Here is a 121304-nt window from a genome sequence, read left to right as displayed (position 1 = left end):
ATTTGTTTTTCAGAATTTATTTCAATAAAAAAGTATTTAAAACATATGAGTATATTGTTTAATTTTTATACATACTCCATAGTACGTTTATTTTACTTAATGCATATAGTTAAATTTTGTAAGATTATTAAACAAAAATATATAAAATAATACTCCCTCCGTTTTTAAATACTTGCTCCATGCGCGGAGTTTTAGGAGAAATTAGAGAAAGTTATAAAATATGGAGGTGGTGGGGTTGGTGGAAAAATAAAGAATTATAAAAAGCAAAAGGAGTGGAGAAATTGGGAAGAGAAGATAAAATTAATAAAATATGATATTTGTTGGTTCCACTAGGTGAGAGAAATGAGTTAAATATTGTAAAAGTTTTCCAAATAAGGAAATGTAGCAAGTATTTAAAAACGGCCGAAAAAGGAAAGTGGAGCAAGTATTTAAAAACGGAGGGAGTATATGTCATTCGTATATACTAAAAATTGTCTTGTACACCCAGGTGTACTATATACCTAAAAATATTTTTTGCTCATTTTGATTATTATTGCTCATTTTATAATTAAATTAACAAATAAATACCCTTGAATGTACCGTACACCCGGGGTGTATATAACAATAACGAATCATATTGTAGGAAGAATGAAGCTAAATTTATTTTTACAGTTAAATAACCAGAAATTAGTTACTACTGTAGCAGCAGCAGTATGAGTTTGAGATAATGGAAGTCAAAATGTAAGTAAGTGGGCCATGTATTAATTTGGCATATTGTGAATGTGGTGCTACTTTTTCATGTTTGTGGTTTTCGTTGCGTAACATCATACTCCGTGGGTCCCATTCGCCTACTTAATAAGTGGGTCCCTTTCATTTTTATCTTGTTTTTTAGTCGTATACTACTCGTACTGTATTTCATGACGAAACAATGACGGGTCTAGCCGTCTAGGGTTACTTTTTTTCATGCTCATTTATCTACACACTACAAATACCTTAGGTTGGTTGTATTTTGATCATTTTTTTTCCCCAATTCATTCATTCTTTCAAAAAAAGGTAAACCCCTTCCTCACACCATAACTCATAATCCATAATGGTAAACCTCTTCCTAAAGTAAGGGCATGTTCTAGTTGACTAACTGAGCTGAATTGAATTGAACTGAACGTATTAGAGTTGAAGTGAATTGAACTGAATATTTTATGAGAGAAGAAAATTAAAATAAGAACTGAACAGAAAATAAGTTAGAGAGAACATACCCTAAGAATGATCAAATCCATAGTGGTAAACTATAAACCACTAAACCCATCACAAGAACAATGACGATGTCATGTGGTACTTTTCAAAGTTTGTGTGTCATGTCACAATGACACTTTACTTGTCAAAACATTGTGTGCCATGTAAGCTTGTCACTTTACTTAACAAAATAAATTTTACTTTGAGTTAGATTCGACCCATAACCTCCAACGCATAAGGTTATATATTTACCATTTCAAAACCAACTTTGTCTTATTTAAATTAAACACCTCCCCTTTTCTAACCTCAAAACTCACCGAAAATTCAATTTTATCCTGTTTAAAATGAACACCCCTAAAGATTGTATTATTACAAAAAAAATCAAAAAGTTGTATTATCAAAAAGAATAAACTAAAGGTTGTATTATTTTTTTTGGCTATTTTTCCCAATAAATAACCAACCAGTCAACTACAAAAACCTTCAATAGTTCAATGTTCAATCCTTTATACAATCATATACGTTGTGTTTGGAAAAAAGCTGAAAGCTAAACCTGATTGTGTTAAGTGATTTTAACTAGCTGATTGTATTAATTGATTTGACTAACTTATTTTATTAGCTTACTGTAGAAAAGTGTTTGGTAGATAGCTGATTGATTATGTGAAGTGACCAATAAGCTAATTGTGGGATATGTAGTTCATATAGGATTTTTAATTCAATGGGGGTATAAATGTCATTTCATCATACTACTCTGATTGGTTGGAAAAACCAACAAAAAGATTTCAAAAATGGGTTGATTTTGACCCAAAATTGACAATATTAAAATACTACGATTGCTTGTATTATGTATTGTCAAGTGGGCTGCATCACCGCAATGGGCTTTTATGGCCAAATTAATGGACTGTGGGTCCGGATCTCTTCTTGGATAACTACAACACCCGGCAACTTCCGCAAATTACTAGTTATTGAGAAATAATGAATGACGTATACAATTACACAAGATTAATAAATGCGAGTGTTCAGTGCATGCACTACATATGCCGGTATAAAACACGCATTGCACACACATCTCTTCATAAATCAGTAAAAGGTGTTCCAAATGAGATGCATAAAATAGTTTCAAATTCAATACGAGTACTTCAATGTAGGTATTATAAAGAAAATCTAGAGGAAAACTACCAAAGTCGGAATCCACTAGCGGCATTAAATTTTGAGTTAAGAAAAAAATAAAATAAAAACCATAAATATCTTTGCACCTTACGTTATACCCTGTGTAGTATCACATTAATAGTTTTGGTAAATGTATCAATATTAAATAAAAATAATAATAAAAAATTACTCAAGTCAATTCATGGATGTAGCCAATACTTTCATTGGAAAAGCTATTGATGATCCAGTTAAATGGCTAAAATTAGCATCTCATAGTAATGATCTTATTTTCATAATGTGTAAAAAGTGGATATCATCTCATTCAGAAATACTATCTTGAATTAACTAGCAATTTTGGTAATTTTTTGAGTTACCTAAAAAGAGGAATAGACTAGTTCACTCTTGTACCTTTGAATCTCCTGACTTCTTCAAGCTACCCAAAATTCCATCAATCAGCTTGTCCTTCTTAGTCTCTATAGGATCTGCAACAAACATATAGCTCTTTCGTGAGCTCTGCTTTCGTGCATGGTTAAATGCAGAAGCAGAAAGAGCAGCAGCTTTACCTTGGACACTAGTGCTGGTACTGTTGGATGTTTGAGGCGGCTCAGATTCCTCCTTAGAACAATCTACTAAACCCTCGGCATGAGAACCATGATCCTGAGGTTCGCTTTCGTCCTTGGTGCTGTACCATGAATCCAAGATTTGCAGCAGCGAGCTATCTTCCTCATCCATCCTTGACCTATTTTGATCTTCTGCTTTGACTTGGGATGTAGTTATGTCCTCTTCCCATTCTGAAAATTCATCATCATCTGATACAAAAGGCTCATATTTACCATTCACTTGGCTTGGAGAGAATTCACTTTCCTGTTTCGCAACAGGCCCAAGTTCCTCCCATGGAGATTCACCATCCACATTCTTCCGTGGTGAATCAGACACATCGCTATCAGGACCTGGCGACTGATCTGTGAGGCCTAAAGACTCAATACCAGTAGAATAAACCACACTATCCGAATAAATATAACCACCCATAATTTTCACCCCAGGCATTATTTGTAGGAGGGATACCAGTTTTGGGTAACCAAGCTTTTGGTGATCAAGAGAATATCCATACTCATAAAGGAAAGCCTTTTTGAAGACTCCCATGTTGAAGCCATCAGGGTTTTGTGATAAAAGTTCATCCAAAAGCTTCTGACAATCTGCTAGGACATCACCTCTGGAGCTTTCAGAGGGCTTCTTGTGCACATCAGAGGAAACCTTGATTTCAGGTTTTTCTACTGAAGATGAACTCTTGAAGATAGAACTTAATCCATTTGAACGTTGAGGCTGCACATTCTGAGGTGGAACTTCTTTAGTTCTCTCCACAGTAGGGAGAAAAATTTTAAATCGAGGAGTTTGAGTAGGGAACTCCTTGATCCATTCCTTTTCTGAAACTAGTAAATCAATCAAGTGATGAAGATCACTTTCTTGCAAAGGTCGAACACTGAAAGGTCCTTCCTTCTGAAGCCTTTCAGCAAGTTGTCCCCTAAGATAAATCCCAGAATTAGCAAATAGCATATATCTTGAACATAGAAGCATCAAAATCAACAGAAACTATTAATTTTATGAACCCATTTTTTTGCAAAATTTCTGCCAAACTTATTCCAAGAATCGTGGTTGATCCACTTTAGAGCTTTCTGTGAAGCCTCTTGAAATAGCAATACAGCAGTGAGACATTGGACATTAAATTATAGAGAATATTGGAAACAAATTACTAGACTAAAGCAGGAATTGAATAACTATTACTTCCTCCGTTTTCTTTTACTTGCAACACACCTTTTAGAGGCACACAGTTTTAGGAGATAATTAGTGAGGGTAAATGAGCGATTTTATCAATATAATTTTTACACGAAGATTAGAATAGGGTTAAGTATCATTTGTAAAAATTATAATGAATAATTTATCCGTTTACATTACATAAACCCGACCTCAAAACACGTGCCACAAGGCTGTGTTGCAAGTAAAAAGAAACGGAAGAAGTACATATTAATATATTTTATAAGGTGATGATCAAACTATATTCTAAATTGAAGGATTTTAGGAAGTTGTTTAGGTTCTATAGGGCACCTGAGCAGGGCCTTTGTCCAGGGATACACATCTCTGAAGATATTCTGTTAACCAATGACTTGAAGAAATATGCCAGAAGGAGGATTCTATTAATCTATGCTTTAGCTATAGGAAAGTGTATTATTTGTGAGCTGAGAAGCTACAATTTACCCTCTCACTGTCTCACATCAACAATTATTTTGTTTCCCTAATCAGATGGTAGACATCATGGATTGGTGTGCATAAAAAGTATTGTACTCGGACATTAATAAATTATTGGTGTAAAAACAGCTTGATGAGGCTGATTAGTCCTACCCACTTATTTTCTGCATAGAAGGGCTCTCTCAAACATTTAAGAAGCTTGCTCAGCATAATGATCTTAATTTCCATCCTCTGTTTCAGGATAAAAGCTTCATTCATTCTTAATTGTCCTTTTACAAGGGAAGCCAGGGGTTATTCTTATTTTACATCAGAAAGCAATATTTTCCCTTACCTCATGAAAAGAGAAGTGGTTTATGAAATATGTAAAGGGTAAGAAGCTTTTGGCCATACTTGATAAAGCTACAATTGTAGCCACCACTTATGTGCTTTGGTCGGAAAAAACTTCCCTCACTTCACATCATCTAAGTTACAAGACATGAAAACATTTGATCAGAAGGCTGAGGCCTCGAACCTTGCTCCAGCATGATTTATGGTCTTGTGGCTGCTGTGGAGGGTGATTCGATCAAGTTTTTGCAATGGATTTCCCTGCTATAGGGTAACCCCAGGTACTGGTGTAAATTCAGGAGTAGTGTTCAGATATCTTTTGGACAAGTTTAAAAGTTAATAAAATTTACAAATTTCCCAAATGAAAAGACTCGATAAGAAGCAGAAACTCATCTATGAAATTGTGATACCCCAGTCTCTCAACAGAGTGGGTAGCCTGTTAAAGAAGCCTTAGCCTCTCGACAGTATCAAATTCATAAATTGAACTCTATACAGCGTTGGTAGCCTAATTGTACCAGTTACCAAGTTTAAACCAAGGTTCTCAATCTCTCAATGTAAACCCATAGACAATAGTCAAATGGGTTTGACCAAACCAAAATGTATTGCTCTATATTACACAGTAACCAAAAGGAAATTTTGTCCGAAAGCTCCTTATAAAAGCACTTTGTTGTGAGAAACCTCCTTTTATTTATTTATTTATTTTTTTTTTTTTTTTTTTTTTGGTGAGATCATACCTTAATCATTTTATTTTTGCGAAGTCATACCTTATGCCGGAAAAAGGGGCTTGATCCAGCTTTCCGGCGTTGACTACCCCAACCCCACCCACAAAACCACCCCCCTCCTCAACCCCACCCACAAAACTGCCCTTTCACGGCAACCACCCCTTGCTCTTCCCCAAAACCCCATCCCCTTCCATGGCAGCCTACCGAACAGCCCCAGCCACCCCTCTCCCCTCCACTGTCGGTGCTGACGCCCAAACCTCCCATGTCAGCGACCCTACCCCGAGACCCCTCTCCTCCCCTTTCCCCACCCCACCTTTCCTCCACCCTGATTACCCACCCCTTCTGTTTTCCACAGTACGCCCCCTCCCTATCCTCCCACCTTGAAATGACCCCCCTACCCCTTCCTCTGCCCTTAGCCGCGCCCAAACCCAAAACCCATACTCTAACCACCCTAAACCCTAATGAAGGAAAGGAGGGGGGCGGTTTCTTGGGTGGGGCTGAGGAGAGGGTGGTTTTCTGGGTGGGGTTGGGTAGTCAATGCCTGAAAACCGGGTTAAACCCCATTTCCAGCATAGAGGTATGAATTCGTTAAAAAAAAATGTTTTAGGGTGTGATCTTCCAAAAAGAAAAATATAAGGAGGTTTCTCACAAAAAAGTGCTTTTATAAGGAGGTTTTTGACGAATTTTCTCAACAAAAAAGATAAAATACATCTTAACTTGAACAAACTGATGACAACATTCAGAGTATGTGCAAACAGACAGCTGATCCTGGAAGCAAGTCATTTGTCCTTTAAATCATGCTAAATTTGGATTAACATCATAAGAGAATTATCAATGAAGACCAGTTCTTGAAAGTTATTAATAGAACCAACCAGCAGGACAGGAGTCTGGAATTTAAAGTAGAGGGGCAGATAACCATAAAACACCATTTAAAAATCTAAAAGCAAGGTATTGGGTACATACATGAACTAATATAAAGTCAAATGCATAATTTGAAAATATAGTGTGACATGAATACCTGGATGTTGAGTTTAAGACAATGTCTGATCCTCTGCGTGATCTTAAGAATGATTGAATAGCGCTCCAGAAAGTATCCTTACAGAACAGATCATGTCTCTTTGAATGTAAAGCGCCATCTAGCATCTGTGAGTCTTCTTCTATACAGCCTGGCTCTTGGCTGGATATTTCAGTTGATTTCTTGACAGATGAATTCCTCCAAGGATTACACCAGCTTATCACCCTTCTAATGAATCCTGGAGAAGCATCGGATTTATCATGTATTTTACTTTTGGCATCCTTGAAATCCTTGGTTAATCTTGTCTCTTCAGCATCTGTACCAGTGCCAAACCATAGTTGTTTTAACATACCAAATTTACTTAGCAAATGTTGTTCTTCCTTTGGAGCCACGGGAATTTCAACTACCTCTGCATTAGTAGAAGCAACTTGATCGTCTTTTTGAGCAACATCCAACACTTTATTTTCAGGAGTCACATTTCCTGCCATATCTTCCAGTGTTCTTTCTCCACGGTCAATATATGGTGACACGGGCAATTGTGGGTTAATATCCTCCATTCTAGTAATTGTGTTAGCCTGACCATATTCTTTTCTAGTCACCCCTACTTCCTGTTTCTTTTCAGAAGTGGACCCTACAGAAGTACCATTTCCTTCTACAGATTCTCGAACTTTTGGAGCTACAGGACGTATAAAATACATACCATTATGACCAGATTCAACCTTAAAAATGTGGGGTACAGACATCAGAAACACAGAGAGTTTTTTATGACCATAGTAATTTTTATCAATAGGCACTTTCATTTTGACCAGTTCCTTTCGAAATTCACCAATGGTAAGTCCTTTGGGATATGCATTAATAATACGACGTAGCTGCCTCAAAACTGCTACAGGAACCGGATGATAATTAGACTCCGAGGAGACCTTGACCTTAGATGAATTGTCAGATTCTTCATAGGGATCTTCAAAAGGCCCTCTGTGGTGGCCATACCAAGAATTGAAGGGGCCATCTGGAGGTTGGTTATAATGCCAGCCAATTAAATGGTCCCCTCTAGCTAATTCATTCCAGTTCCACATGATGCTTGCAGCACTACAAAGGACACTAAGATTACACCTGCCTTCTGTATTTGCAGCAAGGAGTATATTGTAGTTGTTCATTCTCAATTTGTGTAAGATACCGGCAAAATCCCTGTCACCTGATATCAAAAAGATATGTGCAGGTGGAGGATTTTGACACACCCAATACATAAGATCCACAATAAGGGACCTATCAGCGCTATTCTTTCCACCTGCCAAGATAAACACAGCACAAAATATATAAGCTTCACCTAACAGACCAGAGAAAATGTCTTTTGAATAGATTTTTTTTTTAAAAAAAAACAAATTACAATAAATAGTCAAGAAAATAGCAATATAGCATATATATGAGGCATCTGTAGCAAATTGCCAAAAGTGCTGAAAACTGATATGCAGACTAACACCAACAGGTACTTCCAAGATATTTGAGATGGCCATTAGAAAAGTCATATCAAATAGAATACAGAAGAATTCCACTCTTATGTCTTTCCCTAAAATACTCAGCATCACTAACCGACTCTTGCAATAAACCTTTCAAACATTGATCTCAATTTAGCAATTTGCATTAACAAAACAAAGTAAAAAGAAATAACATTTTTAGATCCAACATTACTGAAGCTCTTTAATTGTTTTACCCACTCCATTAAAATTAAAATTAGGCCTCCTTTTAAGAAGCTGAGAAAGTTAAGAACTGGAAAATTGAATGAAGAAACAAATGGTTCTCTCACTGGTCTCTTACCATCAAATATCATATTCATACCTACTACCTATAGTTAACTTAGTAGCCAATAGATATTGTTGAAAACAACGCGCACGCACTCAACATTTACACAGATTAATTCCACATTCATGTACCAGTATAACCCTAAGCCAGGAGCCCAGGATGGAGGATGGGATAGCGTTAATGCCATTAAAACTATAAGAGAAACCTCGCTACCATACATTGATGTTCTTAATCAATTGCGCAAAATACCAAGTCCCTAGAAATATATTCCAGCATGTACGGAGTATAAATTTGGAATATTATTGTGTGCATCAACTCCTTAAGATCAATGCAAAGTTTACAAACTGAAATCAACAAACAACTAATAAAACACAAGTCATATACTCAAGGAGAGACCTACCAAATGCTCCAACACATAGTTCAGTTCATTTTCAATATACTTGTAGCCACTAACCAATATTCTAAGCAACCAATTTGATGAGACAAAGCAATGTGAAACTTTCCCATTTGTACTGAATACAATTAAGACAAAAAACCAGACAAATCAATCTAAGCATTAGCATAAAATTGCCTAAATTACACCTTCTTTGAGTATAATAATTCCATCCTTTCTAATTATCTTCCTACCAATTATGCCCTTAACAATAAATAATCAAAGTCCAACAACAAATTACCTACAACAACAATAAAAATTACAAAATCAAACAAAATTGGTAATCTACAATTGAAAACACAACAACAATTAAACACCTCCAAATTCCAAAATAACAATAGAGAGGAGAGAGTAAATATACCACGAGGAACGTGAACAAGATTAACACCAGTGCTAGTCAAAGCTTCCTGATTAGCCCTACTAAGACATAAAACATCCCCAAAAGCGGTAACTTGAACAGGACCCTTAATCCCATTTTCTCTAATAGCTGAAGTTATACCATGGGTGATCTTAAACACGTTAATCCCATTTGGTACGGAGCAATTCTCGATATCCCACCACACTGAAACCTTCACATTCTTGCTCACTTCGTCCTGCCGCCGCGACGGCGAAGGAGGGGAAGAGTAATTCTTGCAAGAATTGGGTGATGCTGATGAAGATGAAGTTGAAAATAGAGAAATACAGAGGATTTTTGAGGGTGAGGAAGAAGGGGAGGATCTAGATAGGAGAAATTGGTAAATGGGTTTTGATTTTGAGGTGAGAGAATTCATGGTGATGGGGTTGAAATTGGGGAATTAGGGTTTTAAGTGATTGAAGGGAAATGAGAGAATTTGTTGAAGATTTGAGGGTTTCATAAATTCATTTGAGTTCCATTTTCATGGAGATTTCAGAGGTTTTCTGGAAATGAGGTTGTCAGAAAGTGATTGGAGTGTGAGTGAAATGAGAGCTTAAACCCTGCTTAAGCCCTAGTATCATGTGCTTCTCACGTGATCTTTTTTGCCATATAGGGTTTATGACTTATGAGGAAATTTCAATTTCAATTTCAATTCCTTCCCTAGCAACAAAAATAAAAAAAAGGGGTGAGCTTTCTTGTGTGTTTGAGAGTTATGATTGTGTTTCTCTAAGCACTTTTTAGTCATGAATAGGTTTACCCGTTTAGATAGGTAATTATGAACTAGTGATAAGTTATTTATAAATACGAGAGCATCTCTAAATACTCAAAATTTTATATCGGAAGCCAGTTTTTAGGAACTGCTCTCGAGAATGATTTGAATTCGAATGATTTAATTATATGGTTTGATGTCTTTGATGAAGCGAGTTTGTACTTTGTTCAATATATCAAGTACGACATGAATCGGATTTGATATCAATCATATCTACTAAATTTGAGTTGTGATCTCAAATAAGAGTACACCTCTCTTTCATTTGTTGTGAGACATCATATAATGTCTTCCACCGGGATCTAAACTACAATTGTAGTTAAGAAGAAAGGGTATTCATAACACAATTTACCATGTCGAATACTAAAGTACAACAACAACAATATTTTGTAACTATAGTGTTTATGTACATCAATTAATAATAATAAAAAAAATTAAATTACACTTTAAAAATATATATTTAGATCAATCCAACAATATTTAATATAGATATTCACACATATTTACACATATTCGGATATTCCCTATGTCCCATAATAAGTGGTATGGACTTTTTTTCACTATGCATATACTACGTATTAACTTTGACAATAGCTTTATATTAACGTACTAAAACCATATTTATCATAAAATATGTTTTTAATTTGGTATTAATAAAAATTTTCATATTCTATTTAGTCATATATAAGTAAGGTTAAAGGTAGTGCATCGTTACGTATATGTGTAAAGTTTGACTGTGTCAATTATTTTGAGATAAGGGAAATATATATTTCAAAGTATAATCAAAGTTAACTGATGAATATTACATAAAGTCAAAATATTATATCCATTGCGAAAAAATGAAAAATATTGTAAAAATAAATTAAAAATGATGAAGTATGTGCCTATTGATCTAACCAAAAAAAAAAATGTGGCTATTGATCTTCCAAATTTAACCTAGTTTTAGAGGGTGGTACATTTTGTGAAGCAGGAGAAGTAAAACGAAACAAGTTTTGGGATCGAATGCTTTTTACCGTGCTATTTGCACCCCAAAAAAAGTAAAAAAACCACAAGGTGAATACTCAATCCAGTCATAAAACGAAACATGCGGACAATTTCAAGGATGCTAACTCGCACGAACTATACCATATTGTTTTGGCCCATAAGACCTGTGCAGGTGGTTGCCTTTATTTCAAAACCCAACTTTACTACATGTCCATAATAAAATCGTAGCACCTCATTAGTCATTACGAGTTTACAGACCCATTACCAGATTGTCTGAGAGATTGCTATATATATCCAAGTACACCTGTACATGATGCACTCAAGGGTTGTTCGTTTAATAACACAAAGGTATCATAAAAAATCAAGCTAATAAGAGATAAACCATCTATAAAAGGGCTCCGGTACTTAATATTTCACTTAAAAGTGGGGGGTGGGGATGGATGAGATTTGAACATTTGACCTTTTGTGTCACGCTGGTTTCAATATGATATTGAAGGACTAACTCAATTAAAAACTTAAGTTGATGGTGGAAACCCATAAATATGTTTTATACTTTATTTGTTTATCAGTATCGTTGTTGACTTGGTTGCAAGGTGTAATTTAGACTATACGTGTACCGATTCTTTTTCACAAAGTATTACATAGCTTAGTCGGAGATTGAATTTCAAAACAAAATGATTGTGTTTTATATATCTACTCCTCCCAAATAAAATAATTTTTAATAAAAAAAAAAAAAAAAGACTTGTTATACTTAAATTAGTATGAACATTAATTAAGCATTTAAATGGAACACAAAAGTGAACATAAGACCTTCATTTTTTGCGTCTTCATACTGATATAAATTTTCAAGATTTAACTAACTAATTAAGCTAGCTAGCGTGTAAAAGAATCTCAAAGAATGTCGTAAACCCCATCAATCCTTCTTTTTTTTTTTTTTGGTGAAAACATCATATTATGCCTTCAACTTAAGTATCGTGGTTCTTGACAAGTTGTCATAATGGACAACTAACCCCAACCTACTCATCTTCAACTACACATAACAAACTTACCTTTGATTGTTTTTTCTCTTTACCCGAAACAAGTAGTATTATTTCGATGTACACAACCTAGGCCACTCAACCTACGTAGTCATGTACGTATCAATTATCAATCTTTTCTTTAGTAAAGATGTGAGATGTTTTTCAGATAAGATTATTTTCATAATTACACATAGACAATCTTTTGGAGAATGAAATAAGAAAGTACAAACTATCTTAGCGCAGTCCAATTTTTGGCATAATTGAGTAATTTGGCTACTCTTCTTTTCTGATTTTATTGATGTTATTTCCTTGCAATCTACTTTATAAGTTGCTTTTGAGAAAGTTGCATGCAAATTTTCATTTCTCATGATACTACAACTAACATGAACCATAAACTTCACTTTCATAATTTCATTTGATCTTTTAAGCGGACCATAGTTTATATTATTTATATATGTGCATTTTGATATATTATATAGTACAACTTTATTATAAATCAGTCAAAATGTAGCATATATTTGGACCTCTATCATTTGCTAATCAACTTCATCCCCTTTATTTTTTTTATTTTTTAAAATGTCCAAAGTAGATAAGTAGCCATCATAGGTCTTTATTTTAACAAATTACTACGTAAGTTCAATGCAATTTAAGCAAAATCTTTTATATTATAAAGGGAAATTCCAAAAAAAAAAAAAAAAAACACTTAAATTATAATTTCAACGTGTCCATGTAGGACGCGGTTCGTTCATATTTTATGGTGAAGCTTTTAAGAAATGATAAAGTTAAATTAATCTTATTGTTGATTAATCTTGATTTTGCACTTTAACTTTGTTAATTATTGGTGGATTTATGGGGAATGGTATACAAATCCTAGGAAGAAAACTATTCGAAAAGTTTTATTGTTCATACTTAACCCTTCTCTATCATCTTTCGTACCTTTTAAAACCAAATATAACTTGCTTTTTAGCACTTTAAATATTACCCTTAGATAGAATTTTACATGTGACTTAATTAATTTGGGGTGATCAACCTTGTTTTATACTTCGTGCAAGTATTTGCCAACTTGTACAGTTATACACAAATTATTTTTAATTAATAGGCATATTTTTAATTTGTATGTGACGTATATATTGGTTTGACAACATGCAATGTTTCAAATTAAATAATGAGAAATTAAATGTCATATTTTTTGTGTGAAACTCTTCTATGATACATACCACAGTGGTGATGTACACAAGGAACAAATTAGGAGCTTACGAGAAACTCTTCTATGATACATACGTCAGTTTAAGCACTAGTGCACTACACATTAGGAGTACTCTTCGTAAGGAGGGCATCCTAATATTTTTTATTTTACCTACAAAAAAAAATAGTTTAGAGATGGTATTAACTATTAAGCTTAATAAGGGTTTTTTCATTGTGTATATCCTTGATGGAGATTAGAATTAGCATTTATTGATCAAGTGAAAGATGAAAATCATGTGACACGTGTGATGTGTCATCTAGCCGATGACTTAATTCTATAAATAATTATTATAGATAGATCAAGGATAGATAATATATATGGTGGACTTTTAATTCGTGTTATTATTGACGTATTATTCTATTTAACGAATCAATATATATATGTAGACGGATAGACTCATCCATAATCTAATTAATTATTGACACCTAAAGTTTCTCCCATGGAAACCGATTATGTCTTAATATTGGTCACACCTTTTCTCATTCATCAAACATTTACACGTATTTTTACAAGTGGTTAGAGCTTCTCTTCTGTTCCCAAGAGATTAGATCTTAAGATCGATTCTCATTACATGCTCTTGTGGCTCTCTAAACACCAAAAAACAATATCACACCTTGTTCTACATGAACTTTTAGTAAAGATTGATTCTAGTATCACATTTATATCTCATAATTTGGGGCAATAATATCGAGTCTAGTATATCACTATAATATTCTCATAATAATATTATATCAAATTATCAATGTACTTTTATATCTCAATAATAATATGCTACTAATAATATCCCTTTTAAATTAAATCAAATTAATATAATTGGCTAATGATTGAAAGGAGGTGACATTATTGATGAAAATGATAATGAAAAGATTGAGGATTATTGTCACGATACTCAAAAATCAAAAAGACTGACTATAAGCTTATAGATCTATGCTTGTCATCTTGTTTGAACCGCGTATAAAGCTTGTGCAAATTAAAAAAAAGTGTCAATGAGGATCTTCAGTTCTAATAAAAAAACAAGATTTTATAGATGCATTATGTAATAATGGTTTGGTATATAGTCGTCCAAAATTAATGATCATATATTTAGACAAGTTATATATACTCACATGTTCATACCGGAGATGGAAGAGAGTTTGACTTATTACAAATTAAACCTTACAAAATTTCATTGATCTTAGCTTAATTAAATCCACATATTAGTCATTTTTTTTTCATCAATTGGGACAATTAGATAAACTATTGATTGATTAATAAAAATCTAGGTTTTGGATATCATTAATTATTACTTAATAAATTAATAAATCATATGGTTTTACATTTAAGTTTTGTTTGTTTTTTTTTTTTCCTTGAAAATGATTGCGCAAAGCATGTGATTTTCGAGTCAAAATTCGATTGTCACTATATATAAAATAGAGTGCCATCATTGATTAAATCATATAGCCCTTAGCTTCCTTTGTATGGATGCAAAGAACATTGCAAAGTTTCAAACTATATTTCTCTTCTTTATATGGATGTAGACATGCATAATTTCATTAAACGAGTTAATCTTCTTTATGAAAGGCATATCTACTTTATAATAAACATGATTATTAGCTAATTGCAAAAAGTTGACAAGTGCATGTAGAAAAGCAAATTACTAATTCCTTCCTTGGCCAAGAACTTCCCTACTCCCCCCCCCCCCTTCCAAAAAAAAAAAAACCCTACAATTCCAGCCTCATTACCAATTGCTTTTCAAATTTTAGGGCATTTCTCACTTTGCCTTTTTATTTATAATCTCTTTTAAGAATTAGGGAGCATCATATTATATTGTGAAATTATGTCGATGACATTGAGACAAATCTAAGTTTATAACTATTATAACATCGTATATATCTGATTTATTGAAACTGTATCTAAGAACTATCAAATTGTTGATAAAATTGATAAGAAAAGTTTTTTGTATGGCACAATTTATCAAGAAATCAACCAACCTGATTAAAAAAAAAAAAAAAAAAATTGATTGGACAGTCTCAATGCTTGTAGTATTTTTTTTGCTTATATAAATGAATGATGGCTATATATTGCATAAAAATTAAATTCCACAATGTATTTGTATCCCTCTATTATTTATTTCTAACTTTATTTGGTTTGGTTCGTTACTTGCTAATTATGTATTTTTTTTTTGACATTTTGTGAAAAACCACCTTATAAGACACTACCTTTGGTCGAAAAATCATTGTTGACTTTTATTTTCCGGCATTAACTACGTCAATTGCCAATTAAGAAAAAAGGAGGGAAAGGGTAAATTAAAAGTCACGCGAATGACATGTGATGTGGCCAACGCCGGAAAATAAAAGTCAACATTGACTTTCCGACTAATGGTAGTCTTTTACAACATTTACCCCTTTATAAGGTAATTTCTTACAACAATTTTTTAATTAGGTAGGATCTCGCAAAAAAAGTATTTTATAAGGTAGTTTTTCACAAAATGTCCTTTAAAAAAAAAAAATAAATAAAAAATAATAGGGATTGAAGTATTTAAAGTATTTGCAATGCTCCACCCTGGCTTGTATATGTATGTATTTGGTGTGTACATAATCACTCTCTAATAAGTCTAATCTAGTCCACTTTTGGTATCTATCTTTTAGCTTTTACTATAGGGCTATACCTCTTTTGTCTAGTATAGTACAAAATCTTAAGTTAAAGCTATTGATAAAGAACTTCATCAACATTTGTAATGATAAATATTCCAAAAATTTATGGTAGATGATGAATAAATAAACTAAATAAAAGTAGTTATATTATACCAAAACGTAAAGTTGTAATATCATGGACGTATACAAGTACCCAAAAGTATGTGTTATGTGTTGAACACTTGAACCTATGTATGTACGTATTTATAACATATTTGCATCCGTTATAGGTCGGATCTATATGTAAAGTTGTAATATCATGGACGTATACAACTATACAAGTACTCAAAAGTACATGTTATGTGTTGAACCTATGTATGTATCATATCGTACTTATAACATATTTGCATGCGAATGTAGCAGTACTGTGTTGATGTGTGCAAGGTTATGCCAAAAAGATAAGATAACTAGCTTGTACAAACCAATAAAATTGGAAGAGAATGTACATCCATTATATTCAATTAATAAATAATTAACCAGAAAACAAATTAAAGCATTTATGATGAAAAAAAGTTGGAAAGAAAACAAAATTAAACCATCACATGCATAAATTCAAGATTTCTAGATGATGAAGGAACCCAAAAAAGTTTGTTTAGCTAAATTTAGGTCACGTTGGTTGGCAAGAATGCAAGACTAACATAGCCCAGTCGTTGATTATCTAAATAAAGGAAGGTATATATGCTGTGACTTTTAATTTAACTAATATTATCTTTCTATTAATAGTACATGCAGTAACGAACGTACTTAATTAATGGTAGGTTGTGAGCATATTATTAATTTGCACATCAAATTCGAATAATTAACATAGAAATTATTCATGATTATTACGTACGTGAGAATATTGAAAGAACCTAATGCTTAAGATAAGCTTATTTAGGATATGTTTAATAATTTTTCAGAAGATAAAACTTTATTTATCTCTAAAAAGTTGAATCTAAGCTAACAAATATGAAGTCAACATGCATGTTGAATCAACCAACAATTTAATTTATTAACTGATCATTGTTAAGTAGATCTTGCACTATAAGGTATCTTGAGTCGTACAATTTATTTGATGATACAGTTTTAGACTTTTAGTTTATAAAGAGGAATAAGAAGAAGAGGCAAGAATTAATCATGATTAATTTACTCTAAAAGAAAGCATGGAATTTTGTTACTTTTTTTACTTGACAAGAACTTGACGATATTAAGAAAAAGAAGAAAGTAAATTGCATTATCCCCGAAAGTAGGTCAATTAACGCACAATTTGTGTATGCGATTAATTTGATGTTTAGAAATTAAAGCATATCTCTCTCCTCTTTCTCTTGGTATGAAAAATTTGGCTTTCTTTGAGTCTCCAACTTTTGATATGGGGCTCAAATAGCTTGAGACATTCCTGTCGAATCATGCTACTGTAGAGCTGTACAATGTTGCATATATGGCATGGAGATCAAGTAAGAACTAACGAATTATATCAGTACGGAGTACTTTTTTATTTACTTATAGAGTTAACCTAGTGATTAAAACTAAACGCGCGCATATGAAATAGGTCACAATTTCAATTCCCAAGAATGGGTGAAACGATTTACTATTAGGTATTTAGGTGTATTATTATCAATATAATAGGACCGCGAATAATTTTCACATTTTCCATCTAGAAATGGTGTAGGTCTAAATTTGCACTCCAAGTGGTATATGTGGCAAATTAAATTAAAATAAGTCACAATTTTATTTAGCGGGTGTGAATATATATATATATATATAATTGCAACAAATAAAGAAACAAGGATGGAGTGCAATACTTGATTGTACTGTGTTAGTATTAGAACCACCAATTAACAAATTCTACATTGCATCCTTAGCATGATAGAAAAGCCTAATTATAAAAGGTTTATGAACTTATTCTCATATGAGAGGATATTACAACTTAGAGTAATTTATGTTACCTTTCTAATTTAATTAATTTCTCATTAAAATAATTCCTCACAAGAATTCATTGAAAAAACTTGAAAAAAGGGATAACACCTGATTGATTCGAATCTCATAAATAAAAACATTATATAATTAATGAATTCACAATAAGAAAGATATGTTATTTTTTTCATATTCTTTTTACAAGTGCCTCTTCTTTTACAAGTTGACAAATTAGAGCATAATATCTTTTCTTTTTTATAATTATTAGTAGTATAATATAATTACTTATATAAAAAAAATATATCAAAAAACATAAAGAATTACATAATAATTAATAAAGAGAATGTTTTTCCTTCTTTTGTAATAGGAGAGAGAAAAAATGATGCAATGTAACAAAAATGATTCCAATCTTGTTGTTGGCCTATTGTTCACTTCCCCCTTATTTCTTGCTTTGCTTAAACCTACATAGAAAGCACTACAAACAACTTTTATTTGGGCCACATGCCAAAGATTTTTACTTAGTTTCTTCCTAGCTTACTCACTAGTTTCTTCCTTCACTTTTGTTTCAATTCCTTTAAAGTATCTTCACTAACCACTCATGTCATATCACTCTCATCTCACTATCATACCTATATATTGATACTTGTATATATAGATGTGTTTTACAAGCACTAGAAAATATATACAAACTCATTCATAAATTTATTAGTTGATCATATCAATTCAACTATTTTTAATAATACTATTGAAATGGCACTTAGTAAACCAATTCTTGTTGTGTTTTTCATACAAGCCCTATATACCGGTATGTTCTTGCTCTCTAAGGCTGCATTCAACGTCGGCATGAACAATTTCATATTCACCTTCTATAGACAGGCCATTGCAACCATCTTTCTAGGTCCTGTAGCCCTCTTTCTCGAAAGGTATGTTACTTATTAAGTTTACATAATATGTTTATTGCTTGGACTGGTGGGAAGATTTACACGTACCTAGGATCATCACAAGCTCAAATCCTATCGTGTCCTTTATATATATATATATATATATATATATCGTGCACAACTGTTCCATATTCAACCTATCATGAAATTGTTTTTTGTTTCAATTTTTGAAACACGAATTATATATCGTCATTGATGACTTAATTATTATCTATTTTTTTTTTATATAGGAAAAATATACCCCCGCTCTCATTCAAGAAATTTTGGCAAATATTCGCAATGTCTTTATTTGGGTAAGTTCGAAATTAACATGCTACATATATATATGTGATTCGAATACGCCCGGTATCATACATGTGGTAAATAAAACTTGGTATAATGTTGCAGGATAACATTGAGTTTGGATTTGTATGGCATTGGGCTGACCTATACTTCAGCAACCATGGGTGCTGCTACAACCAATTGTCTTCCTGTCATTACTTTCTTCCTTGCTGTTCTTGTTAGGTACGTACGTTACTAAATTATACTGTACCATGTCCTTAATTAGCACTTTTTTTTTTCTTTTTCTTGAATGACTTCCATCTAAATATAGCACATAGACATATAGTCATGCTTAGGCATAATACACTTGTACTATAATATCGTATTTTCAAAACTAGACGTAACATATCAAACATACCGTACCCTACTTAAATAGAGTGGTGGGAGAGTACGTGGTAGAAAGCGGACATCCTTAATTACATCATATTAGCGTCATAATTTGTTTGAATATAGTTTTTTCTGAATAACTATCAGTGTCTCATCAACTTTTAGTAGAGTTAAATTGACAGTTGTCATATGAGTTTGGGATTTGAATTGAATTCATTCTATCTTATTAACGAATGTGACCTAGATCTGTATATGATCTAATAACACAATCATTTAAGTTTCACAGTCACACAACACAACTAGCCAATTATTATTCAAGGAGCCTAGCATTATTCAAGTGGAAGTAACAGAAGATCCTAATAATTGCTTTAGAAATTGACAAAAACCGAATAAGAGTAATGGGTAATTTTGTTTTCTTATCTATTTTGTGATTTTTTGTAATTTAACTTTAGGAAAATGGATTTGGAGGAAGATTTAATTGAGCACCACCTAATTATATTGATTGGACTTGTTGTCTGTACGATTTTTTGGATTGGCAAATGGGATATGGCCATTCACCGCAGGTGCTCTAAAATAATATATTGATACCCAAAAAAAAAATTAAAATAAATGAAAAAAAGAAATAAATTAAAATATAAAATAATATAAAAAAATTATTTAAAAAATGGTGGAAGTCATTTTAGTGCTGTACTATTCATCTCAATTTGATCCCACTATTTTAAATCTACTCCCCACGGGAGATATGTCTCTTCATTTAAGTTAATTTGAAACGAATAGTTTGTTTGCTGCTATAGTGTTGTTACTCCATTCGTTTTTAAAAGATTTCATCATCTGTTTTTAACTCCACAACTTTTACTTAACGCTTCTTCTACCTAGTGGTACAAAATAAAATTTACATAATCATTTAATACAACTCTTTAAAAAATAACAAATAAAAATAAGACAGATAAAAAAGATAAGAGTGAGAGAATACTTCCGTACAAAATATCCCATTATTTTTTGACTTTGGGGACTTGGGGGTTGAGGTGGATGGACTATAGATTAAAGATTTCATACAAAGTGATCTGAATTATGATGATTTATTATCCAATCACGCATTGATCAATTCATGATCACATTGTACAAAGATGTGATACCATTCATAAGTGTGGTTTGTGGTGTATAGCAATTTTCTAAATTAAATTAATTAATGATCGAGTTTGTCAATAGAGATTCCATGCAATATATACAACTATACAAGTACGGAAAGCTAATAAAACATGCATTTGTTACTTGACTCCTATAAATTAATTACAATTAGACATTTAGACGGCTAACTAAGCAAAGTAAAAGGGATATATCTAGTCATTAGTTAATAATTACTATTTGTATGTGATTTGTTGTTAATTAGCCAATTAGTACGTACAACTACTCTTATAAAAATTGGGGTGTGAACAAGCTCGGTCAAATTGCATATCTTTACATGAAACAAAGGTTTTATACTAATGAGAATCTGTTCATAGTTTATTTTATTCTTTATTTTTTTTCTATCGACAAACATTAAACATGAATTCATTTAAATAGATGCATGTAGAAACCATTTTCAAAGCTCGTTTATTATTTAATTCAATTCAGATTTAAGCTTAAGATTTAAACTCAAAATGCAAAATACAAATGATCATGTTTATGATCATCATTTTCAAAAAATAAAAAAAAAAAATAAAAAAAAAAAAACCTAAGCTATTAACGAGCTAAGCTCAAACGTAACACTAATAATTTCTATCAAAGCTAGGTTAAATAGACTAATTAAAACTCGTCTATCCTTAACTCGTTTGCAAAACTAATTTTAAAAAAAAGGGGGTAAACAGTGAACAGCTCACTATAGAACAAACTAGCTTCGAAGGAAAGACAATTAGGTAAATCCAATTGGTTTTGTTTTGTACTGTGCATTCCACATCCTTTTAGCAATCTGTTTTCACTAGTGATTATATTAGTTGAGTTTCCTGTTTAGGATAAGACATTGATGTCTCACACACTAATTCAAGTAATTAACCTTAAACTGATAAATAAAACAACACGTAATGATTAATAATGATAATTTAGACAATAATGATGCTTAAATTAGTCTAGAGTTAATGGAGGTCAAGATCCGCCAAAGTCTAGTAGTCTAAATTCCATAGAATAAAATTGTAAACATAAAAATTAATATAATAAGGTCGCATATCAATTGAATTGAAAATGGTGCAAATGATGCTTAATATCTAAGTATTCCTAACTTTATGCTACATTTTAATTTAATTTAACTTCTTTTTGTACAGTTTAGTAGTACGTTCATAAAGATTAAGTAATAAGGAGAATAATAGGAATCTCTTAGCTTTTGCAAAAGATTAGGTTATTAAAATGATTCATTAGGGTGCAATTTATAATGTCTGTAATCATATCATGGGACAGCCAATAAACTGAGGAGTGAGTACTTATGTCTGGTCGTTTTCTTTAATAATGGTATCATTGTATTTATGAACACTTGTTAAAGTAACTCATCTTCGATTTTTAAGAAATTACTATAATAAGTAAGTAAATAAATAAATTAATAATATTACTATACTTAAACAATTGATATGGACACGTTAAAAAGACTGTTGCTAACGTGTTATATAACGGTTTTTCTAACGAGTGACTAATCCGGTTGTGTTTCAGATTAGAGGTATGGAAAATAAAGACAGCCCCGGGGATAGCTAAGCTAATTGGCGTAGTGATATGCTTGGGAGGTGCCATGACTCTAGCACTTTATAAGGGTCCTTCCATTAAACTATTTAGCCATCCTCACTTGCTGGCTGGTCACCCAGCAGCCAACCAGCCGCCACAGACTCAAACCCATTCCGGCCCCACTTGGATTAAGGGTGTTTTTATCTTGCTCACTGGTAACACGTTTTGGGCTCTCTGGCTTGTTATGCAGGTAATATACTAATACGCATCTATTTTCTTATTACTTTTACATTATGTTGAGATGTTTAATTTCTTTCATATTTGTCAATTCGTGAATCAATTATTTATAAATTTATCATTTATAAAAATTCTGTATATATACACTCGTATTATATATTGATGGTATTTTGAAAATTGTTACAAATTAAAAGTCTAAATGTGACAAAAAATTAAGAGTGCATGTGTATTTTACGTCATAATTTAATCAATTTCCGACAAATGGTCAAGTACTCAAGTTCATGATGATTTTTATTTGTAAAAACTCAATATCTACGTTACCGTCGTACATTTTAATGGAAAATCTATATCCGACAAAAAATGGTCATGTTCAGGCTTTTTCATGAGTGAAATTTCGATATCTATGTTATAGTTGTACATATAAACTTCTTTATTACATTATCATCATTCTTTTTCACGTTATCATAAATCAAACGTGCATTTAAAAAATTCTTATACTACCTCCGTTACATATTATTTGCAACGATTTGACATAAAATAAAGAGGAAATATGTCTAATCGTTGTAAATAATATGTAACGGAGGTAGTATATAATTTCTCAAATCTTTACAGCATCGGATAAGATATACTCCACAATTCAAAGATATACATATGTACTCCACAATTCAAAGATTAACATTAGTTAAAGTAACTTCAATGTCAAGTAGTGTACCCCCAAAGTAGTTACAAAGGGTACAAAATCTAACCCACCACCAACAATGATTTATGTTCACTCTTTCATTGATATACATATCGTGTTACTCATGTTATAAATCGTACCTTGAATTTGATTGCGCATTATATACTGTTGTAAAGTTACTTACTACTATTTATTTTCATGTGCATGATTTTGATGTTTAATAACTCACTCTTTTTTTTTTTGGATGAAATATAATAAAATAGGCTCGAATCATGAAAGGGTACCCGTCAAAGCTTTTGTTCACAGCACTAAGTTGCTTCTTGAGTTCAATTCAGTCATTTGCAATAGCTATTCTTGTGGAACGTCGTCCTTCTCAATGGATGCTTGGTTGGAATATCCGTCTTCTAGCTGTTGCTTATTGTGTATGTTACTATATACACTTCAATTCTCTCTTCTTTCTTTTCGTCTATATATTCTTTCTAACCATCAAGCCTTAAAAAAATAAATTACGAAAACAAATAGTGGGAGATTAGAACTGCATTTTTTAGCTCTAATTAATCTTACAATAAGTTATTGTAAATTCGGCTCATCCAAGATGCTGTCTTAATTTCTTTAGTAGTAATCATAAATTTAATATCACATGTAACATGTGACACGTGCACGCACGTAATATTTATATTCGTTCTAATCTTAAACAACCCTCATGGCCTCATGCATACTTAAAATTATATTGAAACAGGGAATAGTGGTGACAGGAGTGGCATACTATTTACAAGCATATGTGATAGAGAAGAAGGGGCCAGTATTTCTAGCACTGTGGACTCCTTTAGGGCTTATCCTTACCATGCTTTGTTCTGTTCTTCTGCTTGGAGAGATCATCACTTTGGGCAGGTTATTACCTAAATTTCTCATTTGTGCACTATATATTGGCTAATTAGCAAATGTCAACTTCTCTATATTTGACCTATCACCTTTAATGTGCTGTTCTTTTTTTTGGTGCACGTGTCAAGTTTCATATATTTAAACGTGACAAATATTGCAAAGTCAAATTAAAACATCAATTATATATTGAATTTCTTGTTTAATGTACTTACTATGTACGATTATGTAATGATCGTTACAATTTTTTTTTTTCTAATAAAATTTAAAAGAAAATACATCAAGATCAAGAGAGTCTTCTCTAACGATTGAACCCTACCTATCAAGAGAAAGAATGACAGTGAAAATTACTATATATATCTAATTAAGTACTTCGTACTTATGATACTTAATAAAGATGATTTTCATTTATATGAACTATGTGAACCTCCCGACTTTTCAGAACTTATTAGACCTTAAAAGAACCTGTATAATTTAGTCCGTTGTAAATCAAATTTAGGTGACCTTTGTTAGAAACATAAGCTTGTATGATCATACATATTAATCTTTATTTGAACTAAAATAAGTGAAAATAAAGTAAAGATTAAAGAACGGGGCCTAAATATGTTTTTGCATGTGTTTAATTTTCAGTGTCATAGGTGGAATTTTGCTAGTTGGAGGGCTCTACAGTTTCTTGTGGGCAAAGAGTAAAGAACAAATGATCATTCCATCAACTTGTTCAACCGTTGTTGAAGCAGATAAAGAAGGCCTGGAATTTAAAGTAATAGAAGGGACCAAGAATTCACCTTCCATTGTATAAGTATATATATATATATACATATATATATATATATATATATATATATATATATATATATATATACTTATTGATGATTTTGTAAGGCAAGAAGGTATTCCCAAATTTCCTTTGTTTTATTATACTGCCTCCGTTTCTTTTTGTTATATCTTTCAAACTTTTAATTTCCTTAAATTCGCCCCTTTTTGTTCTTAATATTGTTTCTTATTATTCCGTTTTTATGTGGTGTTAGATCACTCGAAATTGAGAGAGCATCAGATCCGATCCAGAGACTTGAAGGTGTCAAGGACTAAGGAGAATTTCATCATAAGCTCTCAAGTTTTGATGTTGACTGCTGATTTCTTACACTTACACCAAGTATATTTTGAGAAGAAATATGAAGTATATATATATTGTATTAGGGTAGCATTAAATCTATGCATAGATGATGATGTAATTCTTTTACCTCATTCTATGCCTAATATAAAGTACATTTTTATTTTTTTTTTGTCTCCCTAATAGAAAAAATGCAAAGTACTACGTATATACAAGCATACAACATCAATCTACAATATGAGTGAATTTCATTTTATGGATGCATGGTCTATATATACAACTTTAAAATGTAGTGTTCGATTCAGGGGATTGAAAGCATATAAAATCAATATCACATACTTGCATCGTATACAGTAAGTGACAACGGCCGTGCTAGTGCCGGTGATGCAAGGCTGAAAGGCCTATTATATTTAATTTGAAGGGTTATCATAACTCATAAGGTTTTCATTTTGTATCGACCAACATGCCATGGTACGAGAAAAGCACGATTGGATTGCCGTAAGTTAACATGCCATGGTACCATTGGGATGGCCTTTGCAATGAGTGGTTTGACCGGCATATGGCTCATTAATAGCCTAATATATATGTCTAAGGATCTATTTGTTTCATCTTATTTTAATTTATTTTATTATATTTTATAAATAATTAGTCAGATAGATTTCAATAAATTAAGTTCAAATATGTTTAAATAATTTTAGACAAAATCAAGTTAACCAAGTAGAACCTAAACATATCTAATCCTACTTTAGACCAAGAATTTAGAAATAAAATGTCTGTCACAAAAAATAAAAATAAAAGGACTTGAAAGAGCCTCAAAGAGGGAAGAAGTACAACTGTACAAGTCTCGGGTCCAAAATGGATGGAAGTTAACTTACTGTATGATAGTGGGGCAATAGTAAGCCCAACAAGGCTAGAGGCCCACCATAATTTATTTTTTATTTTTCGAGGAAAACTTCATAGGATACATTTATACAAATTCATGAGCTTAGAAAACTAAAATATAGTACAAATTTTGATATTTGTAATGTATATTTTCGGTTTTTACATAATATCAAAATTTTATAATTTAAACTAATATAAAATTAAATATATTAATGATCAAATATGTGTATCGATAAGCGTATTCAAACAAATAATAGCAAGTAAAAAAACGGATGGATTACTTTAAAAACTACTAGGTAACACGTTACAAATTCTTAAATGGACATGATTCACATTAATTTATTGTGGACCATTAACATTAGAGACAATATGATTGTTTTATTAATTAAAAAAAAGGGTCACTATATTAAAATAAAGGTTATTATGTTGAAATAAAAGTTAGTGTGACATTATAAAAGCTATAAAAGGTTAATTTTTTTAATGAAATTTTTAATATAATGGTCAATATGAATAATAAAGATCACTATGTTAAAGTTAGGTTACTAATTAACATAATGTCGTATTTTAAGTTCATAATACATTAAAGGTCACTCAAATTTTTAAAAAAGGCTATTATGTTAAAAATAAGGGTCACTATATTGCATATAATGTCAGTTACGTGTGAATTAACCTTAGGTCTACGCAAGAGATGGACGTAACACATAGGAGAGAAAAAATAAAACCTTTATCAAGCTTGCAATGCTGATTATACCTTCCAAATTCAATTATGGAACATTGCATCATTGATCTCAAGGCATACATGCATTAAGCTTGTGAAGACAATAATGCATGTTTTGCAAGGGATTAGACGCTAATCTTGCGAATACAGTATGTAGTAAAAGATTAACACAATATAAATAAATAAGACCAATTTTAATGAACAATCAAACATATCAAAATGTTTACAAAGAAATAATAACAAATGAAACTCAATTTCCCCTAAACAACACAAAAAGAAAAAGAAAAAAAAATCATAAAACACTCTCCATAGTCCCCATACATTCACATATTCATTTAAACAAAATCCCAAATAAACTAATGTAAATTTTGAATTAACAATTTTTCCTACCCAATCACAAACTTATTGTCATTATCAATTTTTTTTTTCCTTTTGTATAATTTTTTTTTCCTTTTAACAGCAAATGAACATTTAATTTTTTCTTCATTTAGCCTCTCATTTCTTCTCAGCTGTGGCTGGAGCCGGAGCCGTGGCTGCAGCTGGAGCTGGAGCTGGAGCTGGAGCAGGAGCCGTGGCTGGAGCTGGAGTCACAACTACTGGCTTAGCCTCTTCTTTCTTAGGCTCAGAGGCTGCTGGCTTAGCCTCTTCTTTCTTCGGCTCGTCAGCCGGCTTTGGAGCTTCTTCTTTCTTAGTCTCAACAGCCACTTCTTTGGTGGCTACTTCCTCAACCTTTGGTGGCTCTGAGGCCTTCTCCTCAGCTGCCTTTACGACGCTCTCAGCTTCAGCCTTCTTTCCATCATCCTTTAAACATTTAGAGTTTATGAGAAATTGTTCTTGTGACAAATAAACTAATAATGTAACACAATCATAAACAAATAAATGAATAATGTCATGTTGTCATGCACGCATGTTCGTCCAAATACATTCAATAGTTCGATCATGTAGGAAAATTCTTATGATAAAAAAAGTCATACGGTTATTTCCCTTTCATTCTATATCATAGAGCAGCAATAATAATGTATACCTACCTAACATATGGAATTATATATTATAAATGGACAGTAATATAGACGGGAAATGATTGATATTGTATATATTGTACAAGCTTGTATGTAGGGACGATAAAGTTATTAAAAGTGACAAATGTGCAAAGGCGGAATTAAAATGAAAAAAACAAGGGAGTGGAAGAAACACTTTATGAAGACAAACTAATGTTGCAAGGAATACAAAGACATAAAGGTAAGAGCAAATAAACAGGAGGAGGCAAATCATACATATTTGGGTGTTTTTTCCTTAAGCAATCAACATGACCACATAAAGAAAAGATGGACTGAGTATTTGGGTCCCAAAAACAGCTGTGAAAGAAAGGACAACACTCCAAATTGACAATTATAATGTTTTTAACAAGTAATTAATGGGATTTAAGGACAAGATTCCTCGTTTTGAACCCTTTTAAGTATGTACTATTTTTAAGAAAAAGATACCCTCGAGAAAATGTTGCGGTCTTAGCTTGCGCAATTGTAGTTTTAAACGACATTTTATTAGGCACATATGATTATGACAAACTCCCAAATTACGTGTCACTAAATAAGAGATAATTCTCCCTCTCAAGAGATAATTACAACACATAATATTATTTATATATATGCTCGAAAGTTGAAAGATGAAGATGTTTAATCGACAAAATCATAGAGGTTGAATAGTTATCTTATGAAATGGTACTATAATTTCTACCCTAGCTTACAAAAAATTACTTTCTATCTAGCTTTTACTTGAAAAATAAATAGTGTATTTGGTTGTATAAGTTTTTATTCAAGTGCCATTTAATTTTTACACTTTTTTTTTATCGTAGGTGTATGATACGTTTGACTTTTTTCATTATTTATAGAAATTTAACATGAAAAATATTGTTAAATAAACACTAATATAAAATTTCATAATATCAGCTTTTTAATTATATATATTTAAGATCAGATTAGTATATTGACATACGTGTCAAGTTTAACCGTATCAGTAATTAAGGAACGAAAGGAGTAGTTCATGACATATACTAATTTTGACGGTGATAATTATTGATTATAAAATTTTATCGTTTATTTGTTCATACTATATGATATCATTATCAATTTATCGTCTATCAACGTCAACAATTACGTTTTCTAATTGAAAAACTAACAAAACATGTCAAAATTATGTCATCTGAAAATGAACTAAACTAGAAGACTTGTCAAATGTGTAATTTAAAGATATTGGTTACGTAATTTTCAAGTTTGGATTCCGTCAATTGTGACCTTTGAGAAATTAGGCTTTCTAATTTTAGATTTTTTAAATATATATTAGTTTTGATAAAATACAAAAATATATAGAGTGGTAAAATAGATATTTTGGTAGAATTATTTTTTAAAAAGTCTAAAATCAAAATTTTACTACAGGCATTGCAAATATGACAATAATGGAATTTTGTTTTTAGAGTAGGTTTTATTTTAAATAATGATCCTACCAACACATTTATTTTTTCCATAAAAAAAAATCAAAATAAATGATACTACTCCGTCTCTTTTTTTTTTTTTCTTCATTTGGAATTTTTTTTATATATATAAAAAAAAATGGTTTAAGGAAGAATAATAGAGACAAATTAATTAAAGCCAATTATTTGGCAAATTTACGAAGGACGATAATTTTTGAAAAAATTGGGGAAAAAAAAGAGAGAATAAAACTAAAGGCCATTTCCTCAAAAAAAAAAAAAAAAAAAAAAAAAAAAAAGGTCAGGCACAAATACTTGATTACCTAAAAAAAATCCAAATTTTTTAATCAATAATTAAAAATAATTTATATTACTGTACAATTTTTATATTTTAATAGGAAAATTATAATATTATTGCAAATTTGCAACTATTACTGGTGTATATTATAATATATATATATATATATTATTTGAATGGAAACGACAAGAATATTTGGACAAAGGCAATATTTATATACGCTTCCACTAGAACTTTTTAAGATGTTCCAAATATTATTTTCCACTATAGTACTCTAACATCAATGAAAATTTTGAATACGAAGTATATTATACGAAGTTATATTTATATTCCATAATCCATATGACATACTTGGATTGCCAGGATTGGGGAACACATAAAAAAAACCCTAAATAGTAAAATCATGTTATATGCACTATGCAGTACCTTAAAAATAAATAACATATAACACGTCTCGTCTAATAGCTTTAAATATTTTCTTATAAATATACCAAATTCCTTTAAATATGTACTCAAATTAAACCAAAAATATGCTGAAAATAAACTGTATGCATGCATAATGTTAAATTAAAATGTTCATTCTCCACCCATTCTAATATTTATGTTCTTCGTATTTGAATGATAATGTTCTCATTTAAATAAAAAAGGCAAAACAAGAAAGACTTTTAGAGACGGAGAGTCCGAAAATATAAAACATGGTTGGTTACCTCTAAATGAATGAGAAAAAGAAGAATATAATACATAAATATATGATTAATGACCTCTAACATTATTTGAGCGAGAGATGAAACCTTGTTTTGATCAACTTGAATATCTCTATCCTCCACCGTTGTTGTTGTTGTTTCCTTTGTTTCCGGTACTTCAACCGGGGCTTCTCCTTCTGTTGTCAACGGCTTGTTTGCGCAGTTTCCCATTTTCTTTCTGAATTTACTTTTTTACCCCTTTCTCTTCCCTTCAAAAGCTTCCACTAAAACTCTTGTTAGGAGGAGAAATTAAAGGGCTTTTTGGGAAAACTCAAAATATTTAGGGGAGAGAGAAAATACAACAACTCAAATGAAAAACTTTTTAAGAGTTTTTATTTATAGAAAATTTTTGAGTTTTTATTTGCAGCTCCGACAATCATTCTGCGGCGTTGAATAAGGCTATAAATATATAGACAACTGCCAGCTAAGCCTCCCTTTTTTTAAAATTAAAATTATAAATTATTTTTACAATTTTTTTAAAAAATTCTTTTTTAATTTTTTTGGAATGTTATATTGGACAGGGTGTAATACTAATAGCCAATTGGACACAGGCTGTAGAATTTTTTTTGGTTTTGTGATCTTTTGTTTACTAAAAATGTCATTATTATGCATAGCAAATTTTACAAGTTTTGATTGTGTTTATACATTGTTGCTGGCATTTTATTACGAGTATTGATTTATTTTGGTTATGAATTATAAGATTATGGCCTGGTTATATTGTTATGGAAATAATCTAGAAATGACTTTAATAAAAAAGTTGTTTTGATTTTTCAAATAAAAAAAAATAAATAAATGTAAAAGTTGTTTGAATTCTAGACTAGAGAGCGTGTATGGGATAAAACACTTGATATGTTTTGGATCATCTAGGTCGACTAAGTGTAGATATATGATGTTTAAAGTCTAGGTTGCATGAGAATATTTTGCATAGCTATATTTTGTATCTGGTAGTATTAGACACGTGTGACGTATGTCACATATCATACGTAGACAATTTCAACACTCATTGAACATAATAACGATATCAATACAGCTTAGCCACGTTACATGTTTATCACTAATTACGACTTGATTCTCCTTGACATAAACTATTATCAATAAATCTTATGCTTCTTGTAAAAAGTACAATATTGCAAAAAAAATTTATTAAAAGAGCTTTCATGGCTTTTCATTTCCCAAATAATCTTATTTTAAATAAATTGGTTATAAGAAAATTTATTTGTTGATTTTTTGTGGGGAAGTTGATATTCACCGGCTTATCTTGGGTGCTTCTAATGTTAGCCAAGTTTACACGTGCAATGAGAAGGTGTCATCCTTGATTGACAAAAGCTCCTTCAATTTGTCCTTGATTGACTATAACTCTTTTCAATTTTATATTTTTCTTGATTGTTCATCATAAATCCAAATCCTCATTTATTATTGATTGATATCAACTCTTTAATTTATTTTTTTTTTCTATTTCATTTTCACCTATTCATTTTGAGGTTGGTAATATGAGCCTAAATACCCTTAGAGGGGTTGTAGTGACTAATTACATGATTTGCTTGATTAAAATTGTGTGACTAATCGATCACAAGTGTATTAGGGAAGTATTTATTGAGAGAGAGATGATGAAAAAAAGGACCTATATATTATTTTTATTTATGACTTGTGTTATTATTGTAACTCGGACTTTAGATGACTTCATCGTATTGTTGAAATAATAACCTAATAATTAGAGTTTTTATCCTATACTCGTAACAATCTAACTAGAAAAATCCAATGTTAAATACTTAATAATATCTTTAAATTGTAAAACCTCACCTAAGTAGGCATTAAAATATAATTTTTCTAAAACACCTCTTAAAAATGTTGATTTGTGTAGGTGACTATCGCGAACTGTCCAACTCATAATTACCCTGTTGTCGCAATTGAAATGCCAATTATGATTCCCATTGTTTGCTCCAAAATAAAACTAATCTTCAACATCAATTTCCTGTAGTAATAGAGTGTTTTCCTATTCCTTTATATTATGTTCAAGAACTTATGTTACAAAACAAAACTATGTGCTCCATTCCAAAGAAATCACAACTTCCATGATCTAGTAATTGGCTAACAATTCCAATTAGGTGTAATTAGAATATAAATAGTAGAAGCACCAACATATATAATACATTTTATATTCTTCCATATGATATTGTGACATGCATTTAATCCAAGAACTCATGATGTTATTGGGTAGCCAATTATATTCATGTTCATTTTTACAAAATCAAATATATTAATTCCAATTAATCTGGCCCCACTTATTCCAAAATAAAAAGTTTGGTAATTTAGGTGATGCATCACCATTTCTTTATCATCGTGGGGGCAAGTACTTTGAGTTATGTACTCCCTCTATTATTTTTTGAATAATAAAAAAGAATTATTTTATTTTTTTTACAATTTTTAAAATTATTTGTTCGTAATTATTAAAATTGTGTATGATTTTTGACATGATAGAGTTGTGGAGGGATGCCAAACTAGTAAAGTACTAATTCGTATTAATTTGTTTGGATATTCTTTATTCTTATGAGCTACTGTAACACTTGGCAATATTATAAATTCAATGGATTTGATTTCTTTTCAATATTTGGTATTTGTAAGAATCTATTACGAAGTATAAACTAATAAGGATAATGATATACTAGTATTAAATTTGTAATATCTGTACCTGTTGTAAGTCCTTGTAACAGATTATCAGCTGGTTAGAAATGGACAAGATGAATGTGATAGGATTTTTTTTTGTTTTAAATTATATGGCCTACTATGCAAAATTGTTCTGTATTTTATTAGGAGTGGTACGTTGGTTAGTTTCTTGTTTCTGATGTTAATTGGACATGGAATCAAACCTTATCATCAACTACCGAGTGTAGAGTATTATGGATTATTGTAGGTTTATACGAAGTATAAATTAGGGTGGCTAAGTGGCTAACATCGCGCACCATAGCTAGCAATATTCGAAAAGCAATTTCAATTTGACTTTATATCACAACTTTAATTGTTAGTAGTATTAATGAGAAAAATTAAATATGTAAACAAATATTTTTAGAGATATATAAATGTCCTCACACTATTCTTAATAGTTTTAAGAAAATGAGTATTAATATTAATGGGGCAATTACGTAAATAAATATTTTAGAGGATAGAATTGTGCAAACACTATTTATAAAAGTTATTCGTGTCTTATACTTTTTAAAAGTTAGGGTTTAAGGATAGGGATAGGGATGTAGTATTTTGGATTTTTGGTTGTTTGGAAGTTGATAAAAATGAAAATTGGTGAATGGTAATTTCTTTTATTACATTAGTTTAATTTTCACTACCTTATTGGGTACGTGGAAAGAGTGTGAGGCTACATATAAATGAGTAATGATACCATTTATACTTAGTATCTAAAAACTCATATTGAGAAAGACATATATCCTCATTCCATTACACTTCTTTATCTTCCTTTCTAACCCAATTTGCCACATGTCTTCTTACATTTATTTTAACACTATAACTTTTTCATTAAACTTATATTTTTATCTCCCATGCACACTTCATCTTATCTTCTCTTTTCAATTCAACCTTTTAATTTCCTTTTCTCTCTTTAATTTAAGTCCATTCAACTTATTTTTTTTAATAGCCTTATTTTGAATTAAAGTCCTAAAATTTTAATTTCTATAATCAAGTTTTTTATTACACATGTCATCCATAATAATTTAATTTGTTAATATTTTCTCACCATCTCTCAATATAATTTTCTATGAACAACTAGTGCATGGTACGAGCTAAAAGACTGATTTTATGCTCTGATCCCAGGTTAGATTTTGGAAAAACTCCTCAATCTGGAGTGTACTGTGTACCATTGATCAATATATATCGTTACAAAACTAAACTTAATTACACTAGGAATCCTATCAAGATATAGGCATACAAATTATACAAAATATATGACAAATGTGTCTCATTCCATAATATCTATCAATAACATGTCATGATATGATCACATAGGACTCAGATTATGCTTCTATAGTTGTTTGTGACACGACCCGTAATGACTCATAAGCTACAACCTGTAAGTTGTAACTAGAGCTGTCAAAAGTTGACCCGACTTGAAATACCGACTCAAACCCGATTATTAACCGACTCATCTGAACCTGAAAAAATGGTGACCCAAACCCGACCTAAAACCAACCCTAGACCCGAGTTGACCCGAGTTTGTGAGACCCAAACCCGAACATGAACTGACATGGAGATGACCTGAACCAAACCCGACTTGAACCGAAATTGACCCAAAACCGTTTTAACTGTCAAAACCCGAATTTAACCCAACTTGTTACTAGCCTGACCTGAATTCAACCCGACCCGTTCCTAACCCAACCCGAATTTAACCCAACCTGTTACAAACCAGACCCGAAATCAAGCGGACTTGTTATTGACCTGACCCAAATTTAACCCGACTTGTTATTGACCCGACCCGAATTTTACCAGACCTATTACTAACCCGACCCAATAACTTAACCCGATCTGTTACTAACCCGACTCGAAATCAACACGACTTGTTATTGGCCCGACCTAAATTCAACCCAAATTGTTCCAAACCCGACTTGAAATCACCTTAAATGCAATTTAGACCACCTTATTATTGTTGATCAAAGCATTTTGTCTAGGGAGACCAAGTCGGTCCAGGCCAGCATAAGAAAGGAGCATCATCCTCAAACCTACCACGAACATTTATAAAAACAAATAATGATCATATATGCATGGTTCCAAACGATATTATATGACCCCGAGATATATCCCCTATAATTTCAAGACATTTCGACACTGGGCCCCGAAACCTCCAAAATTTCTCAAAAAAGTGGATATTAGCCTTCAATTTTGGAATTTTTCGCCCGAGTATAAAAATTCCCGAAATATTTACCATGGTCCCAAATACCCTCCGAGAGTCCAATTGGGTGGATTGAACCATCCAATTTTCCTTTAATTTAAACGACCAATATACCGGTTTACAACTTACGCCGATTTCATTAATTCAACCCTACCACGAACATTTATGACAACAAATAATGATCTTATATGGTTCCAAACAACATTATATGATCCCGAAATGTACAATTTCAAGACTTTTCGACACCAAACCTTGAAGACTCCAAAAATTCTCAATAAGCGTGGATATAGCCTTCAATTTATGAATTTTTTAATTTTTTTTTTCCCGGAAATAAAAATGCTGAAATGTTTACCATGGTCTTTAATACCCCTCAAGAGTCCAATTGGGTTGGTGGAACCATCCAATTTGTCTTTAAACGACCAATTTACAGGTTTACAACTTGCGCCGATTTCATTAACTCAAGCCTACCACAAACATTTATGACAACATATAATAATCATATATGGTTCCAAACAGCATTATATGACCCCAAGATGTATCTCCTAAAATCTAAAGGTTTTTCGACACCGGGCCCCGAAACCTCCAAAATTTCTTAAAAAACGTAGATATTAACCTTCAATTTTGGAATTTTTTTTACTTTTCTTCGTCCGGAAATAAAAATTGCTAAAATGTTTACCATGGTCCCTAATACCCTCCAGGAGTCCAATTGGATGGGCGGAATCATCCTATTTGCCTTTAAACGACCAATTTACAAGTTTACAACTTGTACCGATTAAATTAACGCAAGCCTACTACAAACATTTATGACAACATATAATGATCATATATAGTTCCAAACGGCATTATCTGACCCCGATATGTATCCCCTAAAATCTCATTTCTTTTCGACATCGGGCCCAAAAATTTTCGAAATATCCAAAAAAGCATGGATATTAGCCTTCAATTTTTGAATTTTTTTACTTTTTTGGCACGGATATAAAAATTGCCGAAATATTTACCATGATCCCTAATACCCCCCGGGAGTCCAATTTGGTGGGTGGAACCATCCAGTTTGCCTTTAAACGACCAATTTACCGGTTTACAACTTGCACCGATTTCAATAACTCAAGCCTACTACGAGCATTTATTACAACATATAATGCTCATATACGGTTCCAAACGGCGTTATATGACCCCAAGATATATCCACTAATTCTTAAGTATTTTCGACATCGGGCCCAGAAACCTCCAAAATTACTAAAAAAGCGTGGATATTAGCCTTCAATTTTGGAATTTTTGGACTTATTTTCAACCGGAAATAAAAAAATTCCGAATTGTTTAACCATGGTCCCTAATACCCTTAGAGAGTCCAATTGGGTGGGTGGAACTATCCAATTTGCCTTTAAACGACCAATTTACCGGTTTACAAATTGCACTGATTTCATTAACTCAAGTCCACTACGAACATTTATGACAACATATAACGATCATATATGGTTCCAAACGGCACTATATGACCCCGAGATGTATTCCCTAGAATTTCAATACTTTTCGACACTGGGCCCCGAAACTTCAAAAATTTCGCAAAATGCGTGGATATTAGACTTTAATTTTGGAATTTTTTGACATAATGTTTACCATGGTCACTAATACGCTCCGGGGGTCCAATTTGGTGGGTGGAACCATCCAATTTGCCTTTAAGCGGCCTATTTACCGGTTTATAACTTGCACCGATTTCATTAACTCAAGCTTACCATGAACATTTATGACAACATGTAATGATCATATATGGTTCCAAACGGTAGTATATGACCCCGAGATTTATTCCCTAAAATCTCAAGGTTTTTCGACATCGTACTTAACCTCAAAAATTTCACAAAAAGCGTGGATATAAGTTTTCAGTTTTGGAATTTTTTGACTTTTTTTCGCCCGAAAATAAAAATTGCCGAAATTTTTACCATGGTCCCTAATACCCTCCGGGAGTCCAATTGGGTGGGTGTATCCATCCAATTTGCCTTTAAGCGACCAATATATCGGCTTACAACTTGCACCAATTTCATTATATCAAGCATACCACGAACATTGATGACAACATATAATGATCATAAATGGTTCCAAACGGCATTATATGACCCCCGAGATGTATCCCCTAAAATTTCAAGACTTTTCGACACTGGACCTCGAGACCTCCAAAATTTCTCAAAAAGCATGAATCTTAGCCAAGAATTTTGGAATTTTTGGACTTTTTTTCGCTCGAAAATAAAAATTTCCGAAATGTTTACCATGATCCTGAATACCCTCCAGGAGTTTAATTGAGTGGGTGAAACCATCCAATTTGCCTTTAAACGGCTAATTTACCGGTTTACAACTTGCACCGATTTCATTAACTCAAGCCTACTACGAACATTTATGACAACATATAATGATCATATATGGTTCCAAATGACATATATTACCCCGAGATATGTCCTCTAAAATTTCAAGACTTTTCGACACTGGGCCCCGAAACCTCCAAAATTTTTCAAAAAGCGTGGACATTAGTCTTCAATTATGGAAATTTTTTACTTTTTTTCGCCCATAAATAAAATTGCCGAAATGTTTACCATGGTCCCAATACCCTCCATGGGTCCAATAGGGTTGGTTGAACCATCCAATTTGCCTTTAAATTTTTGCACGAATTTCATTAACTCAAGCCTACTACGAACATTTATGACAACTTATAATGATCATATATGGTTCCAAACGACATTATATGACCCCGAGGTGTATTCCCTAGAATCTCAAAGCTTTTTGATACCGGGCCTCGAAACCTCTAAAATTTCTCAAAAAGCGTGGATATTAGCCTTTAATTTTGGAATTTTTAGACTTTTTTTCGCCCGGAAATAATAATTGCCGAAGTGTTTACCATGGTCTCTAATACCCTTCGGGAGTCCAATTGGGTGGGTGGAACCATCCAATTTGCCTTTAAACGACCTATTTACCGGCTTATAACTTGCACCAATTTCATTAACTCAAGCCTACCACGAACATTTATGACAACATTACATGGTTCCAAATGACATTAAATGACCCCAAGATGTATCCCCTATAATTTCAAGAATTTTCGACAATGGACCCCAAATCCTCCAAAATTTCTCAAAAAGTGTGGATATTAGCCTTCAATTTTGAAAATTTTGACTTTTTTTTCGCCCGAAAATAAAAAAAATGGAAAAATGGAAACTAATAATCCCACCTTTGTCATTTTCGCTCAAAACAATCCCACCTTTTCGAAATCTGGAAACAATCCCACCTTTAACCCCCATCTGCTCAAAACAAGCCTTTTACCAGTTTGTGAAATTGGTAACCTATTTCAAAAGGTGACTCGCCACATGTCACCGTCTGATTGGTTTTTTTTATTAATTTAAAAAACAAATAAAGAAATTTTTTTTTAAAAAAAAATCCCACTTTCCCCTTTCCTCCCCTGCCACGGCCCTCGTCCCTTCGCCGAACCAGCCACCGCCGGGCCCAACCATGCACCATCACTTATTACCGGAGCAAATTAAACCCACTTAAGTGTACTATGTGTTAGTCTCCATTAAAGTGGCACGTAAGCTTTCTCAATCTTCCACATTTAAATGTCTTAATAAGGTTCGTTTTGGTGGGAGTTCAAGTTGCGTGGTGTTTCATAGGATGCTGGGTGAAAAAGGGTTTAGCGTTTTGCGTGGGTTGGATAGGATTTGTCGATTTGGTGGCCTGGGTTATGGTTGGGACTTGGGAGGTCGTGGTGGAGGTTAGGCGAGTGAGGTGGGTGGTCGGATTTTTGGGTGGGGGTTCTGGGGATTCGGGGTTGGGTGGGGGGATGCTGGACCAGGCGGGGTTGGGTGGGGGTTCTTCTAGCGAGTTTGGGTTAGGTGGTGGTGTATGTGGTGGTGTTGATGAGGTGTTAGTTATGGAGGGGGTGGTGATAATGGTGGAGCTGCCATTAAAGAGGTTAGAGAGGAAAGCTTAAGGAAAAAACAACTGGTTAAACATGTTATGGGTTAAAAGGCTTGTTTCGACACCGAGCCCCTAAACCTCCAAAAATTTTCAAAAAACGTGGATATTAGTCTTCAATTTTGGAATTTTTTGACTTTTTTTCGCCTTGAAATAAAAATTGCTGAAATTTTTATCATGGTCCCTTATACCCTTCAGGGGTCCAATTGGGTTGGTGGAACCATCCAATTTGCCTTCAAACGACCAATTTAATTACCGGTTTACAACTTGCATGGATTTCATTAACTCAAGCCTAATACGAACATTTATGACAACATATAATGCTGGTATATGGTTCCAAACGGAATTATATGACCCCGATAAGTATCCCTAAAATATTAATATGTTTCTACACCGGGTCCCGAAACTTGCAAAATTTCTCAAAAGGTGTGGATATTAGATTTCAATTTTTAAATTTTTTTATTTTTTTTCGCCCGAAAATAAAAATTGCCGAAATGCTTGCCATGGTCCCTAATACTCCCCGGGAGTCCAATTGGGTGGGTGGAACCATCCAATTAGCCTTTAAAACGATCAATTTATCGGTTTACAACTTGCACCGATTTCATTAATTCAAGCATACCACGAACATTTAGGACAACAAATAATGATCGATCATTAATGGTTCCAAACGACATTATATGACCCCGATATGTATCCCATAAAATTTCAAAACTTTTTGACACCGGTCTCCAAAACCTCCAAAATTTCTCAAAAAGTGTGGATATTAGCCTTCAATTTTGGAATTTTTTGATTTTTTTTTCGCCCTGAAATAAAAATTGCCGAAATGTTTACCATGGTCCCTAATACCCTCCGGGGGTCCAATTGGGTGTGTGAAACCATTCAATTTGCTCTTAAACGGCCAATTTACCGGTTTACAACTTGCACCGATTTGTCGGTTTAATTACAACGACCAAGTTAATTAACTTGCACTAAACCTGACTTGTACCAAAATTGACCCAAAACTATTTTAACCCGTTAAAACATGAATTTAACCCGACTTGCTACTAACCTGACCTGTATTTGTAGACACCCAAATGTGTCTCCCCAAAACCAAACCCAGTGATGAATACCTTTCACGTCATTTGATTATCGAACGAAGTGAAAGTGTGAAAAGTATAGTGATGCGGTTACTTTTAAAATTCTTTCTTTCAGTTTTGAAAATATTTCTTTTTATACTCTATTTATGAAAATAGCCAGTCCAATTTAGTTTGGTTCATGATAAGGGTCCAATAATAGTGTAGTTAGATTGAGCTCGCAAAGAGTTTTCCAACGATATATTATAAGCCCAAATTCCAATGAATAATGAGGAAGTTACGACCAAAATACTAAATTGGGCCCGAAATGAATTTTATATGCGGCCTAATGATCTAGAGGAGGGCCTATTAATTAATTCGTAAACTTAATTATAGGATTGACTTTAATCTTCTAGAATAATCTAGAAGGTTGTTTTAAATTCTAATGGAATTAGGATGGATAATTATATTTTAAAGAGTTTTACTTAGAATAAAAATAAGTGTTTTTATGATAAACCCGGTTTTAATTTGATAAATGTGGAATTTACTGCTTAATCATATTAAGAAGAGGATTCCGCGTACAAAGCGCGTTGTATTTTTGACTCAGCGCAAGGCGACAAGCCTGTTGCCAGGCGACAAATTATGTCGCCTGGCGTTGGCTCATGTCGTTCGCGACAGGAGGTTTTTTATTCCGAATGGAACTTGATTTCTTTTCTATTGGTTTTCGGACTATTTTTCTATAAATAGGGTCCTTGGCCTCCATTTTCAAATCACCAACAACCTGGAATTCTCTAATTCTCTCCTCTCTCTAGTAATAGTTATTCTTTCTTCCCCTTGCTTTCTAAACAAGCTTTTTCACAAACACCATACCACATACATTAGTTCTAGACACACCTAGTCAAGTTCGAAGTTGTCTTCGCCCTAGACGTGAAAGGTTGATAATTTATGATGGTTTGGTCCCAAATCTCTATTTCAATTATTTAATTTAATTATTTGATTTAATATTTTCCTTGAAGTTACTAACGCGTGTATTTTGTTATTAGAAAGAGGTATGAGGCGTCCAAGTAAGTAATTTAATTACTTTGTTATTCTTTTGATATAGAAATCATGCTTTAATTATATTAATTCCTAGTATCATGTTAGGATGTCTTTATGATTCCTAGTATCATGTTTAGGGAATTAACTAATATTTATAATATCATGTATTGCTTTCTAGTATCATGTTTAGGTTGCTTCTATTTCTTTCTTATATCATGATAGTATCATGTTAAGGCTAAAGATTTGATCTTTAATGTTTAGTGACATGATAGGATTTGTTATTAATCTTGTTAGTATCATGTATAGGATCTTGCTAATATTATCATGCTTTATTGAATGTTATGATGATTGTTATTATATTGTTGCTTTATATATTATTGTTATTGCTTGATCACGACCTCTCTTGCAGGTTTAAAGAAAATCTGTACGTGTAATCACGCTTAATAAGATAATAATAATCTTGTTTATGCTAATATGATTATAATTCAAGTGATCGCCAATAATAGTTTTGTCCGTGCTTTAATATTCAACCAACATAGATTAAACAGGTTTAGGATTAACCTAATGATTGTATGTTAGTCAGAAAGCGCACATGAATATGAGAAGAATAGAGTAGAAGCCTATTTTTAGGGCAGGTTCAATCTCTTTTAGGTTGGATTTGTACCTTTATCCCCGAATATCCGGTCATGGTTCCAGACCACTATGGACTTAGCGATCTCATGGATCGTGAAGGGGTGTAACCTTCACCCTTTGGACGGTTTACAAGTTCCTAAAACTTGTTGGCGACTCTTTTGCTCTAGCTTCCTTCCCTTTGGACGCCACCATGCTTAAGTGTATGATCACATTGGGGCTCAAGTGTGAGATGCTAGAAATATTCCCTACAGAATTCAACCCGACCTGTTCCAAACCCGACCCGAATTTAACCCAACCTGTTACAAACCCGACCCGAAATCAACTCGACATGTTATTAACCTGACCCAAATTCAACCCAATTTGTTATTGACCCGTCTCGAATTTTACCAGACCAATTACTAACCCGACTCAAAAATTCAACCTGATCTGTTACTAACCCGACTCGAAATCAACACGACTTGTTATTGTCCCGACCTAAATTCAACCCAAATTGTTCCTGACCCGATTTCAAATCACCTTAAATGCAGTTTAGACCACCTTATTATTGTTTATAAAAGCATTTTGTCTAGGGAGACCAAGTCGGTTCAGGCCAGCAAAAGAAAGGAGCATCATCCTTAAATTTAAGAGTTAAATATAGTATATATTTTTTGTTGTATTGTCAAAGGAGATAATTATCCTCCTAAATGATAAACCATAGTGTCACTAGTATATTGCCATATATATTACAATCAAAGGAAATAATTAGCTTGATTAAAAATGATAATTATCTATTTATAATTTGTTGAACCCAAATATGACCTGACTTGGAAATGACCCGAACTGATTGTAACCTGCAAATTATTGACTTGAACATAACCCGACTTAACTTCGAGAATGACCCGACTTGGAAATGACCCAACTTGATTATAACCCGCAAATTATTAACTAGAACCGAACCCGACTTGAACCCGAGAATGACCCGACCTGATTATAACCCGCAAATTATTGATTTGAACCGAACCTGTCTCGAACCCGAGAATGACCCGACCTGATTCTAACCCACTAATTATTGACTTGAACCGAACCCGAATCGAACCCGAGAATTACCCTAACCCGTTTTAACCCGTTAAAACCCGACCAATTGTTCACCCGACCCGAATGTAACTCGACCTCTTATTATCCTGACATAAACCCGACCCAAACCTGATAAGAAGTATGACCCGACGTGACCCGACTGAAGCATGACCCACCCCAAAACCGACCAGCATAGGTTATGGAATGATCCGACCCGAGTTGCCCCGACCCACTCTTACCGACCCAAACCCGGCCCGTTAACCCGAATTGACAGCTCTATACGAAACCTTCAAAATTTCTCAAAAAGCGTGGATATTAACCTTCAATTTTAAATTTTTTTGACATTTTATCACCCGGAAAAGAAAAATTGTCGAAATGTTTACCATGGTCCCTAATACCCTCCGGGAGTCCAATTTGCTACGTGGATCACCATCCAATTTGACTTTAAACGACCAATTTACCGGTTTCCAACTTGCACCGATTTCATTAACCCAAGCTTACCACGAACATTTATGACAACAAATAAAGATCATATAAGGATCCAAACAGTATTTTATGACCCTGAGATGTATCCCTTAAAATCTCAATGCTTTTCGACACCGGGCCCAAAACATTCGAAATTTCTCAAAAAGCGTGGATATTAGCCTTCAATTTTGGAATTTTTTGACTTTTTTTCGCCCGGATATAAAAATTGCCGAAATGTTTATCATAGTCCCAAATAACCTCCTAGAGTCCAATTGGGTGGATGGAACCATCCAATTTGTCTTTAAACGACCAATTTACCGGTTTATAACTTACACCGATTTCATTAATTCAACCCTACCACGAAAATTTATGACAACAAATAATGATCATATATAGTTTCACTTTCAAACGAAATTATATGATCCCGAGATGTATTCCCCAGAATTTAAGGACTTTTCGACACCAGGCCTCGAACACTCCAAAAATTCTCAAAAAGCGTGGATATAGCCTTCAATTTTTGAATTTTTTGACTTTTTTTCACCCAGAAATTAAATTTCCAAAATGTTTACCATGGTCTCCAATACCCTCCAGGAGTCCAATTGGATGGGCGGAACCATCCAATTTGCCTTTAAACGACCAATTTACCGCTTTACAACTTGCGCCGATTTCATCAACTCAAGTCTACCACAAACATACATGACAACATATAATGATCACATATGGTTCCAAACGGCATTATATGACCCCGAGATGTATCCCCTAAAATTTCAAGACTTTTCGACACCGGGTCCCGAAACCTAAAAAATCAAAACGCGTGGATATTAATCTTCAATTTTGGATTTTTTTTTTACTTTTTATCACCCGGAAAGAAAAATTGCCGAAATGTTTACCATGGTCCCTAATACCCTCCAGGAGTCCAATTGAATGGGTGGAACCATCCAATTTCCCTTTAAACGACCAATTTACCGGTTTACAATTTGCACCGATTTCATTAACTCAAGCATACCACGAACATTTATGAATACATTTAATTATCATATATGGGTTCAAACGAAATTATATGACCTGAGTTGTATTCCCTAAAATCTCAAGGATTTTCGACATCGGGCCTCGAAACCTCCAAAATTTCTCAAAGAGCGTGGATATTAGCCTTAAAGTTTGTACTTTTTTGACTTTTTTTTTTCGCCTGAAAACAAAAATTAAAAAATGTTTACCATGGTCCCTAATACCCTCCGGGAGTCCTATTAGATTGGTGGAACCATCCAATTTGCCTTTAAATGGTGAATTTACCGATTTACAATTTGCACCGATTTCATTAACTCAAGCCTACCACGAACATTTAAGACAACATATAATGATCATATATGGTTCCAAACAGCATTATATGACCCCGAGATATATCCTCTAAAATTTCAAGACTTTTCGACACCAGGCACCGAAACCTCCAAATTTTCTCAAAAAGCGTGGATATTAGTCTTCAATTTTGGAATTTTTGACTTTTTTTCGCTCGGAAATAAAAATTGCCGAAATGTTTACCAGGGTCTCTAATACCCTCCGACGGTCCAATTGGGTTGCTGGAACCATCCAATTTGCCTTTAAACGACCAATTTATTAATTACCGGTTTACAACCTGCACGGATTTCATTAACTCAAGCCTACTACGAACATTTATGACAACATATAATGCTCATATATGGTTCCAAGTGGCGTTATATGACCCCGAGATGTATCCCCTAAAATATTAATAATTTTCTACATCGGACTCCGAAACTTGCAAAATTTCTCAAAAAACGTGGATATTAGTCTTCAGTTTTTAAATTTTTTGATTTTTTTTCGCCCAAAAATAAAAATTGCCGAAATATTTACCATATTCCCTAATACCCTCCGAGAGTCCAATTAGGTGGGTGGAACCATCCAATTTGCCTTTAAACGACCAATTTATCGGTTTACAACTTGCACCGATTTCATTAATTTAAGCCTACCACAAACATTTAGGACAGCAAATAATGATCATATATGGTTCCAAACGGCATTATATGACCCCGAGATGTATCTCATAGAATTTCAAGACTTTTCGACACCGGTCCCCGAAACCTCCAAAATTTCTAAAAAAGCGTGGATATTAGCCTTCAATTTTGGAATTTTTTTTTATTTTTTTCGCCTGGAAATAAAAATTGCCGAAATGTTATCTATGGTCCTAATATCCTCCGGGGGTCCAATTGGGTGTGTGAAACCATTCAGTTTGCTTTTAAACGACCAATTTATCGGTTTACAACTTGCACTGATTTACCCGTTTACAACGGCCAATTTAATTAACTTGCACCGAACCCGACTTGAATCAAATTTGAACCAAACCCGTTTTAACTTGTCAAAACCCGAATTTAACCCGACTTGTTACTAACCTGAGCTGAGGTCAACCCGACCCGTTCCTAACCAGACCCGAATTTAACCCAACCTGTTACAAAACCCACCCGAAATCAACCCGACTTGTTACTGACTTGACCCAAATTCAACCCGACTTGTTATTGACCCGACCTGAATTTTACGAGACTTATTACTAACCCGACCCAAAAATTTAACTCGATCTGTTACTAGCCCGACTCGAAATCAATACGACTTATTATTGTCCTGACCTAAATTCAACCCAAATTGTTCTTGAACCGATTATAAATCACCTTAAATGCAATTTAGACCACCTTATTATTGTTGATCAAAGCATTTTGTCTAGGTAGACCAAGTCGGTACAGGCCAACAAAAGAAAGGAGCATCATCCTTAAATTTAAGAGTTAAATATAGTATATATTTGTTGTATGGTCAAAGGAGATAATTATCTTCCTAAATGATAAACTATAGTTCCCTAGTATATTGCCATATATATTATAGTAAAAAAATAATTAGCTTGATAAAAATGATAATTATCTATTTATCATTAGTTGAACCTGAAAATGACCTGACTTGGAAATGACACGACCTGATTGTAACATGGTATTGACTTAAACATAACCCGACTTGGCTCCGAGAATAACCCGACTTGGAAATGATCCAACTTGATTATAACCCGCAAATTAATGACTTGAACCGAACCCGACTTGAATCCGAGAATGGCCCGACTTGAAAATAACCCGACCTGATTATAACCCGCAAATTATTGACTTGAACTAAATTCGACTCAAACCTGAGAATGATCCGACCTGATTCTAACCCGCAAATTATTGACTTCACCGAACCCGACTCAAACCCGAGAATTACCCAAACCCGTTTTAACCCGTGAAACCCGAATTAAACCTGACCTATTGTTCACCCGACCCGAATGTAACTCGACCTAAACCCGATAAGAAGTATGACCCGACGTGACCTGAGTCAAGCATGACCCAATTCAAACCCGACCCTCATAGGTTATGGAATTAATCTAAATTGACCCGACCCGTTTACCCAAATTGACAGCTCTACCTGTAACTATTGAGTTGAGCTATAATCCGGATTCCGGGCCTAGTATATCCCAAGGTAAGTGAACTTGGCTCGAGCCTTAGCACAAGACGACCCAATTGGGCTAACCCAAACCAGAAAAACTGCGCTACATGAAAGCCTGAATCAAGGCAACCAAACTCCCAAAGACCTAAAGATGGCCTAAGCAAAAAAAATTCCCAAATTCATACTCTGAATCTAGTTGATTCATCCAAGCAGGATTGCAGAAAAAAGTCTCAATTTTTTTCATCGATTCTTTAATTTATTGATACTCCATTGAAAAAGAACAGAATTTTCATCAATGCAGGCGCTACCCAGATGCCGCAGCTTATTAATTTCGCGGAATTCGCTTAATTTTTCATCAACACAATTTGCTTCTTTCCATTCAACTCCAATTTTCAATGAAAAATGGAAGAAAAAATGGAATTCTGTAAGTTACCCTTCTTATTTCTTACGGAGTAGTTAATTAATTCTGTTTTATTTTGTAAATTTTTATGGATTGATATTGTATGGATAATATTGTGGAGATGAATGTGGATTTAATTTAATTTTGACAGTGATGCAATTAATTAGAAATTTATGTGAATTGGAAGGAGAAAGATGTAATCTTTAGTACGTGGGTAACTGGAAATTAAGATTTGAACTATTGAACTATTGCTAGTTTGATGAGTGGTATTTACTGGTAATTTTAGAAGTGGTGATCTATATATGGGTTGAAACCCGTAGAATACTCAAATCATAGGTAATCTGTAACTTTTACTAGCTATTTTATAGAATTGGATAATGATATGATACAGACATGAAAAAATATTGACAATTTTGAATAATTTTTCTTGCAACCAACATGGCAACATGTACCAGTGATTGGGAATCTGGTACAGAACATGTTGTTCGCTTGCTTCGTCGAAGTTTCTGTGTTATATAGTAGATGACAAGTTCACAAGTTCTTGCCCATTCATCTTTACATTGCTTGGAAAGTAGGAAGTGAGGTATTTTTTTTTTACTGGACACTGCTTTAGGTTGATTGGAGTGATTTTTGGTGTATGGACGAGTAAATGGGTAATTGCTGTATTGCATCGGTTGGATCTTGAAGCCAGTTGTGTCAAGATTTGAGAGTTCAATTAAAGGTTGGATTCATAGAAACGGAATATGATAGTTGATTAACAAGAACAGAAGAGAACCAATATTTATATTGTCCGGCAAATGTGACAATAAGCCTAAAGCCTGCGACCATCATTATTGCTCCGTAAATTCTTGTTTCTTTGCTTTTTGGGGACTCACATAACCCACTTACATTTTGTAGCCAAGGACTTCTAATAGAAGGGTTGACTGTACAACATAGCCCATGGGTGTCTTCTTTCCAACATAATCCTTTTTGTAGCTCGACTGTTCTAAATTGATATGCAAATTGAAGGGAACATTTAGCTATTAGAAGTTTGGAACCATTGAAGCCTTGGAAAGAGTTGGGATCTACTAGGATTATCCCTCGTTTGTTAGTCTTGCGGCATTTCGTGTTGTGGTACTATCCTTATAAAAAAGCTTTCTATCCGAATTCTTATTTCCTATTTGTTTTGAGGCAAAATAAGTAAGGGTAATGATAAATCATGTCTATTAGTGCAATCTTACAGGGAATGGGACCAATGGGTCTGCTTTTTGAAGAATTCCACGCCTATTTTTCTTTGTTCAGTTTTTCTTTTAAAATTTATTCAGCAGAAGTAGTAATATTTCTAGACCTGGTATAGGATACTCTCCGAGGTTTCTATTCTGAGCTTGCAAAATTGGCTCTTTGCTAAATTTATTGGAGGCTCTTAGCAGCACAGCTGCACAGCTACTGTCTTCCTACTTTAGGTAATCTTAAGGATCATTATCATTACTAAGGTCTGCATAGTCATTAAAGCTAGAGTCTTCCACAACAAAACTATTGATCAGAGTGCATAAGTTATCAATTATTATTCATGTCTTTTTTATTTTTTATATGTTATTCAAGATGCATGGACTAGTTTGACTCAATTTGTTAACAACTTGAGCTGTGCTGAGTTGATTCAAAAGTTGGATGAGTCAATTTGTATAGCTGACTAAGTAACTATCTGTCTCATCTCATTATGCTGCTTCAAGTTTGGAATGTTGGATACTCGAGAGAGTTGAAGTCTGTGGAGAGGATATGCTTTTTCTTGAAAGGTGGTAATCATCTGGGTTTGAATTTGAGCTCCATAGCTCCCTTGTCGAAGCTTAATGGCAGCATGGATTTGTTTGAGAGTCTGTTTAAGTTTAGCTATTACTTGTGCTATTCCATTTTCCTGTTGAAAGCAAGTGGCAACATATATTTGGTTTTAAGCACACTTAAAGCAAGAGATAATTTTGAGGGCAGGTTTATGAGCGTAAGAGGTTTCAAATTTTCGATGTGTATTATTAAGTTTGTTTCGAATAATGTTTCTATGCTGGAAGATGGTCGTTGTTCTGCTATCAAGTCCCCTTCTTCACTTTAGAGCACTGACTTCTTATAGAGTTCTTTGAACCACACGTATCCTAGTGGTTGGGTTTTCTTTGCTTGATCTTGCATATCATGCTTTCTGTGATTGTTTGGGGATTAGGTGATTGGGGTATCGTTTAATTCACTATAGAAACAACATATACTGAATAATTCATCCAACTTTTTTTTATTTGCCCGATATCACGATATGTTCTTTATGCTTGCTGTTTAATGATCATGAGCTTAGGGATAACTTAACTCTAAACTTAAAGATAGAACTGTTCTCACCTTTTTTGTTTTAATGCTTTACTATCCGCACCCTATTTGTTTATATGGCTTTAAAAGTCTTGAAAAGGTGTGTGACTAGTGTTTCTTCCCCTTGTTCCATGCCAGGACTTCAACGGAGGCCAACAACCATCTAAAGTACTTACCTCCCTTATTTGTTTTTACCTTCTATGTTGTCTTTCAGTTCCTCTTTTATTGCTCATGAACTCATATGATAGAACCAAAATTCCAGAATTATGCCCGATATGTGACACGCCAAAAGCGAGCTGATGCAAAGAAGGCACTTTGGGGTCTCTTATCTGAATATGGGGAGTCAGGAACTTCTTCTCGGGTATTGCACTATCATGTTTATTTTCATTTACAGGTCATACTGGCTTAGTTCCTCTTCAGGGACAAATTTTGCTGTATGACTTACTGGTAGAGATGATTTGTTGAAGCTATGGTTTCTTATAACCTCCATAGTCATTCAAATTATAAGAGATTGGTTATATTTTTACTCTTATGGAGTAGATATTTGGGTTATACTATAAGGCTTAAAAGCATGGTTTCTTGTGAGTTTTGATGTCTCTGCATTCTTGCCTACTGTCTAGCAGAAAAGCAATGTTATTGCATGTGAACTCATTGTCTAGTCTCCATTGTATGTAAGTAGATACTCTTCGAAATGCCAGTTCTGTGGGATGGTGATTTGACTACCTTGATAATATATCAGCCATAAGGATCTAGTAAACTCTTTATTATACTTAACACTACGTTTGGATAACAATAGTGAAAGGGAATGAAAAAGAGGGAAGGGAAAGTTAGGTGAGGGGAGGGAGAAGGTGACCTTCCATTTTTCTTCCTAGTCTCTCCAACAATGGAGGGATTTGGTTTATTATAAAAGGAAAGGAAAATGGATCCTTCCGGTTCCCTACTCTTCTCTCGCATTAGATTTTTAAACACACAAAGGTGCATCTCTCCTTTTCTCTTCTCTTCTTTTCCCTCCATTTCTCTCTATCCAAACATAAGGAAACAGCATAACTATAATGCAATATGATTTATTTTTGAACCATGTTACCTAGGCATTAAAGGAGGAACATATTTCCTACATTGGCTTTTCGGTAAAGAACTTATTTGTATTTTGATGCAACAGATAAGCATTGTCAGGTTTAGTAACACTTGTTTGGCATTTATATGTTTCAGAAAGATGAACAGAAAGCATATGGAGCAAATAATTGGGACACGGACAGTGATGAAAAACCAAAAAACTCTACAAATAAAGGACGATCAAAGTCAGACTCTCGTGCTCAAAAGATTCGCAACCATAGAATGAGACGTGAGTTTATGCTTCTTCATAATTTTTCCTAATCTGCCATTTCTGCACAACAAATTGCTGTCTGATTAGCGTAGATATTTCTTGCATTTTCTAGTCTCTCCAAAATGGCATACCATCTTTTTTTATTTTATTTTTCCTGGAGTATTTTGTTATTTCTCCTTTGATGTACACCTCTTATATTATAATCTTTGAGTTCGTTTATAAAGATCTTCATTACTTCACCGAAAGTCTTCTGATAAAGTTGATGCTTCACTTAGGTAAGTTTCGAAAAGGATTTGCGTCTGAAGACGATGATGATCATCCTGAACATATCTTTCAAGCTTCTTTTGGAAATAGATGGTATTCATGGTCATGGGCAGGAACTTCTCATAGATCAACTCCTCCTGGTTTTGACTGGAGAGAATCATATTACAATACAAGGGATCATCAGAAAGAATGGAAAACAGCATACGAATCTGATTTAGAAGACGAAGCTTTTAATGTCGGATCACGTTCAGATAGAGCCGTACTTGGTCTGCCGCAAAATGGTCCTCTGAAGTTGAAAGATGTGAAAACTGCGTAAGTTCTAATGACTGGATTATCAATTCAAATTTGGTGCTGAACACTGAATCATGTACTAGTATGTTATTTAATTTCTGTCTGAAAAAACATTTCTACCCTTGCAGTTTTCACTCGTCGGCACTGAAGTGGCACCCTGATAAACATCAAGGTTCTTCACAGGTTAGCATCCAAAATTTAATTCTTCACCCATCATGGAATGCACAGTTAGCGTCGCCTAATTAGCCCATCAAAGAAATTAGACACCTAGTTAAATACTTAAATATGAACAAATCTGTCATCTTGAATTTCTCTGCAGAAGTGGCTAGAAAAAAAAAATTATTATCAGTTCCCTTGAATCACCTGATCGATGACTTGAGATTGATGTTTGTTGGAATTGTAATTTGTTCATGGGAAGCTGTGTTTCTCTAAAAGAAGTGAGAACACAGAATAGGAAATGGGGTTTTCTTGAAATATTCACAAGTTTTTTGTTTTTTATTATATCCCCTTGTTTTTACGAGCAATGTCCATGAATCGGTAATTCTGTTTTACATGTATTATGTGCTCAAGTTGTTAGAAGAACTCGTTCCATCACATACTGAGAAATACCCATCACTATTTTAAGTTTTAGTTGATATGGAGTACTGCATTTATCTGGGATGTTAATGATCATTCAACTCGCTCACTAAATTTCAAACACGACTTTGCCACTCTTTAACATGGTGACTGTTACTCAAATGCAGGCTGCAGCTGAAGAAAAATTCAAACTGTGCGTGAACGCATATAAATCGTTGTCCAGTGCACTCTCTGGGGCATGAGCTGGTGGTTCTATTTTTGAGTTCATTGTACATTAACTGTTTCTTGACATCCATGGCTTTACTTTAGGAAATAAATAGAGATGTACATTATTTATGTCAATAATAAGCTCTATTTTTTACGATGTTATTCTGCTGAACAAGAATGTCCCCAAATGCTGCATCTCTATGCTCCGGTAACTCGGTTAGCTTATGGCGTGCCTTGCATCGGTTTTGAAGCGGGCAAGCGGGTAATTCTTCGACATTTCCTTAAATGTAGCTTACCATATTAGATTTGATAGTTGATACTCCTACTACTAACTTGTATCTTTTTAACATCTGATTTAAGTCATTAAGTGTTTTCTACCAAAGTCAAATGTGACCTATAATTTCTAAATGGACAATCATGAAGCTTTGTTGTTTTTTTGTTTTTGATGAATTATGAAATAATGAAATATCTCTAGTGCCAAACCATGTAAATAATTGACATACCAAAAATTGACCGACCAGAATTCAACATATATATCCTTTACTTCACAGTCACCACCACATATAATATGGTTCATTTTATTTACTGTAAAGAATAATGATACAATAGTAAAAAATGTCCAATAATAGAAAGATCTGAATTTTCAGTCTTTTGACTGAGAAACACTTCAATACCATAATAAAAGTCCTCAAAATTTGTGCACCTTTGATTTAGGGTTGAAGAGAGAGAAAGTAGATGCAATTGACAGTAGTTATCCGTTGCATCCTCAGCCTTTAATCTTAACTACACACATGCTCTTCTTCAATTCATTTTTATAGTACTGCCACTTGCATCTATCATTGGAATTTAGTTGTCGCATTACAAGTTTAAATTATAACAAGTACTTGTCAACTAACGCTCTTACAAATTTACGAGTAACATTTAACGTGTGTACTACATTACTAATATCTAAACATGATTTACAAATCATTAGCTACTAAAGAAAATAAAATTAATACTCATCTTTATAAATCACTAATTTAATTACCCAATAAAGAAACAAAATCTGAATCAATAATACAAAAGAATAATAATAATACTAATTTGTTTTTACTAGAAACAAAGAAGAACAACAGAGGAAGAAACCATAAAACCATAAACCAAGATTAAAAACCCAAAATAAAGTGCCCAATTTCTCTTAAACTTACCAAAATAACTCTCAGGAGGTTCTTGATAATGAATTTCAAAATCCTGCCCATTAACAAAGCAACCCTCATCGTCAACATCATTATTAATTACACCAAACGACGCACGATTTCTTGCATCACTATTAATCATAGTGATCGTCTTAAGCTGCCTGAGCTTATCAGTAGCAAGACCAAGAGTAAGCTTATGACACCTTCTTTGATACTTGAAAGCATTGATGCACCTAAGAGTTTGTGCAACAGATACATAGAAGATGAGATGTGAGAAGGACAGAAGTGAAATGGGGATCCAAGAATGGCGGCATTGAAGGCGAGTGCTCAGTGAAAGCGAAGCGAAAACTAAGGAAAGAAAGAGGAAGAAATGCTGAAAGAGCTTCCAAAGTTGCTTCTTTTGGTGGTCTACTGCTCGTTTTTTTTCAAGGGTTTTTTCGAAATGGAGTTGGATTATTGTGTTTAAGGTTTGAATTGCGGTTTCTTTTGGGATTATTGTGGGTTCTTGATTGTTTTGTGTTTCATATTCTGCCATTTTTATGGGATTTTTTTTTGGAAGAAAGAAAGAGTGGTTTGGTTAGTGTTTAGATGGGAAGAGTGATGAGAGGTGTGCTGCTCATCTGAATAAGATGGATTTGGTTTCGTTGTTTTTTTTATGAAAGTGTGGGTATTATAATATGTAACGGTAATAAAGTTGGAATCACCGTATTTGTGGGGCATACCCTTTTGGCTCATTTAGTCATCTTACATAGCATATTGACTATATGGCTCTTGGTTCATGTAATCATGTTGATGTAGCCTTGGACATCCCGGAGCATCGGGGCCACCAGGTGGCGCTCAGGGTGGGGGTGATTGTTGATGTCTTGCTACTCGGGTGGATGCTCCACCAGGTGGCGCATAGGGTGGGGGTGATTATTGATGTAGATTGTAGAGCCACTCGGGTTTCTTCATTTTATTGGGTAATTGAGTTTACTTTTAAGAAAAACGGAGTATGTATCAGTATCTAATTATCTATATGAAGTGGATCTTAAAAAGTTGCTTACTTGGTCCTTGTTAGGTTGATTTGTGAGAATATGTAGTATGATTAAACAAACAATTTTTTTTTTTTTTTTTTATTTTTGAAATAAGAATGTACAGAGTATTACTTCGTACGTTTTGTCGATTAAATGACCAATATGTTAAGTTCTAAGGAATAACTAAATTACAATCAGGCCTAAATTTCTACTCGTATTTATTTATTTATTTATTTATTTTTTTGTAAAAAATAGTTTATATAGATAACGCATTTATATTTGTAAAACATTTCTATAACAAATGAGTTTCTTTCAATATAATTGTAACTTACAAAAGTGATGCAAAATAATTTGATACTGTTTCTGAAGTGAAGGGAGTATAGTAGTATACTATTGAATGATGAGGACTTCCTATTCATTATCCTATATCATTATTATTCATGATAACATTCCTTGAGATGATGCAATATTAATTATTGATGATAAATCAAACATAATAGACTTGATGGTCCATAAAAATAAAAATGATGGGACCTAATAAGTGAGCAAAGGAGATAATCTTCGAGACAACTTGATATTGATGTGGTGAAGGGCCCGTAATGTACAAGACCATCTGGACCAAACCCACTGGCCTGGTCCATTAGTCCTTTTCATACTAGAGTTCCTTTATTCTTTAAAGATAAATCTATTTGACTTTTTACGGTTTCTAAGATGTATCTATGTCATAAATATCTCAATATCTTTGTTGTATCGTGTGCATATTAACAAAACCTAGGCTCCTTTCCAGCCAACAACATTAGGTTATATAAGCTCAAGCTATCACTGACATTACCTTATTACATTAAAAAAAAAAAAAAAAAAAAAAAAGGATTGAAATGTTACTTGACTTTAAATTTTGTACAAGATTATGTATCTCACATTACCTTATTACATTGCAGAAAAAACCAACTTTAAGATGTTCTTCATAGAGCAATAATTCCACAACAAATCACTAGAATAATGTAAAACAATTTATGTATTACATTATCTAATACAACTTTCTGGTCACAATTAATAAGGCACTCAACGTGGGTAGCTCAAATCATCAATTATCTCTTTCTGCATACTCTGAAATAATCCAGAACTGTTATCCAATGTTGATGTGCTTGGCACACTAACGTGATCATGGTACGGTGTTGTTAAACGTCGCCCTGGCACTGGATACAAGTCCCCTTGTTCATCATTTGCCAACAAGTTTGTAGTCTCATCAACTGTTTGCTTCCTCAATGTATCAAGCTCAACCGCGACATCTTTCATAGTTGGTCGATCTTCCCCCTTCATGCTTAAGCATTTTCTGACAAGCTCGGCTACACTTATGAGTTGCTCTTGAGGTGCTTCAATCACTAATTCAGGAACAATTATCTCTAAAAGGCGGTCTTCCCTCATGTACCTAACAAAACGGGTTGCTAAATTCTCCCTCTCTGAAGGAATTGGTTTTTGTTTTGTAAGGAGCTCAGAAAGAACTACCCCAAAACTGTATACATCACTCTTTTCTGTTAGCTGGCTCGAGAAAAAGTATTCAGGATCAAGATATCCTAACGTTCCTTGGACTAGAGTAGATATTTGCGTGTAGTCTAAGGGGACTAACCTCGAAGCTCCAAAATCAGATATCTTAGCTGCGTAATTGTCATCAAGCAAAATATTCGTAGACTTCACATCTCTATGTATGACAGGCAAGGAGGAGGCAGAGTGCAAGTATGCAAGTGCTTCAGCTGCTTCAACCGCGATCCTTAGACAGTTGCTCCAAGAAAGCCAACTAGGTGATGTACTTTTACTTTGTATATGGTCATATAAAGTACCATTGGAAATGAACTCGTACACTAGTATAGGAACTTCTGTCTCTAAGCAACAACCCAAGAGTTGCACCACATTTCTATGGTTGATTCATGTTAAAATAACCACTTCGTTTATAAATTGCTCAATCTGACTTTGATCCACTACTTTCGACTTCTTAATTGCAACTACTTGATTATTTGGAAATAGGCCTTTATACACAGTTCCATACCCTCCTTTACCAAGAATGTTATCTTCACTAAAATTTTTAGTAGCTAATTTCAATTCCTTAATTGTATATACCTTGGCAGACTCTATTCCTGCTTGTTTTTCGGAAGATAACTGTTTCTGCAGCAGCAAACCACCATTGTTTTTAAAAAATTGTTCCCTCAACTTCACCAGCCTTCTTTTCCGAATCATAAAGCACGCCCAACTTATGCCTATGAGCAAAAATAACACCCCAACGCTAGTACCTGGATGAAAGAAAGGCATCAGCATAGTACCGCTGTATGATATTAGACAACTACAGAGTACTTTAGATGTTATGTACAAATGTGAAAGAATTGATGAACAATTACCTAGACTTGCTTTCATGGCAAGGAGAGAAGGTTCTGGAACGCAACCTGTCCCGTTTCTAAAACCATCACCGGAATACTTAGATGGACAAGAACATATGTAACTTCCTGGAGTGTTTTTGCAGATCTTAGAGCACTGATTGCTGTTCTGATCTGCACATTCATCAATATCTGGCAACAGAAGTGTTATTGGAATATCATGAACATACAAGTACAAGAATGATCATTATATGTCATAGTGTATAGTTAAAATATCTACCTATAAGACTGTAAGAACCTCTTGGCTTTGTTCTATAAAGCTTACAAAATTGTGATCAGACTTCAGACAAGGGTTACTCGAGTTCAATTCTACAGCAAAATTGAGTTCAGATAAATGGAAGAAAGCCTAACAAAACAATAAGCTTACAGGAAAGATATTAATACTTTGTAAATATTTACTCTTCAAGAAGGAATCAAAAGAAGTTACCAACCTGTACAACCAGGACTGAGATAAGGGTTTCCCTCGTAACCAGGGAGGCAATAGCAGCGATATCCACCTTTACCACTATCAGAATCATGACATGTGGTGTAATGCTGACATGCATAAGACGTTAAATTCTGCTTAGCTTGGCTGCATGTTCCATTACCAATTGACCAATCAAGAACAATAGGAACATTGTTTGTTGTCCTGTTTGCAAAACTTGGGTCAAGAAGATCGGAGGCTCCTTGGAACACAAATTTATCCTCTTCAGCTAAGAAGGCATAAACACAAGGATTAAACCCTACGACACTGGTGTGATTTGAAGGATAAGAAAAGGCAAACCCCACAGCAGTTAATCCCTTGGGAATCAGGGCTTGGCAGCAGCCAATGGCAGAACAATACCCTCCAATGACATCCTGTTGTTTCGCGCAGAGTGTTCCACAGGCAGCACCCAAGCCCTGCAATCCAACGATTATCCCCAACACATCACAGCCAATGACTGTAAACTTGTTTGCAGTAGATGAGAAACTGTAAGGGGAATCATCCTTAAATACTATTAATTCTGTTTTGTTCCGAACTGCTTCTCCTGAAGGGTTGAAGCAACTCAATGTCACCCTATTTGCAACGCGTACTTGGGAAGCTGATATGTCTAGCACCTCAGTGTTGGTATCAGTTATTGGTCTGGGTATAAATGTTTTGGGTGTACTTGTGGAAGCGTCACAAATAAGTGTGAACTCAAAGGCCATGGAGCAAGAGAAGCCAATACCAAAGGTAAGGAATGGTCAAGTTCCCGCACTGGCTTGGGCAGCCAGGTTTCGCGACTGATGCAGACACAGTCGATTGTGTTACCAAGATCAGCAAAAACAGCCATCTGAATGTGAATGACCAAATTGTGACAAATGAATTCATAGTGGTTGGTTTTTTTAGCTCAACTGATATGTTTAACTTCTAAATAAAATTGAGTTTATTTGTGTAACTTCTGACTAATATGTTTAAACTCCAAGGAGCAGGAAATTGCTTCTTGATTATATTAAACTGACCAACAGGTTATATGTAATGCTTGCACGTAATTTGACATTGACAACCTAAATTTTCTGAAGAAACATAGATTACAAATTTGAGAAATGTTTAAATAATCGTTTGAGAAGAATTTTCTGTCAACATATACATGAGTTATAGGAGACTATGAGTAATTAACTGTGAGTCTGCGACACATTCATATAAAAAATGCCACGGATAGTGATAGATCGAGGATTCGAGGGGAAGCTTATATTAGACTACTGACCAAGAAATTTACTCCGTAATATTTTTAGCAAATATTTTTCCATTCAGTTTGAAATTGTTCTTTTAATATACTTGCTGTATAAATCAAGTAAAAGTCTTGGCAATTTTAATATACTTGCTGTATTAATCAAGTAAAAGTCTTTTAATATAATTGCTGTATAAGTCAAGTAAAAGTCTTGGCAATTTTCAATAGTAAGGGGTCAGTCCAAAAACATCATATAATTAACAATACTTGCAGGTTTGCCGCCCAAAATTATTACTCCATCTAAAAAATACTACTTTCGCATTAGGAATTCCTTTCGTGAAAAGGATTTCCTAAAATCTTCTCTTTTCTTACCTTTACATAAAAGATTAAAAAATCAAAAATAATGTCCTCTTGAGTACTTTGCATTAGAAAAAAGTGGGACTATGTCTGCAATTCTGCATTCAAATATGCAATATTGACAAATTGCCAAATATTAAAGAAGATAAAATCTCCAGAAAATCAACTGAGGCTAGATATAATTTGATAAATTATAGATTCAGAATGAAGTATACAGAGTATATGAGCATAAGTAAAAATAACCAACTATGCTGATCAAATTTAAGAGATCTACACTCCCCAAGAGGGAAAAAAAGAAAAAAAAAAAAAAAGATCAAATTGAACATTGATTTCCTTTCATTCCTTACTATGCAGTCGCAACTCACAATCAGTTCTTCAAGCTCCCCATCTCCAATTCATAAATGTTTCTCTAGCTAAAGGCTTCGCCTAGGATACATACCTCAAGATTCAGTTCACTTGAGTTCATCAATCTCAAAAACACGAGCAGTCCCATCAAGAGAGACAGAAACAAGGAAATTTCTGTCAGCAGAAACACTCAAAGATTGAACAGGTTCATTATGTCCGCTGAAGGCTCTGACAGCTGTATCCTCTCCGGAGAGACTATCCCAAACTCGTACTTTACCGTCAACAGATCCTGTAGCTATAAACCTTGATGTCCCAATCCATGTCAGGCATGTTACCCCATCCTGCTTAAAAGTAAAGGGTAAAATAGTTGCAAATATACAAGACAAACAAAAAAAAGTCCACAGTATCAAAACAGCCAATATGAATGGCCAGGCCAAAGTTAGGCAAACCTCGTGGTGATATGTACTGCGAGGTTCTGAATGTTGAAGATCCCACACGATTAGTTTATGATCCAAGCTTCCAGTTGCCGCCCATGGACCGCTGTAGTAGTAGTAGTAGATTAGTGAGGTTAAACAGTATTTTGATGTTAAAAAAAAAGGGGAGAGAATGCACAAGGGTTTTGTGAATTTGAGTACTGCCCAAAACTATATTTTGCCTAATAATCAGCAGGTTCCAGCCTATAATTTCATATGCAAAAGCAGAAATACCAATTGGTTATGGAATATTCGATTATTTCCATGCAAAGTAGGAAATCTGGAGAGTATTCACATACGACTCCAGCAAATAATCATAAAAATTACTCATCCGCCAACTTGCTCTAGCCATTTTCAAATCACTAACTACTAAGATCCTCTCTACCTATTTATGATGCTCATGTACTGTTAGTACAGTATTTAGAAAGTTACACGTTATTTAGAAAGAACAAAACATAACTTGGGATGAAATTCAACAGATTAAGAAACTTCATCAAACTGAAGAATAGATTTTCATTTTCCATAATTTTTGCCTACTTGGGAACATAGGGTGAACAAATAACACCACTTCACTGCCAGACTAACTGCCACATATAGATCATACCACAGAGCAAGTTGTAATCTTGACACATATAAATGTCGACATTTGCTAAAACAATGCTTTGATTAAGGCTAACCCCAATTACATTTTAGCCAACCCCACTTTTGGGATTAAGGCTTTGATTGATTGATTGATTGATTGATTTGCTAAAACAATGCTTGTATGATACTCATCAGCCACAAACAAAAGATACAACAGAACAAAAAAAGAAGACCGACAAACCTTGGTGAAAACCCAACACATTCTACTGAATCTGTGTGAGCCCTAAGAGAGCTAATCACCTGTACAAGTAGGATCTTATAAGTTCCTGACCATCAAAAAGAGCATACACAATGTAATATTTCAATTAGAGAATTTAGACACCAAATATGATCTTCAAACGCAGCATGTTCCCCAGAACCCACAAAAAATATATTGACGAGTACATACAGCTTTATGCAACAATAAAAGTATACAGATTCCAGGTAGCAGTAGGTTCACCAAAAAATGATTGTAAATTCAAAAAGGGTAATAAAAAAGTAATGGAAATCATGTAATGGGTGAGAGAAAAAAAAAAAGTAAACAGGTTGGGTTTGGGTCGGGTCAACTCGGGTCGGGTCAATTCGGATTCATTCCATAACCTATGCGGTTCGGGTTTGGGTTGGGTCATGCTTGAGTCGGGTCATGCTTCTTATCGGATTTGGGTCGGGTTACATTCGGGTCGGGTGAACAATAGGTCGGGTTTTCAGGGGTTAAACGGGTAAGGGTAATTCTCGGGTTCAAGTCGGGTTCGGTTCAAGTCAATAATTTGCGGGTTAGAATCAACTCGGGTCATTCTCGAGTTTGAGTCGGGTTCGGTTCAAGTCAATAATTTGTGGGTTATAATCAAGTCAGAACATTTTCAAGTCAGGTCATTCTTGGGTTCAAGTCGGGTTCGGTTCAAGTCAATAATTTGCGGGTTATAATTAGATTGGGTCATTTTCAAGTCAGGTCATTTCCAAGGCGGGTCATTTTTGGATTCAAGTCAGGTTATGTTCAAGTCAATAATTTGCAGGTTACAATAAGGTCGGGTCATTTTCAAGTCAGGTCATTTCGGGTTCAACTAACTATAAATAGATAATTATCATTTTTATCAAGCTAATTATTTCCTTTGACTATAATATATATGGCAATTTACTAGGGAACTATAGTCTACAATTTAGGAAGATAACTATCTCCTTTGACCATACAACAAATATATACTATATTTAACTCTTAAACTTGAGGATGATGCTCCTTTCTTTTCCTGGCCTAGACTGACTTGGTCACCCTAGACAAAATGCTTTGATCAACAATAATAAGGTGGTCTAAATAGCATTTAAGGTGGTCAGGAATAATTTGGGTTGAATTTAGGTCGGGTCAATAACAAGTCGTGTTAATTTCGAGTCGAGTTGAATTTTTGGGTCGGGTGTCTGGTAAAATTCGGATCGGGTCATTAACAACTCGGGTTTAATTTGGGTCAGGTCAATAACAAGTCAAGTTGATTTCGGGTCGGGTTTGTAACAGGTTGGGTTAATTTCGGATCGGGTTAGGAACGGGTCAGGTTGAATTCAGGTCAGGTTAGTAACAAGCCGGATTAAATTCGGGTTTTGACAAATTAAAACAAGTTTGGGTCAATTTCGGTTCAAATCGGGTTCGGTGCAAGTTAGTCAAATTAGCCTTTATAAACTGGTAAATCGATGCAAGTTGTAAACCAGTAAATTGGTCGTTTAAAGGAAATTGGATGGTTCCACCCACCCAATTGGACTCCTGGAGAGTATTAGGGACCATGATAAACATTTTGGCAATTTTTGTTCCTGAGCGGAAAAAGTCAAAAATTTCCAAAATTGAAGGCTAATATCTACGCTTTTTAAGAAATTTTTGAGATTTCGGGGCTAGTGTCGCAAAGTCTTGAGATTTTAGGGAATACATCTGGGGGGGTCATATAATTCCATTTGAAACCATATATGATCATTATACGTTGTCATGGATGTTCGTAATAGGCTTGAGTTAATGAAATCGATGCAAGTATTAGCCGGTAAATTGGCCGTTTAAAGGTAAATTGGATGATTACACCCACCCAATTGGACTTCCGGAGGATATTAGAGACCATGGTAAACATTTCGGCAATTTTTATTTTCAGGCGAAAAAAAGTCAAAAAATTCCAAAATTAAAGGCTAATATCCACGCTTTTTAAATTTTTTTGAAGATTTCGGGGCCAAGTGTCGAAAAGTCTTGAAAATTTAAGGGATTTATCTCGGGGTCATATAATGCCGTTTGGAATCATATATAATCATTATATGTTGTCATAAATGTTCATGGTAGGCTTGAGTTAATGAAATCGTTGCAAGTTGTAAACTGGTAAATTGGTCGTTTAAAGGCAAATTGGATAGTTACACCCACCAAATTAGACTTCCGGAGGGTATTAGGGACGTTGGTTAAAATTTCGGCAATTTTAATTTCCGGGCGAAAAAAAGTCAAAAAATTCCAAAATTAAAGGCTAATATCCACACTTTTTGAGAAATTTTGGAGGTTTCAGGGCCCGGTGTCTAAAAGCCATGAAATTTTAGGGATACATTTCGGGATCATATAATGACGTTTGGAACCATATATGATCATTATATGTTGTCATAAATGTTCGTGGTAGGCTTGATTTTATGAAATCGGTGCAAGCTGTAAACCGGTAAATTGGCCATTTAAAGGCAAATTGGATAATTCCAACCACCCAATTTGACTCCCGAAGGATATTAGATACCATGGTAAACATTTCATCAATTTTTATTTCAAGGCAAAAAAAAAATCAAAATATTCCAAAATTAATGGCTAAGATCCATGATTTTTGAGAAATTTTGAAGATTTCGAGACCCGATGTCGAAAAGCCTTGAAAATTTAAGGTATTTATCACATGGTCATATAATGCCGTTTGGAATCATATATAATCATTATATCATAAATGTTCGTGGTGGGCTTGAGTTAATGAAATCGGTGCAAGATGTAAACCGGTAAATTGGTCATTTAAAGGCAAATTGGATGGTTCCACCCACCCAATTGGACTCTCGGAGGGTATTAGGGACCATGATAAACATTTCGACAATTTTTATTCTGGGCGAAAAAAAGTCAAAAAATTCAAAAATTGAAGAATAATATCCACCTTTTTGAGAAATTTTGGAATCTTCGGGGCGGACCTGGTGTCTAAAAGTTCGGGCATGGTGTCTAAAAGTCTTGAAATTCAAGGGAATACATCCCAGAGTCATATAATGTCGTTTGGAACCATATGTAATCATTATTTGTTGTCATAAATGTTCGTGGTAGGCTTGAGTTAATGAAGTCGGTGCAAGTTATAAATCGATAAATTGGTCGTTTAAAGGCAAATTAGATGGTTCCACACATCAAATTAGACTCCCGGAGGGTATTAGTGATTATGGTAAACATTTAGGAAATTTTTATATTAGGGCGAAAAAAATATAGAGCACAAAAATTCCAAAATTAAAGGCTTATATCCACGCTTTTTGAGAAATTTTGGAGGTTTTGGGGCCAAGTGTCGAAAAGCTTTGAGATTTTAGAGAATACATTTCATGGTCATATAATGCCGTTTGGAACCATATATGATCATTATATATTGTTATAGATGTTCGTGGTAGGCTTGAGTTAATGAAATCGGTGCAAGTTTTTAAATCGATAGATTGGCTATTTAAAGGCAAATTGGATGTTCCACCCACCCAATTGGACTCCTAGAGGGTATTAGTGACCATTGTATACATTTCGGCAATTTTTATTTCCGGGCGAAAAAAGTTAAAAAATTCCAAAATTGAAGTCTAATATCCACGCTTTTTGAAATATTTTGGAGGTTTCGGGGCTTGGTGTCGAAAAGTTTAGAAATTTTAGGGAATAATTTCGGGGTCACATAATATCGTTTGGAATCATATATGATCATTATTTGTTGTCATAAATGTTCGGTGTAGGCTTGAGTTAATGAAATCGGTGCAAGTTGTAAACCGGTAACTCGGCTGTTTAAAGGCAAATTGGATGGTTGCACCGCAGGTGGACTCCTAGAGGGTATTAGGGACCATTGTATACATTAAGACAATTTTTATTTCCGGGTGAAAAAAAGTCGAAAAATTCCAAAATTGAAGTTTAATATCCACGCATTTTGCTAAATTTTGGAGGTTTCAGGGACCGGTGTCGAAAAGTGTTGAAATTCTAGGGGATAAATCTCGGGGTCATATAATGCCGTTTGGAACCATATAAGATCATTATATGTTGTCATAAATGTTCGTGGTAGGCTTGAGTTAATGAAATCAGTGCAAGTTGTAAATTGGTATATCGGCCGTTTAAAGGCAAATTGGATGGTTCCAGCCACCTAATAGGACTTCCGGAGGGTATAAGGGACCATGGTAAACATTTCGGCTATTTTTTTTTCGGGCAAAAAAAAGTCAAAAATTTCCAAAATTGAAGTCTAATATTCACGCTTTTTGAGAAATTTTGGAGATTTCGGGGCCCGGTGTTGAAAATTTTTGAAAATTTAGGGAATATATCTCGGGGTCATATAATGTTATTTGGAATCATATATGATCATTCTTTGTTGACCTAAGTGTTCGTGGTAAGCTTGAGTCAATGAAATCGGTGCAAGTTGTAAATCGGTAAATCGGTCGTTTAAAGGCAAATTGGATGGTTCAACCCATCCAATTGGACTCCCGGAGGATATTAGGGACCATGATTAACATTTCAGCAATTTATTTCCGGGCGAAAAAAAAGTCAAAAAACTCCAAAATTAAATCCACGCATTTTGCGAAATTTTGGAGGTTTCAGGACCCGGAGTAAAAAATTCTTAAAATTCTAGGTGGTCTCGGGGTCATATAATGTCGTTTGGAACCATTTATAATCATTATATGTTGTCATAAATGTTTGTGGTAGGCTTGAGTTAATGAAATTAGTGCAAGTTGTAAAACGATAAATTGCCGTTTAAAGGCAAATTGGATAGTTCAACCCACCTCATTGGACTCCCGAAGGGTATTAGGGACCATGATAAAAATTTCGGCAATTTTTATTTCCCGGCGAAAATAATTCTAAAAATTCCAAACTTGAAGGCTAATATCCACGCTTTTTGAGAAATTTCGAAGGTTTCGAAACGTAATGATATTTAAGGGGATACATCTCGGGGTCAAATAATGCCGTTCGAAACCATAAATGACCATTATATGTTGTCATAAATGTTCGTGGTAGGCTTGAGTTAATAAAATCAGTGCAAGTTGTAAACCGGTAAAGTGGTCGTTTAAATGCAAATTGGATGGTTCTATCCAACCAATTGGACTGCCGGAGGGTATTAAGGACCATGACTAATATCCACGTTTTTTTAAGAAATTTTGGAGGTTTCGAGACCCGATGTCGAAAAGACTTGAGATTTTAGGGAATACATTTCGGGTTCATATAACGTCGTTTGGAACCATATATGATAATTATTTGTTGTCATAAATGATCGTGGTAGGTAGGGGTGTTCAAAAAAACCCGACCCGGTTGTCCCGTCCCGATTTCCCGATGACCCGTAAAAAACCCGATGGGAAATTAGCATTTTTTTCAGTTTTTTTCGGGTCGGGTACCCGTCTCGTGAAAACAACAATTTCGTGGGCCGGGACATGGGACAAGCTTTGCTATTCTCGGGTACCCGGATACCCGTAAAAAAAAAAAATACTCCCCCAACCAGCCAGCCCACTTAGACTTAGGGTTTCATTTTCTCAATTCTCACTCCAAAAAAAAGCCACCATCAGTAAAATTCTTCTCTCTCATTCCTCTTTCTTGCGCCTCATCTCCTCCCTCAAAAAATCATCTCAATCAATTCCTCACTCAAAATTCAACTCGATTCATCCTCAAAATTCAGTTATCTCAGGTTAGTTTTATATTTGTACTATTTTCGTGGTATTTTTGTAGTTTTTTCATGGTATTTACTTTAGTTTTTATCAATCTAATTATTTTCTTTAACACCAATTGCTAGATCTAAACATTTCGTGCTAGTCCTGCTGAGTTTCATCGGTTTAATCATTCTTCTCACCGCCTGAGGTTAGTTTGTTGTAATTTTTGTTCATTATAATTTGTTGCATTGTTAATTATGGATGGGTATTTTCAATTTTTCATGGGTTATTGAATTTTGATTGTGAATGGGTTGTTGATTTGGGTATAAAACTAATTTGAGTTGATTTTGTGTTAGTTTGATTTATTTTTTACTTACTGTTTTTCGTCCTAATGTGGAATAAGCATGGGTTATTGTTTTTTTTTTCACTTTTTGTTATTTCGTATGAATTTTTTTTCCAACTTCCTGTTTCTGGTTTATCATTCTGATTTTTTCATATTGTTTTATCATTTTAAATTTTCTGTTTTCATTCTTATTTTTCTATTTTATCATCCTGTTTTCATTTATATTTTCAGTTTTTAATTTTATTTTTCTGTTTTCATTATTTCCTGTTTTTATTTTTATTATTCTTTTTTTTTTTCACTGTTTTCATTTTTTCACTTGTTTTTATTTTTATTATTCTGTTTTTGTATGTGGAATTCTGTTATTAATTTTATTATTCTGTTGATTTGATTTTTTTATAAAATTTGGAAGATAAGGTGATTTTGTAATGTGATATGTAATTATTCTTTTGCATTATTTGTCTTTTGTAGGAATGAAGACTTGATTATGGAACAACCGATGATTGTTATTGATGAGACAATTGAAATATCGGATCTCACAAGTGAATGAATTGAAGCCCTCCCATTTCGTTTGTTGTGTGGCTAACTTGCTTTGTACCATTATTTGTATTTTATATGTTTTAAAGTCATGTAATTAAAGACTCAAAAACTTTGTATTCTCTTCCTTAAACTCTTTGAATTTTTAGTATTGCATGATATAAATTGCAAGTATTGCAGGTTAGTTTTTACAAAATTACAGCAGGTTTTTTTTTTAAAAAAATATTAGAGCAGGTTTTTTAAAAAAAATATTAGAGCAGTTTTTTTTAAAAAAAATATAAGTACATCAGATTTTTAGTGAAAAAATATTCAGCTGGTTTTTAGTTTTTACAAATGAAAATAACCAACATCACCGGATTTAAGGTTAAAAAAAAAAACTGATTAAAAAAATATAAAAAATCCGGGTACCCAGTATCCGGGTACCCGAAGAATCCGGGTCGGGACACGAGACGACTTATTAATTACCCGAAGATCCGGGTACCCGGATTTGAACACCCCTAGTGGTAGGCTTGAGTTAATGGAATCGGTGCAAGTTGTAAGTCGGTAAATTGGCCGTTTAAAGACAAATTGGATGGTTCCACCCACCCAATTGGACACTCTGAGGATATTAGGGACCATGGTAAACATTTCGTCAATTTTTATATTCGGGCGAAAAAAGTCAAAAAATTCCGAAATTGAAGGCTAATATCCACGCTTTTTGAGAAATTTTAAAGGTTTCGAGGCTCGGTGTCGAAAAGGTTTGAAATTCTAGGGGATATATCTCGGGGTCATATAATGACGTTTGGAGCCATATATGATCATTATATGTTGTCATAAATGTTCGCGTATTGTAAACTGGTAAATTGGTCATTTAAAGGCAAATTGGAAGGTTCCACCCAACCAATTAGACTCCGGGAGGGTATTAGGGACAATGGTAAACATTTCGGCAATTTTTATTTCTAAGGGAAAAAAAATAAAAAAAATTCCAAAATTAAGGCTAATATCCACGCTTTTTGAGAAATTTTGGAGGTTTCGGGTAAAGCTGATAATTTGGGTAAACGGGTCGGGTTTAGGTCGGTAAGAGTGGGTCGAGTCAACTCGGTTCGGGTCAATTCGGATTAAATCCATAACCTATGCGTGTCGGGTTTGGGTTAGGTCATGCTTGAGTCGTGTCACGTCGGGTCATACTTCTTATCGGGTTTTGGTCATGTTTAGGTCGGGTTAATAACAGGTTGGGTTACATTCGGGTCGGTTGAACAATAGTTCGGGTTTAATTCGGGTTTTCACGGGTTAAAACGAGTTAGGGTTATTCTCGGGTTCGATTAAAGTCAATAATTTGCGGGTTAGAATAAGGTCGGGTCATTTTCGGGTGTGAGTCGGGTTTGGTTCAAGTCAATAATTTGCGGGATATAATCTGGTCGAGTCATTTTCAAGTCGGGTGATTCTCGGGTTCAAGTCGGGTTCGGTTCAAGTTAATAATTTGCGGGTTATAATCAGGTTGGGTCATTTCCAAGTCGGGTCTTTCTCGGATTCAAGTCGTGTTATGTTCAAGTCAATAATTTACAGGATACAATCAGGTCGGGTCATTTTCAAGTCAGGTCATATTCGGGTTCAACTAACTATAAATAGATAATTATCATTTTTATCAAGCTAAATAATTCCTTTGACTATAATATATATGACAATATACTAGGGAACTATAGTCTATAGTTTAGAAAGATAATTATCTCCTTTGACCATACAACAAATATATACTATATTTAATTCTTAAATTTGAGGATGATGCTCCTTTCTTTTGCTGGCCTGGACTGACTTGGTCTCTCTAGACAAAATGCTTTGATCAACAATAATAAGGTGTTCTAAATTGCATTTAAGGTGATTTGAAATCGGGTCAGGAGCAATTTGGGTTGAATTTTGGTCGGGTCAATGACAAGTTGTGTTGCTTTTGAGTCGGGTTAGTAACAAATCGGGTTGAATTTTTTGGTCGGGTTAGTAATAGGTTGGTAAATTTCGGGTTGGGTCAATAATAAGTCGGGTTGAATTTTGGTCAGGTTAATAACAAGTCAGGTTGATTTTGGGTCGGATTTTAAACAGGTTGGGTTTAATTCGGGTCGGGTTAGGAACGGGTCGGGTGAATTCAGGTCAGGTTAGTAACAAGTCGGGTTAAATTCGGGTTTTGACGGGTTAAAACAGGTTTCGATCAATTTCAGTTCAAGTCGGGTTCGGTTCAGGTCAATAATTTACGGGTTACATTCGGGTCGGGTCATCTTTAGGTCAATTCATGTTTGGGTTCAGGTCTCACATACTCGGGTCTAGGGTTGGTTTTAGGTCGGGTTTGGGTCACCAGCTTCGGGTTCAGATGGTTCGGTGAAAAATCGGGTTTCAGTTGGTATTTCGAGTCGGGTCAACTTTTGATAGCTCTAGTTCCATCAAGATTACCCTGAGTTGCATAAACTCTTAAAATGCATGTTCCAGTAACTCATGCATCTAGTATATTGGCTACCTAGTACCAACTTACAATTTGAGTTTTATTTGAAATTTAACCACCGTGATGAAGTGATGTGACTTAACTGAAAACCAACCTAAAGTTCCCCCATTCGGTAGCTTAAAGTAAAAAGACATTCAGAATTATTGATAAGATTCAAATTCTTATTGTGTAATAAAAGCAGTAAGACTGCAAGACCCACAGACACAGAACAAGGCCTTTACCATCAAAATTATGAATCATAATATGCCATATGCAGTAATGCACTACCAAACTGTCATTGCCAATTGGGTCACGAGAACACAACAGACACATGCATCACTATCAAAGAAAGGTAATTAGATCTTCGATGGTGCATATCACAGATGGCATCAGAAAAGAAGCAACTACCTAGAGATCAAACTTTTCAATTCCGTAAGAGATGACACACTATATAATGTTAATATTGTTAATGGAAAGGGATTGAATTCTTGTGAGCAATACGTACTTACAGAACCAGGATAAAGGGTAAGATTTAATTATAAAAAAGTAATAATTATAAAAAAGTAAAAAGCATGTCTAACCTTCCCTGACGAAATATTGACCATGTGAACATTATGATCCTTCGACCCAGTCAAAACTATAGCCGAGTCAGGGCTTATTGCCAAGCAAGTTATTCCATCAGTATGATAAGGGTGACCTGGATCAAAAAGCTAAATCCATCAGTGAACTTCCCCTAAGTTTTACAGGATGAATAGCATGAAAGACAAAGCCCAATCAGATCATGCTCAAAATATCAGCATAAGCATCTGGAGTTTTACATTGTGAAAGATACACAAAATTACAAAAGTATCAGTTAAAACTTATAATTGAATATAAAAGTAAGGAGAAAACAGGTGTCTTTCTAATACATTTTCTTTATAAAAAATTCACTAGAACTAAATTGTCTCGTATCTTAACACATTGTTAGAATACAGCTAAATACATGCTACTGTTAGAGTGTTAACTATGATTACTGTTTCTGCTTCATTGTTCCCTTTACCTTATGTCCTTATTCACTATAAAGCCAAGCTTAAGGAGGATTTAGAGAGACATTGCTTTTACTGGTCTGTATCTCAACTCCTTGACTAGCTAGAAAGCTGCTAAAGTACTTCCTTCCCTTCTTAGATGCCCTCAATAAAGTGATTTCATTGACTACAAACTTTCTTATTCTTTCCTTGGTTTGATAGGCTGCATTATACACACAAAATTTCAAGATACTTATCATTAGCACAATTTGCACCTGAGAATTTCTAAATATTTTTACTGATATGGGGGGACTAACTCAACAGTTTTTCCATCCTGGTATTCTCTCAATTGTGTATGGAAGTCAGATCCGATGACAAATAAGTGAATAACAATTGCATTACCAGCTTAGTGACACACTGACACAGATCAACACAATTTCTCACATCAAACTTTCAGGTGCAACTAGCAACATGATGCAGATATTCAAGAAAGAAATTGGAGCCTCTTAAATGGTATGGTTTTTTTTTTATTTTTATATCTCAATATTGAAGCACATTATCTATAATGCAAAATCCAACGCATACCCACACAGCCACACCAGCTCTGACAAAAAAAAAAAATAAACCCACCCAGACATAATTTGCTTCAAGCCTTCGATGCAAACTATGGACTGTGGAGCATAACAAACACATCACTCTCTCTCTCTCTCTCTCTCTCTCTCTCTATAGTGTTGTAGATACTTCATTTTTGCTTGCTCATACTTTAGGGTTGATATGTTAGAAGATAAAGAAGTCATAGCATACCTTTAATTTCATGAATGTTCTCGCCACTTTTTGGATTCCATATCCGCAATGACGCATCATCCGATCCCGTGCATATTGTTTTTCCTTTAGAGCACAGATTAACAGAATTTCAGATAACATTTCGTCTTAGAAGAGCCAGTTCTTTAAATAAAAAACCTCAAATATATGAGTATTACCATCAGGGGTGAAGTCACCACAAGTCACTACACTTCCATGACCACTAAACATGCTAAGGTAGGCACCCTTGTCAGCATTCCACATCCAAACAGAGAAATCCTCTGACCCAGCTAAGACAAGATGTCCCCTAGGATGCCATTTAACCCACTGAAAAATCACACATTTCATTATAAATAAATTATATAGGCCAAATATATGCCATCACAAACATCTTAAATTATAATACCTCAATTCCACCTCCTGGTCCATCAAGTGTGCACTTCAGTTTCTCTGAAGAAACATCCCAGACGTGAACAATTCCATCAAAGCTTCCAGATGCAAGCAACTGCCCATCAGCACTGAAAGAGACACTTGATACTGTCTCTTTATGACCTGGCAAAAGCACAAAATTTTTAGCAAAAAAACAACCATGGATAAACTACAAGCTCTGTACTGGTAAAAAAGCAAATAACATGCAGATCAATCAAAACAGACGAGTTTACCTTGGAGTTCGAAAGCCCAATCTCCTTGACCAATTCTCCACATAAAACCCTTGTCATCACCACCCCCTGTTGCAACCAATGTTGGATCTGTCGGGTTGCAGGCAACCGTGTATACTTCATCTATCCAATAGAGAAGGAAGTGTTAAGACAATAGCAAGCAATAGTTTGTCTAGCATATGTGTAGACCAATCAATCTATGCTAACTTTCATCTATATTTCTCAGCAATTATGGAAGCCACAAACTTGCAACTTCTTTGACTAATTTACCCCTTCCAATCCTAATAATAGGTCATTCTTAGAATGCAAAACAGCCACAATAACAATATGGAATCCTTTGCATCAATGTAACTAATTTTATTAGGGCATATAACAGTTGGGTGCTCGTGTCTTACGACGAGAGGAAAGGCATACTCTCATTTGGACTCAGTCTTTCTCATTTGTCTTCTACATCACCAACAATTGCTCACTAAAGGACATGCCATAGATAATCCACAAGTAATTAAGCGGAGAATAATTTGTATCCCCAACCCCACCAAAAAGCTTACTAACATTTTTAAATTTATAAACATTAAAAAATAAAAGTTGTAATTTAAGCAACGTAAGAATCTTCTGCAAAATTGACATTAGAGCTATCACGTATTGGTTTCTTTCTTTTTCTTTTTTTTTTTTTTTTTTTTTTAAAGATTAAATATTCTGACCTTTGACATTGAATAGAAAATTAAAGGAACATCAAGTGCAAATATTCAGAAATTTTCCAAACAAAACAACTCCAAGTCCAAGCAACAAGAATAAAAATTGCCAAAAAAAACTTTAACAATTGTACTAAATTTGCACCAAAATACAAAGATCATAGCTTTCCTATATATTGCCTTAACGTTTAACAATTGTACTAAATTTGCAAAAAATCAGAAAGTTTAACATAAAAAAATAAAAAGCACTATTATATTACTCACCAGTATGACCGGTAAATATATGCATAGAATCATCAGCTTCCTCTGCAATTACCCCATCAATACAACACTATTCAAAATAAGACACAATTTTTTAAAAAATAAAATAAAATAGAAAAAGCTTTATTTTTTTTCCAAAACTCTTCTTACCAATATGTTCATCACCATCAGAACCCTGTTCTTCATCTGCTTCAGGAAGCTCTGATTTTAAAACAGATAAAACAAATTAATTCAACCCACAAAACAATGAAATTTAAAAAAAAAAAAAAATCAATTGAATGAAATTTGACAGTAAAAGGGTGAAATACCTTCATCGTCAAAAGGGACTTCTTGGACGATATCAGATTCATCGAGAAAAATATCACCAAAAGAAGAGTTTATTTGATTTTATAAATGGAATAAAAGATAGAGAAAGAAGGGTTTTTCAAGGGGTTTGAATGTCTTATACGATGCACTTCAGTTAAAAGCCAAGCCCACCAAAAGGAGATTAATTAAATATAATTGCTTTTTTTTTTTTTTTTTTTTTTTTTTTTTTTTTAAACTTATGGAGTACTTCATTATTTTACGAAGCCACGATTCCACAAGCAAGTAAGCAACTACTACAATTTACATGTTATGAGTTTATGACTTAAAAGTCAATAAACATGTCGAAAACCTTAACAATAATTTGGATTTTTTTTTTTTTTTTTTTGAAGAAACTTGTCTTAACTAATTGTGTTAGAGCTATTTTCAATAACCACACTTGCATATTTTTTTTTTGGTGTTTTAGACTTTAAAGAGCCACAACTCCACAAGGGCAGGTAATGTAAATCGATCTTAAAATCTCTTAAAATCGGAAAAGAATTTCTAACCACTTGAGTTATCCCTCACTCTCACCACACATAACTCGAATTAGTATTACATTGTACGAAGTATAAAATAATATTTATTCAATAAATTAATAATTAATTTATTATTCCCAGTCTGTTGCAACGCCATATTGATATCAATTTATGTTTGGCTAAATGAAGATTGCTAACTCATACCTTTATGTTGTGTAAAGAGTATAGTTGTATTAGTTTCGGGCTGAAAATCACAACTCTATTTCAACCTAATTATCAAACAGTTATGCCAACTCAAAAAGGCTGAAAATCACAACTCTATTTCACCCAATTCAAACAAAGAACATTAGTATCATTATTTAAGTACTGTGAATTGAAATAGTGATTGACAAAATTGCTTAAAGTTCCTACTAGGCCTAATTTTCACACTTTTTTATTGCCCCAAACAAACATTACCAACCTTGTGCAAGCACAGGGTCTAAGACTGCCAAAAACTAGAACAGGAGAAAGTATAGTTTTCTACACAAGACATACACTAGTTTCCACTTTCCAGGACTCTATTCTCTATAGCAAATATATACTCGCCAAACGACGGTCATCAACAAAGGCTCGATTTTGAAACATCACATTTTCTTGTAAAACCACAACAACACTTGGTGATATGCACAACCGGATGCATCTTCACTTCTCGAAGTCATATTGACAAAGTTAACCTTGCTCGCGCATTATGTCCTCATTCAAACGTTCACTGACAAAGGATTGTGAGTAACAACCTGATAAGCTCTTTCAGCATCATTACCAGTCCCTTCAACATGATTCACCTTATTATCTTGCTTAGTTAGTCCACCTTGATCTTGCTGTAAAGCAACCTGTTCCTGCTGCTGTTGCCTTGAATGATGATTCATCATGTGTAGCAAGAGCTCTTCTGGTCTCAAGTTACTACCAGAATTTTCTGAATTGTTATCCAACCTCTTGGATTTTATGTTGTGCAGTTGGTCAAGGAGGGGGAAGTAAGGACATGTTTTAGAATCAGCATGCCTCTGTTTGTTGCCGTCTTTCACTCTTCTGTAGTACTTGTTTATGTTCTCCCATTTCTCCTTACACCTTTTAGCATTTCGATCATAGCCGAAGTTTTTCATTGCCGTCGAAATTTCCTCCCACATAGGCCCCTTTGGACCTACTCTTTGGTATTCTAACTCCATGTTAGTTTTAATCTTTATCAAAGTTTCAACTTCTTCCTTTGGCCACCGTGAAGAGGAACTTTCACCATTATCTTTCTCTTTCCTACCCACAATGCTCATTTCTTGGCTCGGTTTTTCTAGCACTTGCTCAGAGGTTCCAGAAATCTTCCCTTGCTCTAAAACCTTCTGCAAGAATGCAATGGCTGCATCCTTTGCCGCTGATATTGACCTCTCTTGCATCAAAAGCTCCTGCTCCTTCTTAATCCTATCCATTTGCTGCATCTTCCATGCCTCTTCTCTTGCTTGTCTCTCATGCTCATGTTTATCTAGTGCTTCCAGAAACTTATTTTGCAGAGCCTCTTGTTTCTCAAGTACAGATTTCATTAGTATATCAAAGAAATCAGCCCACTTTCGTTTTTTTGTCCTAGCCCCTTCAGATTCACTTCCTGAATTAGAGGTAGTGGATGTTGAAATGGTGAAAGAATCCAAGTTCACTGATGTAGGCATTGTCATTTGGGGTACACATTGGGGGTGACTTGAGATTGGAGACACAACATATGCGGTGTCGTTCATAGAGGTATCCGCTGGCTCAGAAGCTGAAGTTTGGAAAGAACTCTGCTGGTGACCAAGAGCTTCTAACTGATCAAAAAACCGATATGCCTTTCGATTTGTACGATCATATGAGCAATTTTTCAGTCTCCTATGGTACTTGTATATATTCTCAAATTTCTCTTTACATTTTTTGGCACTTCTATGATATCCAAGTTCAGCCATTCTCCTGAAAACAAACAACATCAAAACTCCACTTTCTGCCAAAGCACCCAATTTAAACAACGAAACAGAAGTACTGTGTGTACAGCATAGATACATAATCACAAATGCTAACTACTAATTTCGTACATTACACAAAGCAAAACAAACAACTCTACGAACAAGGAACACAAACTCATGCACGACCGACTGAAGGTCACCCAACAATCAAGTAAACGCCATCTTACCAATTAGTAGCGGTCACCAGTCATCCCATCTAGTGTTAAAAGACATTCTAATAGAAATTGTAAGCCGAAACAAGAATACATCTTATTATATATACTATTAGTCTATTACACCCCTCAATGTGTCTTAGTAGTCATTCATCTATCTATCAAAAAACGGTCAGCAATAAGCAAATTCACACAATTTCTCAGGCACAAATTTCAATTTAATTAATGCTGCAAAATGTAACTTGTCACTATTTCCAACTACCCAAATATATTCCCCAAAATTACACACACATATGTTCTCAATAATACAAAATTCATCCACGATCCCAAATAAATAATCACCATAATTTACAACTTAAACTTCAAATGAACACTCTCACAGTCTCACTCAAATTTTCCCTATCATCAGCTTACCAATAATTTTATTAATAGCTAGTTCGTATTTGCCTAAACTTGTGTCTCATATTTTACACAAAAATCATGCACAAGCAACCCAAAAACTAACAAACAAAAAAGTCACACAAACATTGTTGCAATAGCTACTAAAACCCGGGATCAAATCCCGTCTACATCATTGTCCACGGCGACACCCATATAAAGCAATAAAACAGATACACAGACATTTCGACAACCAAAAATCACTAGACTAACACAAAAAATTGAACTTAGTTTGATTGAATTGAAATTCATACCTAGAAATTTCATCCCAAAGTGGAGATTTAGACCCAGAATCTCGAAATGCAAAATCCATTTCAGACCTTATCCTAAGCAAAGCCATGGTTTCTTGCTGCGGCCATCTATTAGCTGCTGAATTTCTCTCAGCTACTGCAACTGCAAGCTCTGCAGCACCATTTTCATCTTCTTCCTCCTTACTTTTATCATTTTCTCTCTCCTCAACTTTCTCTGACTTACCCAACTCATTTTCCCGCCTATCTCCTGAAATTTCCACCATTTCTGAATTTCCCAGCTTCTGAAATTTACAGCCCAGAAAAAGTTTAATCTTTTAAGTTGGGTTTTTGTGAAAATTGAAGTGGGTTTTTTGGGTAAATTTTATTTTTATTTATTTTTATTGTTTGAGATTGATTATTAGGATGAAAATAAAATTGGGGAAACAAGGGTGAAATTAGGGTTTATTCAAGTGTAAGAATAAGGAAAAAGAAATTAGGTGAGCATGATTTACCAGATTGTGTGGTAAGTGAAAGATGGGATGGTTAATATGTGTGTGTATGAGGTTAATTTAGACAATTTATTAATTTGGATTTGTGGGGCCAAAAATGGAAAAAAATAAAAGTTAATTGGTCAATCATGTGGGCTTGACAATAAAAGATAAAGATTTAGGGTTGTAATGAAATGAGAAAATATCATAACATAGTTTATGGATAGACATGAGTAAGGAGGAAAAAAGTTTAAGCAAGTTGGCATACTTATGCAAGTTACATTTGTCTTATTGATTCTCTTGGTTCATGATTTTAGTTCCTTCAATTATAAGTGTGGCAATTCGGGTCAGCGAGTTGGGGTTGGGTTGGGGTTAGATTTCGTGTCGGTTTCGAGTTATGCTTAGAAACTATAAAAAAAAAAAATTAAAAAAATTGTGTAAAACTTAATATTATTATAAAATATGAAATTTGGGTGAAATCGAGTCGAATTCGGGTTGTTTGGGTTTGGGTTTGAGTCGAGTCGAGTCGGGTTCAGGTTTCTCTCAGTAACTTTGGGTCGGGTCAGGGATTGCCAGCCCTTATTCAATGATGAGCATATTTTTAGATGTATAAAATTTTGGTTCATAATTATGATTTTAGTTCCTTCAACTATGGTGAGAATAAAATTTTTAATGTGCAGATGAGCTATGCTATCTATGTATGTACTGTTAAATTTTAAAAATGTATGTGATAATGGTTTCATAAAGTGATAAAAAAAAAAAGTAAATAGAGTACATTTTTTCCTTCTATTTTTAGGTTATATTAAGTGAAAATTAAACCTCAATATTTGGCATTTTCAAATCTTTTACACTAAAAAAAATTATAAATTGATCAATGATGCATCAACAATAATTTTGTTCGTAATATAATAATTTTTTAGTTGATACAATTATGATTTTGTGTTATTAATGAAATCCTATATTTACAAAAAGGCTTCTTCACCTTAGTTTTGATACATCTTCGATCCCACACAAATTTTTACTCATAAAACAACTATATAGTAATCCATGAAAATAAAAAAAGAAATCTTTCCTCAAAAGAGAGATGAAGAACCTGGTCTTTCGGTCTAATCCTCCTAAAGAAGAAGAAAAACCTTGTCTTTTGAGGGATAAATGTTCCTCCTAGAAGAGGAAGAGTTATAATAAACCTATACTAGAGAAAAAGCACACATAAACGACAACAATTGGGGCTTTTCATCGATAAAAACCGATGAAAACCCTACTAAAATTCAACAATGGATGTTAGGGTTTCAGAGAGAGGAAAGAGAAGTTAGGGTTCTGAATAATTGGATATGACTTGATCAATATAATGAAAAAATCCTTTTTTTTTTTTTTTTATACTTCTTTACTACTCTTATTATAACTAATATTATCATTGAAAAAAGTAAAGTTTGTAAACACTTTTCGATTGTAAATTTGTCAAAAACTTAATAAGGGTCTCTATCTCTCTTGTAAAAAAGGATGATGAGATGATTAACCCATCAATTTGTTAGGTTAGTGAATGATATTTTCATGGAAATTCCCTTGTTATTGCTTGACAATTCTCTACTCAATTCACTTACATTTCCCTAACAAAAAGGCATCAAGTTTGGACGGTGTACGTAAATTTACAAGTTACATGTTTGCTTGTTTTTACCAACAATTTGCAAAAAGTCTACTACTATTGAAGATAAAGAAGCCACCCTTTTAGGAATATGGACTTATTTTCATATTTTTAACTACAGTAATATGCATGTTACTAGCTCATGCTTTCAAAAGGGAAAGAAAACTTGTGATATGCCAGTTTTTGATGTACGAAAAGTTTGAACTTTGAAGTTTGAGTGATTAAATTTCGGCTGGTCAAATTTCTAAAAATCACTATCAAAACTAGTTGGCAATTTGGCAGTGTTCCAAATTCCCACTTCATCAATTCATTATTAACAAGTCTTAAATTTGCAACGTAATTAGATTATGTTAATTACTTTGAGGTTATGAAATGAGGTTCTACTAGAGGCACTTTGGAGATAAATATTCCTTACATATACCCATCCTTTAAATTAACAGCCTAAGTTGGCTCAAAGTGGATGCATCTAGATAAATAATTCAACCTTTTTTTTTTATTTTATTATTTTTTATTTTTTTATTATACCGTGTAGACTTTGCATTTTCAAATGGTCTAACCCAAAAAATACTCGTACCACAACTAGTTTTCCAATAGCCATAAGAGCTGAATATAAAGTTTTTCAGCCTAAACGAGACGGTTAACTGTAATAACATATTCTCACTAGCATTTGCCATATTGTTAAAAATGAATATACCCAGCAACTAACAAGAAGAAGACAAGACCTGAAATTACTGGAGTAAAATGATACGGAGTACATAGTATGAATTACAAGTACATGACCTGAAACATGTGAAAGTCGTAGAAATAGGCGTTTAAACAATCTATAGCTAAATATATCTATCATGTATTCATGTACAATACGAAGTTAGAAGTATAAGCTACTTGAACATCCATATCGTTCCAACTATTGGAATGAAGCTAAAGTTCTTCCTAATAATCAAAACCAACCTTAGTGCAATCACATTCATGTACAGCTGCCTCAACAGCTCTTGACTCTTGTCCTGCCTTCAATATTATTATACAAGTAATAAAGTTCATGTAAAATCAGCCAAACTCATAATCTCCCTCTAGTTATCAACTCGTGTATACTATTTTAAGACGTACAGGGAACACTATCACATTTCCTAATATAAGAATGGATTATTATAAAAACCGAACATACCCAAATTTAATGGAGGTATGGAAAGAGCATGTAAAGCCATGACAAGATAAGAGTTGGGAGAAATGACTTAGTATGAAGAATGAATTTCAGGTGGAGGGAGTATATCCGACTGTAAGAAAAACCAAAGGAAAAATACTAGCTCCATAAATAATTTTCGTACAAGCTTATCTCAGAAACAAATTTCTGAACCCCCCACTGAGGTTATGTTTAGACCAGTATACTATGAAGATGAAAGATGCTTAAGAGAATAGGGACTCTTCAAACTCTTACTTAGGAGGTTGTCAATCATGCAACACATAGGGACTACAATGTACTCCTTTTACACTGATGGAAGGTTAACTTAATAAAACTAACAATGAAACTGTACTGTTCATAAATTCCCGAGGGATACCAGTGACAGACCAAGGGTAGTGAAGCAAATACTCTATGCCAGATGATGTTCTAGGAGAATATAGACAAAATCATGTATGGGAAGCAAAAAAACAGTTCTGTAAGAACCTAAAATTTTCCAAGGTAGTCAGTCACAGCAGGCATGTAAAAGATTAGCATTTGATCAGATGTAGTTGAACAATTTAGTTAATGATGTACTTTATTACATTGTTAAATTATGGTCAACAAATCCTCAAGGGTTTTTTCAAGTGCTGGATGTCTTGGGCATATTATCATAAAAAATAAAAACATACTTTCGTGATTTGCTAGATCACCAATTACATTCTGGTCCTACTTTATAGCTGCATTAAACATCTTGGAGTAGTAGTGTAGCCTCCTTAGGTGGTTGCTTCTGAATTTTCAGAATCTTGCTGTTGTTTCCACTGCTCGGGTGTCAAGGCTTTCTTTATCGACAAAGCATGGATCTCTTGCATCTCTTTCTCGAGTGCAGCATTAACCATCCGATGCCTCTCCAGTATTCTCTTGCCCTCAAATTGTCCTGAAACTATTTCAACAACAAAGCTTGCACCACACCTAGATTCAGTAAAAAGAGACATGTCAATAAATTCTTCTCTGATATGACGTGCCCAAAAAAGTATTGTGTATTACAAAATCAAGATATGATCTTGAGACTTACCCTCCCGAGGTATCAACTACTTCCTGCAGCATGGAAAAAAAAAAAAATCAGTCAGAGAATAAGTATGATTCTGATTGAATTCCCTAACAAATCAAAAGAGCCGCATAGATAAACAGTCAAGCACCCCCTTCTCGAATTGTAAGTCTAACCAAGCTTTGTAATAAAAAGGCTAACCAAGTATTGTAAGTCTAAGTAATATAGGTTCACAGTGCAAATTGCAAGGTCACTGCTCCCTTTTCGAATTTTGTTTATCTTGTTTCATATATCTGAATTATACCTTGTAAATCACATACGTAGTATATATTTTTAACAAAACTATATGAATGTACTGTTTACACAAGAAGATACTAGTTACTTGCTTGTATTACATCGAAAAAAATACAGCACACAATCCCAAAAAATTCCAGCAACATGAATGCATAATCCACAAAACTTACATCTCCAGCATAAATGATAAAAACCATAAACAATAGAATTTCTTACAGATGTCCCAAGTGAACCAGATAAGAGCTCAACAGGTTTGAATAGGTATGACAAATTGACTAGAGACAAACTCTTTCAATGATGTGCAACGGATTGAATCTTTCCGGCACAATTTTTAAAAACAATAAGTAATACCCGAAAAGGAACAAAAGAAGTCCAAAAACACTTTTCAGATCAAACTCGTATTTGAGTGTCATGACTAATCACAAAAAAAAAAAAAAGGCATGATTCGAGACTAGCAACTTATTCCTAGTCAATGTAGCTTAATGCAATGCATTTGTTGAACTCCCAATTCAAAATTTTAGCAAAATAAGAGTACCCATTTCATCACCTCAGTGTAATAGACACCACCCAATGACAATATTGCTAAAGTTTCCTACTTTCCCTATTACACTAATTACAGTAATAATACAGAAACTCCTATGAAAAATTTATTATCAGTCAGTCCAACCATCTCAACCCAAATTCCCCTAATTTAGAGTAGCCTAATTAAGAATTTGATTTAAAAAAACTTAATCATGGCAATCAAATGGCATAGTTTTTTTAAATAAAAGCCCTAAAAACACAATCTTTTTGCAACCAAACAATTCTAAGTCTTAACACAGTCCAAGTAGAATTTGCTACTTCTTCATGACATATCATACCAATTACCCATCAATTCAAATTGCTAAAATTCATCAAATCATATACGAAGTATATTTAATTATTGCTAAAATTCATGAAATTATAATTAACAATAAAATAGTAAGAATTGAAGAAATAAAAATAAAAGGTAAGGGAAATTACGAGATGAACAGGGCTGAGTTTAGACGTGAGAGAAGACTCAACTTCCTCCTTTGTCACCCCCATTTTCTCTCTCTTCGCTGCTGCTTAATTTTTTTTTTTTTTTTTTTTTGATTTTCTGTTTTGTTTCAAAGATCAATTCTAAATGCTTAAGCTTTTTCTTGCAATGCGGATAATTATGCGTAATTCCTACGCTAAAGCCCACTGTATTATATGGATCAGCCCAATCATCTTTTCTGTAGATTCATTTCGAATAGATTCTGGGTATTCATGATTTCGACGTCCTCCTCAAATTTAATTCAGAGCTGTCAAAACGGGTTTACGGTCAATTTCGGATCAGTTGTAATTGGATTGGGTCGTATGGGATATTGGTTTAAGTGGGTTAAATGTATTTTATATAAATCAAATGTTAGAAACTTTATTTTTCGAGTAAGTTTGGTAGATATTAAAGGCTTGTTTTAATTTACTGAATTGAATTGAACTTATTGGGGTTGAAGTGAACTGAATAGAGCTTAAATAAATTGTTTGTGAGGGAATAAAATTAAAAACTAAACTGATTGGAACTGAAATTAAGCTAAACAGAACAGGCCCTAAGTATGATCAAGTCATATTTTAGCTCTACGTGTGTTGATAGGAAGGTTTTTGTAAACCGAATTGGTTATAAAGAAAAGAGATCTTGATGAATAACTTATAAGCAAATTTAAAATTTTTTGTGTAAGCAAATTTATATTTTGTAGATCTTTGCACTATACACTTAAAATTTTCGTGCATAACTTTAAATGATAATTAGTACGGTATAGACACAATTAGTATTTTGAGGAAAGTCGAAAGGTTTGCAATCAATATTTAAGCTTGCAAACAAATTCCGCAGACAATGAAATGATATCTACAAAGCATTGTATTTGTGAGAGTCAAAATAATACATGTACAAGAAGTGAATGCTAGCCCTGCACACTTGAAAATTCTCACTTCCATACTTTTGTTTGCCTCTTGTAAACTCTTATAGCACTTGATCTCAAGGCCATGATAGAAACATCGAGGTAAAATTGATCAACTATCTGTTGTTCTTTCTAGTATGAAGATGTTGCCTTTATTATCTCTTCCTATCCGCATCGTGTCATCCACATATCTGTATCATCTGTATCAAGGATCAACAGTACACTTTCAACATTGACCTTTCGTGCCAAAAGATCAGATATTGGATAGTGTCATTTAAGCAGATAAATCAACAAAGGATACGTGATCTCCAGCCAACCTTCTGGATTGAATATGCCGAGTAAAAGATCATAATTTTTCTTGAACAAATTCATCAGCTTGAGTTTTTGTCAATCATATCAGGGGAAAAAAATCACAATTGAGTTAGTTTATCACCATCTAAAATTTGTACAACTACAGTCTACAGAGCAGTAGACGATGTGCATACCTTTTCTGGGGTGATCTGTGAATTGTCATACTTGATACTTACTCTCTGTACATAACAAAAAGAAGCTCAATTTATTCATACACACCAAATTACAATAGTCACTTCAGAGTTCAGACAGATTAGTAAATTTATTAGAGAGTTCAAGGAGATGTGGAGGCTTACTGATGGTGAGACAACACTGAAAGAGGCCTGAACTGTCAACTGACCATTTAGCAGAATCAGTCCTCTTGCACTGAACTTGATTATGTTGACTGCTTTGCCCTCCATTATTTTGGCATCAACACAAAATCAATAGCTTTATAAATGTTTCATAGGCAAACACAGTATTTATTCAACAAAGAAAAAGTAATCCTATAAGTTATAAGACCTCTAGTTAGCACTGAACTAGTTTATGCCAAAATTCAGATAACACCCCTAGATAATCCACAATCTTCAATTATAGATTCCTCAAAAACTTGTCATTTTTTCGATTCTTGCTTCCAAACGTTAAACCCTTACAACTATTATTGTGCAATACTGCAATCCATGATATGCAAGATAAACTTTGGCTCATTATCGGAGTTAAACCAAGCTAAACAAAACACAACCAACTATCCAAGTCAATGAGACATTTGTGTAGCGGGGTTGTTCGTGATCAAGTGCAAGCATTCCAATCCCTCGAAATAGATACAGGTTGCTTTCATATAACATGTCTTCCCAAAAATACCTCAAAAAGGAAAGACAGTAAGATTAAGAGGTTAACTAATCCCTGAAACCCTGCTTAAATTAGAATATGTAACATATTTTACAGGATTCCTGAAGGCTAATTAGTTATCCTCTTTCTTTGAAAGTTTTTTCTCCTAAAATTAGATAGCATCAACAATCAATTCATGCCTAAAACATGATAAATTACTTGCCATTTGTATAAAAGAGTAAGTCTGTAATAATTGATAAGGTTTCTAAAATAAAAAAGTAGCCATACCTCAGCAATATCAATGATCTGTAAAAAATCCCCCAAATTGATAAAATCTCTGAGTCCAAGCTTAGTTCTTTTTGAACCCAATATAGTAATTGTACTATATATAAGCTTCCAGCATCCACTAACCTTTCCAATTACAGAAACAAAAACAAAGATTTAAAAAATAATTAATAATGATCAACTCAGTATAAAACAAGTCAATTATATAGAAATTATACCCAAAAACTTTGCTCTACCTTATCTAAAGTGTGTGTTGGATTGGGTGTTGGGTTATTAGCTTCAAGTTCCATCACCAAATCCTCAATTTCTCTCTTCTTGTCAGATGTAACCCCAAAAACACCTCTATTGGTACCTATACACACATGCACAATATATGTCAATAACAAGCTCAATTAGTTTAAAATTTTAGGGTGTGGCAACCAGTATCGAATCTCGTCTACATCACTGCCCTTAACGCCTTCTAGTACATCAAAATACATACATTACACACAAACAATAAATACCCATTTGCCAAGATTGACTTTTTTTATCTAGCAAATCAAAACCCACTAAAAACACATATTTTTTTTTTAAAAAAATGAATCTTTATAGAATAAAAAGAAAATGTACCTTCAATAGAGTTATAAATACTAGATTTAGTAAGAGAATTAATGTCTTCATTATTGAGAAGCAAATCTGAGCTGTGTTCTTCAGTAGTACAATCAACTCTAAGTGTAAACCCAGAAGATAAATAATGCTTAAATTTTGTACAGTTGAGTTTCGAATTTGGAAGTGAGAATGATGAAGTAAGTGGGATTTTGATTTGGGATAATTGTGGAAATGAATGTGAAGCTGGGATTATTGGTGGTTGCATAAGCTTAGTGGCCATTGAAGGAAGGATAAAAAAAAAATCTTTCAAAAATTATTGGGTGGAAGCACATATTAAAGGGTATAATGGGGTATTTTATGTAGTACGGTTGGGGTAGTTTCGGTAATTCATGTCTTTTGACTCTAATGCCATCGTTTAATTAGTGAAATAATTAATTGATTAACAAAGTTTTTTTTTTTTTTTTTTCAAAAGTTTAGACATATGATTCATGTAAACTAATACGGAGTAATATTCTTTATAAGCACCCGGTTGAACATAAAAAATAACAATTTTTGCTTACTACTGAATGCGCAAAAAAACAAAAAAAAAAAAAAAACAATTTTTGCTTACTACTGAATGCGCAAAAATACTCTTTTTCACTCCTCTTTTGACCTTTGTCCATTAGGAAAAACATATTTATTTACATTAATTTATCAATTTTTTGAAATTTTAACTGCAATATAATTTAACATATTAATGGCCAAAAAAATTACGGAGTATAATTTATAGAAGGGTATTTGCAAAATTACTCATTAATTATATTTTCAAACTAATCAACTGCTAGACACCTAGAGTAATAGCAAGTAGCAACTCTTGTACTCTGTAACATTTTCCTTTTTTGAACAAGAACTTCTCTGTGTATGTAATCCTCAAATTCTCAATTGATAGCACAGAACACTTTTTAAAAAATGGACTGGATTTTTTTATTATTATTATTTTATTTTTTTTTTGAGAAAAAATGGCCGGGAATATTATGCATAAAAATATAGTTTCTATTCAGATCAGGCTCTTCAAAGCCAAAGAAAATCTGTAGCAATGAGACACTGAAACCAGACATTTAAATATCTGAATTAAATCACTTCTTGATTTGGTAAATGTGAACTGCACTGGATAACTCAACTGTCCTCTCGTTTGAGAACTTATATTTACAGAATTTACATTTCCTTTCGAAAGAATAATATACCTTTGTCCTACAAAATTTGAGACTCAGCATACCTCAGAAAAATTCATTCCAAATGATGAAGCATACCTCACAAAAATTCATTGATGATGAACACGGGCCTCCACCCAATGCTTGCCTAAAAAATCCACAAGCTTTTTACCTGAAATTCTACACTCAAAATGTATACTACTAAGTTGCCTAATGAATAGGGATAGATTTCTTCCGTGCCAATTAACCTGGATTCCAAACCATATGGACTCTAGAAGACAGCAAACCAACATCGCACATAATCTACAAAATTTTAACAATCCTTGCCATGTCCACCTTCATTTGTTTCCATATACTAACAGAATTCACTCCTTTCTGCATCACAGATAACCAGGGATTTCGGAAACGGTAAGCAAGCTTATTGCATCAATACAATAACAATTACCAACTTTCTTCTGCATCAAAATTCACTATCTCCTTCATTATCCCTTCTACATCAATGGGAGATATGCCCCACCGTGCCCTTTTCTCAGCACAAGTGGTCCAGCATTGTCAGGAACCTTGTCCAATGTCTTGTTACATGCATCAACCACATCGATAAACCCAGTTGCAATGGAAGCCATCTGCAAACGGAACCTCAAATCTCTTGTTCTTTTTAGCAAACAGCGAAATGACCTCCCCAAATACTTGGCCCATTCAGCTGGTAAACCTCCTCCTGTGAGCCAGACTGAAAAATGGGATTGATCTACCCTTGCTACCATCTCCGCTCTGTAAAATTTTGCCAATTCAACGAGCACAGAATTCTGGAGAGGAAGCACAGCCACAAATTCAGCCACAAATTGCTCTACAACTTCTGGTTTAAGCATCTGGGTCCACAACACCGGTGTCCATTCACTAGGTTGATTAATTTTATAAGCTTCAGCCACAATCAATGCTTCCTGGAAACGTGTCTGCTCAACCAGTAACCTGCGAGCACTGGTCTCAGACAGATTCAACCACTGGATATCAGGCATACGAATTTGAAGGGATACGAGGGAAGCCTGTGCACAAGCAGAACGCGTTTTATTGCCAGCATCAATAGAGGAGTGAACCTCTGCAGCTTCAATGTAAAAGTGCATTGATACAAGGAGATCTTCATTGTGGTCCTTGTCAGGGCGCAGGTGCCACCGCTGATAAGACTGTTCAGCTCGTGACTCAAGTAAAGAAGCTGTTTCGTGCTTCAAGTCAAAGTGTTTATAAACCTACCACAAAATCACGACATAAGCATTATCACAAACAGAAACAGTTAGCAGGAGGAACTGTAAACAAGAGGGGAAAAAACAAACCATGGCTAAATCATCATGATCGTTGGGGTTAAAATGCTTTAGTGCTGTAACAACAGCCATGCGAAATCCTCGGACAGTTTCAGCAACAGCACTGTTTGCATCAGCAGCTGCAGAATACTTTTGAAGAAGAAGATCCAGTTGTTTATTTTCAATAAGAATGCCAAGTATAAAATTCAGTCCATGGAAGTTCCCCACTCCAGTAATAAGACGAGCCAAGCAAGAAAAGTCACCCTCAGAAACATAAGCCTCAACCTTTGTTGCCGCAAGGGCTACGAGAACATCGACCCCGTCAAGACAAGCTGATGACTGGTAGAAGTGGTGCGACAGAATTAGAAGTTCAACCTAAAACATCAATTACAAAGAATAAGCTTTAGCAGACACTATATTATCATAGGCAAAAAGGAAACATTATGAGATAGGATTACAGGAATCAAGACCAAACACATTGAGGAGGCACATTTAGTACTGCAAACTAAAATCAAGCTGTAGGCGGTAGGCCTGTAGCATATAAGGGGAGTGAAAATTAATCTTTCTAACACTACATAAAGTAGGAACACGTATTTTATTGACATTTCAGTTTTCCTTTCAATACTACAGAGAATGCAATAAATACAATGCTATCCTCATTTTATTTGAAGTGAACTGAAAATGATACATACTTCCTCAGTTTCTATTTAGTTGACATGTTTCTTTAGTCATGTTTGTCAACGCACAAATTCAATTATTAATATCTTTAAGGAAAAATTCACATTTACTACCAGCAAAAGCACCACGTATCAGATTTACTACCTGTTTAAAAAAATATTTTATATTACTACCACCATAATTCCCTAACTGTAGAAATAACTACCAGTGACTAACCCCGTTACTGTTTCTGTTTGAGGGGCCCACAACAACGACTAGTTGGGTGTAGTCACCATTCAACCACCTTGCAGCCCACCCGTCCCCTCAACTGCCACCCCCTCCCCCCTGCCGGTGCCGACGCGACCCCACCACATTCCCCCTGCCGGCGCGACCCCACCACATTCCCCCTGCCGGCGCGACCCCACTCCCTCCCTTTCCCCCACCTACGCAGACAACCCCCCTCCCTTTTCCCGTGGTTGCTGCCTGACCCCCACCCCGTACCGGACTCCACTCCCTTTTCCCTTTCCCCCACCGGAAATCGCCCCCCCTCCCTATTCCCCACACCGAAATTGACCCTCTCCCCTTCCCTTACCTTTCGGCCATCCCTAATTCTAAACCACCAGCCCCAAACCACCCTAAACGAGGGTTTCAATTTCGGTGGTTTGGGGCTGGTGGTTTATGATTTCGAATTCGATTTGGATTTCGAATTTCAGGGTTTTGATTGGCTGGTAGTCGGGGCAACATGAAGGGGAAAGGGGTTCATTGGCTGCGTAGAGGTGGGGAAAGGTTGGGGCGCCACCGATGAAGAATTTGGTGGAATTTCGCGCCGGAGGTGACGGTTTAGTTGCGGGCGGGTGGTGCACCGACCACGAGGTTAGGGGTGGTTGGCAGGAGGGGAAATGGAGGAGGTGGGGTTCGCCGGTTTCGGGGAAACAGTTGACCGCTAGCAAGGGGAGGGGGGAGGGTGGCTGATGCCGGGAAGGGGAGGGGAGGTGTTTGAGAAATTTGTTTTTTAAAGTTTTTTTTTATATATAATTTAAATTATTATTTAATGAAGTATGGGGCCCACTTAACGGAACCTTAACGGATTCTGTTAAGTGGTAGCAATATATACAGTTAGGGAATTTGTGTGGTAGTAATTTAAAATATTTCTTTAAACAGGTAGTAAATGTGACACGGGGTGTTTTCGCTGGTAGCAAATGTCAATTTTTCCTATCTTTAATTACCGATAAGCAAAAATTATGAAAAAATGATATTTTGAAAATACATATCGTGACGAATCTAACAAGATCTCACGTGACTATATTTTTCTTTACGTATAAAGCACAAAATACGGTCAAAGGGGAGTGTATGAATAGTGCTAAAGTCAAAACATGTCAACTAAAAAAAACGGAGGTAGTATAATATTTTCTCCCTTTAATGTACATTAAAAAGGATAGCATAATATTTAAGTTATAACTATTCCAAATTTGACCCATCTCAACACATACATTATATTCCACCCATCTTAAACAAATCCTGCATTTTAAATCAGTAATGATTTGAACTGAGATATGCTCAATACCTTAGTCTCAAACACTAGGCAAAATAGAGACAAATTATTCAATATTCCACCCAGTGACCCAGATATAAATCCCGCATATTAAATCAGTAATGATCCCAAGTTTTGACGGTACCTTATAAAAACTCAAAAGTAAAATCTTTCCAAAAATTAAAGCATACAACAGACCAAACAGCAAACACCTTACCTCACAGGCATGCGGAATTTCTTGACCCGTAATAACTAATCGCATTAATGCGTGCCCTATCTCTTGTTCCGAGGGACACAAATCAGCCCACTTCAAAAAGTCTGAAAACCGCCACAACAAAGGAGCAGGCCCTTCCTCCTTTTGAGAATCAATGTATCCACCACGATGTGCTGCTAATAAACCCTAAGACAAATATATGAAACAGTAATGGACATTGTTATCTCCTGTCTCGAAATGGTAGACCACATTTGAAATTTAAATTCAATGCTTGCTAATGTCATTAAATCTGAAATAAATAACATTGACTAGTTTTTTTTTTGTACATTTAACCTATAGGTAATGTGATCAACATATCTCAACACCAATGGTCAAAATTAGCAATTTTTTAGCACAAAATCAAGTGTACACGTGTATTCTATTATTTGGGATAAAAGAAGTCAAGAAGTATATGGTTTAATCATATCTTATTCCACCTAAAAAGTATAACAATGTATATTTTTTCCAAAATCAAGAATACATTAATTGATGAAAACTCAATGAAAAATTTATGCCAAAGTAACAACGAATTCTATGTTTTTTATTTAAGTTTGGAACATGATACATCCTAAAATTCACAGAAAAAATACCATAAATTTGTTAAAATCTACCAAACATTTTGAAAACACACCAATAGCCCATCCCAAACAAAATTTAACATTTTCCAATTCCTTAAATAATTATATACAAACTACTGAGCTTAATTCTTTCAAATTTATATTATGATTAAAAAAAGAGGGGGGGGGGGGGGGGGGGGGAAGGAGTTCTAATAGTAATTAGATTCTTAGAAACCCTTTCCTCAGTCTCCCAGAATACCTAAAGATAAAGCTTACAAAAACCTCGGACATGCTTCTATTGTAATCCGTCCATTACTTTCTATTCCTCCCATTTAGAATCTACCATTTTAAGAGAGAAATTTAGATCATGAGTATTCATCCATTCATTCAAGGAAAAAAAAACCTCATGTGTGACTGTGCTAGATTTGTCTTGGCGTTTATTTAACAATACATCCATTTGTATAGGAAAAAAAATACTCATGAGGGACTTTCTATAATTTTTTAATAACATGTAGTTGAATATATAAGAGCTCAAATGAGTGTACTGAAATTTTTTCAAAAGAGGCAAATGGAACAAGCAAAAAGGAACATTGGGACTTTGGGAGTAATATTTTGTTTGATAACCTTCCAATCTTCATTAATTATTACCAAAGTAGTTAGGGCCTGTTCTGATCTACTAAGCTGAACTGAACTGATTGGAGCTCAGCCGAACTGAATATTTTATGAGGGAAGGAAATTAGGAACTGAACGGAAATGAATATTTTAAGAGAGAAGGAAATTAGGAACTGAACTGAACTGATTGGAGCTGAACTAAACCGAACTGAACAAGCCCTTAGACAGATTCATCTTACAATCAGATTAGTATTTAGTGTCTACAAAAATTTGACTGCCTTATGTTCATAATATTCAAAAAAGTAAACTTAAAGAGTGCTTGAACCCCAAATATAAAATAAAACGGAGCGCTTGGTTTATTTAGCTAACACCTGTTTTCTTCATTTTAAAAATATAAAATAAAAAATCCTGTGTGAAAGCATATAAAACAAGCTACTCAAACATTATATATAATGACAAGAAAAATATACATACATATATATACATACCAATAATGCAAGAAATCATAACATATACCTTCAAGAAGGATTCTGCCAAAATTTTTGCAATACTTGTAGCTGGTATAGAATGAGACTGTACCAAAAGTCTTGCTTCGTCAAAAGAATCTTGTGCTTTAAGAGAAAGCAATTGTAACAAATCAGTTGGCTGCTTCTCAAAGGCTTCCGCAAATGAAACACCCAAGACATTAGCAGCCTTCAAAACAGCAGAGATTCTCTTGCAAAGTCCACGTCCACTACCTTCAGTCAATATGTCAGATAAACTCTCTAGCACCTATCATTTCAAAAAAAAAAGAGCAAAATCATTTTTCAGATGCAAGAAGCTATGAATTATAAACCCCCAAAATTACATTGAATATGCCCTAAGAATAAATGGGAGGAGACCAAAACAGCTTCCATGGATAAAAAACAAAATTTTCATAGGCAAGCTGAAGATTAATCAGAATTATAAAAAACCTGGAGTGGATCAAAGAGATGATCTTCAGTGGGCAGGTTATATGACTGGATAAGAGAACGTAAATCCTCATCCAGCATTAACAAGGAATGCTTCTGCAGTGGTGTTGACAGTTCTGCAAATTTTAGGGCAGCATCTACAATTTTCAACTGAAAAGGCACATGGCCAGTTGAAAGCTTATGTTGCAGTTGCTTGGCAGCAGTTATTTGTCCAAATTCCAATAATGAAAGGACAGCCCTTTCAAGTTCTGCTGGTCCAATTCTTTCTTCCCAACGTGAAAATGATGCATCGATTCTCAGATTTTCATCTTGCAAGTCATATACATGGTTCAAAGGAGGGAGAGAACTCCCATCAGCATCAGAATCAGCATCAGCACTCCTGTCGATTTCAGTCATGGACTGTCTAGAGGAACCATATGGTTTAGTCCTCCGTTTAATCTTTGTGCTCCCAGTTGCAGCTGATATGCCAGCATCCCAGGTTTGTGAGCTCTTGTGACGCAAATTATTATTTTCTTTGATATCTCCTTTCTCAGAAGCTCTATTTTTCACTGAATTTATGTGGCTATCCATTTTCATGACAACATCTGCAGTTTGGTCCACGATGTTGGCACTATTTCCTGACATCTGATTTTGACTAGATCTGGTAAAATTGGAAACTTGCTCGCCCTTTATATGAGCTTCAGATTCTACAGCTAGCAGCCAAACTCTGGTTTCAATTTCCCGTAAGAAATGAAGAGGACATACACTAATAGATAGAGAAGGCAAGTTAGAAAAAATAAATTAAAAAAAGATATCAGCAGTACAGACAGTAGAGTGAAACTTACGGGGTAGACTGCGTAATTATTCCGCTTAACCATTGTAGAGAAAGAAGTAACAATTCATGTAGCTCTCTCGATGGAAGTTCTTTCTCCACCATCTCTGCATGTTTGAGAAAGAACAATCCTGCCTGAGAGGGTAAAGGCAAATAAGATAATCTCCTTCCAAGTTTAAGATGCCAAATTCATCAGGATAGCAGGCATAAATCTACCTTTAGAGCAGGAAATGAATATCTAATGAACAGATTTTGACAATGACGCCATAATGCAACTCTCTCTTCGGGTACATCCCAAAGAAATTCCTTCCATTCAGCAACCATCGACTCCGCCTACATGGAAAACCAAAAGTATCAACATTATAAAGATAAAGGGTGAATATATACACACTACGGATCCTGATTACAATACCACACAATGGATTTCCTTCAATAAAGAAAGGTTATAAACTTAAGATTAGAATATATTTGACATCGTCCTTCATATAGAATATTAAAACAATTAAAAAAATTATAAGCTTTTAAGAAATGTATCAGTAACACAAGTAGTACAGAAACCTACTAAAGATGTCAATATATAAATAAACCAGATGGGGATGCCACTTCAATGTAACTGAAATCATATAGGCAGTTGAAGTTACTTCTTCTGTAATATGTTCCTAAACATCAACTGTGAAATACATTTTCTCACCAGACAATGCCCTTCATTAGCTTTCAGTATAGCACTGTCCACATATTCTGGTTCAAAGTACAAGGAAATTTTTGTCATAACAATTTGCAATGAATCAGTCATAGACCTTCCTAATCCATGTGTTTTGTCAACGGGCTCAAAGGGTATTGTCAAGCTTAAGGTATAAGATATTTGATAAGATCCTTAAAAATAAATGAAGATGAGTTTGAGTACTTTAAACTATAACTCCCTTTCCTCTCAGTATAAATCTTTGGTAGCAAAAAAGATTTTTTTAAGCATGACCACTAACCCACTATCCGAGACCTACCCTGTCAGATTTTATGTCCACCACAGATGCAAATCACCCCACTGTTCAGAGTTTTAAGACACTTCTCCAAGATCTCAAAACACACAAAATAATCAAGCTTTAGCCAGCCATATATTTACACCCAGTCCTTTTTCTAAATCTCATTAATTATGGACAGATTGGACTTTAAGCAACTTTTTCTCTCTATGAGATGCAGTTCATGATTCTCGCCTGGGTTATCCTAATTTGGACTATAGGGGCATCCAGCAACAGGGTACTACTTCAAAAATGAAAAGGATCAAGACTCCTAACAAATTTTGCATGGTTACCAGTCTTACCACACCTATTCTATATGATCAATTGATTGTGCTTAACTACTTACACATGATATTATTCACTATTACTTTCCATTTATTGATACTTAGTACCGGTAAATGATAGAATTCCTCTCAATATATATACAGAAATAAGCTCCAAGATATCACACCCAATCATGATGTATTCTCCAAAAAAAGTGTGATGCATTTCAATCACCAACTACACATTATAGTCCAAAACTTTCATCAGGTGGTGACAGTTTGAGAGTTGACAAAGATTAGAAGTAGCCATAGCCAGTCAATAAACTAAAATCTGATACAAACAATGAATTTAATTTATTGTGCAAAGATCAGAAAATGTAACCATAGCCATTTATTCAACTAAAATACGACAAAATCAATGAACTTAAAAATTGTGATCAGTGGGTTGAATTGAACAGCTCCCCCAATTATATTATACCATTTTCAAAGGAATGGAGTGTGATAGAACACATCCAAATATTAGCATAACTAGATTCTAAGTTTATTGGATAATTCACTAAATGCTGCTTCCTGCCTCATATTTCTTAGTTCACAAGAGATAGATTCTAGAGCACTTTATTATATATATTTGATGTGTAAAAATTTATGCAACCATACAAAAATATATGCATGCTGCAGCATCCTATAATCAAGTGGAAGCTCAGAAGCCAATTATAATCACAGATGTGATAAAATTAAGGAATCTACAATAGCTAAAATGAGAGAAGCCTTGCCTGTCTTTCAGTAACATGGTGAGCAGCAGACTTCCATGGCGTGCCACTGGCCTCCAATTGACGTGCCCAATTGCGAGCTTGTTCCCAGTAACCATTATTTTCAAGTGCTGTTAAGAGAGAAGCATCATCCAAAGTCTCGTTTCCTAATTGAAGATCCTCATGCTTCCTAAGCGCAGGCTCTGCTAAATTGATTTTCCAGTATAGACGTTGATAATATGCAGCAGCAGATCCTCCATCAGCAAAATCAGAAGAAGCGAGAAGCTGCAGTAAGCATCTTTTTTCATAAGGTGATGGGCATGTTGAAAGAATAGCATCAGCAGCTTTCACAGCAGTCGAGCTTATCCAAGATGCCTCCTCCTTACTGGATGAAAACACCCCCAAATGAACTGAAGCTTCAGATAGACGCATCTGAGAAAATGCCTGTACGGAAAGCAATATTAAAATGTTACAAGCATATATCAGATGATTTGGCCTAAATGTTAAGCTCAAAGAATCACCAACACTATCCTCATCCAGCAATAGAGCAGTATTTGGTTGGGAAGCAATAGAGCAGTATCTACGGTTTCAGGGTTGATCATAGAATCTCCAAAGTGGAAAAGAATTCATTATTGAAGATAAGAGTGGCACAGTTTCTACCCCATGCCTTACATTCCTCTTTCTAGCCCCTCCATCGACATAATTATAAAAAGTGTCTATTACTATTCTGAAATGCGAAAGGCATACTCCATTCGCCAAACACAAGAATTTACAAAAATAGAACTAGAGCACATTCAGTACAATATATAAACCAGTCACATTCACTCTTTCTAAAAAGAAAACTATAATGGGGAAGATCATCCAGTAACTATTTCAGGTGTCATATTTATAAGAAACCTTCTAACAAAGCGGTTAATTATATATTGCAACAAGGCAAGGTCGAGAAATTGGAAGTAAGATTTCACATAAAAATATGAACTATGCATCAAATGATACAAAAAACTTCTGGCATATAACGATGGGGTTAATGGCTATCTATCTCTAGCACTTAACAGAAGGTACATCCAGCTTTCAACTTCTATTTCACTTGCTTAGGCTTCTAAGGATAATCAGTACAACAAGAGACATTCAGGAGTCGAGCAAGTTCTCCAATAAAAACTAGAGATAGCACGATACATCAACATAATTCTGATTTCTACCTTAAAATACAATACAAGACAAGGTATGATATAAATCTGAGGCATAAACAGCATAGAAAAAGCACAGCAACCTCCAAAAAATTTTGTAGTGAAAATTCTCTTCAAAAGCATAAATTAAATGATATCAGATCACTAGCAAGATAAAAGTTACGAAGCCAAAAATGTTAAAGTTTTCAAGCAAAAACTTTATAAACAAACCTGAAGAGCACGAATGAATGGTAACAAAGGACATGAAGGAAGAAACATCTCAAATGCTCTCAGCAAAGGAAAAAACTGATTTCGCTGACAAAGAATAGCGACCAGTTTAGGCAGAGATGTAGACAAGTCATCAGAACTCTTCACCAATTTGACATCATCCTTGGTTCCTAATTCCTTCAACTCTTCAACAAGTGTTTTTGCATGATCATTTGAGGTGCAACTCGCAGTGGCAGAAGAAAAGTCCTCAGAAATGTCATTCATGAGACGTCGACGCTTTGAACTTTTCCGATTATAATGGACAGTAGAAACTCTATCACCAGCTGGCAGGGAATTCGAAGTCTCTACAGCAGCTCCAACATTATTTGATATCTGAGTAGCAATTTCATTTTCTCTACTTGAGCATATCTCCCTGCAATTCAAACAAAAAAAAGAACAATTATAAGTCAAGAAGTAAAATCCTTGCAAATGATAAGTCTTTATCGAGATGCTTAGTCAGAAAAAAGCTGAGTATTTTTTTTCTCCTGAGGTGAACGTAATGTACATTTTAGTATCTTCTCTAGTTAGTATAATTAGTATCTTCTCTAGTTAAAATATTTTAAAAATATATATAAATCGTCAGTTTAAAAAAAGAAGAAAAAAGAATAAAGTTTTAGCATAAATAGAAAACTTCTTCAAAATTCAATCTTACATGCAGTCAAAAATTAGTAAACAAATAAACATGTTTGTAGATAAACCGATAAACATGTTGTAAGAGTTTTAAGACCTATAGTATCATATTGAAAATTCATGTTCTGAGACATAAAGATGATAAAACTTGTTACAATTGCTCCCAACAAAGTAATGTAAATAATGATGGAACACCGACAAGCACTAGCATTCTAAGATCCGATACTCCGACAACTATATCACCAGTCAAAAACATAATTAATGTACACATACAATTTTTTCAATTTTCTAACATGAAATAATTAGAAAATATTTTCACATAAATAACCAAACACAACAACAACAACAATGACAAAAAGGATCAAACATAATGCATTATTGCACAAAGAGTCAATAATTACCTTGCAGCTGTAATTTCCAGCCAGACTGTTAAGCAAGATAGTGGAGCAACATCAGGAAAACATGAAGCAACCACAGCCAACAAAGACCAGCCCAACTCCTTTGCCTTCAAAAGAAGTGACTTTCCTGATTCCTTTTGTTTTTCACATTGAGCTAATATTTGAAAAAGTTCAGCTGATATAGATAAAGTTTGATCAGGATGGGAAGATTCATTCCTTCCTTTTGGAGAATCTGAATTAGAAGGCACGACATTCTTCTTCCTCCACTGCATGCCTCTCAATACTGTCAATATGTGAGTCCTAAGACGTGGATCAGTAAACTCTTTAGCAGCCTAAAATGACAAAAATAAATAAATATATAAATATTATGGAACATATTAAAGAAGAAAAAATCAGAGATTAAAATTTTCTGACTTGAGATATCATTATAAAAAAAGAGAGAGAAATCTGATCCAATTAAGCAAGAAAGGTAAATATTCCTTACCACATGAATCACCAAATCAAATGGATATCCACCAACCTGCGCCTCTGAGAGAAATCCAACCTAATGGAACAATAACAAAATTAAACAATCATTACAGAAAAAGCACCTTGCTTCCCATTCGGAGATTACTCTACATCTTTCAACCTCAATTTTTCTATAAACAAGCAAATACAGCACACATACCCAGTCATTGTCTCTTGCTAAGAAAGCAAGGTACACAGTGCTCAAAGGAATCTGGTGCATCTGGCAAAATAGAGTAACTAAATTCCAGTGCTGACTTGCAGCCTTTTGTTGAGATCTTAATTCATTTCCATCACCTTCGCCACTCAACAGCCAAGAGCCACATGTTTTCTCACCGGCATATGACAGAAGGCTAGCCTTCTCCAGATGCTGAAGGACAAGCAATAGAGTTGGAGGCAGATGATTTGTAGCAGGCTTCTGAGCATCCTCCTGTTTATTTATATTTCCACTCTGGTGAAGGTAATAATCTGCCAGAGCTTGAGCAACAGAATCTGCAACAGTTGCTTCGCTAGAAGCAGCATGTAGTGTAGCATTGTTGGACAAGAGTTGGTTTTGTTGCATAATTTGATTGGATCTATAAAAGGAATGTATTCGTCTCAACGCAGCAACATCAACACGAAGCACACTAGCAGATAAACCACAAATCTCCAGCAGTAAAGCACATGAAGAAACCAGCACATGATCTTGAAAATGGGTTATAGCCAGGGGCACAACCTGAAGCATGGAGAGCACATGAAAAAAAAATTACATTCAAGAATAATATAACAGATAGATGGTCATAGGTGAGACATTAATTTTAGTATTACAGAGGTTTTTCAGTGCAGCAAGCCACATGGTGCGGCACGGTTACTTGTATTTCGGGGTTACTTGTATGGGTGTTACTTGTATTATGAGGTTACTTGTATATGGGTTACTTATATCGTGGGGTTACTTGTATTCTGAGTAACTCCAGACCAAAATCTCATATCAAACCAGTAACACCCTACAAGTAACCCCTATTAAAACCAATAACAGTCATACAAGTAACCCTAGAATACAAGTAACACCTGACAAAATCAGTAACACCCTACAAGTAACCCCGACCAAAACCAGTAACACTCATACAAGTAACCCCAAAATACAAGTAACCCCTGACAAAACCAGTAACACCCTATAAGTAACACCGACCAAAACCAGTAACACCCATACAAGTAACCCTAGAATACAAGTAACACCTACAAGTAACCCCTTACAAAACCAGTAACACCCTACAAGTAACCCTTGCCGCACCATGTGGCTAGCCACATACAAAAATTTGTATTAGTATTATTATTCACAAGGATAAACATAGAACTGAATAAATTCTCAGTATCTTCATCAGCTTTTTTCAAACTTCAATTATAATTTATTGATTGGCAAGAAATAATATAATGTTCAAATATCAACTTTCAAGTCAAGATTCATCATTCATCACATTAAAAGGGTAGTGTCTAGCATTTCGTTGGCATGTATATATCAAACGTAGAGCATGATCAGAAATCCTTAATTGCAATCCTCAATTCAAGGGACTCCAGGTCATCCTTTGTAATCTGAATTTTTGAATAGTGAAAAGCTTTAATCTTAAAAAATAATGTAGATGAAAAAACTGATGCAAGCATTGACAATATCAGGAATAAATTAAGGTTATCTAGGCATTCACAGTGCTCTGTTTTACTCCCCTCGCGTAAGAGGTGATGACATGACTGCTGAAATTGAGGGTAGATACAAAAATCCCTGACATTATAAGAGCACAGACATTTACTGATTGTTTTTAGCACAGAAGAGAGAACCAGCTCCTCCACAATCAGCTGACTGAAATCTTCTTTCAAGGGTTTTGTTCATCACTTCATCACATTCAAGTCTCAACATAAAACAATCACTATCATCTCCAGAGCCCCACAGGCAGGTCATCCTAGACACACTTTATGCTGAGTTATAGGGAAGACAGATGAGCATAGAAGAATAAAAGCAGCAATTTTATGCTGAATATTTCTCCTTTTGCACATTTTCCAATTTCCCAGATGAGCTACCTTGCCTACATATAATTAGCTTATGCATGCTAGACAAAACTACATATTCCATGATTAAATGAATCCAAAGAGGTTGTGGCATGCTACTATGCTAGTCATAAACAAAATAACTGCTAGTTTTAGGTTCACTACATTTTTACAATTACTGATCCAGAATAAAAAGAAGGTTGACCATACCGAGGAAAGAAAAGATTCTTCGTCTTGTGTCAGTGGGGCAAGCAGTGTTTGCACATTTGACTGGACATTTGCTTGCCCACGAAGCGATGCATTTGATTGTCCTCTGTCAATGACACCAGATTTAAGCTGATGGACCCTAGAACCAAGAAGTTGGTTAAAGGCAGCCAGTGCACGTCCACGATGCAAGTGCTGCTCCAGAGCAAGTCCAGTTTCCTACATTAAATGAATTTAAATAAGAAATGGCCATCATACAAGAGAATGAAGAGTTAATATATTCTTCTTTAACCATTTTAGATAGACAACTAACAAGAAAATTCATGATATCCAAATTTTACATCAGTTATCAGTTAATTTATCTAGCCTGTGAGCAGGTAAATAAGTAGGCAAAGTAAAGTGTCATAAATTCACTCCTTTCCACAAACCTAGGAACAAACTAGACATAAACAATAGCAATAAAATTATGACATAAATTAAGGCATGAAAAACTGATACGGGGTACATTAGACACTGTTGCTAACCTCTATTGAAGAAGGATACAATTCTTGTTCGATTTGTTTCTGGATAGCTGCTTCCCAGGACATTGCACTAATCTCAGAGTATTCCTGGACATTCATAAGATATTCTATATCACGCTGCAGATAAGCTTCTTCAGCTGTCAGACTTGTCATAGACTGCCATCCCAGTGGACCCTACACCAACAACAGCAGATAATATATAAAGGATAGAAGCAACAATTTGCAGGAGAAAATAAAGCGGTGCAATATGTTTGGTTGTTTGCACAGTTACAAGAACTGAAACTTAAGTAATAGATGAGAAATTGTATTTCTCAAACTTTGCTGGTATCAATAGCATAATTTTTTTACTTCACAACACATATTTACAGGAAAAAATACTTGTTTGTTCTGACAAAGATAAAGAATCATATTGATGAAGAGAGAAAGGATATGACCAAAGAAGATTAAAAAAAAAAGTAATAAAAATTATTTTATACTCTACAGTGTAAGGTCATAAATAAAATTATAAAAAATAAATAAGAAGTTACCACAACTAAAAATTCTACATTATGAACCCTGAGAAAAACTTAACATCCACATGGTTTATGATCAATGTGAAGATACCTACTACCTAGGAGAGAATTCTTAAGAAAGTATGACCAAACCTCTCAGAACATATACAAAGAAACTTGGTTAGGGACTTCAAGTAAAACAGAGGGAATGTGAAGAGTTGAAGACCTTGATTCTCTTTAAAAGTTTGGTACACTGTGCACAAATCCAATCCCTTTCTCCAATTATAAGTATGGGATAGCCCCATATAATATTAGCCAAATATGCAGAAGAGACAGACACTAACCTGAACAAAAAGTTGAATTAATCTCCGCAAACTTGTGGGAAACCAGCAAGGCAGCATTTGCAGAAGTGATGTGTCATGTCCAGATGAATAAAAGACACTGTCCCGCCAATTGATATATGCCGATAAAGCTGAATTTCCAAATAGTTATTGATGCCTACAAACTAAACAAAGAGTGACCAAGAAACAAGGAAAGACAATAAAGGTTTACCATTCCTCCCTTTAAGACCCCAGAAGCTCTGAGTTGTATCATGTCCTAAACAGGATGCCACAAGTGTGCGCCATAGAGTAGGGAACTTTTGGAGGGCTGGCCTCAAATTTTCCAACGTACACTGAAAGGAGTTACTGCTCCTCTTCACACTACCACTACTCAGGCAGCTTTGTATAGGCAAGGGAGCAAACATTAATGTGGCCAGAGCTGCCATTAACCATCCAGCTTCAGCAATATCATCGACAGTAGAAATTATGTCATTTGCCTCCAAAACAGGGAGGCTACTGTCAGAGGATACATCACGCACTAGAAGTGCACGGGCATTAAAGAACGATGCATCATATTCATGCCCCTTAATCCTTGAAAAGAGCAACCATTTTGCCCATTGATGATCCCCCTGTGAGCAAGCTATTTAGTACATATTTATAGCAACATTTACAAAATTGACAAACCATTATGGATCCCATCAACTGCGACAATCTACAGGGAAAAATCTACAGACTCACCAATAACTAGCAAGAGGTAATTCTGGAATTTTTTAGAGAAAAAATATTAAGAAGTAAAAAGTTGGCAGGTATATATATATTTTTAGAAAAAGTTGGCAGGTATATAATATGTGCATAAAGTAGCAAAAATTTGATTTTTTTTTTTTTTTTTCGTTTTATCTAAAAACAACCCATTCACCCTAACTAGTGAATTGATTTAAGTATCTACACACGTATCTATTCTATTCAGCCTCTTTTCTCCTGCAGTATAATAGATTCCTTTTCCCTTAGCATCTGTTTATTTATTAATTGAACTCTCTCTTTGCACTAGTTTGGTATTGCAGATGATGCAGTCATTAGTTGTGCATGTATTTATAAACCATATTAAAGATCTTCATGTGTTTCTAGAGCAAAAAATACACATGCAATGGTAGGTAAGTACAATATTTTCTCCTTAGTTTTATACTTTTATGGTAGGTTGGTTACATACAAGGAGGATAAAACTTATAACCCATCTAGAAACCCATAAATAATAAAAATTATCAACATATAAAACAATTCAAACAAAATTATCTTGACACCGTCAAAAATTTAAAAGGCCAACAGAGGAGGTGGAGGATAAGGAACATCCAGAAAGGGGAGAGGGGGGGAGTCCAAGAATATCAAATTTTATAACTTACTGTAGCTTCCAGTAATGCACTGATAGCCTCATCATCCAGGGCCAGCTTGTGATGATCAAGATAAAGGTCTAGGAAATATGGCAAGTTATTTTGCGCAGCATAATGCACAAGAAGTTTATGGAAGGCCTGTAGAGTATTTGGGTGCAATACTCCAACATTTGCAGAATCCAAAAACGCTGAGTGGTCCAAGGATCCATTCTGAGCAGCCATCCCATTTTCTCCATCAAGAAAGCCACATTGGGCCAGCAGAAAGATAACTTCTCCTGCTCCATCCCAATATTCTTTTAGGAAAATGAATCTCTTGGCAAGCTCTTTACTTATGAGAACTCTCAACCATGATGAGCACATTCCAGTGGCTGAAGAATTAAAAATCCTAACTTTTGGAATGTCGATACAAACTGCATCTAATTCGTCAGGAGAGCATGCATAACTGCCATAATCTGGAAATTCCATACTGTATCTAGTTGAGGAAGAAGACTGCAAACTGTCCAGACTGATTAGGAGACTTTGTTCAGCTAGTAACGAGCTTGGAATCATGTACAAAAGTTTAGATACTTCCTCCCAATCATTATGGCATACATGATATTCCAACTGTGATTCCCACATCACATGAACACCCAATAGAAAAGGTTGATCCAGCAAAATCTACATAACAGAGTAATTAAATGTTACTAACATTATATTAGGCACATCATGTGTCAATTCAATCTCCACACGTTTACAATTAAAGTGAAAATAAGCTTAGAAGTTGCACCAGTAATATCTAATCCCTTAGGTTGATAAATAATGCACCACGATAATATATGTTGAGCACGAACTAGCAACGGGACAACAAATCAAAATAGAGACAGTAAAAAACATAAATCACAACCTCGATTATATGTTTATCGCTGACTCATTCTCATGGTCAGGCAATTCAATGTATCAACCAGAGGCCCACAGCTAAATGAGCTTACAGAGATGACGTTGAATAAGGACTAAGGCCAATAAGTAACAAGATAGTGACAATCCAAGTGTCCACAAAATAAGTAATACTATGTCATTTCAGTAGAGAAATAACACGACATAGATCAATCACAGAAATATGAGAGAAAAGAGTTTTGCAGAAAGCAAAACTTTTAATCTAGATAACAGTGCTCATAGAAAGCATAATATACAATATTCCTCGACAGTTCAGACATCGTGAGGAATCATAAACAAAGTATTGAATCAATGGAGGGCAAAAGAGAGCAATAACTGAATATTTTTTTCTCAGCAATTCAACAGGTTCAGCTTTTCCCCAGTCAGACAAGAGCTGAAGATGCCAATTTACATAATGGAGCTTGTACAGACAAAGAAAGAACTAAAACAAAAAGGACATTGTCATTAGCTGTATAAGCATCTAAAAAATCTATGCTGAACATCTTACCACCTGAATTTCAAATGGAAACTAGTATCATTCTCCTCTCAAATTGGAAAACCTAATAACATTACATCAAGTTTTAAATCCCAGCCCTTTTCAAAAAAAAAAAACCCAAACATTCACACACACTATTTAAGCACCACACGTACCTTATATCAGTTGGCTAGTAAATCAATTTTGCCAAAAAAAAAACCACAAGTCACAAAGTAATAAGCATTCAACCGAGATTACTTTTGACACAACTTACACGATCAATAGATGTTTGGTCCCAAACATACGACCACACAGCAGCTGCAGCCCAATACCCAGCATGGCTGCTGTCGTCGTCAATCTCAGTGCTGCCAACACCATTAAAATTTGCCCATGAACCTAAAACTACTCCATCAATGTCACCACATTCAATAACAAGATTTCTGAAAAGAGGGGGGAATAAGAGATGCAATCTATAATTTCCAGATGCTTCAGTAGGCAGTAAATCTTCCCTCCCTTCCTTTCTTTGGAACGCATATGTTTTCCAAAAGTTATTGCATGGGTAAATCCTCTGCCACACAATAAACAGATATCCTATCAGCTCAACAGAAATTATGAGCAACTAATTAATCTTAAAGTATCGCTAGCTCTTTAAACAGTTACCTCAATCAATGATATTCTTTCAAGTATTGCCAGCTCATCTAACCCGAGAAATCCATGTTTTTTCGCTTCTTCAGCTATTTGCTTCCGCAGTGATCTGCTCACTGTACCAAATATCAACTGCTTCAGACAAGCTTCTAAGTCTTCTCCAAGCTTTTGCAATGTGGAAACAGCCAATGTAGTCTCACCCTATCATTTTGCTAGTTATTAGTAAAAAATTATGTCTTCCAGCTATGTAACCACAAAATAAATACCTTTAAGAGTAACTCATATGCAATAGCCTTTCCAATATCACGAACTTCAGAAAATGTATCGCTGGGCTTCTTGTCATCAACAAATTTTTTTCTTTGATGAAGATGGAGCTGAAGAACTGCCAATGGAAGACGGCCAGCCAATAAAGCATCTTTAACAACATTCCTTAAGTCCAAATTGTCCATCTCCCAACGTGCAAACATTTCTTTAGGGTTCTCCATGGGGAAAAGTTTTGTTCTTGGGATTGCCCCTGACACAAGAATGGACTCTTCATCAGGCATTTCTGAATTCACAAGACAATTAGATCCCAGCGGTTCAACAGGCACTAATGAAAGTTTCTCAGATTCGTTAAAGCTTGCATCCCTTTCATGTAAAGCAGGTTCATGTTTGTTCGGTTTCTCCAATATCACATCATCAGTCGCAGAAGAAAGCTGATAATGATCCTCGGTTGAGTTCTGTGAGCCCTCAGGATGTGCTTCCAAGGTATCCACCTGTAACTTCAAGCAGTAGAAAACATTATTTCAAGGTTGAGCATTGACATGCATAGTTTGGTTCTTTTTTTTTTTTTTTTTTTTTTGGGGGGGGGGAGCGAACAACACACATTAACATACCGATCCTTTCCCCAGCCTTGTGAATTTTGCAGCAAGTTGACATTGGATATTACGAATAATCTCCAGGTAATAGGCCATCTCATGTAGCCTTCTAGAATCTGTGAATTTTCTATGATCTTTAGAAGACATGAGTAGAGGTTGTGAACATTTATTCGTAAATTCCAAAATGGCAAATTTACGAAGCATCTGGATTGCGAAACGAGCTCCTAATGCCAGTATTCTGCAGCCATCATTGAACATGAAGCAGAACGGGTAGAAAATGAATATTAGCAATTTAGCACAGCTCTTTCCAAACCACAAATTTCTTAATATAATAGTAAATTGGTTAACTGCTATAGTAAGAGTTAATCATATTTCTCCAAAAGTAGACTCCTTTTCTCATTCTATTATACCACCCCCTTTAATTTTATTATTCCACAAAAATGCATCATACGATCCGCTGAAAGTGACATAACAAAGATGGAAAGACAATACCCAAAACTTTGTTTAGAAGAATATTACAGGTGTGAGGATGAAACTTGTGACAAGTGAAACTAATTTGTTCACCCACTTGGCCCTTCAATCAATAAATTATAAAAAATACATGAACCTTGAAGTTGTGAGAATGAAAGCACCATCTTTTTTTGTCACATTCCCTTGAAGCTATATAAATGAGACCCGTAACAAGCAGTTAACTCACGCACAAATTTTCCAAACAATGAATATATGAAAAGCACCAAAAGACACGCAGCACTCATAGAACAAGCCAAAACGGCAGCAATAAATATTGGGTACACCACAATAAACAAACTATAGATGACATGCTGTATTTCAAATAGCTATAAACCTTCAAATTTTACAAACTTGACTAATATACCTTAGTGCAGCAGAAACCTCAGCATCGCTTCCAACTCTGTCAACTATCATGTAAATGGCACCAAAGATCAATAACAAAATCCCTTCTTCAGCCATATCAACCTCCGCAAGCATTCCTAAGGCTCTGTTCATCCAATAAACCACCAACATAGACAATAAATAAACAAACATCCTGATTTTCACATATTCGGTAATCTAAATGCTATAACATCGAATGCCAGACAGTACAACAGAGCTATAAGCTATCAGCAAGGTTTTAAATCTTGGATAAGATCATGAGATTCATGACCACTATGATAATAAATTGGTCGCACAGAAAACAATTGTCAGGCGTTGATGCAGGCAACATTCAATATCAAGTTACCAACTATCAATTCACACTATATTGAGGATTTATTGTAAAAATATACATTGAAAAAGCCTATAGCTTGTCAAACTCCAATCATAAGCTATACAGTTTTTTAATACTTTCATGAAAGTGCTTGATCCAATTCTGCATAATAGCAAAGGCTACTTTAATCTGATAAACCTTAAATCTGCACATCAGCTTGATTTCCTGCACCTCTTGACAATCAGAAAAGCACCGAAGGTACAAATACATACTTAAATTTTTAATCCTCCCCCACCGCAACCCAAACCATCCAGCAGAACTTGAAGCAGCTCTTTCACCTTAACAGTTTTCCCTGCTGAACAGAAATTCCTCAGATTAACAGTTATATATTGACCAAGTTTCTTAGCCATCCAAGGATGAAGTATGTTAGGCCGTAAGGAGAACTAGGTTCAAATGTTCGATTATAGAAACCAGTGGTTTGATCTAGGATGAGTGATACCCATGAACCCGTACTTGATATTTTAAACCAGGTGTTTGGGTTAGAAATTTATGTCTCAAATCCTTCCAAATTTACCATTCTCTCTTCTTCCCCTCTTATTAAGGTGATTAATCCTCTCTCGTCCACCTCCCTTCATCCACAACAATGGCTTCCCTCCCTCCCTTTATCCACAACAATGGCTTCCCTCCATCCCTTCATCCACAAGAATGGCTTCCCTCCCTCCCTCCCTTCATCCACAACAATGGCTTCCCTCCACCAGAGATTGCTTCTTGTATGAAAAGGCATACTCCTCCATCACTGGCCACCATATTCCATTAATATCATTCTCACCCAGCTTTTTTAATCAATTTGCCGTCTTCCAAGATGCAACTAAGAGCAAAGCTAAAAATATAACACAACATTCTTTGTTTTAAAGCCACATATTTCTTGTTTTTGTCCATTAAAGATCCAGATCTATTACTTAAATGGCCAAAAACAAGAAATATAAGGCTTTAATCAATGAGGTTAAAATAAAAAGTATGAAAATGCTATACTTTGTTCAGCTTTGGTGATTGTTAGCTTGTTTGGGTAACAAGTGAAGATAGACAGCAAAGGGATTTTGGGAAGGAAGGAGATGATGTGGTAGCGCAATTTTGGTACTATTCAGTATTCATGATGGCATATGATGAGTATTGGAGTTGTTTTTGGGGAGGTTGTGGTGGCTGCAATGGCATAGTTTAGGATGGGTGGTGGAGATTGGGGGGGGGGGGGGCAGAGGTGAACATGGTGTGGACTGCGGAGGCTGAAGTGATGTAAACTACCTGAATTTTCTATTATATACATATACTGATATACAGTACATAAATATACATATACATTGGCTATTCTTATGGTAGACATTCCCTTCAAAGTTCAAACCCACCTCCCAACCCCCCTCCCGCAGTTTAAAAAATCAGTATTTTAGGGGGTGGAGGATGGGCACCACGGGTATGCATATAGCAAAAACCCAGGAGAGGAACCAAACAAGCGATATGAGGTTAAATAAATTCAAACCCATACCTTAAAGCAAACCAAACACCCCTCACACATTCCACCCCCAGAGTATCACTAGATGTTGCAACTGTTTCAGGTGCAAACTGAATTTAACCACTAAGTAGTTTATTGGCTGAAGACAATTTTCCACCAGTGAGCAAGAGAGAATAAATACAATAACAGAAATCCTGTATTTGACAATACTGGTCAGAATATATGCAGTATTGCAGCATAATCGTTCTCTTAATTTTCCCTTGCTACTACCAGAACAGACAAACCAGATAAGACTTCCCAACTGTGACAAACCAACTAATCATATCAGATGCCACCAATAACATTTAAAAAAAATAATAATAAAATAAAAAAAATCCAATGGCTTTCATCCCTGACATCATAATGGCAGATTGAGACATCCCAGGCAGAAGGAAATGAAGTTTTAATAGGCTGTTGCTTGAAGCTTTATAAAAATGTCATAAGGAAGTTAGTTTACAGCACTGAAAGTTGTAAAACAATGCAGTTAATCTTTGCTATTATTATTTGAATAAGCAAGAAAGGGTTTATTGTCTTCAGCTTTCAGCTTTTTGGAGGTTTACACTGAAGAGCAATTTTAGGGTATTTACTAGGCATACAGAGTTAGGAGCAGGGATCAAGCCTTTGAAGTCCTAACCCGCATTACTATAAACTCCATCTTGCCATCTTCTAAAGATACAGACATGCAACTATACAAGAGGTGATGGATCAAGAGCATTGGGACGTTTCTCTCTCTAAACTTCACAACAATAAGGAGAAAGATTTTATCTATAGGTTGAGCCCAAAAGAGGCAATGATAAGTATTAGAGGAATGACACAAGGTTAATTCAGTTAAGGTCTCTTGAGACATTCTCCAAGGGGATCACTATCTTGGTTTCCCTAGAAAGCTCTTTGGGATTTGAAAAGTTTTCAATTGTGCAACGGTCAAAGATAAACTCCTATAGTCTTGCATTTTCATTTTTATTTTTCATTATTTTTATTAAAATTGAAGACTTCATTACACTATAAGTTATGTAGTGGATCTGAACACAAAGGACAGACTCCGATTCGCCTTAGGGAGAAGAGCACAGACTAATCTGGAGCAAAAGGATACATCCAGTATGTGGTTTACAGAAGCAGCCATCCTTCACAGAAAATGTAATCAGTAATCCCTTTCCTAGCTCACTAGCTCAGGAAGTGCGTATAGTCTTGTGAGCTGAGTAGCTTCTTAAAGGGAGGAAATATACATTGATCACCTCCTCTCCTTCTACCTTAGGGTTCTTTCTCTCTAGCTCTTACAAATAGCCTACTTTGTAATGAGCTCGGTGCATCAAAAGAAGGTACTTTCTTGAGGCTTAGAAAAGAAGGATGAAAGGTTGAGTTACATAAGAAATTGAAGTCAGTTCTAAAAGACATGTCGTGGCTTACATGAAAGAAAATAATTAGCTAATATTTTAGGGCAATACTTCTATCCATCAAGGATATATATGTCTACAGTATTCAAGAGACTATTGCATAGTAGGAGCCAAGTGTTGCATTGTGAGCAGCGATATTCTTCTTTTGGCTTTGTGAATAATATTACACTCCCTCGATATCAACCTATGTTCAATTTTGAGCTGTCCATCAGTAATATTTTTTGTTGCATGGAGAAAATTCCCCACCCAAACTCATGCGTCATGGACCACCAACTTCTGCTTTCAATTCAACTATGGTTCAACCTCAAAGAACCCTACACTCCTCTAATAAACACTCTTAATATGTGTGCCCAATAACTGATCGGAAATTTGAAGACAGAATAGAAGGATGGTTCAACAAGTCAGAGAAAAGAAAAATTAAATGGAGGAAAACAGTAATATCACAAATAAAGTCACAAAACATGAATATCACAAACAAAGTCACAAAACATTAATATCACAAATAAAGTCACATAAGATAATAGGAAAGCAATATGTATCACATCTTACAGGTCCATCTCTTCAAATCTAAAGTATGCCAACGCCAATTGCAGACGACGCAGGCGGGAAAATCCAAGATTCCACCCTGCATAGCAAATATATATACATCATAAGATTCATAACCATCTACAATATACAAATGATAACACCAAACAAAATGCGTATTTGAATTTTTTTTTTTTTTTTTTTTTTTTAGGCAAATGTAAGCATTTCTGTATTACATCTCAAAAATGATAATCACATCTGCATTAACAAGCACAGTTCACACTTTGGGATTTGGGTAATGAATTAAGACAAGAAGTTAAATCCCTATGTACACAATTGTTCAAGTTCATAATCCTCCATATCATTAGGTACATGTAGAGCATCTAGTCCCACAAGATCATGCTCAACAAATGTAGCTAGCACGTTGATAGTTGGAACTTGGAACAAAATATACAGCATATATCCAATTATGTGTTATAAAATGGCCTAACATTTATTCAGAATGTAGTGTGGACAATTTAATTGCAAAGAAATTGTCAATAAAAGGGAATTCAGTAAGTAGACCAGAATTAAAAAGTGCTTCGGCCAGTAACACATAGTTACTCCAGGAGCAAAAACTTATTCAGGGAGTCAGAATCTGAGATTGGATATTAACTAAAGGCCGTGGCTAGGAAAAAAAGGTTTTTAAACAAGACTTGGCAGCTTACTTGATTCTGGTTTTATTCTTATGCCCATATTTTGAGGACAGCTTGTCCTCCTTTCGTAATTTTCTTTCCACCTCATTCTAAAAAATTTTATAATCAAAGCAACAAAAGGCTAAGCACTAAATATACTCAGAGCTTATAGTCTTTATCATGAGCTCAAAAGGTTTAGTGTTTGGTGAAAATCATAAAATCCCAAGACATAATTAAAATAAAAATTGATGGATGTCATTGTTTAACCAAGAACTCTGGGAGAGTAGAATTTGTGAAATGCAACAAATGAACGAGCCTATTGAAGGAGAAACTTCTACAAGAAAAGAGAGAGCATTGGGGTCATATAGTACATACTCTCTACTAAGTTGATAAACATTGGACATCAGCACTCAAAGAAAATATCCACAAGTTCTTCCTGAAGCCCTTCTACAAATATTATTAAAGAAAGGAAGGGATTCCACTCAATCAGATTAAAGCTAAAAAAAAAAAAGGCATTATACTTACTAGCATGGGAGTTAAAGAAAGCACTTACCATTCTCCAAACACAACCTATCCGCTTCATGAGGACCTTCATATAGAATAATTCTATCAAGAACTGCGACTTGCCATGAAGACCGAAGCTGTTTTGATTTATCATATATCAATGACTTTTGTAAGTTAAGTGCAGTCGATTGAGTAGCTTTAGTGGAATGGTAGCTTATAGAGTCAATGGTATGGAAATTAGATGACAATGAGACAGAGGGAAGAACTATTGAGACTCCTTTCCTTGTAACTAAATATAAAGAACCCTGGAAAATGCAACCAACAGCCTCTTCATCAACAACATTTGCTTCACTTTGCAGGTCAAGTGTTCTGTTTACAAGATTCAAGCAATTATCATCACAAAACTTTGAATCTATGTACAAACTGGTATGAACAATAAAACTCCTTTCATCGATACTACTTCTTTTAATTAGACGGGTGACCCCAAAAGAAGAAAAACAAATAATGTCTGCCCCACCATGTCTTGCGATGGGAATGAATAACTTCCTTATACAGCACTTGCATCTTGATTCTGAAACAGTTGGACTGCTTTGCTGGGAAATTGTAGCGAAGCCATTCAAATTCAAATCATTTTGACTGACCATCCCCTGAATATGCCAATTTTGAACATGTTGACCACTTCCTAAGTCATCCTTTATAACTGACTTCTCACAGCCTGAAGAAGTGCAAAAGGCATTCTGTTGACTAATATTAGAATGACCAACAACCCATGGGGCCAAAACACCAAGCTTCAGGTATTGTGGAAGTATCTTGTCAATCATAACATATTTATCAGGCACATAATCACTTGCACATATTATATAAAGTACGCCACATTCGTCAACAACACTGAATTGACAGGAATATGGAGCAACAATCAATCTTCTGAAACTTCGTTTATAGGCAACGCTGCAAGCTTGAGTATCATCAAACTTATTTCGTAATACATTGCCGTCTGCGATATTCATAGCTATTGATGAAGTTTCTTGTTCTGACAAATTCTTTTCAGGTTTAACTCCATGTATATGTAAGATATCCAAATATGCAATATATTCCCCCGTGACTGCCCCATGAAGAAGAATGGATCCAAATTTGTTAAGAGAAATGAGAAACTTGTCAGAAATTTGAAAGTCTACCCACTCAGGTTCCAAGCCTATACCCTTTTGGGGAAGCTTAACATTATACAGCCACTGAATCCCATATACGTCTAAAAGACCAACAACAACCACTATGTCCTGACTTTCACAACTAAAATCACTACTGATTTTGGTATTATCAAACCCTGCTGACAAAACAAACCCAATCATGTAGTGAAACCAGCTTGAAAATACTCTGAAACAGGTATAGGAACTGCTGGTGGAAACATTTGCAACAGATTCGATGCTATCTAATGATGTATGATCCAATGGAATTTGAACTCTTTTCTCTCCGTGTACACTTTCATCTAGTACAGAACGGGTACTGGAATAGAAGTTCACGAGTACAGAATCCCTGAAATCAACAAAGAATGAGACAACAGTTGCCGAGCAGGGAAGCACTAACTTCTCAGGAAAACAGGTCCGTACAGTGCCATCAGATTCCATAACCTTGGATGAGCTTAAAAAAGACTGCAGCCACTTTTTTGAGGTTGAGGAACTCACCACATGGCTTGTTGAATCCTGTCCAGTATAAGACACATTTCCTCCAGCTCCACTAGTCCTACTTGCAACACTGACATCTCCAAGAGCTTCATTGTCACATGGAGACACACTACCTGGCCCCCATTCCACCCATCTCCCAGGCTTATTTTCATCTTCAAATGACTGTGTTGCATTAGGTTCATTAATTTGACGAAAAGCATGGAAAACTACACCACAATTGCCAACCACTATGAGAAATTCCCTAAATGGTGCTTCCTTGTTCTGTTTATAAGTATCTCCACACAAGCCCCAAGCCAGAGAATTTACATCAGATATAAAAGGGAAAGTATTTGATTGTGAAATATTGCTCTTAGCAGAATAAACATTATTCGAAACCCCTTCCACTGATTCAGGAATACTTGGAATATCTCCCAATGAATCTTGCCTACAAGCTGACGAAGATGACAAATTTACACTCTCTTGACTCTCATATTTACAATTTTCAGAGGATATGCAATAGGAATCATCTGTAAGGAGTAAAGAGAGGGTCAATACACATTGAAAGAATTCATTAAAAATAGTGTACCTCCTTGAAACAAGTTAGCATCACCTCTTGATAAAGGGAGCAACAAAGCTTCACTTTGATATGAATGCAATAGCAAGAGCTCCCTCGTAGGAGAAAGAAAAGCTTCTTGATACTCCGATAGATCTGATCGGATATGAGAAGGATCCCATCTGTGCAACTGCAGTACAGCAGGACCTTCTCCATTCTCTCCAACACCCATAGTTGATCACCTTAACACCCAATAAATGATCACCAAGTTTACAAATCAGCGGATGTTACCACAGTAACATAAAAAAACGTAAATAAAATAAGCACCCGATAGCTTCCCCATATCCTCAAAATGGCACACTGTCCTAGGCACTTTGAAAATTCCAAGAAATTCATCAAAATCAAACTTCTATAGAATCTCTCCTACTTAAGTCGCTTAACTATGTTAATTAGGTTATACAAATGTAATAAATTAGGCCTCTAAAATAATATTACAATGCCGAAATTAACACAAACATAAAGATTACATACTCAGCCAGTCGACAATTCTGATTCCAGTGAATTTAAAAAAAAAAATCAAGAAAATCAAACTTACATATAATCTTTATCACTTCTGCATTAAATTTATTAATCAGGTAATGAAATGGGCATCTAATCTAATAGTCAATGTCAATACAAAATCACTCAACCAGTTCATTGAAGTGACATTAAATTCCAGAAATACAGCATTTTGCATGATAAAATTACATGCAACGGATTTACCATAACAATAATCTAATCAAATCTTCCAGCCGAACTCCATAAAATACAGATTACAGTAAAATAAACCTACTCAATTCAATTCGCAAATCAAACAAATAACGAAAATTAGCCAAATGAAATTCGAACTAACCTGGGAAAGTAGAAATGTTCTGCAAACTACAAAACAAACAAAAATCAATCAATTAGGAATTGCTGAGAAGTAAAGAGAACTGAGAATTATGTAATGGAACTCCATAAATGGATGAGGATAAAGAAAATTGTGGCAATTACTGCAACTAACTGAGATGGAGTTCAATCGATTTGGGGATTTTGAAGAGAATTAGGGATTTAATTCTTCGATTAATTGAATTGAATGATTGAAAGGTGAAAATGATGAGAGAGAAAATTGATGAGAAGCAGGGCGAAGACAAGGAGGAGAGCGGGAGAAGATGTCAGAAAAAGGAACCAAATAACAATGAAGAAAACTGAAGCACGATTTTTTGCAATTTTTTTTTAATAAGATTTTTTTGCAATATTCTTTCTTATTCATTATTTTTGGGGTGGTATATTGGTGTGTTTGGACTAGAGGTGATCAAGTTGAGCCCGGTCTGGGCTTTGAAAACTTTTTTCAGCCCGATTTTATAAAAATTTTGGCTTGGAAAATTAATTTTAGTTCTTTTTTGGTCAGAGAAGCCCGCTTGGCCCGTCTATTAATATTACTTAGCTACTTCGATTTTTACTAAGATGTTGCCAGAGTAATTATCTTCTTCTTTTTTAATAGTAAAAATAATTCATTAATAAAAAATCTTATGACATCTAAAGAAGTTCGAACATAACAAATACAAGATGTAGATCTTGCATTGTGAAACATCTTCCACTTATATCACTAAAAAAATACAACACTGTTAATAGATAATCTAACGATACTATATAATCGTAAAGAGGTCTTCCTTTTAATTCAGCTAATTATATTCAAAAGCTTCATAACCTTTGTGATCTCGTATAATTTTACAACAATCCATTATATATATTAATCAAGGATTAAATACAAAGAAATTTCTCCCTTGAAAAAGAGGTAAACATTGTCTTTCGAAGGAGGTTGGAAAATCATTGTCTTTCGGTGGAGATCGAAAACCTTTTCTTTAGAGGGATAAAAAATACTTTCAAAAGGATGATATGTTATTTAAACCTAAAACTTTTAAGGAAATAAAAATTGCAGAAATGGGGCTTTCCTCCGGTTAAAACCGATAGAGTCCTAGGGAAGGAGGAAAGTGATTTTTTTTTTTTGTGTGTATAAATTTGGCAACAACTTGAGTAAACTTGACCTAAACAATTTTATTTTGTATAAGTTATCTTATTCAATGATTAACAAGTATTGTGTGAAATGAGCTCACGGTGAATCAACTCACTCCAATACTTTTAAATAAATATCAATATCGTGTGAAATTGTAAAACAAAAAATCACACCTTACACACTATTCTCTCCCCCTTCTAAACCTTCTAAAGGGGGTTGCTCAGGTTACTCTCGAATATTAACATGCTCGTTAATCTTTGTGGCATTCCCATAAATATTTGGAATTGCAACATTGTCACGTAAGCTTTTCAGTTTCATTTCTCTACTAAAAAAAAGTTTTAGAAAGGTAAGATAGTTTACGAATGAAATTGCGATGGACACTTCTTACAATTTGTATGTAGGTCTACTAACTGTTACCTCAAATAACGAAGCACAAAAGCTCACTAAAATCCGTTAATTTGAAAACAATTAACTAAAGCTTATATAAAATCAACAACTATTATCTACAATTGACGAAGAACTCAAACTGAACAAAACCTGTGAATTCCGATAGAATGACAAAGAAATTCATGCTAACGTACCTTCAATGAACTAATATCACCACTAACAAAACATCCAATTCATCACCGATTCAGAAGAATTGACTTTTAGGGTTTCGTCGCAAAGAGGGCCGCTTCCAGATCCACCGAGGTATATCAGTTAACAGAGAACACAAACGTCCGTTTCAAACGCCACTTAAAACATTATATGGCAAATACCGCAAACACCCTTACTAAATGGTGTGAGTTGACGATAATACCCTGTGAGAAACAACCAACTTTTTCTCACTGCACCGAGAGAAACTTGGAATTCCTCCTTCTACAATGCCCAAGGAATTCACTATTTCACCACCAAAATAAAAGAATTCTCAAGCAAGTTAGTAAAGGGTAAAAGATGAGGAAAACATAGAAAAATTGGCCCCATGATATTTATATGATGCAAGCAAGTAGCAGATCAAATCTCAATTGTTGTTACCAATACAAAAATAGAATACGATGTTTTATGCTCGAACGTGGTACCAACATAAATGAAGTTTCAGTTGCAATTGCCTCTAATAGAACAAAATGTGGTATTCCATTGCTTTATACTACCTCCGATAACTTTTAATTGCAACTTTGGAATATTTTATATCTCATAAATAATACCCCAAAGTTGCAACTAAAAGTTAACGGAGGTAGTAATTAGTTCAATTGTATATAGATATGACATATACATAGGAAGAAAGTAACACGAAAATTGTTGGTCTTCTTGGGATGGGAGGGGTTGATATATAAGATAATCATAGCCGAAATTGTAAGAGATTGACATATCATGCATGTTTTATTGCCTTTTCAATATCACTCTTTTGATATTACTACTTTCTTTCTTTTTTTTTTTTTTTTTTTAATATCAATGCATCTTTGGTTTGTTGTAGTCCCCTTACTCCCTTCTGATTTTTGTTTCCTTTTAACATAGTAATAGTTTTTTTTTTTTTTTTTTTTTTTTTTTTTTTTTTTTTTTTTTTTTTTTTTTTTTTTTTAATTTTAGTAAAAAAAAATACAAAAGAGAAATAATCTAGATTATAATCTCGTCAATCAAACGGGAATAAGCCCTCTTTCTCTCTTGAAAAATGGCGGATTGGAACCCTAACCATAACCAAAATCAAAATCGAAACCCAAACCCAGATGAAGAACTAGTGCTAGTTCCTCGCATGCGACTAGATTTCAATCTTCCATAAATGTGGAGGTTTCCATTACTACCCTTGTACAATGCTTGTAAACCTTGCAACGGTGTTGAAGGATATCATCGGTTATTGTTTATCGGAACAAGACAATTCACTTCACATCACATGTTTTCAATGATTTCAAACGTTGGGAACCCATCAAAGATGAATTTGGGGATCTAAGATTTCTCTTCATCTGAGATTTGAGCTTTATTTATGGATTTTCCAATGATAATCCCGATAAAAAAATTTACAATGTCAGACAATCTATCATCGATGAACTATGCTCCGATCTTATTACCACCGAAAAACTATCTGGATATTTTTCGATTTTCGGCTTCGTTAAAACGTCTGAGGATCCCCTCAAATTTGTCAACCTCATCCAACCATGTCAGGGTTCGCCGTCGACTATTGTTCTAACGGACTTGCCATCTCAATGGCTTGCTGATAAGTCATTAATCTGGAATCTGTTGAATACTATTGGCAATATTAGGTAATCATCAATCTAAAATTTCATTTGTTTGACATAACAATACTACTTCATATTAACCACTTGTTGTTGTATTTCTTTCATCTCTTTGTTAAATTCATATGTGTAGGGATCTTGATGTGAGCGGAAACGATGTCTTGGTCGTATTCTAGGAATATGAAAAATGATGTAACATAATTCAAAATCTGTGCTTGCATTATCTAAAAAAGGTATTACATTCTTATTGAATTAGATTATATGACTATTGCAACTCTATTGAATTGAACTGTATGACTATTAGAAACCAAAGTCTATTACAACTGCAACTTTTATATTTATTCCTAACAATATAGACTTATAGTTGTGCCTATAATCTAGTTACATTTGGTATTCCCGTATATTTTTTCATAATTTGTTGTGGGTTGTTGAACTATTCTATTGTATAACCACACCCCCATAAATTCAATAAAGCCAAATCATTTTCTAACAATTGCCATAGCCCATAGATAAAACATAATATATAAAGTTTCATGTAATTTGTAAATATTTTTTTAATATTAACTTAATTTGTTTCATACTTTAATCGTGTATGTCTTTTAATTTAGTAAGAAATTTTTAAAATAAGTGTCTCATTTAAGTAATTTGGTTAATATTACAATTACGATCTCATCAAATACCAACAATATAATACAATCCAATACTTAATATTTATTTACACGCAAATATTTATGTCTTATATAGAGAATTACTTGAAATAGTGAAATCTTTAATTCCAAGAAACCATTCAAAGAGTGAAAAAATGTTCATTTTTTGCCAAATTTTCTTTAAAATCATGTATATTAGGTAAATAAAAAATACTATTATTTGTTTGCACTTTTGTTGTTGTGGTTGAAACTATACCTCAAATATTATTCAGGGAAAAGATTTTGATGATTCATCACATAAGTAAAATTGACAAGGCAAAAACATCCTAGATGAAAATGGGAAAATCTCATGCCAAACCACATTTGAAATCAAGAAAATGATAAAAACATATATTAAAATAATAAAATGTAATGACTTAATGAAAGTATGTAGTTACTAATAGATCATTGAACTCTGTTAGATTGTTGTCCAGTTAGAGAATGTGGCAATGTTAGTAAATATCATTAATACCATATTCATTAGACACCTTTTTAATCATCATAGTTCTTCCTTCTCCTCTATCCTCACTCCAAGTGTTTAGGAGTAAGATATAATCGTCTATATACCCGATACAGTTCAAAAAGTGATATTAAATACATGTGCTGCTTGTTAAGATTGTTGTAATTAACTTTCAGAGTTTATTATTCTCTAATCACTCAATCGCAGCTTGTTATTTTCTAACAACTCATCGTTTAAAATAACACAACATATTATAGGCAAGATAACAAAGGTAAGATAACACAATATATGATCATAGAATATTATAAGCAAGATAACAAATACAATATCACACAGCATATTATAAAACAAGATATTATGTACAAGCTCCATGTCTATTCATTTACTCACCCCGATGTATTCATCAAACTTTAGACCAGCAAAATTGGAGATAAAAACGGTCTGTTAGGCAGTGGTCCTAACCAACAACTCATCACTTATCGGGTTAACTTTGATATAACATGAAAGTGCAACCTTATCCTCGTAAGAAGGGTAGGGATCTCCGTCCGTTCTATGATGATAAAATCCGTTCTTTATGCAAAATTGCAAGCCGAATTCAGCATGTCCGCCAAGCTAGAGAGAGTTCATATGATTACTCTGATATAGGAGCGTTTCATATGAGATATATAGTTTCTTGTTAACTAGATAACCATAATATCTAAAATTATTTATTAGAACAGCACTCCAACAATACTTGCAAAATCAAATAACAAAATCATTAGGATATAAATAGTTCACATACAGAACTGTACAAATAGCTAATTCTGATCTAATAAGAGCTAATCAAAATGGATTACATACATAAAAAAGAATATTATTTTTTTATAATTGAATAGTTCTATATATAAGTGCACTTCAAAACATAAATATATTGTTTTATAATTAATTAACTTAGGTCTATACTAATGACATATAATAGACAATTGAACAAACTCGAACCTTAAAAATGAAATAAATGAGATAAATTCATAAAAGGATAATTATTCATTTGAAAATGAGGGATTCAAATGAGTAATTTCAAATGTTTGAATTCAATTCCAAATTATTTTTTTTTAATTTTTTTTTTAACAAACAAAGTTCGTTATATTTCAGTTTAACAATTATATAATTTTAATAATTTTAAAGTAGGAACTCGCTTGGAGAATATTAATTAAAAAGTGGAATTGTTTCTCCAAAAAAAAAAAATTAAAAAATGACATTAATATGGTTATGATCATAAAATAACGAATGTAATTGAATCAAATAATTTTAATTTTGATAACCAATATATAGTATCATTTCATATCCCTACGTTATTCGAATTCTAAATTACCTATGACTAATTTAATAAAGTATCATGTAATATAATTAATATGTAATTTGTTAAGTTTTATATAAATATTAACGTAATTTGTTTCAACCTTGAATCGAGTATGTCTTTTAATGATTAACATAAATAAATTTATTTATTTAATTTTAATTAACAATTAATTTTGTTGATTTGAATCAATAATAATTGTTTCTCGTTTTGTTATTGTAAAATATTATTTTCCGTTTAATCGGAATCCGATAATATAGAGTTCGTGTCTGGCGTTGGTTAGACCTTCCGAAAAACTCCTCAAACTTATTAATCTCATCAAATTACGTATATTCAAGTATATATATATTTGTGAAATAATTTTTCTTAAATTATATTTGTATTATAAATTTATATGTATGTTTGTTTGTATTGATATATTCGAATTCGACTATTGTTTTCAATGGTGTGCCGTCCGAATAGCTTGCTTATCAGTCATCAATTCGGAAACTGTTTGACACTATTGGGAAAGTTAGGTAATACTATTTGTTAAACAATTTCTATTGTGTCAATTATATATTTCAATTTAGAGGTTTCTATTTGTTAAATTTATGCTCTGTTTCATTTAAGAATGTTTATGTTAGTGGCAATGATATCTCGGTCGTATTCAAGGAATATGCAGAGTGATGTAAGGCATTAAAACAACCGTGCTCACATTCTTTGACAAAGGTAATGGTATGTTTTTCTTGATGATTTCTTATTATAAGTCAATTGAATTATTGATTGACTGCATCTAGATTTTGTCAAATTAGATACCCTTTAATTATTAAAACACCAATTATTGCTTGTGTATCTATTCCTTATAATATAGATTTATTTGTAGCCGTATTCATGATTCGAATGCCCT

The 121304-nt window shown here is 34.3% G+C and overlaps 10 protein-coding genes and 1 pseudogene across 17 annotated transcripts; 2 read left to right on the top strand and 9 right to left on the bottom strand.

Moving 5' to 3' along the window:
- Positions 1–2028: 2028 nt before the first annotated feature.
- On the bottom strand, positions 2029–9783 carry LOC145625703 (uncharacterized). Of its 4 annotated transcripts, XM_081678580.1 has the most exons (5): positions 9252–9783; positions 6664–7945; positions 2919–3877; positions 2764–2837; positions 2029–2135 (listed from the first exon to the last, which is right to left on the bottom strand). In XM_081678580.1, the coding sequence occupies exons 1-5, from the start codon at positions 9658–9660 to the stop codon at positions 2100–2102; spliced, it is 2760 nt and encodes a 919-aa protein (XP_081534706.1). In that variant the 5' UTR covers positions 9661–9783; the 3' UTR covers positions 2029–2099. The 4 variants fall into 4 exon arrangements, with proteins under 4 accessions (XP_081534706.1, XP_081534704.1, XP_081534707.1 ...); XM_081678578.1 differs by having other exon boundaries at positions 2764–3877; XM_081678581.1 differs by lacking the exon at positions 2029–2135 and having other exon boundaries at positions 2270–2837.
- An 8673-nt stretch (positions 9784–18456) lies between these two features.
- On the top strand, positions 18457–25304 carry LOC145625687 (WAT1-related protein At5g64700-like). Its single transcript, XM_081678576.1, has 8 exons — positions 18457–18787; positions 19036–19098; positions 19193–19309; positions 22130–22388; positions 23318–23476; positions 23794–23945; positions 24564–24823; positions 24962–25304. Exons 1-7 carry the CDS (start codon positions 18615–18617, stop codon positions 24730–24732), a joined length of 1092 nt encoding a protein of 363 aa, XP_081534702.1. The 5' UTR covers positions 18457–18614; the 3' UTR covers positions 24733–24823; positions 24962–25304.
- A 1515-nt stretch (positions 25305–26819) lies between these two features.
- LOC145625661 (uncharacterized) lies at positions 26820–30530 on the bottom strand. Of its 2 annotated transcripts, none has more exons than XM_081678574.1 (2): positions 30168–30530; positions 26820–27445 (listed from the first exon to the last, which is right to left on the bottom strand). In XM_081678574.1, exons 1-2 carry the CDS (start codon positions 30318–30320, stop codon positions 27140–27142), a joined length of 459 nt encoding a protein of 152 aa, XP_081534700.1. In that variant the 5' UTR covers positions 30321–30530; the 3' UTR covers positions 26820–27139. The 2 variants fall into 2 exon arrangements, with proteins under 2 accessions (XP_081534700.1, XP_081534701.1); XM_081678575.1 differs by having other exon boundaries at positions 30198–30530.
- A 16284-nt stretch (positions 30531–46814) lies between these two features.
- On the top strand, positions 46815–52399 carry LOC145625634 (uncharacterized). 2 transcript variants are annotated; one of them, XM_081678572.1, is made up of 7 exons: positions 46818–47127; positions 49561–49590; positions 49685–49783; positions 50632–50764; positions 51022–51322; positions 51430–51484; positions 52045–52399. In XM_081678572.1, the coding sequence occupies exons 1-7, from the start codon at positions 46999–47001 to the stop codon at positions 52117–52119; spliced, it is 822 nt and encodes a 273-aa protein (XP_081534698.1). In that variant the 5' UTR covers positions 46818–46998; the 3' UTR covers positions 52120–52399. The 2 variants fall into 2 exon arrangements, with proteins under 2 accessions (XP_081534699.1, XP_081534698.1); XM_081678573.1 differs by lacking the exons at positions 49561–49590; positions 49685–49783 and having other exon boundaries at positions 46815–47127.
- A 696-nt stretch (positions 52400–53095) lies between these two features.
- On the bottom strand, positions 53096–53820 carry LOC145625618 (uncharacterized). The gene has a single exon (XM_081678571.1). The coding sequence runs from the start codon at positions 53792–53794 to the stop codon at positions 53177–53179; it is 618 nt and encodes a 205-aa protein (XP_081534697.1). The 5' UTR covers positions 53795–53820; the 3' UTR covers positions 53096–53176.
- A 1514-nt stretch (positions 53821–55334) lies between these two features.
- On the bottom strand, positions 55335–57865 carry LOC145638661 (putative wall-associated receptor kinase-like 16 pseudogene; annotated as a pseudogene).
- A 1013-nt stretch (positions 57866–58878) lies between these two features.
- On the bottom strand, positions 58879–73223 carry LOC145562214 (uncharacterized). Of its 2 annotated transcripts, none has more exons than XM_081622421.1 (11): positions 73036–73223; positions 72878–72928; positions 72731–72797; positions 71778–71897; positions 71522–71667; positions 71295–71442; positions 71119–71202; positions 69892–70007; positions 60367–60425; positions 59520–59610; positions 58879–59411 (listed from the first exon to the last, which is right to left on the bottom strand). In XM_081622421.1, exons 1-11 carry the CDS (start codon positions 73075–73077, stop codon positions 59178–59180), a joined length of 1158 nt encoding a protein of 385 aa, XP_081478547.1. In that variant the 5' UTR covers positions 73078–73223; the 3' UTR covers positions 58879–59177. The 2 variants fall into 2 exon arrangements, with proteins under 2 accessions (XP_081478547.1, XP_081478554.1); XM_081622428.1 differs by having other exon boundaries at positions 72731–72772; positions 73036–73215.
- A 656-nt stretch (positions 73224–73879) lies between these two features.
- Positions 73880–76912, bottom strand: LOC145562206 (trihelix transcription factor DF1-like). The gene is made up of 2 exons (XM_081622408.1): positions 76405–76912; positions 73880–75507 (listed from the first exon to the last, which is right to left on the bottom strand). The coding sequence occupies exons 1-2, from the start codon at positions 76662–76664 to the stop codon at positions 74286–74288; spliced, it is 1482 nt and encodes a 493-aa protein (XP_081478534.1). The 5' UTR covers positions 76665–76912; the 3' UTR covers positions 73880–74285.
- Positions 76913–80243: 3331 nt separating this feature from the next.
- Positions 80244–82152, bottom strand: LOC145562196 (protein BOLA2-like). Its single transcript, XM_081622397.1, has 3 exons — positions 82008–82152; positions 80739–80761; positions 80244–80635 (listed from the first exon to the last, which is right to left on the bottom strand). Exons 1-3 carry the CDS (start codon positions 82068–82070, stop codon positions 80440–80442), a joined length of 282 nt encoding a protein of 93 aa, XP_081478523.1. The 5' UTR covers positions 82071–82152; the 3' UTR covers positions 80244–80439.
- Positions 82153–82753: 601 nt separating this feature from the next.
- Positions 82754–85279, bottom strand: LOC145625602 (fibrillin protein 5 homolog). Its single transcript, XM_081678570.1, has 7 exons — positions 84995–85279; positions 84622–84737; positions 84389–84511; positions 83590–83688; positions 83428–83472; positions 83244–83317; positions 82754–83133 (listed from the first exon to the last, which is right to left on the bottom strand). The coding sequence occupies exons 1-7, from the start codon at positions 85251–85253 to the stop codon at positions 83055–83057; spliced, it is 795 nt and encodes a 264-aa protein (XP_081534696.1). The 5' UTR covers positions 85254–85279; the 3' UTR covers positions 82754–83054.
- A 470-nt stretch (positions 85280–85749) lies between these two features.
- LOC145562184 (uncharacterized) lies at positions 85750–114956 on the bottom strand. 2 transcript variants are annotated; one of them, XM_081622377.1, is made up of 27 exons: positions 114727–114956; positions 114587–114612; positions 113752–113936; positions 111533–113668; positions 110330–110405; positions 106517–106639; positions 105661–105880; positions 105052–105546; positions 104801–104986; positions 104415–104708; positions 102766–103410; positions 101601–101997; positions 101393–101520; positions 100561–100731; positions 100043–100255; positions 97980–98531; positions 97797–97856; positions 97316–97644; positions 96249–96657; positions 94876–95295; positions 93043–93159; positions 92840–92961; positions 92019–92760; positions 91582–91836; positions 89861–90043; positions 87489–87830; positions 85750–87404 (listed from the first exon to the last, which is right to left on the bottom strand). In XM_081622377.1, the coding sequence occupies exons 3-27, from the start codon at positions 113924–113926 to the stop codon at positions 86655–86657; spliced, it is 9540 nt and encodes a 3179-aa protein (XP_081478503.1). In that variant the 5' UTR covers positions 113927–113936; positions 114587–114612; positions 114727–114956; the 3' UTR covers positions 85750–86654. The 2 variants fall into 2 exon arrangements, with proteins under 2 accessions (XP_081478503.1, XP_081478511.1); XM_081622385.1 differs by having other exon boundaries at positions 105052–105540; positions 114587–114956.
- Positions 114957–121304: the final 6348 nt, after the last annotated feature.

Source organism: Chenopodium album, chromosome 1 (assembly GCF_948465745.1).
Source record: "Chenopodium album chromosome 1, dcCheAlbu1.1, whole genome shotgun sequence".
NCBI lineage: Eukaryota > Viridiplantae > Streptophyta > Magnoliopsida > Caryophyllales > Amaranthaceae > Chenopodium > Chenopodium album.
Note: the sequence above shows the minus strand (reverse complement) of the source record. Positions and strands in the feature narration are given on the sequence as shown.

What these genes read in the sequence shown, in the direction of transcription:
- LOC145625703 (XM_081678578.1), bottom strand. Translation starts at nt 9,660, where the DNA reads ATGAATTCTCTCACCTCAAAATCAAAACCCATTTACCAATTTCTCCTA. An exon ending in TCTTGTTCACGTTCCTCGTG is followed by an intron (nt 7,946 to 9,251) that starts GTATATTTACTC and finishes TTATCTTGGCAG; the next exon opens with GTGGAAAGAATAGCGCTGAT. An exon ending in GTCTTAAACTCAACATCCAG is followed by an intron (nt 3,878 to 6,663) that starts GTATTCATGTCA and finishes GATTTATCTTAG; the next exon opens with GGGACAACTTGCTGAAAGGC.
- LOC145625687 (XM_081678576.1), top strand. Translation starts at nt 18,615, where the DNA reads ATGGCACTTAGTAAACCAATTCTTGTTGTGTTTTTCATACAAGCCCTA. An exon ending in CTCTCTGGCTTGTTATGCAG is followed by an intron (nt 22,389 to 23,317) that starts GTAATATACTAA and finishes ATAATAAAATAG; the next exon opens with GCTCGAATCATGAAAGGGTA. An exon ending in GAGATCATCACTTTGGGCAG is followed by an intron (nt 23,946 to 24,563) that starts GTTATTACCTAA and finishes TTTAATTTTCAG; the next exon opens with TGTCATAGGTGGAATTTTGC.
- LOC145625661 (XM_081678574.1), bottom strand. Translation starts at nt 30,320, where the DNA reads ATGGGAAACTGCGCAAACAAGCCGTTGACAACAGAAGGAGAAGCCCCG. An exon ending in TCGCTCAAATAATGTTAGAG is followed by an intron (nt 27,446 to 30,167) that starts GTCATTAATCAT and finishes AAATGTTTAAAG; the next exon opens with GATGATGGAAAGAAGGCTGA.
- LOC145625634 (XM_081678572.1), top strand. Translation starts at nt 46,999, where the DNA reads ATGCAGGCGCTACCCAGATGCCGCAGCTTATTAATTTCGCGGAATTCG. An exon ending in AGTCAGGAACTTCTTCTCGG is followed by an intron (nt 49,784 to 50,631) that starts GTATTGCACTAT and finishes TATATGTTTCAG; the next exon opens with AAAGATGAACAGAAAGCATA. An exon ending in TTGAAAGATGTGAAAACTGC is followed by an intron (nt 51,323 to 51,429) that starts GTAAGTTCTAAT and finishes CTACCCTTGCAG; the next exon opens with TTTTCACTCGTCGGCACTGA.
- LOC145625618 (XM_081678571.1), bottom strand. Translation starts at nt 53,794, where the DNA reads ATGGCAGAATATGAAACACAAAACAATCAAGAACCCACAATAATCCCA.
- LOC145562214 (XM_081622421.1), bottom strand. Translation starts at nt 73,077, where the DNA reads ATGAATCTGATATCGTCCAAGAAGTCCCTTTTGACGATGAAG. An exon ending in TTGGGCTTTCGAACTCCAAG is followed by an intron (nt 71,668 to 71,777) that starts GTAAACTCGTCT and finishes TGCTTTTGCCAG; the next exon opens with GTCATAAAGAGACAGTATCA. An exon ending in TCAATATTTCGTCAGGGAAG is followed by an intron (nt 60,426 to 69,891) that starts GTTAGACATGCT and finishes CTACTTGTACAG; the next exon opens with GTGATTAGCTCTCTTAGGGC.
- LOC145562206 (XM_081622408.1), bottom strand. Translation starts at nt 76,664, where the DNA reads ATGGTGGAAATTTCAGGAGATAGGCGGGAAAATGAGTTGGGTAAGTCA. An exon ending in CTTTGGGATGAAATTTCTAG is followed by an intron (nt 75,508 to 76,404) that starts GTATGAATTTCA and finishes GTTTGTTTTCAG; the next exon opens with GAGAATGGCTGAACTTGGAT.
- LOC145562196 (XM_081622397.1), bottom strand. Translation starts at nt 82,070, where the DNA reads ATGGGGGTGACAAAGGAGGAAGTTGAGTCTTCTCTCACGTCTAAACTC. An exon ending in AACTCAGCCCTGTTCATCTC is followed by an intron (nt 80,762 to 82,007) that starts GTAATTTCCCTT and finishes TCCATGCTGCAG; the next exon opens with GAAGTAGTTGATACCTCGGG. An exon ending in GTAGTTGATACCTCGGGAGG is followed by an intron (nt 80,636 to 80,738) that starts GTAAGTCTCAAG and finishes TACTGAATCTAG; the next exon opens with GTGTGGTGCAAGCTTTGTTG.
- LOC145625602 (XM_081678570.1), bottom strand. Translation starts at nt 85,253, where the DNA reads ATGGCCACTAAGCTTATGCAACCACCAATAATCCCAGCTTCACATTCA. An exon ending in TCAGTGTTGTCTCACCATCA is followed by an intron (nt 83,473 to 83,589) that starts GTAAGCCTCCAC and finishes TGTTATGTACAG; the next exon opens with AGAGTAAGTATCAAGTATGA. An exon ending in GAAGGTTGGCTGGAGATCAC is followed by an intron (nt 83,134 to 83,243) that starts GTATCCTTTGTT and finishes CAGATGATACAG; the next exon opens with ATATGTGGATGACACGATGC.
- LOC145562184 (XM_081622377.1), bottom strand. Translation starts at nt 113,926, where the DNA reads ATGGGTGTTGGAGAGAATGGAGAAGGTCCTGCTGTACTGCAGTTGCAC. An exon ending in AAAGAATATCATTGATTGAG is followed by an intron (nt 104,709 to 104,800) that starts GTAACTGTTTAA and finishes ATTGTGTGGCAG; the next exon opens with AGGATTTACCCATGCAATAA. An exon ending in AAGAATCTTTTCTTTCCTCG is followed by an intron (nt 98,532 to 100,042) that starts GTATGGTCAACC and finishes TCCATGCTTCAG; the next exon opens with GTTGTGCCCCTGGCTATAAC.